Source organism: Geotrypetes seraphini, chromosome 12 (assembly GCF_902459505.1).
Source record: "Geotrypetes seraphini chromosome 12, aGeoSer1.1, whole genome shotgun sequence".
In the NCBI taxonomy this organism is placed as follows: Eukaryota; Metazoa; Chordata; class Amphibia; order Gymnophiona; family Dermophiidae; genus Geotrypetes; species Geotrypetes seraphini.
In genome coordinates this window covers 116,240,094-116,361,107 of record NC_047095.1, presented here as the reverse complement: position 1 = coordinate 116,361,107, position 121,014 = coordinate 116,240,094, and the positions used below count along the sequence as shown (strand labels likewise).

At 45.5% G+C, this 121,014-nt stretch overlaps 2 protein-coding genes across 11 annotated transcripts; one reads left to right on the top strand and one right to left on the bottom strand.

Annotated features, from left to right (window-relative positions):
- The first annotated feature begins 14,472 nt into the window (after nucleotides 1-14,472).
- On the top strand, nucleotides 14,473-79,341 carry VWA7 (von Willebrand factor A domain containing 7). Of its 7 annotated transcripts, none has more exons than XR_004536538.1 (17): nucleotides 14,473-14,760; nucleotides 45,223-45,465; nucleotides 46,007-46,288; nucleotides 46,619-46,715; nucleotides 49,565-49,687; nucleotides 54,032-54,227; nucleotides 54,330-54,499; nucleotides 55,086-55,198; nucleotides 55,284-55,400; nucleotides 55,708-55,896; nucleotides 59,337-59,478; nucleotides 68,285-68,437; nucleotides 71,447-71,539; nucleotides 74,276-74,550; nucleotides 77,330-77,466; nucleotides 78,490-78,597; nucleotides 78,794-78,935. XR_004536538.1 is itself a non-coding variant. In XM_033915219.1 (17 exons), exons 2-17 carry the CDS (start codon nucleotides 45,238-45,240, stop codon nucleotides 79,178-79,180), a joined length of 2,868 nt encoding a protein of 955 aa, XP_033771110.1. In that variant the 5' UTR covers nucleotides 14,473-14,686; nucleotides 45,223-45,237; the 3' UTR covers nucleotides 79,181-79,341. The 7 variants fall into 7 exon arrangements, 6 of the variants coding, with proteins under 6 accessions (XP_033771110.1, XP_033771107.1, XP_033771108.1 ...); XM_033915219.1 differs by having other exon boundaries at nucleotides 14,473-14,686; nucleotides 78,432-78,597; nucleotides 78,794-79,341; XM_033915216.1 differs by having other exon boundaries at nucleotides 78,432-78,597; nucleotides 78,794-79,341.
- A 5,264-nt stretch (nucleotides 79,342-84,605) lies between these two features.
- Nucleotides 84,606-119,980, bottom strand: SAPCD1 (suppressor APC domain containing 1). Of its 4 annotated transcripts, none has more exons than XM_033917233.1 (6): nucleotides 119,389-119,582; nucleotides 96,897-97,033; nucleotides 93,608-93,751; nucleotides 90,373-90,474; nucleotides 89,146-89,256; nucleotides 84,606-85,604 (listed from the first exon to the last, which is right to left on the bottom strand). In XM_033917233.1, exons 1-6 carry the CDS (start codon nucleotides 119,435-119,437, stop codon nucleotides 85,482-85,484), a joined length of 666 nt encoding a protein of 221 aa, XP_033773124.1. In that variant the 5' UTR covers nucleotides 119,438-119,582; the 3' UTR covers nucleotides 84,606-85,481. The 4 variants fall into 4 exon arrangements, with proteins under 4 accessions (XP_033773124.1, XP_033773122.1, XP_033773121.1 ...); XM_033917230.1 differs by having other exon boundaries at nucleotides 84,608-85,604; nucleotides 119,384-119,980; XM_033917231.1 differs by lacking the exon at nucleotides 89,146-89,256 and having other exon boundaries at nucleotides 84,607-85,604; nucleotides 119,384-119,980.
- Nucleotides 119,981-121,014: the final 1,034 nt, after the last annotated feature.

The window sequence follows — 121,014 nt, the reverse complement described above, 5'->3', positions numbered from 1 at the left end:
AAGGGCAAGGGGAGAATAGAAGGGGCAATAACTGGCCACAGGAACTACTGAAGGAGAGAGAAGGGCAAGGGGGGAACAGAAGGGGCAATAACCGGCCAAAGGAACTACTGAGGTAGAGAGATGGGCAAGGGGGGAACAGAAGGGGCAATAACCGGCCACAGGAACTACTGAGGGAGAGAGAAAGGCAAGGGGAGAACAGAAGGGGCAATAACCAGCCACAGGAAGTACTGAGGTAGAGAGAAGGTCAAGGGGGGAACAGAAGGGGCAATAACCGGCCACAGGAACTACTGAGGTAGAGAGAAGGGCAAGGGAGGAACAGAAGGGGCAATAATCGGCCACAGGAAATACTGAGGTAGAGAGAAGGGCAAGGGGGGAACAGAAGGGGCAATAACCGGCCACAGGAACTACTGAGGTAGAGAGAAGGGCAAGGGGGGAATAGAAGGGGCAATAACCGGCCACAGGAACTACTGAGGTAGAGAGAAAGGCAAGGGGAGAACAGAAGGGGCAATAACCAGCCACAGGAAGTACTGAGGTAGAGAGAAGGTCAAGGGGGGAACAGAAGGGGCAATAACCGGCCACAGGAATGACTGAGGTAGAGAGAAAGGCAAGGGGAGAACAGAAGGGGCAATAACCGGCCACAGGAACTACTGAGGTAGAGAAAAAGGCAAGGGGAGAACAGAAGGGGCAATAACCGGCCACAGGAACTACTGAGGTAGAGAGAAGGGCAAGGGGAGAACAGAAGGGGCAATAACCGGCCACAGGAACTACTGAGGTAGAGAGAAGGGCAAGGGGGAAACAGAAGTGGCAATAACCAGCCACAGGAACTACTGAGGTAGAGAGAAAGGCAAGGGGAGAACAGAAGGGGCAATAACCAGCCACAGGAAGTACTGAGGTAGAGAGAAGGGCAAGGGGGGAACAGAAGGGGCAATAACCAGCCATAGGAACTACTGAGGTAGAGAGAAAGCAAGGGGAGAATAGAAGGGGCAATAACAAGCCACAGGAAGTACTGAGGTAGAGAGAAGGGCAAGGGGTAACAGAAGGGGCAATAACCAGCCATAGGAACTACTGAGAGAGAGAGAAGGGCAAGGGGTAACAGAAGGGGCAATAACCAGCCATAGGAACTACTAAGGTAGAAAGAAAGGCAAGGGGAGAACAGAAGGGGCAATAACCAGCCATAGGAACTACTGAGGTAGAGAGAAAGGCAAGGGGAGAACAGAAGGGGCAATAACCAGCCACAGGAAGTACTGAGGTAGAGAGAAGGGCAAGGGGTAACAGAAGGGGCAATAACCAGCCATAGGAACTACTAAGGTAGAGAGAAAGGCAAGGGGAGAACAGAAGGGGCAATAACCAGCCACAGGAAGTATTGAGGTAGAGAGAAGGACAAGGGGGGAACAGAAGGGGCAATAACCAGCCATAGGAACTACTGAGGTAGAGAGAAGGGCAAGGGGAGAACAGAAGGCAATAACCAGCCACAAGAAGTACTGAGGTAGAGAGAAGGGCAAGGGGGGAACAGAAGGGGCAATAACCGGCCACAGGAACTACTGAGGTAGAGAGAAGGGCAAGGGAGGAACAGAAGGGGCAATAACCGGCCACAGGAACTACTGAGGTAAAGAGAAGGGCAAGGGGGGAACAGAAGGGGCAATAACCGGCCACAGGAACTACTGAGGTAGAGAGAAGGGCAAGGGGGAAACAGAAGGGGCAATAACCGGCCACAGGAACTACTGAGGTAAAGAGAAGGGCAAGGGGGGAACAGAAGGGGCAATAACCGGCCACAGGAACTACTGAGGTAGAGAGAAGGGCAAGGGGGGAACAGAAGGGGCAATAACCAGCCATAGGAACTACTGAGGTAGAGAGAGGGACAAGAGGGGGAACAGCAAGGGCGATAATCAAAGGAGGGGAACAGCAGGGTTAATAATCTGCCACAAGACCTGCAGAGGCAGAGAGAGGAGTAGGATCTGTCCTTGGATACCAACACAACACTGAAATCAGGTCAGAAGCTGGAATAGCCCGAGGAGGAGAAACCTGGACGACATTGCAAAGCTGTAACCATTTTTCCTCTGCCTGCCAGTACCTGCCTCTCCCTGTGTCTCGTCTTTGTCCGCTGTTCCTCTGGTTTGTGGTTCTTACAGCTGTGTTCCTGGAGCCTGGGGCCACTCTCTGGCTCTCTTTGTAGACGGAGGAATGGCATAAATAATCTCTGCCACGCTCTCTGCCTATACGATGGCGGGGTCTGAGCTAAGCAGCTGAACAGGGGTTTTCAAGGCCCTTTTTGGCTTGAATTACCCGTGGACGATGCTGCGCCGTGATTTGGAACTCAGATGGGGTGGAGGGGGGATTCGCTATTAACAGCCGCTGTCTGCAGAGGGTCATAAGAACATAAGAATTGCCGCTGCTGTGTCAGACAAGTGGTCCATCGTACCCAGCAGTCTGCTCACGTGGCGGCCCTTAGGTCAAAGACCAGTGCCCTATTTGAGTCTGCGTATGTTCTGTTCCAGTAGGAACTTATCCAACCTTGTCTTGAATCCCTGGAGGGTGCTTTCCCCTATAACTGCCTCCGGAAGAGTGTTCCAGATTTCTATCACTGGGTGAAGAAGAACTTCCTTATGTTTGTACGGAATCTTTTCCCTACTAACTTTAGTGAGTGCCCTCTCGTTCTCTTCACCTTGGAGAGGGTGAACAGTCTCTCTTTCAATACTAAATCAATTCCCTTCAATATCTTGAATGTTTCGATCATGTTCCCTCTCAGTCTTCTCTTTTCAAGGGAGAGGAGGTCCAGTTTCTCTAGCCTCTCGTTGTACGGCAACTCCCCCAGTCCCTTAACCATTTTTGTCGCTCTTCTCTGGACCCTTTCGAATAGTACTGTGTCCTTTTTCATGTATGGCGACCGGTGTTGGACACAGTATTCCAGGTGGGGGGGCGTACCATGGCCTGGTATAACGGCATGATAACCTTTTCAGATCTGTTTGTGATCCCCTTCTTAATCATTCCTAGCATTCTATTTGCCCTTTTCGCCGCCGCCGCCCATTGCGCGGACGGTTTCATTGACTTATCTACAAGTACTCCCAAGTCTTTGCTGTGGGCTCTCTCTGAGTACAGCACCGTAAATCCTGTATTTGCCATTTCGTGGCCCATTCCTCGAGCGTGTTTATGTCTTCTTGTAGGTCTTCGCAATCCTTCTGTGTCCTCACTACTCTGACTAACTTTGTATCGTCCGCAAATTTAATCACCTCACTCGTCAAGCCAATTTCTAGGTCGTTTATAAATATGTTGAAGAGCACGGGTCTGAGCACTGAACCCTGTGACGCTCCACTCGTGATGTTTTTCCAGTCCAAGTATTGTCCATTCACCCCCACTTTCTGTTTCCTATCCGCCAACCAGTTTTTAATCCAAGTGAGTATATCACCCTCGATTCCATGGCTCGCAATTTTTCGAAGTTGGCGTTCATGCGGAACCTTGTCGCACCGAAAAAGGCAGTGGTGCCCTTAGCATACATTCATAACAGCTCTTAGGTGCTTATCTGAGCCATTGTAGAATCCTGATGTAGATCATTGTGACTCCTTCCTCTGGTAGAACATTTGGCCATTTCCATCCTTATATTCTACTCTGGGTATTTTTATTGTTTATTTTATACATATTTGTCACATTTCTCGTTTGTTTTTAACGGTTGGTATCTTTTTCTCTCTCTTTTTTTTTATATCTCTGTAGTACACAGTACTTTGTATTGTTTATCATCTTATTCATCCATAGTCGATCATAGTGCACTGACCGGTACGTTTACTTTTTTTTACTCATATATTACCTCTTTTAAAATCATTCCCGGTCACGCTATTCGTAGCCGCCTCGCATACGTTCTTGGGTCCTTCGCACTTCCTTCCCCAGCCCCCCGTCTTTTCATAGCATAGCAGCACGGGTATCCCTGGATTTTCATTCCTCATCTCGTAGCCCCGTCAATACTTTGCATTCACACCTTGGCCCCCTTCTCACATCTTAGAAACATAGAAACATAGAAAGATGACGGCAGAAAAGGGCTATAGCCCATCAAGTCTGCCCACTCTACTGACCCACCCCATTAAGTCTGAGTACTAATGACCTAGTTCCTTAACTCGACCCTCGTAAGGATCCTACTAGGGCATCCCATTTATTCTTAAAGTCAATAATGCTGGTGGCCTTGATCACCTGCTCTGGAAGCTTGTTCCAGTGATCTACAACCCTTTCTGTGAAGAAATACTTCCTTATGGCTACTTTCACATTTTTCGGTTCTGCTCACCCATTTTATCTACCTTTTAATCGGTTCTCTGGCGTCGCATCCCAGCCTGCACTATAATCACAGTTGGTCGTTCTTCCTTCCTCCATCCTTGCATCTTTATCTTTTTCTTATACATATTTTACTGACATAGGACCCCGGAAGAAGGTCATTTTTTTTTTTTTTCTATTTTTTTAATTTATTTATTATTTTCAATTAACATCCAAAGCAGATTCTTTGACAAGAAATACTGAAACAATTACAACCAATAAATATTGGAGAAAGAAAAATATTACACAGGAAAATCTTATCCTTAATACAGTCCTCAATTATGGGGGGGACAAGAAAAAGAAAACTCCTAGGGAAGGAGATTACATAGAGAATAATAACAAGAAAAGAGAGCAGGAATTCCAGCAAATTAAATATGCACTTAAATTACACCTTGCCTTCCTGGGTACTCTTTGAGACTCCTTTACCTTCCAGAAAAACCCGTAATTGAGTTGGTGCAAAAAAGATATTTTGATAAGAAATAAAACATTTACATGGGAATCATAATTGGTAAACAGCACCCAGTGAACTAACTTTGTTACGATATGCTAGAAACTCCTTCCTTCTAAGTTGTGTCCACTTAAATGTCCGGAATATATAAATTCTTTCTCCAATAAAGGAGCTTTAGGACCATCTCTTTATCCTGATGAAAAGAAGGTCATTCTTGATCGAAACACGAACCGTGTTGGATCTCCACTAGAGAATGGCACGGTGACAAAATTCATCACCGTTCCCGTCCCCGCGGATAACCGCGGGAAATAATCCCATGTCATTTTCTAGTGTCTATTTCAACCTCGGTCCTTCTACACCAGAATTCTTCAAAGCAAAGCTTGCGGGTCAGTGGTTGTGGCCATTCATACTCTGATTCTTATGGGAGCCAAGGATAATGAAGCCATTGTGACATCACTGATGTGATTGGCTCTTAGGCACTGGTGGAATGAGGCATTATGACATCACAATATCTGCTCTGGATACCAGAGACTGTCATTCTGTAGTGTCTGTTTCAACCTCAGTCCTTCTACACCAGCATTCTTCAAAGCAAAGCTTGCGGGTCAGTGGTTGTGGCCATTCATACTCTGATTCTTCCCTCTCTCCTTAAAGAATGACATGAAGATGGTTTCCCGCGGGGACGGGAACGGTGATGAATTTTGTCACCGTGTCATTCTCTAATCTCCACCACTATCGATCTACTGTGCATGATGTCTGCACCTTTGCAATAAAGTTTGGATCGAGATTGTCGTCTCCCCAACTGTCTCCTTTGGACCTGCAGATCCTTGGCGCACCAAAAATTTTGGTGTGCCGGCTTATGACCAGTCAAAGGCTGGTGTAAGCTGGACTGCTGAAGTGCTCCATGCCTTGTTGGCAACCCGCTTGTATAAGCTGCACTCGTCGTTTTGTCAGCATACCCACAGCCCACCCGTGAGCCCACCCCGTCGCAGTTGCATGCTAACTGCCAGATTCTATATAGGTTATCCAGAGGTGAACTGTCGGGCAGATTCCTGATCAGTGCTTCTTAATTAATTGGGTGATGATAATCAGTTAGGCACCCTATTCTATAACGTGCATGCCTAAATGTCAGCGTGCAGCTCTAAAGGGGTGTGGCTGTGGGAGGGGCTTGGGCAGGTCAAAGGGCATGTCCAGAAGTTAGGTGCAATGTTATAGAATACTGTCAATCGGGCGCCAGTATGTACACTAGCTTTTGGCACACATGGATGCGCCCAAAATCGGGTACAATTTTTTTTTTTTTTTTAAATCCATAACACTACTCCCCTCCTTCTACTGCTCACCTCCCTAACCAGCAGACTAACCATCGTCCCCTTAACCATATCCCCACCTTAGCATCATATTTGTACATAAGAATTGCCAATGCTGGGTCAGACCAGTGGTCCATTATGACCAGCGCCCTAACTGAGACTAGCCCTACCTGGAGGAAAGGAGAGACAGGGGAGATATGATTCAGACGTTCAAATACTTGAAGAGTATTAACGTAGAACAAAATTTTTTTCAGAGAAAGGAAAATGGTAAAACCAGAGGACATAATTTGAAGTTGAGGGGTGGTAGATTCAAAGGCAATGTTAGGAAATTCTACTTTACGAAGAAGGTGGTGGATGCCTGGAATGCGCTCCGAGAGAGGTGGTGGAGAGTAAAACTGTGACTGAGTTCAAAGAAGCGTGGGATGAACACAAAGGGTCTAGAATCAGAAAATAAGATTCAATATTGAACTAAGGCCAGTACTGGGCAGACTTGCACGGTTTGTGTCTTTATATGGCCGTTTGGTGGAGGATGGGCTGGGGAGGGCTTCAACGGCTGGGAGGGTGTAGATGGGCTGGAGTAAGTCTTAACAGAAATTTCGGCAGTTGGAACCCAAGAAATAGCTAAGAAGAAAAAATTTAAAAATTTAAATTGAATCAGGTTGGGCAGACTGGATGGACCATTCGGGCCTTTATCTGCCGTCATCTACTATGTTACTTGCGTACGTTCTGGTTCAGCAGGAACTTGTCTAACTTTGTCTTGAATCCCTGGAGGGTGTTTTCCCCTATGACAGACTCTTGTCTGTTTAGGTTGAAAGCTCTTTCTAGCAGGGACTCTATATAGTACATCAGGTTGTTGGGTACCGTCGACTCGTGTTGGAGTTCTAGCGACTTGATGAATGTCATCACGTTTTCGTGGCAGAATACAGAAGTAGATTGCCGGGCCTTTCATCTGCGCAGTATAAATTCGATGTGGTCGCATCAAACGCGATCCTCTGCCTCCACCATTGCCCGTCTGCTGCTGCCCAGATGGATGGTACATCATTAGTCTGGCATCTCTGCCGAAACCTCTCCGCCCTGGGAGGCCCTGCTGGGAGTGAAGCTACCGATGGCATAGCTTTTCAGCTTCTCAGATGCCCTTGTACCATGACTGGCGGTACGTCTGATAGCGCTCTTCAAAATAGTAGCAGTAGTATTCCATGAAGGGTGCTCTGCACTCGTGCTGCCTGATTCATGGAAAAAATTTTCGATTCGATTCAGCTTACTGAATTGATTTTTCAATTCGATTCACTTTTCCTACCCAATCAGGCTTTTTTTTTCCCCCCCCCCAAACGACCTGGTGGGTTTATTTTGTAGCCTTTTCACCCACCTCACCCCCACCCCACCCCACCTTTTTCCCTTTCCAACTCCACGCCAATGCTGTGGTTATCGGAAGCTGAAACTTCTCACACTAATTATTTATCCAATTTTCTATATCATTCTCTCAGGGGAGCTCAGAATGGTTAAAATGAATTTATTCAGCTACTTGAACATTTTTCCCTATCTGTCCTAGTGGGCTTACAATCTATCGGTCTAATGTACCTGGGGCAATGGAGGATGAAGTGACTTGGCCAGGGTCACAAGGAGCAGCATGGGATTTGCACCCACAACCTCGGGGTGCTGAGGCTGTAGCTTTAACCACTGTGCCACTCACCTTGCAGAGAACGAGAAGCCGAGGGCAGGGAGAAAGACATAATTTTCAGCTTAACTACACGATTTCCCCAGGGCTGTCGAAATGCTGTTTTTGCTACTGGCTGCAAGGCGCCGCCGCAGTGCAGGTGGCGTGGAGATTGAATGGGTAGCGGAGAGAGACAGAGGGCGTGAGCGAGGGCCTCATGAGATATTCATGAGCAGCTGCTACAGAAAAACCACAGAGCTAAGTCGAGCCAAGCTGGAAAAGGAAAGGAGGGGGGAGAGAGGGAGCGAGATAAGGATGCGTTTTTCAAAAGGAAACCAGGTGCAAGGGCACAGGAAGTAAGAACTGGGCAAGACCAAAGCAAATATCCTAACCCTCGCCATAAAAAAAGACATTTCTGTGAACTAGGTGCTCATGTTTACATGTGGGTATACTATCCTTATATATTTACAATGCATTTACCACAGATAAAAAAAAACCAAATCCAAAGCAAACGACTGGAGACTGATGTTGCTGATGTAGACTTTGTAGTAATGAAGTAGTCTACAAAATCCTGGAGGGCCTTCGCGCATGCACGGATGTCTACATGATGACGTCATGCATGGGTGTGATGTCATCACAGTGATGTCTGGCTCGACAAAGTTTGCGGGCACTTCAATAGAGGGTTAAGTGGCTTCCCAAAATCACGGGGGAGCTATAGTGGGATTTGAACCAGGCATCGGCCTATATCCACATATAAACCATTAAGTATCACTACTTGTCCATTGAAAAATAATACTATATTATGTACCCGTGAGCTAGATTTATCTGTCTTCCTTAAACCCTGTGTTAGGTGGAGAAATAGCCTCAGACTTGGAGTGTCTACTCCAATAGGTTGATGTTAAAACACCTATTGGTGTAGACGCTCCAAGTCAGGCTATTTCTCCACCTAACACAGGGTTTAAGAGTAATCTAGCTCACGGGTGGGTAATATAGTATTATTTTTCAATGGACAAATAGTGATACTTAATGGTTTATATGTGGATATAGGCAGATGCCTGGTTCAAATCCCACTGCAGCTCCCCTGTGATTTTGGGAAGCCACTTAACCCTCTATTGCAGTGCCCGCAAACTTTGTCGAGCCAGACATCACTGTGATGACATCACACCCAAGCATGACGTCATTCCTACAAAGTCTACCTCAGCAACATCAGTCTCCACAGTCGTTTGCTTTGGAATTTGTTTTTTTATCTGTGGGTCTGCAGGGTTAACTTCTTGGTTGGTTCCAGAAGAATGGAGAAGGACATCATTTCCCTTTTTGCAAAAATAAAACAATCGGGGCCCCCCTGCTACATGCCGTGAAGACTGGGGACGGACCAAATTGGCTCAGTCTGTTGTATCGGTCTAATGAAATATAGCATTGGGACAGAAGCGATGGGTGGAGTTTGGAAGGGGGTGTAAGGGCTGCGTTGCTCCCTAATTGCAGGTTTCTTGGGTTTGTTTTCCCTCTTGGATTAGCTGCTGAATCCTGGCTTCATTTACTCACTTCTAATACTGCTGATCAACTCCTGACTCGGCTCAGGGAATGTAGAAACATAATAATAACAACTTTATTTTGTATACCGCCATACCCAGGGAGTTCTAGACGGTTCACATTTGTTTATCAAAAATTACAAGTGGTTCACAACCATTGAACAAAGTTGGAAGCAACGAAGTAGTTGAGGTTAGAGAGAGAAGGGACGAGAAAGGTCAGGGGGGAGAGGGTTAGAGAGAAGGGATGAGAAAGGTCAGGGGGGAGAGAGTTAGGGTGGGTAGGCTAGGTAGTGTGGTGGAGAGGGATAAAGGCCAAATGGCCCATCCAGTCTGCCCATCCACAGTAACCATTATCTCTTCCTCTTTCTAAGAGATCCTACGTGCCTATCACAAGCCTTGAATTCAGACACCATCTCTGTCTCCACAACCTCTTCCGGGATACTGTTCCATGCATCTACCACCCTTTCTGTAAAAAAGTATTTCCTCAGATTACTCCGGAGTCTATCACCTCTTAACTTCATCCTATTCCCTCTCATTGCAGAGTTTCCTTTCAAATGAAAGAGACTCGACTCATGCACATTTACATTACATAGGTATTTAAACTTCTCTTATCATATCTCCCCTCTCCCGCCTTTCCTTCAAAGTCTACAGATTGAGATCTTTAAGTCTGTCCCCATATGCCTTATAATGAAGAACACATGGCATTTTAGTAGCCTTCCTCTGGACCTAAGGGGCTGCTCTAGGGGTCATAATTGAGGGGGGGGGTGTTCCTACAGTGGTGCCCCTCCCCCATGTACTTATACATCAGTAGTCTCAAACTCGCGGCCGCCAGGTACTATTTTGAGGCCCTCGGTATGTTACCATTGTTCTGGAACATTGCCTGCCTCACTGCTGTAACCTCACACAAGTGCTTTCCTGCATCTATACGGTTCATAGTCAAGCGCGCGCCGACAATTCAGCGCAAGACTTCAGCGCGCCGCAGGAAAATCTTATTATAAAGGGCTCTGACGGGGGGTGTAGGTAGGGAACCCCCCACTTTACTTAATAGGGATCGCGCTGGCGTTGGGGGGGGGGGGTTAGGGGGTTGTAATCCCACATTATACTGAAAACTTAACTTTTTCCCTATTTTTTAGGGAAAAAGTTAAGTTTTCATTAAAATGTGGGGGGTTACACCCCCTACACTCCCCCAACACGGCAGCGCGATCCCTATTAAGTAGAGTGGGGGGATTCCCCCCACACACACCCCGTCGGAGCCCTTTAAAATAAGTTTTTCCTGTGGCACGCTGAAGTCTTGCGCTGAATTGTCGGCGCACGTTTGTCTCATCCCCGTAAAACTCTATAGTTTATAAATCTTTCCTTAATTGCTTCTGATAATTTCAGCTATACACAGCTGAAAGCAGTGCAACATGCGGAAAGTGAAAAACTATAACGAATTTTACCTTGTGTAAAGTTGTCATTTCTTTAATAACTTTTTTCTGCGGCCTTCCAAGTACCTACAAATCCATAATGTGGCCCTGCAAAGGGTTTGAGTTTGAGACCACTGTTATACATCATGAGAGTAATTCGTTAACAAGGTGCCTATTCCATTAATGAAAGAATGCGCCTACGTTTCTTTACAGAATGCTAGCGCAAATGGCCGAAAATGTACCGCATAGCCTAATGGTTAGTGCAATGGGCTTGAAAACCAGGGGAACGGGGTTCAGTTCCCGGCTTGGCTCCTTGTGACTCTGGGCAAAGTCACTTGACCCTACCATTGCCTCGGGTACAAAGCATAAGATTATGAGCCATCTAAGGACAGAGAAAGTACCTCTATATAATATATGATACATATAAGATCATGTGTCTTTTAAGAAAATCTTAAAAAACACAATTATTTGTGGACGCCTTTTTTTTAATTTAACTCTGTGGTTATTGTTTTGGCTTTCAAGAATTCTGTATTGAAATTTGTGGGGAAAATTTATTTGTTTACTGCCTTTAACAATGTTTGTGCTTGAAATTGTGGCTGTAAATGTTTTGTACGTCGCTTAGATCTAAGCGATTCGTACATTTTTAAAAAATAAATAAATACGTAAGTCAACATAAAAAAAAAGGAGAAAAAACCTCTGCAGCAAAAACCGGTGTCAGGTCAAAAGCGCGCCAGGACAAAGGTGCGCACAGACAATTGAGCGCAGCGCGGAGGTGCGCGCTGCCGAAAATTACTGTTTTTACAGCTCCGACAGGGGGGGCGTGGGGGGGACCCCCCCCCTTTACTTAATAGAGATCGTGCCAACCCCCCACATTTTACTGAAAACTTCACTTTTTCCCTGTTTTTAGGGAAAAAGTTACGTTTACAGTAAAATGAAGAACCCCCCACAACGCCGGCGCGATCTCTATTAAGTAAACTGGGGGGGCTCCCGAACAAAACCCCCTGTCGGAGCCCCTAAAAACTGTCATTTTCTTCGGTGCGCGCCTCCGTCTTGCGCTCAGTTGTCGGCGCGCGCCTTTGTCTTTCGCGGGGTTGTCTATGAACTGCAAAAACCAATGGAGAAGAACAGAGACTGCGGTTGGTTCCACAACTTTTTGAGCTGGTGTCGAAACTCTCATCGCACGTCACTTAAGTCAGTGATTCCCAACCCTGTCCTGGAGGAACACCAGGCCAATCGGGTTTTCAGGCTAGCCCTAATGAATATGCATGAGAGAGATTTGCATACGATGGAAGTGATAGGCATGCAAATTTGCTTCATGCATAGTCATTAGGGCTAGCCTGAAAACCCAATTGGTCTGGTGTTCCTCCAGGACAGGGTTGGGAACCACTGACTTAAGTCATGTTGGACCCCCCTGGTGCAGGTAGAATTGCCGAAACCCGGCCCGTGTCGGGTTCTTGTTCCAATTTGATGCATACGTTGGACTCTGATTTAAGGTTTTATTTCCAGCTTGAACCTAGGCTATCTCCGCTCTTGTCTCCATTTATAATATAGATAAACTACTTTGGCTGTACCTCAGAAAGTAGTACCGTATTTGCCGGCGTATAAGACGACTTTTCAGTACCTTAAAATCCTCCCCAAAGTCGGGGGTCGTCTTATACGCCGGGTACTGTTTACATGCCCTTACTTTACATGCCCTAACATCTCCTTCCTTACCTCCTTACGGTGCTTACGGTACTAGTAAACCTGCCGGGACATCAGCGGGGCCATGGCGGGACATCAGTGTGACAAGGGTGCCAGCTCCTTCATCCTGCGCAGCGGGAAGCAGCGGCGCTCTGGCCCCACCCCTTTTCTCTTGACTACGTCTCTCGCACATGCGGCCGTGTGTGGAGTCTAGCCCTTAAGGAAGTTGCGGGGGCAAATAGGAGGCTTTTGAAGGCTTTTAAAGGGGAACTGTCATGCCAGCAAACTTGCTAGGGACTCGCCCGGCACTTGCTCTCTCCCTCTATGTGTTATCTTCCTTCTATCATTGACCGTTTCAGTTTGGTTAACAGTTTAGAAAACAAATAGCAAGGCAGCTGCCATGGGTTTATTGTTCTATTCAGCTTTAGTGAATTAATTAAAATTGTTGAAATAAATTCTGATGTTCTTTTAAGTTTTATTTGTTGTGCAGAAGGTGTGCGGAAGAAGGGGTAGTCTTATACGGCGAGTATATAACAAACTCTATATTTTAACTGTAAAAGTTGGGGGGTCGTCTTATACGCCGGCAAATACGGTATATCAAATCCATGGCCTTTTACATCAGTTCTTTGACTGGTATAACTGCTTATACCTAGATGTTGGCCAAAACACATGTGAGTGATAAATTGTAATATTCTGTATGTGTATTTGCATGCTGAACCTGTGCATTTGCTTGCAGGAAAAGTACACAACAGCCTGTATGGTTTTTTTTGCTCATTGATGTTCTATGTATAAAAAGTATACCGTTCTCCCGAAGGAGCTCAGACCAGTTTACATTAACTTATTCAGGTCCTCGAGCATTTTCCCTATCTGTCCTGGCAGGTTCACAGTCTATCTAATGGACCTGGGGCAATGAGGGGATTAAGTGACTTGCCCAGGGTCACAAGGAGCAGCGTGGGTTTGAACCCACAACCTCAGGGTGCTGAGGCTGTAGCTTTAACCACTGCGCCACTCTGGAAATCAAAATGGAGTAAAAGTGAGCCATGTCTACGCCAATCAAGCCATTGTGACATCACTGATGAGGTTGGCTCTTATTGGTGGAATGAGGCATTATGATGTCACAATCTCTGCTCTGGTTATCAGAGGCTGGAACTTTTCACACTACTTATTTATTCAGTTTTCTATGCCTTTCTCCCAGGGGAGCTTAGAATGGTTTTATGAATTCATTCAGGTACTCAAGCATTTCCCCCTGTCTGTCCCAGTGGACTCACAATCTAATGTACCTGGGGCAATGGGGGGATTAAGTGACTCACTAAGGGTCACAAGGAGCAGCGTGGGTTTGAACCCACAACCTGAGGGTGCTGAGGCTGTAGCTTGAACCACTGTGCCACGCCCTCCCCACTTGGCTCCTTATTGAATGTGTGCTGAGTTCAGCACCCTCAAATCATTTTGAAAAGTTGGCTCCTAAGGTCCTAGGGCAGGGGTCCTCCAATCCCGTCCTCGTGGTCCACCATCCAGGCTGGTTGTCAGGATTTCCGCAATGACTATGGAAGCGGCGAATGGAAATAGATCTCGTCCGTATTCATTGTAGAAAGGCCGAAAACCAGGCTGGGTTGTGGACTTCGAGGTCTGGATTTGAGGACCCCTGCCCTAGGTGAACCTTCAGCCTTGCACCCCCTTGTCTATGAACCTTCAGGCCCTTAGTTTGTAGAACCCCCCCAGGATTTTGAGAATTCAACCTGTGATCACAAAAAAAAATCCTATTAAAATAAGGGCTGACGGCTCTTTTGAGTTTGTGTTGCTGTCAATCTGTTGTTTTGCTTTGACTGTAGAAGCTGTTTGTTGCCCCTCAACCCTTCCAGAACTACCGCCCTAGGTGACTGCCTAGTCATACCTAATGTGGGCCCTGCCCTTGGGTTTCTGCACCCCCAAATGCATGGCTCGTTACGTAGAAGTTAGCTGCTCATCACCCACTCACTGCTCTAGCCTGACGGGATCTCCCTGGAGCAGGACCCAGAGGAGGAATTTGACCACATTGCTCTCCTAAACCCCCTCCCTCCCCCCACTCTGAAGGCAGCGATCCAGGAGTGTCACATGATATTGGCAGGTAGACTTTGGCCGTCTCCTCTCTCACACGCTCACAATTTTCCAGCCAGTTCCCGATGTAATTATAACAGCAGAGGCAGGGAGGGAGCAAGTGCCTGCGGCCTTTTTATTTATAGAGCAAGTGAGGGAGAGCGGAGAGGGCTGTGTATACAGCAGAGAGAAGAGGGAGATCCTAGGATCTAGGGGTGGGAGGAAGAGAATAAGGAGAAGGTATATGTTACCTGAAGGTGCCCAGGAGACTGCTAAGATTACCCGGCTCTTCCCTGCAGGTGAGAATTCCTGAGTCACTGCCTGTATCTGCTGTCCGTGCTGTCTGGAAGTCTGTCACTGCCAGAGAAAGCAGGTAAGCCAGCCATATAAATATGTATGTGTGTGTGTGTTTGTGCCTACATGTAATCCCGGGCTCCCTAAAGGCTGTGATATGTTATTGGAATATCAGGTCTGCTCTAGGAGCTATCCAAGCCATGGACCTCCTTCAGCTGGAAACTTCTGAATGTAGCTACGTCTCTGGACATTGAGGCTATGAATGCAATTTATGTATGTTCAGTGCAGTTCTTAAAGGAAAAAAAAAAATGTTTTGTCAATCCGTGATCTCCGACGGGGTGTGGCAGTTGCTGCAGGGTGGAACTTGGGTGTAGCTTTTGCCCCTAAAGTGTGTCTTGCCACTGCTATGACAGATGGGAGTGTGTCAGGTGAGGTAGGGTGCTATTAGGGTGATGGGTGCATCCTCCTTCATCAGTATACATCCATACACCGCACTGCGCCCTCCCCCCTCCACACACACTCGGGGCAAGATTCTGAAAACAGCGCCGTCGCTAAACTGTTTTCCGGCGGTGCAGCCTGCATGCACGCGTTTTAGCGTCGGATTATCCGAACGGATTTACCTCTGCCTGTAGCGAGGGTTTCTAGCAGTCTCCGACAATGGCATCCAAAGGTGCTCTCTCCTCCGGTGGATTCTCAAAAATCGCCGAGGCATTTTCGAAGAGCGGCGTCGGCTTTTGGCGACACAAGGCCGCGACTGGTCTGGGGGTGCCGTTAAAAGTGCCAGCACTTGTGTTTTGACTGTGGCTAATGGGGGAAAAAAAAAAAAAAAGGTGTATCCTCTATATTTTTAGTGGAGGGTAGTAAAATCACGCTTCTTTTGAGTTTTAAGGAGAGACGGGCGTGTTTCCTGCGCGTTTGTTAAAAGCCAACGTTTCTTGAGCGCACGTATGATACCCTTGTCTTGTGTGTTTCTGGCTGTGGGTCTTGATAAATTTTACATTATAAACAAATGACAAGATTTACCTGAATTATAGCCGCTTTTTTGGAGAGCGAGGCATGTTTTATGTGCGATTGAAAAACATAAGAATTGCCGCTCACGCGGTGGCCCTTAGGTCAAAGCCCAGTGCCCTATTTGAGTCTGGCCTTACCTGTGTACGTTCTGGTTCAGCAGGAACTTGTCTAACTTTGTCTCTGGGTGAAGAAGAACTTCCTTACGTTTGTACAGAATCTATTCCCTTTTAACTTTAGCGAGTGCCCTCTCGTTCTCCCTTCCTCTCCCATTCATCCAATAGTGCAGCAGGAGAGTGTGTGTGTGTGTGTGTGGGGGGGGGGTTTACGGCGTTTTTCTGCACATGTGCCCATCTTCGCTGCTGTCTGCCGATCTCATTTGCATGCGCAATTTTTTTTAAGAATGTCTCGGGGTTTTTTTAGATTCAGTATCGAAATGACTACGTTAGCAGACCGTCGTTTTGTAATGCGGGTTTTTGAAAATCCTGGCCTCAAATAAAATACACCCTTCTTACCTGGTGAGTCCTGGCAGCTCTTCCTCTGGAATGGACTTGGGATCCTTGCCAAACCCGTTTGCCCTGCCACGTTCATTTGACTTCGCCTCGTGACCTTGGGCAAATCAGTTATCCTTCCGTTACCTCGGGTACAAACTCGGGGGCCCTTTCACTGCACATGCTAAATGTTACATGGCCTGTTTTGAACCTATGGCCCTTGTGACCCTTAGCATACGCGATGGTCCGTTATTGTGTATTGTGTTAGTCTTAGCCTCTGAGGATAAGAACATAGTTATTGAACCTGAATATAACTTGTCTTGAGCTTCAACTGAAAAAGGCCTAAGTTATATCCCAAAAAATAAGAAAAACACTAAAATGAAAAAAAATGCCTCTGCTACGACTATTAATTATTTCTATAGCATTACCAGACACACGCAATCTAGGTGGGTGGGCAGTGGGGAATGGGGTTATCGATTGAAAGCTCTGTCAAAAAGGTGGGTTTTCAGTCTGCTTTTTAAACAAGGGGCTTGGCGGACAAACTCAGGTAATTTATTCCAGTCATAGGGGGCAGCTAGATGAAAGGAACGAAGTCTGGAATTGGCGGTGGAGGAGAAGGGTAAAGCGAAGGGTGGCTTATCTGAGGAACGGAGTTCTCCTGGGAGGTGGATAAGGAGAGAGGAGAGATATTGAGGGGCAGCAGAACGAACACACTTGTAGGTCAGCAATAGGAGCTTGAACTGTATGTGAAGGCGGATAGAGAGCCAGTGATTTAAGGAGAGGGGTGACACGAGCGTAGCGAGGTTGGTAGACGAGAAACTTAAGGAGCCCTTTTACAAAACTGTGGTAAGCAATAACACATGCTTACCACAGGTCAAAATCCACTATCATGGGGTGTGCTCAGGCATCCCGTGGTCGTTTTGGCAACTGCGCACACTTCCCATGTACTAAAAAAAAAAAAAAAAAGTACAGCGGGGATATTTTAAAAAGTTTCAGGATGTGTGGAAACCATTAACGAAGTATTGTAAAGAGTAATTTAAAATTGGTTCCCTTATATTTATTTGTTAACTTAAGGAGCAGGGAGGGGGGGGGATTTTATTATTACATGTTTTATATGATAATGGAATATATGGGAGGGAGGGTTGGGATGGGGATAAGAATTTGTGAGATGTGTCAATGATTATTTCTAAGTGATGTATTTATTGTTTATGTGATTGAATATATTTTAACACTTAATGTAATCTTGAAAATGAATAAAGAATATTTTAAAAAATATAAAATAAAATCATTTTTCCTAAAAAAAAAAAATACACACCCCCTTGTACAAAAACCGCGTGAGGTTTTTAGCTCTGGCCAGCGCCCTGAATGTTCTGCGCTGCTCTGACAATCTTAGAGTTCCTATGAGCGTCGGAGTAGTGTGCCGGCTGGCACTAAAAACCTCTTGCGTGGTTTTGTAAAGGGAAAGGGAGTTATTTTTTTCTTAAATCATTTCTATTGAAAAGTTTTCATATAACAATAATAAGCGGACTGGATGGGCTATTCTTTATCTGCCATCATCTATTATGTTACTATATTTATTTATAAGAGCATAAGAAGTTGCCTCCGCTGAGTCAGACCAGAGGTCCATCGCGCCCAGCGGTACTCTCCCGCGGCGGCCCATCAGGCCCATTGCCTGAGCAGTAGTCCTTGACTATTTCTATAACCTATCTCTACTCCTATCCCTTATCTGTACCCCCTCAATTCCTTTGTCCTCTAGGAACCTATCCAAACCTTCTTTGAAGCCCTGTAACTTGTTCCGGCCTATCACAGCCTCTGGAAGCGCGTTCCATATATCCACCACCCTCTGGGTGAAAAAGTACTTCCTAGCATTTGTTTTAAACCTGTCCCCTTTCAATTTCTCCGAGTGCCCCCTTGTACTTGTGGTTCCCCATAATCTGAAAAATCTGTCCCTGTCCACTTTTTCTATGCCCTTCAGGATCTTGAAGGTTTCTATCATGTCTCCTGTAAGTCTCCGCTTCTCTAGGGAGAATAGCCCCAGCTTTTTTAGCCTGTCAGTATGAGAGGTTTTCCATACCCTTTATCAGTTTAGTTGCTCTTCTCTGGGCTCCCTCAAGTACTGCCATGTCTTTCTTGAGGTACGGCGACCAATACTGGACGCAGTACTCCAGATGCGGGCGCACCATTGCGCGATAAAGTGGCAGGATGACTTCCTTTGTCCTGGCCGTGATGCCCTTCTTAATGATGCCAAGCATTTGGTTTGCTTTCCTTGAGGCTGTGGCGCACTAAATGCTTGGCATCATTAAGAAGGGCATCCAGAAGAGCTCAGAATGGATTACAAGTTTATATACGTAATAAAAATAACAGGGTTTACATAATGAAACAGAAGAGGTTATAGTAAATGTAGAGCATGACTATATTTTAGGTCGTGACATGTTTGGACAATACATAGTGGAGCATGATAATAGAAAGCATGGCAATACTTAATAGGATATGACAGGACAAGATATACAGCTCAGAACGTTTTACATGATTTATTCAGGTACTCAAGCACTTTTCCCTGTCTGTCCTGGTGGGCTCACCATCTATCTAATATACCTGAGGCAACGGGGGCACCAAGAGACTTGCCTAGGGTCACAAGGAGCAGCTTGGGTTTGAGCCAGGGGTCTCAAAGTCCCTCCTTGAGGGCCGCAATCCAGTCGGGTTTTCAGGATTTCTTTTTTTTTTTTTTTTTTTTTTATTGGTTTTTGATATCCCAATCATAAAACAAATATCTGACCGGTTAACAATAAAAAAAATTTTTAAATGGGAGAGTAAGAACTAGTTATTGGTGTGTTGGAAAAATTAGCGAAAACATATTAGACATATACTGACAAACATGACTGTGGGGAAAAATGGGAAGGAAGGGAAAAGTTACATAATATAAGAGGAAATGAGATAGAGGGAAGGGATAGGACATGAAGGACAAGGGTGCATGGTATAAGAGATATGCGCAGAAATAAAGGAGAACTTTTGGGACAAGGATGAGTATATAAGTGGTTAGAAAAGATTAAGATTTATTAAAGGCATCCTGGAATAGGAAAGTTTTAAGATTAGTTTTGAATTTAGTTAAATGAATTTCATCCCGAAGAAATTGAGGGAGAGAGTTCCATAGAGTAGGGGCTGTTATGGCAAAATTAGTCTTTCTTGTATAGTAAGATTCTTTTAGGGAGGGGATGAAAAGGAGTTTTTGGTCCGTAGATCGTAAGATACGGGGAGAACTTTGAGGAATTAGCAGTTTGTCTAGAAATAGGGGCAGATGAGAAAGTTTGATTTTAAAAGAGAGTAGTAAGATTTTATAAATTATACGGTGTGTGACTGGGAGCCAATGAGCCTCCTTAAGAAGTGGAGTAACGTGTTCGAATTTACCTATTTTGTAAATGAGTTTGATAGCGGTATTTTGTATAATCTGCAAACGGCGTAGTTCTTTTTGGGGTAGTCCATTTAATAATGAATTGCAGTAATCTAAATGGGAGATAACTAAAGAATGAATAAGGATCTTGATCGAGTCGGTATTTAGGATGGAAATGAGTGAACGAATGATACGAAGTTTAAAGAAACAAGTTCTTACTACTGTACTTATGTGATCATGGAAGGTGAGATCTCTGTCTAGAGTGACGCCCAGTAATTTTATTTTAGTATCCATATGTAAGGGTGTGGATTTGATGTAGATAGTTCCAGGTAATGTTTCGGATTTTTTAATAGGAAGGAGTAAGCCACAAGATTTAGTAACATTAAGTGAAAGTTTATTGGAAAACAGCCAATCACTTATGATGTCTAATTTAGAGTTAAGATCATTAATATCCGAAGAGTTAGAAGTATTAATGGGGTAGAGTAGCTGGATATCGTCAGCATAGGCGAAAATTGAGAATCCTAGTGATTGTGCCAAAGAAAGAAGAGGGGATAGAAAAATGTTAAATAGAAGTGGGGATAAAATAGAGCCCTGAGGAACTCCAAAAGTTTGAGTTACTGAAGGAGAAGTTTGGTTTTTTATATGAACTTTGAAGTTGCGTTGATGAAAGTAAGAAATAATGACTATGCATGAGATCTATGTGCATGCACTGCTTTCAATGCATATTCGTTGGGGAAATCCTGAAAACCCGACTGGATTGAGGCCCTCAAGGAGGGGCTTTGAGATCCCTGGTTTGAGCCCACAACCCCAGGGTGCTGAGGCTGTGGTTTTAACCACTGTACAACTCTATAAATCAAAATGTAGTAAAATCGAGCCATTGTGACATCACTGATATGGTTGGCTCTTATTGGTGGAATGAGGCTTTATGATGTCACAATAGCAGCTCTGGTTATCAGAGGCTGAAACTTCTCACACTAATTATTTATTCAATTTTCTATACCATTCTCCCGGGGGAGCTCAGAATGATTTACATGAATTTATTCAGCTAATTAAGCATTTTTCCCTTTGTCCTGGTGGGCTCACAATCTAATGTACCTGGGGCAATGGGGGATTGTGACTTGCCCAGGGTCCCAAGTTGCACTGTGGGTTTAACCCACAACCTCAGGGTGCTGAGGCTGTAGCTTTAACCAATGTGCCACACACTCCTCCAATATGGTATCAAAAGTGAGGCAAGACTAGAACAACTAAGCCATTGTGACATCACTGATGATGTTGGCTCTTAGACATTGGTGGAATGAGACATTATGACATCACAATACCAGCTCTATTTATGTATTCAATTTTCTGTACTGTTCTCCCAATGGAGCTCAGAATGGTTTTTACATGATTTATTCAAGTACTCAGGCATTTTCCCCTGTCTGTCCTGGTGGGCTAACAATCTATCTAATGTACCTGGGGCAATGTGGGGATTAAGTGACTTGCCCAAGGTCACAAGGAGCAGTGTGGATTTGATCCCTCAACCTCATGGTGCTGAGGCTGTAGCTCTAACCCCTATACCACACTCTCAGACATAGTATGGTAGACGATAGCATGACAAACATTATCTGACAGAGATGGCGAAACAGAAAGTAGTGTGCTAACTGTTAACTGTAGTGCAATTCTGGAGGCCACATTACAGTAAAGATGTGCGCAGAATTGAATCGGTTCAGCGGACGGCCACCAGGATGATCTCGGGGCTCAAGGGTCTCTCGTACGAAGAGAGACTGAACAAATTGCAGCTCTACACTCTCGAGGAACGTAGGGAGAGGGGAGACATGATCGAAACATTTAAGTACCTCACGGGACGTGTCGAAGTGGAAGATGATATTTTCTTTCTCAAGGGACCCTCGGCCACAAGAGGGCACCCGCTCAAACTCGGGGGCGGAAAATTTCATGGCGACACCAGAAAGTATTTCTTCACAGAGAGAGTGGTTGATCATTGGAACAAGCTTCCAGTGCAGGTGATCGAGGCAGACAGCGTGCCAGACTTTAAGAATAAATGGGATACCCATGTGGGATAAGGAAATTGGGTCATTAGGGCATAGTCAGGGGGTGGGTAAGCAGAGTGGGCAGACTTGATGGGCTGTAGCCCTTTTCTGCCGTCATCTTCTATGTTTCTATGATGGGTCATTTGGCCTTTATCTGCCATCATGTTTCTATGTTTCTATAATCAGAAAGTTCTATGACATCACAATGCAGGTGTAAAGAGCCTTAGCCTATAGGAAGAGGAGATGCAAATGTTAAGAGCCTTAGCCAATAGGGAGAGGAGGAGAGAGTGGCTGCTGCAGACACCAGAAAGTATTTCTTCACAGAGAGAGTGGTTGATCATTGGAACAAGCTTCCAGTGCAGGTGATCGAGGCAGACAGCGTGCCAGACTTTAAGAATAAATGGGATACCCATGTGGGATCCCTACGAGGGTCAAGATAAGGAAATTGGGTCATTAGGGCATAGACAGGGGGTGGGTAAGCTGAGTGGGCAGACTTGATGGGCTGTAGCCCTTTTCTGCCGTCATCTTCTATGTTTCTATGATGGGTCATTTGGCCTTTATCTGCCATCATGTTTCTATAATCAGAAAGTTCTATGACATCACAATGCAGGTGTAAAGAGCCTTAGCCTATAGGAAGAGGAGATGCAAATGTTAAGAGCCTTAGCCAATAGGGAGAGGAGGAGAGAGTGGCTGCTGCAGACACCAGAAAGTATTTCTTCACAGAGAGAGTGGTTGATCATTGGAACAAGCTTCCAGTGCAGGTGATCGAGGCAGACAGCGTGCCAGACTTTAAGAATAAATGGGATCCCCATGTGGGATCCCTACGAGGGTCAAGATCAGGAAATTGGGTCATTAGGGCATAGACAGGGGGTGGGTAAGCTGAGTGGGCAGACTTGATGGGCTGTAGCCCTTTTCTGCCGTCATCTTCTATGTTTCTATGTTTCTATGATGGGTCATTTGGCCTTTATCTGCCATCATGTTTCTATGTTTCTATAATCAGAAAGTTCTATGACATCACAATGCAGGTGTAAAGAGCCTTAGCCTATAGGAAGAGGAGATGCAAATGTTAAGAGCCTTAGCCAATAGGGAGAGGAGGAGAGAGTGGCTCCTGCAGACACCAGAAAGTATTTCTTCACAGAGAGAGTGGTTGATCATTGGAACAAGCTTCCAGTGCAGGTGATCGAGGCAGACAGCGTGCCAGACTTTAAGAATAAATGGGATACTCATGTGGGATCCCTACGAGGGTCAAGATAAGGAAATTGGGTCATTAGGGCATAGTCAGGGGGTGGGTAAACAGAGTGGGCAGACTTGATGGGCTGTAGCCCTTTTCTGCCGTCATCTTCTATGTTTCTATGATGGGTCATTTGGCCTTTATCTGCCATCATGTTTCTATGTTTCTATAATCAGAAAGTTCTATGACATCACAATGCAGGTGTAAAGAGCCTTAGCCTATAGGAAGAGGAGATGCAAATGTTAAGAGCCTTAGCCAATAGGGAGAGGAGGAGAGAGTGGTTGATCATTGGAACAAGCTTCCAGTGCAGGTGATCGAGGCAGACAGCGTGCCAGACTTTAAGAATAAATGGGATACCCATGTGGGATCCCTACGAGGGTCAAGATAAGGAAATTGGGTCATTAGGGCATAGACAGGGGGTGGGTAAGCTGAGTGGGCAGACTTGATGGGCTGTAGCCCTTTTCTGCCGTCATCTTCTATGTTTCTATGTTAATAATCAAACAACTTATTATTCATGAGCAATAACACAATATAATAGGTGCCGTCGACTCGTGTTTGATTCCTAGCAACTTGATGGATTACAGATCTAAATAGAAATTGGTTTTGTGCTAATCTGGTAAGGTCCTCCAGCGTCATCCCCATGCTTGTTTTCAATGTGTCCAGCCAGCTGGTTGCAGGTCGCCCTTTATGCTTTGTTCTTTCAATCTTCCCAAACATGATTTCCTTCTCCAGTTAACTTTCTTTTCTGACAGTGTGACCAAAATAAGACAGTCGTAACTTCATCGTTTTGGCTTCGGGCGATATAGCTCGTTTGATCTCGTCCAGAATCAATTTGCTAGCTCTTCTAGCATAAAATCCTTCTCCAGCACCAAAGCTCAAATGAGTCAGTCGGTGTCAGGTCAAAAGCGTGCCGGGACAAAGGCGCACGCAGACAATTGAGCGCAGCGCGGAGGTGCGCACCGCAAAAAATTACAGTTTTTAGGGCTCTGACGGGGAGGGCGTGGGGGGAACCCCCCCCCACTTTACTTAATAGAGATCGTGCCGCGTTGTGGGGGGTTGTAACCCCCACATTTTACTGAAAACTTCACTTTTTCCCTGTTTTTAGGGAAATAGTTAAGTTTACAGTAAAATGTGGAGGGTTACAACCCCCCAAACCCCCCACAACGCCGGCGTGATCTCTATTAAGTAAACTGGGGGGGCTCACCAACAAAACCCCCCCGTCGGAGCCCCTAAAAACTGTAATTTTTTCGGCACGCGCCTCCATCTTGCACTCAGTTGTCGGCGCGCGCCTTTGTCTTTCGCGCGGTTGTCTATGAACTGCTTTCTGTCTTGTTTCTGTATTTCACCTCTAGAATTGACCACCGAGAAAATGAGTGCATGGACAAGACTGATCTTCGTTTGGAGTGTCATTTCCTTGCCTTTGAATACTTTGTCGAGAGCCTTCATTGAAGAGTGACCCAAGTGCTATTCTGTGGAGTATGTTTACAAAAGAGCCCAGGACATTAAAATCCTTTACAACTTCTATTCTATCACCTTTGAGCTCAAAATCTTCATCATTTTCCCTGTTCATGATCTTCGTCTTGCTTATGTTCAGTTCTAATCCCATGTTATGACTTTTGGCTTTGACTTTTCTCAGTAGATCCAGCATGTCTTCTTTGCTGCTGGTAATGAGCGTTGTAGGTTGTTTATATTTCGGCCACCAACTTTGAAACCAACACTATCTTCTTCCAAATTTGCTTTTTTGAAGATAGTTTCACCTTAAAGGTTGAACAGGTGAGGTGATAAGATGCATCCTTGCCTGACGCCATGCTTTATTGGAAACCAATTACTGTTGCCATATTCAGTTCTCACTGCAGCTTCTTGATTTTCATAGACGCTCTTTATCAACTGAGTTATGTGTTTGGATATTCCCGTTTGTGCTAGAGTTCCCCCATACTTTATCGTGATCCACACAGTCAAAAGCTTTTCTGTAGTCAATGAAGCAAAAATATAGTGGCTTTTGTTATTCTTTGCTCTAATCCAATCTCTATCTAACAATAATGTCTCTTGTTCCTCGACCTTTTCTGAAACCAGCCTGAACTTCAGGTAGTTCTTGTTCAACGTATGATTGTAATTTTCATTGTATTATTTTCAGCAATAATTTGCTGGCGTGTGGAATTCATACAATCGTTCTATAGTTGTTACAGACCTTGGTTTCGGTATAGTATGAACAGTGATGTCCAATCGGTTGGCCATGTTTTTTTTCTTGAGTGAGGGCCATAATAGCACCTTCTGAGTCTTTGAGTAATTCAATTGGAATACCATAGATCCCAGGTGACGTGTTTACAATATAATATCTTCTATAATTACCAATAGTATAATTTAATTATGAGACGTGGAGTTTGTCAAATATTCATCTATCTAAAGGCTTCCATTTACTTTTACATTTAGAAGAAGATGGTAAGCTTTACCTGTAACAACGTACCACAAATTATGGTTTCATAAGATAAAGGAATAGATGATTCAAGAATAATATTTATTTGTCCCCAAACTGACCTCCAGAAATTAAGTATCAATGTACAAAAATATAACAGATGATCCAGAGTCCCACTCAACCTGTAACCTCTTCAATCATTGTAAACCGCATAGAACTTCACTTTCCTGCGGTATATAAACTGTTATTATTATTATTATTATTAATGATTTAAGGACAATATCTTCATATTTTCTATAAAGTAAACAGTATTCCACCATAAATAAAGTGATAAAGGAGAATTATCCTTCCAGTGTTGAATAATCAATTATAAAGCAACTGAAACTAGGAAATCAAATAATAAAGCATATTGGTTCTGAAGTACTTTTTATTATTCAGCACTGGGGGGGGGGGGGCGGGGGAGTAGGTGTGCCTAGTGCTAATTGGTTAGCAAAGCTACATCGTCACGCACTAACCAATTAGCGAGTGGTTAGCGTGTCAGCCATTACCACCTACACAATAGGTGTAGAAAAAGGCTCATGAGCTAATTGCCCACACTCTTAACAGGAAAAGCTGCACACGACCATTTGACAGTCCCACTAAAAGTGGCCTCAGCATGCGGGAAACCCACATACTAATTATAGTGCAAGCCACATTGTAGTGCAGCTTAGTAAAAGGACTCCTATGGCTTTAAAAGTTAATTCTCGTGGAAGTATTTAGTATGCGAGCCAAAAAATGAGAGGCAAGGGGCTTTGTTTTAGGGGGGCAAAGGGTCCGGCTTCAGAATCCCCCATTCCTCGGGGCTGGTCAGACCCAGAAAGACTGCGGAAGGACAGCGACTGCTCTCAGGCCCTCAGGCCGCCGTGGTTAGACCCAGCCTGTGGTCATGCCACGGTGGATGCAGGATAGCAGAGCTCACTGGGGAGAAATGACCTGGAAAATCTATTTAAAAAAAAAAAAAATGTTGAAAAGAGTCCAAAATCGTGGGATGAACACAGAGGATCTAGAATCAGAAAATAATAGTAAATAGTGAAGAACTAAGGCCAGACTTGCATAGAGAGAGTAGAGAGGGACAGATTCTTCAAACTTTCGAAAAATAAAAGAACAAGAGGGCATTCAGAAAAGTTAAAAGGGGACAGATTCAAAACGAATGCTAGGAAGTTCTTCTTTCCCCAACGTGTGGTAGACACCTGGAATGCGCTTCCAGAGAGCGTAATAGGGCAGAGTACGGTACAGGGGTTCAAGCAAGGATTGGACAATTTCCTGCTGGAAAAGGGGATAGAGGGGTATAGATAGAGGATTACTGCACAGGTCTTGGACCTGTTGGGCCGCCGCGTGAGCGGACTGCCGGGCACGATGGACCTCAGGTCTGACCCAGCAGAGGCATTGCTTATGTTCTGTGTCTGTATATGGCCTTTTGGTTGAGGATGGGCTGGGGAGGGCTTCAATGGCTGGGAGGGTGTAGATGGGCTGGAGTGAGCTTTCAGCAGTTGAGACCCAAGCACAGTTCCGGGTAGAGCTTTGGATTCTTGCCCAGAAATAGCTAAGAAGAAAAAAAAAAAAATCAGGCTGGGCAGACTGGATGGACCATTTGGGTCTTTATCTGCCGCCATCTACTATGTTACTATCTAAACATGGACTGCAGCAGGTCCTACTGGTGGTCGCTGATGTCTTGCGGCACCCACCCCTGCCAGTCCTGTTAGCTTATATTCCAGGTAATTCTGGGTTTTGATCTGGGAGCTAGCTGCTATATTCTCACATGTAAGAGTCCCCCACAGCTTCCTCCTCCCCCCCCCCCCCCCCATTTGTGGTTTGGTACTTGCACTCCCATGACTAGATGAACCACGAACTAGGCTTCTCACGGTCTCCCACCACGGCTCAAACCACTTCTGCTCCGGCTCTGTACAAACAGTTAAACACTTTTGATGGGCTGTTGTAGGAGAGCCATAGTAACCCACTCCCTGCACACCATTGTTTTGACCTCCGGAGGGCGGAGCCCTTGTTTTAATATCCTCTGGAAGGATTAGGATAGCTTTGTGTCTGTGCAACTAGCCAGAGGAGATGAGGGGGCCGAATGGCACAAGCCAGCTGAATAAGAACTCTGACATTTGGATTAGTTTTCTTATGGTATGAAGCGATGCTCATTGTTACCTGGAGACCTGAAGATGATCTTAGTAATAAAAGACATGAAATATACCGTCATTCCAGCCATTGCAGAAAGAGGGGTGGAAAGGAGCTCAGGAGGTTATAAATTCAATGGCAAGTTTGTATGCCAGCATGGTATAAAGCAGCGGACTCAAATCCTTTGCAGGGCCACATTTTGGATTTGTAGGTACTTGGAGGGCCGCAGAAAAATAGTTAATGACAACTTTGCATGAGGTAAAACTCATTATAGTTTATAAATCTTTCCTTAATTGCTTCTGACAACAGTGCAACATGCAGAAAGTGAAACACTATCAAAGTATCAACTGCAAGAGACGAGATGCTGGACCAGCGATTTTGAGGCCCTCGGTATTACGAAGAATGATTCTTTATGGGAAACTTGTGCCTTAAGTGTCCGGCGGTCACGTCTGTAACCACCTTCAGCTCTCACCTCCTCCAACACCGGACACATGCGCAAGCTGCACTGCCCGCCTGACTGCTGTAACCTCTCGCAAGCGCTTTTCTGCGTCTGTATGCAGTTGTCGTCTCCACTCCACCTCACAACCGCATACAGGCGCAGGAAAGCGCTTGTGTGAGGTTACAGCAACCGCCGGACACTTAAGGCACACGTTTTCCATAAAGAATCATTCTTTATAATACCGAGAGCCTCAAAATAGTAGCTAGCGGGCCTGCGAGTTTGAGACCACTGGTATAAAGGGACACTTTTCCTTTGAGCCAGTACTGGCCCAGTGTCCCAGCACGTTGCAAGTGATACTCTTCCCTCTGAACCAGTACTGACCCAGTGTCCGAGAATGTCCTTACACCAGGCTGGGACACTGGGTCAGTACTGGTTCACAGGCCAAACCGGTACCGATCCAGTATCCCAGCACTGGGATAGTAGGATCTGTTATACATTTTAGATCCGGGCTCTTCTTTGGGGAAAGTGGTACAGAAACTCTTCTAAATATATAAATAAATCTCTTAGGGGATGTTCTTCCGTCCGAAGCATGATACTTACTGGTTCAGCGTGGTGGCAGGACCCATTTGCCACTTTGAACAACCACCCCCCTCCCTTCCTTCCCTCCTCCAAAAGCGTGAAAGTTGTCGCTTGGGGTAGAGAGCTACTGTCGCTTTAAGACTTTAGGGGAGGGGACCCGTGCATGTGTATCCCAGTGATTCTCCACATTTTGAACATGCTCCAGTGATAAAGAACAAGGCTGGGACTGGCTGTGGAGATAAGCGTAAAGTGACCCTCTCTGCCCTGCTTTGCTGACTGGTTTGAGGGATCCGTGCTGCCGTTGAATGCAAGGTATGGGGTGCCCCCACTTATTCTTTCATCGAAATGTCTGGGTAAGAATACGGGGCAGGTGCAGAGCAAGGCACTAAGCATTTTGCTGCAGTATTTTCAGCCCTTGCATTCTGCTGAAATCTCATTCTGTACACTTCTCCGTCCATATTTGCAGCTTTGGCACTCACGTCTTTGATTGTTTGCGGGTTTTATCTTGCTGACTCTGCCCCCCCCCATGACATCATCCTGGAGGGCCGAGAAAAAAAAGTTCACAGCTTTTCGTCAGCGTATTGTGGTTTGGTTTGGTTTTTTTTTTTTTTTTTTTTAAATTTTTTATTTATGCAATTTTATAAAAATTCCAAGCATAAACATCTTGTACAGTAAAGTATGATCAAGACATCTCTGTTAAAATTAGTTTTCAAATCTGAAAAATAATTCATTCAAATTATAATAGGAAAAGAAAATACAGCTTCCCTGATCACACACAAGTCCTCTAAATTAAACTAGATCCAAAATTTAAAGAGTATCTTAATTAAATGCAAACAAATATAAAGAAGCACTTTAACTACTACTAATAACGAGAACTAATTTCCAATAGGAGCTGTTGTTACTTCATTCTCAAGGCGTTTCATTGAGATAAATCTTATCAAATGAGAAGGATCTACAAATACATATTTCAATGAACCATATCTAATAACACATTTACATGGGTATCTTAAAAAGAAAAACCCCCCAATTTGAGTCACTCCAGGCTTCAAATTTAGGAATTCTCTTCTTCTTTTTTGAGTCTCTCTTGAGACATCTGGAAAAATTTGAATATGGAGACCCAGGAAATCCTTGGATCTATTCTTGAAGTAAAGCCACTTTTCTGCTGACTGTGGCTTTGGCTCCGGACAAGGACTGTTTTTTTGTTTTTTAAACAATCGTGAATACTAACTCATTTTATTTGCCATTTCACACTATTCATGAGGGCTGTACCACCAACCCCGCGATTATGAAAGCGAAAAGTTATTTGTGATTTTTTTTGGTATTCGCGGCCCGTCTTTGACTCTAATCCTCTTGAATATGGGGGGGGGGGGAGAGGGGAGAAGTATATTTTCAGCCCCTGTGCGCGTCCTCCATTTTGTTGAACTCTCTTCCACTGTGATTCAACCAGCGTGTCCAGGTTGCGTGTCCAGGTTGCGTGGTGCAGTGGTTAGAGCCAGCAAAAACAAAACAAAAACTGCAGATCATAGTACAAGATGTGGGCACTGTTTATTGCGATAGTAATACTATTGACACCCGATATCGGAGGTCGGGCGGCACTTGTTTATTGGACTCACTGTTATTTGTTACTCTTCCTCATTTACCACGGACCCCTGAGGAAGGCAAGTTGTCCGAAACACGGACCGTGTTGGGTCCCTTGGTTGGTAAATAGTATTAATATCGCAATAAACGGTGCCTGCATCTTGTACATGATCTGCAGTTTTTGTTTTGATTTTGCTGGTTCTTTGGATTACTGCAGTTTTAATTGGATTTTTTTTTTTTTTTTTTTGCAGTGGTTAGAGCTACAGCCTTGGCACTCTGAGGTTGTGGGTTCAAATCCCGCACGGCTCCTTGTGACCCTGGGCAAGATATGCAGAATATAAATTATTATTTTTTAAGTCAAATCTCGTCAGATAACAAGCTTTTGCTAATTTTAACTGGAATAGCAATACAACAAATAACATACAATTGGAAAACATATGACAGGTTAAATTATAATTTTTGGTGGAATTCTGTGTGACATATTTACAAAATGGACCTCACAATAGCAACGCAAAAAGGTTATATTAGTAAATTTCAGAAAGTCTGGGGACCGTTAACAGATTTTTGTAATGAATGATTCATTTTTCCCATGTTAAGGTATTTGATTAGGGGGGAAAAGGGTGGGTTTTACTTGTTGTTATTATATAATACATGAGTACCGTATTTTCACGCATATAACGCGCGCGTTATACACAATTTTACAAACCGTGCATAACCAAACGCGTTATACGTGTGAGCGCGTTGTACAAATTTTTTTTTTCATTCTGATCAGGCATTCCCCCTGCGAACTGGCATCCTACCCCCCCCGCTCGTGTCACCCCCCCTCCCCCTCCGATCCGAGATAATCTGATCCGGCATTCCCCCTGCGAACCGGCATCCTCCCCCCCCCCCCCGCTCGCATCACCCCCTCTCGGAGCGAGCGAGACCAGAAGGCTTTGAACATGCGCAAATGCTCAAAGCCTAGTCCAGCCCGGCACAGGAAGAAGGAGGATCTCTCTCGCACCGCCCAGCCCAGCCCAGCCCAACCCAACGAGGGAGGATCTTCGGGCACTGGCATTGGCACATGCTGTGCATTGGTGCTGGTGCCGGTGCCGGTGCCCAATCGGGTAAGAGTTGTCTTTGCGGTGCTGGGGGGGGGATGTAGAATTGCGGGGAGGGGGGATGACACGAGCGGGGGGGGAGGATGCCGGTTCAGATTATCTCGGATCAGAGGGGGAGGGGGTGACGCGAGCGAGGGGGGGAGGATGCCGGTTCGGTGTAGGCGGGAGGAGGTTTTAGCATGCGCGGTATACGCGTGTGCGCGCTATATTAAAATTTTATTACATAAATTTCTGTTCCCCACGCGCTATACCCGTGTGCACGTTTTACACGGGTGCGCGGTATATGAGTGAAAATACGGTATTTCAATAATTCCACAGTAAGGATGATTTTATAATTTATTGAATAGGGAGGGAGGGGGAGGGACTATTAGATTCAATAAGAATGATATAAATGTTAGATTTTTTTTCATAATATTTAAAATATTACAGAATTTTAATTTGTAATGAAATGTTAAATTTGATGCTTATATGAGAGTTAATCAAGTGTGTATCTTTAAGTTTTATATGAGTTTATTTGCTACACTTGTTGTAACATACGAAAATGAATAAAGAATTTAAAAAAAACCCCCAAAAACAGTGCTTACTTGCACAAAAACCCTGGACTAGGCTGGCGTCAGAGGGTGATAACCAGGTCAGCAGCCTTAAGTGAGTGCCATTTATTGTCTATTTCCCTGGGCACCTACAGGTCTTTATTTATTTACTCAATTTTTTTTATCCCGTCCTCCCAGAAGAGCCCAGAATGGTTTACACAATGTAAATCAATACGGATCAGCTTACATAGTCTACACCAATGATTCACAAACGGTGTGCCATGGTGAGATTCAGGGTGTGCCACCATGAGATATGAACCTGTCACTGCTGGCACAGACGCTGGTGCCTCTCCCCCTCTCTGCCACGACCCCTGTCGATGGCGGGATTTCCAAAACCCGGCACTTTATCCAGGGGTTTTGGAAGGCCCCCACCCCCTGAGCTCAGGGCCGCGTCTTGAGGGCCTCTGAGCTTGTGCGGACGTCAGGAGTTTAGTTTCAATTTTTTTGCCTCTGTTTTAAATCAATATTTGACCTGGCCCCCACATACTTGGGTGTCTATTAGGCCCACACGTAAAATTAATCTGCTCACCTATCTGACAATAAAGGACTGTCGCTACAAAAGATTTCTGGACAGAACTCTCGCCTTCCAGGCAGGCGGATGGAACGATTCCTCATCCTACTTTAATTTTAGAAAATCAGTAAAAACGAATTTGTTTAACCCGATTTGTATCCTAAGAAATGTGTTAGTTTTCACTTCTTTCATTCTGTAAGCTTGTTATCCGATGTCTTAGTAGGTTCATAGACATAATCGCGGAAGACAAAGGCGCGCGCCGACAACTGAGCGCAAGACGGAGGCGTGCGCCGAAGAAAATTACTGTTTTTAGGGGCTCCGACGAGGGGTTTTGTTGGGGAACCCCCCCATTTTACTTAATACAGATCGCGGCGGCGTTGTGGGGGGTTTGGGGGGTTGTAACCCCCCACAGTTTACTGGAAACTTAACTTTTTACCTAAAAACAGGGAAAAAGTAAAGTTTTCAGTAAAATGTGGGGGGTTACAACCCCCCAACGCCCCCACAATGCGGCGCGATCTGTATTAAGTAAAGTGGCGGGGTTCCCCCCACGCCCCCCCGTCGGAGCTCCTAAAAACAGTAATTTTCTTTGGCGCGCACCTCCGCGCTGCGCTCAATTGTCTGCGTGCGCCTTTGTCCCGTCGCGCTTTTGACCTGACACTGTCTTAGTATGGTGCTGTTTTCCAGCTCCTCTTGTTAACTGCCTTGTATTCCATGACTTTATACTGTGACCACTTCGCTGATTGTCCAGCACTTCTCGTTGGAAACCGACTCGAACTTTCATGGCTTTGGCGGTATATAAGAATAGAATTATTATTATTATTATCATGCACACGCTCGTGATGTCATCAGTTGACATCCGTGCATGCTCGGAGGCCATCTAGACGCGGCCCCGAGTTTAGCGTGCCGCGGTGAAAAAAGTTTGCGAAACACTCCGTGGATGACGTCACCCCCCACATGTGAGAATATGCTGCCTGCTTGTCCTAGGAGAATGGAAATGCCATTTGAAATAAGGCACCTGTTCACTCTGCCCTCGTTCCAGCCCTGCTCCTCTGGCATTTTCAGTCCCTGCAACTTTACGTTTTCCCAGAATCTCCTGTTGTGTGTGTCAAACCTTTGTCTCTAAAGCGTCTTGTTTTCCGGCTAGGAACATTTTGAAATCCCCAGCCCTTCTCTGCAAGATGCTTTATCTGTCTAGTAGAAAATACAGTATGTCATTTTTTTTTCACTGATTGCTTCCAAAACTTCGCCATTCCACTGACAGCCTATTTCCAGCTCCTCTGTTCGCACGGGTTTATCTCCCCCCAACTCCCACCCCGTGTACACAACACAATTGAGGGACATAACCCTGAATGTTTCAACAAATGTGTCCATTCTCATTTCTTGCAGTTTGGTCCGAAATCTTCTACATGCGAGAGAGGGTTGCTCTTGTGAAGTGTTTTAAAACAACTTGCATACCTTGAAACTCATTAGCGTATGAATATGCCTTAATTTGCATATGAATAAGGTGATTCGAAGTATGGCTGGTGCAACTTGGAGAAAGGAATGAATGGGCCTTTCATGAGTGTGGGAGACGGGGCAAAACAACAGTCCTCGCTTTTGTCCCAAGGGAGGATGTATCAGGGGTGCAGAGCCCTTTGGCACAGTCCTGCTTCCTCATATGAGATACCTTGTCACGTCAGAACATGAAGCCCAGCATTCTGTCTCTTATCAGGGACACTTGGAAGTACCAAGCTGATCTTAAGGGGAAGATTTAATTTATTTATATATTATGTATAGCTTAAGTGGTTTATATTCTCAAGCATTTTTCGCTATCTGTCCTGTTGGCCTCACACCCAATCTAATGTACTTGGGCAATGGGGAATTAAGTGACTTGCTCAGGGTCACAAGGAGCAGTATGGGATTTGAACCCACAATGCCAGGGGGCTGCGGTTGTAGCTCTAACCCCTGCACCGCTCACACTCCCCATAGCTTTTGTTGGCTTGCTCACTCCCCTGAAGCCAGAGATGGACCTGTCTCCCAGCGCCTTTTCAAAAACCTCTTTTCACACCCAGCTGTATTCTTAACCTCGTCCTCCGGCGACAAATTCCACAGCTTCATTGCGAGTTGTTGACCGAAGAAATACTTTGGGCTCCTTTCACGAAGCTGTGCTATGCACCGGCTTGTGCTTACTGCAGCTGAAAAGGGCTCACCATGGGACACGGCCGAGGCATCCCGTGTTAATTTTGCAATGTGTGCACGCACACTAAAAATTTTTATTCAAATTTTAATACTGAGGGGGGCAGGGTGTGGGCACAGGATTAGCGTCTAAGCCAGGGGTGTCCAACCTGCGGCCCCGTGAAGTATTTTGTACGACCCCGGTCGAGGGCGATGCAGTGTTTTCCTCTGCTGCCCCCGGGTGTTTACCGTCTTGCCGGCTCCCTCCTCTGTCTTGCTGCAGCGTTTGCGCGGCCCCCAGAAACATTTTTTTTCGGCCAATGTGGCGGGAAGCTCCACGGGGTCGCAAGGAGCACTTTGTTGACTTCTGCAAACTACAACTTCAGTTAGTGGTACAGGGGTGAGGGAGGGGGCGTGTTTGGCGAGGGGGGGGGGTGAGAAGAGATGGGGGCAGAGAGGAGGAGATGTGCTGGCGCCCCCACAAACATGGCGCCCGAAGAGGACCGCCCCCCCTTTACTACATCACTGACAACGAATATTAAAAAAAATTCTCCAACAGTATTATTAAAGTGAGCAGCTTTCAAGAAAAGACCTCCAGCAGCGATTAGACACTCTGCACAAATTTACTATCATAGGCATAAAAAAACTCCACATAATGCCATCCATATCTCTAGAAAAAAAAGAAGCAAAACTTAGCTGTCTGTTGAACTTTATTGTTGAAAGCCACATACTCTGAGGGGTACACCCACTATTGGCTTAGTAACGGTAGGACATGTAAGCTCTGTCATTTTAAGCGTTAGACTATTAATCCCTTATTCTTCGTTAAGGACGCTAAGATCAACACAACAAAATTTACTAACTATCCCTTCATTAAAAATAATTGGGACAAGAAGAACAACTATATTTTCAGTGCAAGCACTTCAACTGTGGAATAATCTACCTATTTATTTACGTAATGAAACATCACTAGACAAATTTAAATATGGTTTGAAAAGCATTCTTTATAGAGATGCATTCAATACATAAATAGATAATGATAATAAACACAATATTTATCCTTTAGGAATCAAATATGCAGAACCTCAAAGGAATCAAATATGTAGAACATCAACATAGAAATTAAAAGAATTCTTTTAATCTTACATTTCTTTCTTTTCTATCAAAACATCTTTTCTTTTTTTTTTTCTCTTTCCTTCTCTCTTTCTTTCCTTCATCACTTTTCTCACCTACCCTACCCTTATGTATAAACCTTAGTTGTTAAAAAAAATTTTATTTTTATTTATTTATTTTTTTTTTAAATTGTAATTCCATTTTTTTCTTTACCCACTTGTTTCAGTTTGTATTAATAATACATAATGATTAGTTTGTATAATTTTGTCTTATTTGTATTTGTCACCCCAGTTTTTTTATTGTACATTTCAATTATGTAATACGCATTGAAATATTTGATATTGCGTAAAATCAAAATTTAATAAACTTGAAACTTGTTATAATATTTTACGAACCGAGGGGCTCGATATTCAACCTCGGCGATCAGAGGTATCTAGGCCGCTGACAGTCATTGGCTGAATTAAACCTCGATATTCAAAGCTGGGCCCTGTCTAGACTCTGGCACTTAATATCTGGGTCAACGCACAGGCCAATCAGGGCCAACTCAATATTAAGGCACCCTAGCCCATACCCTGCCCCTTGGTCCATGCCTCCCCCTGTCCAGTTCCCTCCTCTGACACTACTGCTCAATCCTGGCAGGCTGCGGCTTCACAGGCCAGCGTCAGTGTCAAGCAGTAGTGTCCGAGGAGGGAGGGAAGTGCTGCACTTCCCCTCTCTGACGCTCTTGCTGTCCCTCCTCGCGGTAGCTAGCCTATGAAGCCACGCCCTTCTGGGAGAGAGCATCAGCATCAGAAGTAGGGTAGCTTAACTTGTGGGCTGCTGATGTCACAGCCTGGGCCCGAGCCTTACCTGATCCATAGGTTAAGCCGGCCTTGAGGCCAATATTCAAGACAGGTTTGGCAGATAAAGTTAGGACAGCCTTTTTGTTGGCCTAACTTCATGCGCTTAACTAGTTAGTGAACCGAATATCGTTGCACTAACTGTGCAATACCACAGCAGTTGAGTTGATATTCAGCAGTACTGAGACAGACATGGATCGGTGGCATGGAATGATGCTTCTGTTTGGGTTTTTGTCAGCTGACTTGGATTGGCCTTCGTGAAGATGGGATACTGGACTAGATGCACCACTGATCTGACCCAGTAAGGCTATTCTTATGTTCTTAAGTAAAGGACAATGAATCCATTGTGATATCACTGATGATGAAGGCTCTTAGGCATTGGTGGAATGAGGCATTATGACATCACAATCTCAGCTTTGGAATGTTGCTACTACCAGGTACTTGTGACTTGGTTTGGCCTCCGTGAAGACGGGATATTGGGCTAGATGGACCATTGGTCTGACCCAGTAAGGCTGTTCTTATGAACAGATCTTTCCTCTTACTTCTTCTCAAGGTCACGGTGATGGGTTAACGTGAGGTCCAGCCATAACCTTGAGAACAGGTAAGGCAGATCTGGTCATTGTGGACAGATGGAGGGTGGGAGAATAGAAATGGTAGTCCTGCCCGTGGCCAGACTGGCAACAGTTTCCCGACCTGCGCAGCTGCACAAGGAAAACTTGCTGTTCACATTTTAACATACAATAGACAGTCCCTGCACAGAAGAGCTTACAATCTAATTTAGACAGGACATTTCGGGGTTGGGGAGATTATGGTAGGGGAAATGATACAGTGGGTCTAGGTATCTGACATTTTAACATACAATAGACGGTCCCTGCTCAGAAGAGCTTACAATCTTATTTAGACAGGACACTTCAGGGTTGGGGAGATTATAGTGGGTCTAGGTATCTGACATTTTAACATACAATAGACGGTCCCTGCTCAGAAGAGCTTACAGTCTAATTTAGACAGGACATTTCGAGGTTGGGGAGATTATGGTAGATGAAATGATACAGCGGGTCTAGGGATCTGACATTTTAACATACAATAGACGGTCCCTGCTTACAGTCTAATTTAGACAGATGGGGGGGGGGGGGGTGGGGGGAGTAGGAATTGGGATCTGCACTGCACTCCTTCCTGCCAGTGGTCAGGTCTTCACTCTTCGCATCATGGTCAGAATCTTCTGGAGAAGTATGAAAAATTGAATTCTATCCAATAATACCCCACCCTAGACATCAGGAAAACTATTGTTTTTCGTAACCTGGACGATTATTATCAATCCCCCCCTAACATTTTTTTTTTTTTTAACCCTTTCAGTTTTCTATTTTCCTTGAAAATAAGACGTTTCCGCCCTCTGGGGAGGCCCCAGTTTCTGTTGGATCATCTGAGGTCGTGTGAGTGTAAGCGATGCCGTAGTAATCGATGAGTTTTGTACTTGATTTTGTGTTACGCAGTGGGTACAGGTAGTTTCCCGACAGATTTTATTTGGTATATCGACTTCTCCTGCCCTCGTGAATCCCCTTTAATTTGATTCTAAATGGGTTACGTTTATTAAGGGTGTGTGGGAGGGGGAGGTTGCGAAATGTTTGTAATTTGGGACATCCCTCTTTCATTCATTCTCGTTTTTTCATTTTATATAATTTGTATTTTTCCCCCCCCCCTTTGTAACCCTATTTCTATTCAAACATATTGTTTGATGTCAACTGAAATTCTTGAATAAATTTTTTTTTAAAAATTCCTTTACGGTGCTAATAAATACTTAATGCTAGTATTCTTTTTTTTTTTTTTTAATATTTTTTATTCTTTTTTTAAATTCTTACATCAAGTGAAATACATGTAATACATTCAATTATGAAAAAACACTTGAAATTATTATTAAATGTTCTTACAATGTGAATTAAATAAACCCTTTATCAGAATTTTATATCATATTAATATTACAATAGTTTTCCCTCCCTACCCCTTCTATATGTTCTATACATGTGTTATTATATCTGATCAATAGAATAATTTGTCAATGGTCCCCATATTTTATTAAATTTTTTAATATAACCTTGTTGTAATGCCAATACTTTTTCCATTTTATATATATGACAAATTGAATTCCACCAAAAAGTGTAATTCAATTTAGTGTAATCCTTCCAGTTCTGAGTAATTTGCTGTATAGCGACCCCTGTTAAAATTAATAAAAGTTTATTATTGTTAGCTGAAATCGGACTTTGTGTTCTCATTGCTGTTCCAAATAATATTGTATCATATGATAGTCCAACATGATTTTCTAATAAATTATTAATTTGGGGCCAAATTAATTTCCAAAAGGAATTAATGCAGGGACAAAAGAATAGTAAATGGTCCAATGTCCCCACTTCTATCCTACAATGCCAGCATCTATTAGATCTACTACTATCTAATTTTTGTAATCTCGTAGGGGTCCATAAAACTCTATGTAATATAAACAACCATGTTTGACTCATAGATGCTGATCTTGTAGTATGTATTCTCCAGGACCAAAATTTTTGCCATTGAGATGGAGAAATTATCTGTCCTATCTCAATACTCCAAATATCCCTAATGCTAGTATTCTATAATGACAGTTAAACTAATACCAAACTAAAACTGCGTCTTAGAGCCCGCTAAATGTAATTTATTTCTTATATACCGCTAAACTCCGTTAGGATTCTAAGCGGTTTATAGAAAAAATAGACAATAGGGTGCATGAAAATTATAAGTAGAATAGGTACTTAGATATTCCCTTACTGTCCCGAAGGCTCACAATCTAATTAGTAGAGTAATGAAGAAATAAAAATAGAGATAGATGAGAAAAATAAGAAAATAAACATTCTAATAAGACTACAATGGTCTAAAGGACTTTGAAAGGTTGAAAAAGAGGGGGAGATAGGAAATAGAAGCAGAAGGGAGAACCGTTGAAACTATAGAATTCTGGGGAAATTTACATGAAATTTAAATAATAAAGTAGGAAACAAAAACCAAGTGGCAAAACAATGAATGAGATTTAAAAATAAAATATCATAAACTAAAAAAGAAAGTGAAAAAATAAAAAACAAACAGTCAAGACTGAAGTCCAGCTTGAAATGACTTCACTGCTTTGGCTGCCAAACTTCTCCAGATGTCATCCGATCCTTGTCGGCAAACCGGAAGCCCCAAATCCAGTGTCTCCGGTCATCAATTCGTCTAAGATATTCCATTATATCCTATGGACGCGTTGCCACACGTTAGCTTTTGGCATGCGCTAAGACGCACTAGCGTGCCTTCGTAAAAGGACCCCAAAGTTTTATAAACCAGGTCATCAAGGGTATGGAAAATCTCTCATATACTGACAGACTAAAAAAGTTGGGGGCTGTTCTCCCTGGAGAAGCGGAGACTTAGAGGAGACATGATAGAAACCTTCAAGATCCTGAAGGGTATAGAAAAGGTAGACGGGGACAGATTTTTCAAATTATGGGGAACCACAAGTACAAGGGGGCACTCGGAGAAATTGAAAGGGGGACAGGTTTAGAACAAACGCTAGGAAGTTCTTTTTCACCCAGAGGGTGGTGGATACATGGAATGCGCTTACGGAGGCTGTGGTAGGCCGGAGCACGTTACAGGGCTTCAAAGAAGGTTTGGATAGGTTCCTAGAGGATAAAGGGAATGAGGTAGGTTATAGAAATAGTCAGGGACCACTGCTCAGGCAATAGGCCTGATGGGCCACCGTGGGAGCGGACCGCTGGGCGAGATGGACCTCTGGTTTGCCTCAGCGGTGGCAACTTCTTTTGTTCTTATCAACCAATTTGGAGCTTGACTCGGTTAAAAATAAGGGAAGAACAAAAGAACAAAATGGATGAAGACGTGACTATTTTTGCAAAATGTTTGGCGAACAGAATTATCTTCAAAGCCTCGAGTGGTGCACATGCTTGGCGCATTTTCTTGCCGTGCCTAACTTTTGGGCGACCTGTTGAGAAATTTTACCTCACAGTAGTCTGCCTTTGTGATTTCGAAACAAAGGAGAAGCTCTTGGCAGCGGCCTTGAAAGTGGGGAACCTTGAAATATTCCAGCACATTTTTTCCCCATTACTCTGCTAAGGAGAAAGGAATTTCTCAGGGTAACAATAGGCTTTTTTTCCCCCTCAAGACCTACTCAATTCAAAAATAAATGGGGATTCCCATGTGGTCTAAGGAAGTAAGAAAAGACGAAAGTCTCCAGAGGATGCCTGGAAAGCCTTACGTCAGCTAAAGATAGACAGTAAACTGGGGGAAAAAAACGAAGAAAGCTTGTGGTAACTTCTGCCACGACAGCCAACACCTCGGTGGCAGAGGGTGATGAGAGATAAAAAGGCTTAAGCGTCTTTCGGACCGCACCTCTAAGATATAGACAGCGGCATACCAGTGGCTGAAAACATGATTGCGCTTACAACTTGCTGGCAATAAGTTCTTTACAGAGGTGCACAGTTAAGGAAGAAGAAGGGTTTGTAATTTCATTTGTTTCTCTTTTGCTCACACCTTTTTCAGTAGTAGTTCGAGGTGAATTACACTGAGCTACGTCATAGGCGTTGTCCCCTTGCTAAGAATTATAAATGCAAGACACAATACTACCTTTTCAGTTACAGCTCCTAAAATAGGGAATAGGTTACCAGTACTGCCACTACTATTTATTATTTCTATAGCGCCGAAAAGGCGTACGCAGTGCTGTACATGTTAACATACAATAGACAGTCCCTGCTCAGAAGAGCTTACAATCTAATTTAGACAGGACATTTCGGGGTTGGGGAGATTATGGTAGAGGAAATGATACAGTGGGTCTAGGTATCTGACATTTTAACATACAATAGACAGTCCCTGCTCAGAAGAGCTTACAGTCTAATTTAGACAGGACATTTCGGGGTTGGGGAGAGTATGGTAGAGGAAATGATACAGTGGGTCTAGGTATCTGACATTTTAACATACAATAGATGGTCCCTGCTCAGAAGAGCTTACGGTCTAATTTAGACAGGACATTTCGGGGTTGGGGAGATTATGGCAGAGGAAATGATACAGTGGGTCTAGGTATCTGACATTTTAACGTACAATAGACGGTCCCTGCACAGAAGAGCTTACAATCTAATTTAGACAGGACATTTTGGGGTTGGGGAGATTATGGCAGAGGAAATGATACAGTGGGTCTAGGTATCTGACATTTTAACATACAATAGATGGTCCCTGCTCTGAAGAGCTTACGGTCTAATTTAGACAGGACATTTTGGGGTTGGGGAGATTATGGCAGAGGAAATGATACAGTGGGTCTAGGTATCTGACATTTTAACATACAATAAACAGTCCCTGCACAGAAGAGCTTACAATCTAATTTAGACAGGACATTTCGGGGTTGGGGAGATTATGGCAGAGGAAATGATACAGTGGGTCTAGGTATCTGACATTTTAATATACAATAGACGGTCCCTGCTCAGAAGAGTTTACAGTCTAATTTAGACAGGACATTTCGGGGTTGGGGAGATTATGGTAGAGGAAATGATACAGTGGGTCTAGGTATCTGACATTTTAACATACAATAGACGGTCCCTGCTCAGAAGAGCTTACAGTCTAATTTAGACAGGACATTTCGGGGTTGGGGAGAGTATGGTAGAGGAAATGATACAGTGGGTCTAGGTATCTGACATTTTAACATACAATAGATGGTCCCTGCTCAGAAGAGCTTACAGTCTAATTTAGACAGGACATTTCGGGGTTGGGGAGATTATGGCAGAGGAAATGATACAGTGGGTCTAGGTATCTGACATTTTAACGTACAATAGACGGTCCCTGCACAGAAGAGCTTACAATCTAATTTAGACAGGACATTTTGGGGTTGGGGAGATTATGGCAGAGGAAATGATACAGCGGGTCTAGGTATCTGACATTTTAACATACAATAGATGGTCCCTGCTTAGAAGAGCTTACAGTCTAATTTAGACAGGACATTTTGGGGTTGGGGAGATTATGGTAGAGGAAATGATACAGTGGGTCTAGGTATCTGACATTTTAACATACAATAGACGGCCCCTGCTCAGAAGAGCTTACAGTCTAATTTAGACAGGACATTTCGGGGTTGGGGAGATTATGGTAGAGGAAATGATACAGTGGGTCTAGGTATCTGACATTTTAACATACAATAGACGGCCCCTGCTCAGAAGAGCTTACAGTCTAATTTAGACAGGACATTTCGGGGTTGGGGAGATTATGGTAGAGGAAATGATACAGTGGGTCTAGGTATCTGACATTTTAACATACAATAGACGGTCCCTGCTCAGAAGAGCTTACAGTCTAATTTAGACAGGACATTTCGGGGTTGGGGAGATTATGGTAGAGGAAATGATACAGTGGGTCTAGGTATCTGACATTTTAACATACAATAGACGGTCCCTGCTCAGAAGAGCTTACAGTCTAATTTAGACAGGACATTTCGGGGTTGGGGAGAGTATGGTAGAGGAAATGATACAGTGGGTCTAGGTATCTGACATTTTAACATACAATAGACAGTCCCTGCTCAGAAGAGCTTACAGTCTAATTTAGACAGGACATTTCGGGGTTGGGGAGATTATGGCAGAGGAAATGATACAGTGGGTCTAGGTATCTGACATTTTAATATACAATAGACGGTCCCTGCTCAGAAGAGCTTACAGTCTAATTTAGACAGGACATTTCGGGGTTGGGGAGATTATGGCAGAGGAAATGATACAGTGGGTCTAGGTATCTGACATTTTAATATACAATAGACGGTCCCTGCTCAGAAGAGCTTACAGTCTAATTTAGACAGGACATTTCGGGGTTGGGGAGATTATGGTAGAGGAAATGATACAGCGGGTCTAGGTATCTGACAGCAGTGAGTGGGAGTTAAGTGTTGAAAGCAGTTTCAAAAAAGTGGGCCTTTAGATTGGATTTGAACACTGCCAGGGATGGAGCATGACGTATTGATTCAGACAGCCTGTTCCAGCTTATATTGAAGAAAAATCATTCAATAAGTTTAAAGGAATGTTAAAATACTGGTTATATAAGAATGCTTTTGAGACCTGATTTATGTATGACATTTTGAAGCTTCTTTTTTTTTTTTAAAGAAAACAAAGAAACTTTTATCCATTGTACGAGATTTCCTAGTGCGTCTTTCTAAAACAAAGTCTTACCCTCCCCATGTTTTGACCTTGTATGTTCTCTTTCAAATACTTATTGTAGTTCTTCCCGCTTCCCCTAGGTGTAAGTTTGGAATGTCTTTCTCTCCATTATATCTAAAATAATATACACCCCTGCTTTTATTTGTAAATTGCTTCGAATCTATGATACAGTACTCCACCGAAATTCACGGGGGTTCCATTCCAGGAACACCTACGAATGATCAAAAAACCGTGAGCACGGTTTTGCGCCTGTCAAAAGGCAGGAGAGGGCAGCTGGGGCGCCGGCGGGTGCAGAAAATCATTTGCGGTATGCTCCGACCGCCTCTTCCTGTTACTAAAGTCAGGCTGCACCAATCAGGAGATGCTTTGACACGCAGCTCCTGATTGGTGTAGCCTGACTTTAGTACAGGAAGAGGCGGTCGGAGCATACCACAAATTCGCGGGGGAACACTGTATTGCAAATGAATCCAAATTTTAATGAAACTTGAGACCTCAGGGGCCATGGCCTCCCCAAAAATTGACGCTCAGGAGAGTCGGTTATGGCTCTATTCCCCCACCCACCTCCTCCCGGCCGCTGTAATTTTAAGTCTTCGGGCAGCCGCCGGGCAGCGTCGCCACAGAATGAAGACTTCCGGGGCAGGCTTGTTCGTTGACACTGCGCGGAAGCTGCTGGAAGATTTAAAATTACAGCGACCGGAGAAGGTAGATGGGGGATTCGGGAGCTTCTGGGGCTAGGGCAGAGCCTTTGGGACCCCCAAACGAAAAAGCATTCTGCTGCCTATGAGCTACGTTAGTTATTTCCCTGTCTATGGAGGGCTCGCAATTTAAGGGATAGTCAGTTGGCGGCAATTACTAGGGAATTCTATAAACGGGGCTTAAGTGCCCTAATTGAAGCTGGCTTTCAGCCAATCAAACAACAAAAAACACTAATTAAATAATTTAAGAGTTTGGTGCTGAACTCTTAAGACGCCTAGCGACACTTAAGTGGAGGCGCTCTTCCACGCCTCCCATGCCTACCTTAAACAACAGGCGTGGTTATGGGCGTGGTCAAGTTAGGTGTCATCAGGCATCTGACATAGGTGCCACCTAATTAGACGAATTGAAAGTTGGCCTATATCTAGGATGCTTCATGATGTCTAAGTCTGCTTTGCACTGTTTATCATCTTTACCAAGGAGGGCTCATGAAATCATTTGAGACACTTACCCAGGAGTGTAACCGTGAAAGACTCTCAGTTAACCAGCACCCATGGGGATTGATAGATGCCGGATAAATGTAGTTCCTGGTTGCTTGAGAGTTACTATTAAAATAGGCCTAACTGATACTATACTATACCATAAATTGTTCCAGACAAACTACCGGACAGGTGGTAGGCAAAGCATGGGCATACTCAGGTGTGGCGTGGTCATATATGAACTTGTAATTGGCCCTTGTGATTTTTGATTTGAAATCATTTGTCACCTATATTTCAGTCTGAAAACACAACTTGATTTTAAATTCATTTCGTACTCGGTGATTTTGCTTTTGACTTGAATTCTTTGTTAAAATGATTTTACGCCTCACTTAGCTTGTGCGGGTAACTCACAATTACTGGCACAAATCATGTATGTAAGTGTTAAAATTCAGTAATATCCAAGTAGTAATAATAATAACAGTTTATATACCACAGGCGCTAAAATGTAGAATAGCTTTTTTGGACTTTTTACCAAAGTTTTTAACCTTTGATCTTTTCTGTTTCCCCTCTCAGATAAATGTGTGCAATATGGCACATCCCCTGGCCTGGATCCCCCCTCTCCTCTGGGTCCTAGCGCTGCTCCCACAGGGGACCCACAGCTTCTTCCCCAACTTCTGGTCCAAAGTCATGTCCTTTTCCTGGAGTTCAAAGACACACCAGGACATCACAGAGGAGGCGATACTGAATGTGACCCTAGAACTTCTTCTGGACATGCCGCATCCCCTGGGGAAGACCCTCAAGAAAGAGGAGTTTGTGGTAAGTATTGGGCAGAAGAGCCGAGGCCTGGAAAATCCAGACCTGCCAAGTCTCCCACATTCAGCAGTAAATGCCCACTTTCACGGGCCATCTCCTGTACTCCCACTGGGGAGCCAACAACTCCCGTGCAGGAGCCTCTCCCTTACATCAGCAGCAGGAGACACCTTTTTAATAAAAAGTCATTTCCTGCTGTTGTAGGACCAGTCTTGCAATAAGAAGCACAAAATCTCACAGTTCTTATCGCGAGACTGGACCCACGGCAGCAGGAGGTGTTATATTAAGGTGTCTCCGCCTGCTTATTGATGCCATAGCTGAGGTCTGTCAGGGGGTGGAGCCAGGAGGCGGACTGGGAAGGTCTTGGGTGTGACTAGGCAGAGTGAGGTGGACTGGGACACGGCTTAAAATCTCTATTTCAAAGCTTGGCCTCCCCTTGGCAGCTCTGAAAACTTGTGCCACTGGGGCTGTGAGATTTAGAAAAGCTGATGGCTCTGGGGCTTTGGCGCGTAGAGATGCAGCCTGACCACCGCACGTCTGTCCGCAGGGCCGGACGCTGGTGCCTGATGACCTTCTGTGGGCTTACCGCGGTGCAAAGGCCTCGGCAAAGCCTTTCCGCGCGGCACTGATGGAGATTGTAAGCGCCAACGCCGCCATGGACTTCTTGAGCTCCACCCGCAACGATCCCGCCCTGCACTTTGACTCTGAGAACATCTGGACGGCCAACCAGCTGCTACTGCTGACCCGCAAAGAGATCCTGCAGGCTGCAAGGACTGAGAGCTATGAGGTGGCCCGTGAGAGGCTGGGACGCCTCCTGCATTCATTGCAGGTAAGACAGGACCAGCAGCTATCAACCCCTCAATTCTCCAGCATGGCTGTCATCCAGTCCTGCTGTGTACCTCAGTATGAGGGGAGGGATTGAGTGCAAGGTGGGAGGAGGCCCTGTTGTGTCAGCCTCCTAGTCGGCATGACAGTGAACCAGAATTATGAGGCTGACAAACCCTAGATGCCCCCTTGTGGATGATCTAGACATTGCAGTTTCCCCCATCTATGTATCACTTTGATCTGAAGCTACATTGAATGAGAACCTTTCACGCCCTATTTCTCTCTTCTCTGTCTCACATGTTGTCTTGTTATTTCTTGCTATCTCCTGTCTCAGGATTTTTACAGCCACAGTAACTGGATAGAGATGGGATACAGGAAGGCCCATCCTGATCTGGTGACAGTAGGAAGAGACATCTCCTCCATCGCAGATGGTATGATCTGAGATCTTCAGTCCCTCTGGTAACCCCTTCGCTTTCGGGGTGACCACAGCTTGTTGGGGCTAGATGAGGTGGGGTGGGAGGGGATATTTCCTCTTCATTCTCCTCTTGTCCGAGGTTGCTTTCATCACATGCATAGCTAACGCCTCCAGTGCTAGCCTCTTGTCTACATGGTGAGCTTGTGGGAGCAAGGAGAGAGGCCATTACATGACATTACACGAATATTTCTGGCATATTCTGTGCATTGACAGCAGAGCGCGATGGCTGAGCCTTCTGTAATTTTGACCATGGAGGACTGCAATATTTTTGCACTCACGTGAATAGTTTTGGCAGGGGAGTTTGCATTTGCCTTAAAGCCAAATACCTGACTATATAATCAAGTTTTCTCCAGGTCAGGTTCAGTTAATTTTCAATAAGAGCGTGTCTTCAAATAAGAGTTATAGGGGAGTATGATTTACCCTTCCCCCATCCCCAATCTGAACATTTGATCTAAGTTTTTCCACATGGGCTTCCTTAGTTCCAATGGGGCAGTCACGTCTACTGCCCCTTTCCAGGTTAGACGGTTGGGACTATGTCCTAAGAACCCATGTGCAAACACGTGTGTCCTATGGCCACTTTAAAACTTCTCAGTGCCTTTTTTGTATTAAGGACTACGACTATGTCATCTCTGTCCGACCTCCGCCCCCTTCCTCATCTCAAATTTTGGCTTGATGACTGTAGAGCTGCTTTCAAGGGGAATCGAAGGTGCTTCAAGATTCTGTACTTTTTCAGAGACAAAGACTTGATTTTTCACTCAGCGTTATGGGGATGGGTAATTTATGTAAGAAGGGGAGCTGGATGGATGGGAGATGTGAGGAAGGGGGTTGGGTTGTTATTGATTGGAGTGGATTGTGTTGATTTTTGTTAAGAATATTTTATTGTACACTACATTGAATGACATTTGTTGAAAGTTCAAGTTTATTTAATATTTGATTAATTACCTAATCATGTATTCAAGGCGATGCACAATTCTAAAAACTATATGATGGCCTCCTGGCCACTCAAGCAGCCAAACTAGACGGTGTCAGGTCAAAAGCGCGCCGGGACAAAGGCGCGCCCAGACAATTGAGCGCAGCGTGGAGGCGCGCACCGCTCAAAATTACTGTTTTTAGGGCTCCGACGGGGGGGGGGCATGGGGGGGAACCCCCCCACTTTACTTAATAGACATCGCGCCGGCATTATGGGGGTTTGGGGGGTTGTAACCCCCCACATTTTAATGAAAACTTCACTTTTTCCCTGTTTTTAGGGAAAAAGTTCAGTTTACAGTAAAATGTGGAGGGTTACAACCCCCCAAACCCCCCATAACGCCGGCGCGATGTCTATTAAGTAAAGTGGGGGGGGGTTCCCCAACAAAACCCCCTGTCGGAGCCCCTAAAAACTGCAATTTTCTTCGGCGCGCGCCTTTGTCTTTCGCGCCGTTGTCTATGAACCAAACTAGACAACCAAATCGCCAATCTACTGACGGCATCCCTCGACTACAAGATTTTTAGAAAAGAAATAAAGACCATACTCTTCAAGAAAACTCTGAAAAAAGAAAGTCTCAAACTCCACCTCTCACTAAAGCCAACTACCCCAAACAAATAACCTTACCCATTTCTCACTCTTTTTGAAAATGACCCATTTTTTTTTTTTTTTTTGTTAGTTCTTGTTGTAATACATCTCGGATAATTCTTTTGTAATCCGCCTTGAACTGCAAGGTAATGGCGGAATAGAAATCCCTAATGTAATGTACAGTGGTGCCTCGCATAACGGCCGCCTCGCACAGCGAACGCTGCGCACAACGAACTTCTTGTCTTGATCCGTACAACGGACTTCGTTTCACACAACGAAGTCGCCCGAGCTGCATCGCTTAACTGGCGCTACATATTTTAAACCTCCCCCCGCCGCCACCGCATATTTTTAAACCTCCCCCCGCCGCCACCGCATATGTTTAAACCTCCCCCCGCCGCCACCGCATATGTTTAAACCTCCCCCCGCCGCCACCGCATATGTTTAAACCTCCCCTCGCCGCCACCGCATATTTTTAAACCTCCCCCCCGCCGCCTGGGCCTGCGCTGATCTCTGAATGGCTGCAGTCAGCTCTCGCGGGACTCACAAGAACTAACTGCAGCCATTCGGAGATCGGCATGGGCCCACACAGGCGTGCAGAGGAATTGCTCCTGATCTCTGCGCTTCTGGCCTGTACGCCACTGGCTGGGAAAGATGGGAGGAATTAAAAAAGGTACTGGGGAGTATGTGGGGGGTGATTATAATACACAGCAAGGATCAACAAAACCCCTGTCTCCCCTCCCCTTCACATATATCCCCTCTATATCATGCTAACAGCTCTAACAAGGTAAATTTATCTTTTTTTATGTCATCTTAGCATATTTTATGCTACAGAACGAATTATTTTTTTTTACATGTATTGTTATGGGAAAATGCGTTTCACATAACGAACTTTTCGCATAACAAACTTGCTCCTGGAACGAATTAAGTTCGTTGTGTGAGGCACCACTGTAATGTAATGTAAAAACAATTTATGACAGTATACAGAGAAACAAAAAAAAAAGTCATACAGCAAATACATGGCTTACAGGACAGACAGGACCAGTACGGGATAAGGGATGGAAGTACAATAATCGAAAGCCTGTAAGAGTCATATTTACCTCTTCGGGTATAATTTGATATAAAGTGGGCCATGCCTTGAGGGTGTTTGCGGGGGAGGGGAATGATTATGGTGTCTGCATGCAACGTTACACGGTTTTCTAAGTTTTGTGCCATCACTCCTTTCCCCCCTCCCCCCCCCCCCCATTTCTCTCCAGCACAGGAACACACCTGCAGCGACTGCTCTGAGTGGGCCTGCTGGGACAACATCCTTCCCAGTTTGAACAAGAGGCGACTCCTTACCACTGGCTACTATGGGACACACCCCAAGAAGCCACTAGGTGAGTGCCAGCCAAGCTGTCTCTCATCAGCGAGACCTCTCACATGGCCTCTCTTTGAAATCCATTCTTCATCTGTTGCATCCTCAGGAAGCCATCACAGTATATCCTCTCTTGCCACTCTTTCCCATTTTCCTGAGGAAGATGTCATGCCTTGAATTTAATGTAACTGAAATTTAAATCTTCTACAGAAAAAGCCAGAGATGGCAATTTTCTCAGTGTGGATAATGATAAATCCCTCTGCAGAATCCACTATCTCCTCCTCTCCCTGTTGGCTAAGGCTCTTTACATCTGCATTGTGATGTCATAGAACTTTATGGTTATAAAAACATTGCATCATGATGGCAGATAAAGGCCAAATGCTGCCCATCTGCAGTAACCATTATCTCTTCCTCTCTCTAAGAGATCCTATATGCCTATCCCAGGCTTTCTTGAATTCAGACACAGTCTTTGACTCCACCACGTCTTCCGGGAGACTGTTCCACGCATCTACCACCCTTTCTGTAAAAAAAAGTATTTCCTTAGATTACTCCTGAGCCTATCACCCCTTAACTTCATCCTATGCCATCTCATTCCAGAGCTTCCTTTCAAATGAAAGACTCGACTCATGCACATTTATGCCACATAGGTATTTAAACGTCTCTATCATATCTACCCTCTCCCTCCTTTCCTCCAAAGTATACATATTGAGATCTTTAACTCTGTCCCCATATGCCTTACGATGAAGACCACGCACTATTTTAGTAGCCTTCCTCTAGACCAGTGGTCTCAAACTCGCAGCCCAGGGGGCCACATGCGGCCCGCCAGGTACTATTTTGAGGCCCTCACTATATTTATCATAATCACAAAAGTAAAATAAAACAGTTTCTTGATCATATGTCTCTTTAGCTATAAATTACAATATTATTATTAAGACTTAGCCAAAAGGAAAGATTTATAAACTATAAATAGTTTTACCTCATGCAAAATTGTCATTTCTTTAATAAGACATTAACTATTTTTTCTGAGGCCCTCCAAGTACCTACAAATCCAAAAGGTGGCCCTGCAAAGGGTTTGAGTTTGAGACCACTGCTCTAGACCGACTCCATCCTTTTTATATCTTTTTGAAGGTGCGGCTAGGTTCTGTAAAAACCTAAAACCTGAGCTGCAGTGCTTAAGACTAAAGAGATCCAGCTTACACATTGACCTGAAGGTAAAGAGTCAGGATAACGGGTCTTGGATTTGATAAACTGCTTTTCTGTGGTACAGCCAAAATGGTTGACATTTATTATATGCAGGTATTTTCTCTGAATGAACTGTCCAAAAGTGAAGCAACGTTTCAGGACCAGTTAGACTAGAGCAGGGGTAGGCAATTCCGGTCCTCGCGAGCCGGAGCCAGGTCAGGTTTTCAGGATCTCCACAATGAATATGTATGAGATGGATTTGCACGCGCTGCCTCCTTGAGCTGCAAATCTATCTCATGCATATTCATTGTGGATATCCTGAAAACCTGACCTGGCGCCGGCTCTCGAGGACCAGAATTGCCTACCCCTGGACTAGAGTAAACTAGAAACTGCTTTGCCATTTTTAGATATATAGTCAAAAATGCTGGAGATACTGGCTCTGACTCTACAGATCGGTGGTGCCTAGCATAGAACTCAACTTTTTTTAAATGGGCTTAATTCAGGGGACTCAAAGTCCCTCCTTGAGGGCCACAATCCAGTCGGGTTTTCAGGATTTCCCCAATGAATATGCATGAGATCTATGTGCATGCACTGCTTTCAATGCATATTCATTGGGAAAATCCTGAAAACCCGACTGGATTGCGGCCCTCGAGGAGGGACTTTGACACCCCTGTTCTAAGCCAATCCCCCTTGTAACCTCAATTTCATGTCCTCTAGTTCTGCTGCTTTCCATTCTCTAGAAAAGGTTTGTTTCCATATGAATAATGCCAGGGGTCTCAAAGTCCCTCCTCGAGGGCCGTAATCCATAGAAACATAGAAGATGACGGCAGAAAAGGGCTACAGCCCATCAAGTCTGCCCACTCTGCTTACCCACCCCCTGTCTATGCCCTAATGACCCAATTTCCTTATCTTGACCCTCGTAGGGATCCCACATGGGTATCCCATTTATTCTTAAAGTCTGGCACGCTGTCTGCCTCGATCACCTGCACTGGAAGCTTGTTCCAATGATCAACCACTCTCTCTGTGAAGAAATACTTTCTGGTGTCGCCATGAAATTTTCCGCCCCTGAGTTTGAGCCGGTGCCCTCTTGTGGCCGAGGGTCCCTTGAGAAAGAAAATATCATCTTCCACTTCGACACGTCCCGTGAGGTACTTAAATGTTTCGATCATGTCTCCCCTCTCCCTACGTTCCTCGAGAGTGTAGAGCTGCAATTTGTTCAATCTCTCTTCGTACGAGAGACCCTTGAGCCCCGAGATCATCCTGGTGGCCATCCGCTGAACCGATTCAATTCTGCGCACATCTTTACTGTAATGTGGCCTCCAGAATTGCACACAGTACTCCAGATGAGGTCTCACCATGGCCCTGTACAACGGCATTATGACTTCAGGCTTTCGGCTGACGAAACTTCTATTGATACAACCCAATATCTGCCTTGCCTTAGATGAAGCCTTCTCCACTTGATTGGCAGTTTTCATGTCTGCACTGATGATTACTCCTAAATCTCGTTCTGCTGAAGTCCTAGTTAAAGTTTCTCCGTTCAAGAAGTACGTCCTGCATGGATTTCCGCTTCCGAGGTGCATGACCTTACATTTCTTAGCATTGAAGCCTAGCTGCCAGGTTGAGGACCAACTTTCCAATGTAAGCAGGTCCTGCGCCATATAATTCTGTAAACTGCATTCACTTACTATATTACATAGTTTGGCGTCATCGGCGAATAGTGTTATTTTACCTTGAAGCCCTTGAGTCAGATCCCCTATGAATATGTTGAAAAGGAGTGGACCCAGGACCGAGCCCTGCGGCACTCCACTGGTCACCTCCGATGTTTTAGAGAGGGTACCATTAACCACCACCCTCTGAAGTCTGCCATTCAGCCAATCATTGACCCATGCAGTTAGTGTCTCTTCTAACCCCATCGATTCCATTTTGCTTAGCAGCCTGCGGTGTGGGACACTGTCAAAAGCTTTACTGAAGTCCAGGTTCACGATGTCCAAAGACTCTCCCAAGTCCAACTTTCTTGTTACCCAGTCAAAGAAGCTGATGAGATTGGATTGGCAGGACCTACCCTTGGTGAATCCATGCTGACTGGGATTCCGAAGATTCCCTTCATTCAAGATCGTGTCCAATTTGCTTTTAATTAGTGTTTCCATGAGTTTGCACACTATTGATGTGAGACTCACCAGTCTATAATTCGCAGCCTCTGCCCTGCAACCCTTTTTATGCAGAGGAATGACATTAGCTAATTTCCAGTCCCGGGGAACTTTCCCCTTACTTAGGGAGAGATTGAATAGCTCAGCCAACGGTTTCGCCAGGACATCGCTCAATTCTCTGAGCACTCTTGGGTGCAAATTGTCTGGTCCCATGGCTTTGTTCACCTTGAGTCTTGCCAGTTCACTGTAAACTTCACCTGGTGTGAACTCAAAATTCTGAAACGGGTCTTCTGTGCTTTGTGTTGCCTTCAACTGCGGACCGTGTCCCGGTGCCTCACAGGTGAAGACTGAGCACTGCTTTCAATGCATATTCATTGGGGAATCCTGAAAACCCGACTGGATTGCGGCCCTCAAGGAGGGACTTTGAGATCCCTGGCTTAATTAGAATGATAATTGGGGGGGAAAAAAAAAATGTAAAAATGATTAATTTACGTTCCATGTGGAACTTGGCGAGGTTAGTGCGGAGATTGGCGTTGAAATGACTTAGGCATTGTTAGGTGTTTGTATTTGGTGCTGGTAAATTAGGCCAGGAAAACTAGGAAAACCTTGGCTTACTATACTGGTACTTAACTTTATGATGCCTACTGGCAGCTAAGTTGAGTTAGGCGTTGCTAGGTGCGATTCTATAAATGATGCCTAGTGGTTGATTGACAACCGAGCTGAAGAGCGCTTAGCCATCAAGTGCTGTTTATAGAACTGGGCCCACTGTCTCTTGAAAGCAATGGTTCCCAAGATGTATACACCTGAATAAACAGGGATGTACTTTACGAGGGGGCCGCTGAAAAGTTCTCAGCCCAGCCAACAAAGTTGGGGCATCCTCCATCAAAGGGAGGGGGGGAAGGGGCTACCACCCTGGCACCTCCTACCCTCGCTACGCCACTGATTAGAATCCAGAGCTTTCAGACAGACCAGAGAAGAGAAAAGCCGAGGTCAGTCGGTGTCATTCCTGTCGTGTCTCTCTCCCTTTCCGTCTCCAGGGAAGTGCAGCCACGGCGGACATTTTGATGACAGCACGAAGGAGAGCGCCAGAGGCGGTATCAACAAAGACAGCGAATCTAAGATTTTCTCCCCGCACAACTACCTGCACGCCGAGGCTGCCAGGATCGCCAGGGAGGCCTCGGTGAAGTTCCTGCGCGAGCTGCGAGCCCACCTGGGTGACAAGCATTTCATCAGGTATTCCTAGGGCAGGTTCTTCCTTAACCTCTGCTTATGTCGATTTCAGCACGAGGAGAAAAGACAAGTTTCCTGTATGACGCTGAGTTGCTTTGTCTGCAGACTCCTGGGGCTGGGCTCCGGCTCAGGGCTGAGTTTTGTCATCGACACAACGGGGAGTATGGGAGAAGAAATCACAGCAGCCAAGCTGCAGACGCGGTCTATTATTGACCAGCGACGTAACACGCCAGAGGAGCCTGATTTCTACATACTGGTACCGTTCCATGACCCAGGTACATATAGCAATAATAATAATAATAATAACAGTTTATATACCGCAATACCGTTAAGTTCTATGTGGTTTACAGAAGATTAGTGGAGTACAAGTTGAGTTGATGTACAAGTTGAGTTGATGTACAAGTTGAGTTAACTTAAGGGATGTGGGAACAATGGGAAGAAAGGGCAAGAGAGGGGAAAGTGCAGAAAGCCTAGCCCCATGGTTAGCGTGGGTTGAACGTAGTTCTATGCACAGTAGTGTAGTGAGGGTGAGAGGCACCCGGGGTGGTGGTGCCTCTCCCTCACCCTCTTCTCTGCCCCTCTACTGCCATCCACTCCTTTCCCCGCCCCCTCCTGCCGTGTGCATGTGCCCCTTCCCCCCCCATTCCTCTTTAACATTCCCGGTGCGGGCAGCAACCCCATTCTGCTGCTCGCGCCAGTGTCGACTCTTCCTTTGACATCACTTCCTGGACCCGCGTCTAGGAAGTGACGTCAGAGGAACAGCCGACGCTGGCCAATGCCCAGCAGATACAGACGTCTCTATGACATGAGGTTCTGATGAAACATCTAATGCTCCCTTTATTCCCCATTTTATCATTCCAGCCTTTGGCCCTGTCTATAAAACGCGAGACCCTGATGTATTCTGGGATATCTTGAGCAATCTGACCGCTCTGGGGGGAGGGGACGAGCCAGAGATGAGTCTCTCTGCCATCCAGGTACAAATCCGAATGCTCCTCACCCCGATCCCCAGATGACTTGTTCCTCTTTTAACTTCTTTCCTTGCGCTCCTTCTCCGTTCAGTTAGCCCTCCTGAACACACCTCCCCACTCTGAGATTTTCGTCTTCACTGATGCGTCCTCCAAAGACGTTGAGCTGGCAAACTCTGTGGAATCTTTGATTCAGGAGAGAAAGTCCAAGGTAAAGTGTTTGCAATGTCACTGGTCTTACAGGGTACTGTAGAGTGGCAAAGGATTAGTATAAGCTGGGCATGTGTTCTCCATGTCACTGTGTAATGGTATCCCATCAGTTGTAAAATCCATACTTAATCTGTGATTTAATCAAAATGTTTGTCCTGTGTAGACAAGATTGTTTGGGGTATGACTGTCTGACTGCAAATAAAGATCAACCCACCCCCTAACTACTCTCCTCTTTTTACCTTTCCAGTTTTATCCTTCTCTGTCTCTTTTTAGTTTGCACCAATCTTTTCCCTTTTCTCTCCCCTCAGGTCTCTTTTCTGATCACAGAGGACCCCTCTCGGACCCCTGGCCGAGGGCGAAGGGAGGCTCTTCCCCCAGACAGGTTTGACCTCTATATCTCCCTGGCCCAGAAATCAGGCGGAGAGATAATATTCACAACCAACCACGACATCCGGGAGGTCTCTTCCATTATCCAAGACTCCACCAACTCTGGCATGGTAAATAATAATAATAATAACTTTATTTTTTCTATACCGCCACAATCTTGCGACTTCTAGGCGGTTCACGATAAAGAAAAGCTGTACAGTCAGCGAATTACAGTGTATAAATAGATAAGATGTCACTGAGCGGTCAGTGATTACAAGGTGCAAGTTGGTTAGAAGAAAAATATACATTGGATTACAATATAAGACTTAACTTTTTACATATTACATTGAAAATGCTCGGACCCCAGGGAGTAGCTGGGTACAATTGTGAAGAGGACATTGTAGCATGCAGAGAATATAGGGTACCTATAATGAGGAAGTAAGAGTTTGGGGTGAGGTGTGGTAGCTTTGGTCGTGGGGAGAGAGTCTAGCTAGGACACCCCCCCTAGCTAAACACCCCCTAGCCACTGTTTCCAGAACCCACCACATCCAGCACAGTCCTTCTCTTTCAATGCCCCCCCAGACTGAAGTGGCTCCAGCTTGGTAAAACTCCTATCTGCCTCCTCCAGATTGCACACTTTCTGGCATGTTATGATTCCCCAGTCCCCCCTTCCCCCTCCCCAGACTTTCTCCACTGTCCCAGAGCTAGCGCAAGGGGAGTGAGCGCCTGAGGCAAACCTTCAGCCTTCTATCCCTCCCCCTCAATTAATTTTCAGACCTCTATTCTGCAGCATTTCCAAGACTTTGATGATGAAACACAAAAGTAATGATCACTGCATGAATATTGTGTAAGCCCCAGGATGCTAGGCAGCTGCCTAGGCCTTACCCGATGGCATGTCAAAAGCACGCCGACACCTGCGCACAGGACGAATGCGTGCCACCGGTTCCACCACTTGTACGTCTAATCGTTACCGTTCTGAGGATGGGGTGGGAGTACACTTATAACTGCTCATGCTCATGCTGGCGCTGTGTGTGGGGGGGGAATCCCCCCCTTCGCTGAAAACTCCCGAACAGCGAGAGAACGGAAGTTTTCAGTATACTGGCGGGGGTTCCCCCTCCCCAACCCCCCCTCCCCAACAGAAGCGCGACCAGTTTTAAGTGTACTTGGGGGTTTCCAACCCCCATCCCCTCAGAACGCTAATGGTAAGCTGTAAAAGCGGTGGAACCGGCGGCGTGCATTTATCTTGGGTGCAGGTGTCGGAAAGACTTAAGAGACTGGGGTTGTTCTCCCTTGAGAAAAGGAGACTACGAGGGAATCTGATCGAGACATTCAAAATACTGAAAGGAATCGACAAAATAGAGCAGGAAAAAACGTTATTTACAATGTCCAATGTGGCACGGACAAGAGGACATGGGCTGAAGCTAAGGGGGGACAAGTTCAAGACAAATATCAGGAAGTTCTGCCTCACGCAACGAGTGGTGGACACCTGGAATGCTCTCCCAGAAGAGGTAATTGCGGAATCCACCGTTCTAGGATTTAAGGGTAAGTTAGATGTACATCTCCTTATGAGTGGCATGAAGTGACATGGGTAGGGGTAGGTTAGATGCACTTCTCTTTACGAAAAGCTTGGAGCGATATGGGGACCAAAACTATGCCAGGGTACGCCTGGCGGGGGCCTCCGCGTGTGCGGATCGCCGGACTTGATGGACCTAGGGTCTGTTCCGGAGATGGCGCTTCTTATGTTCTTATGTCCTGCATGCTTTCGTCGGCGTACCCCTTACCCGGATGCTGGAACGCAGGGCACACGGAATATTTTTGTCAGGACCAGGGCTGGGATCAACTCAAGAGCCGGGAGACTTTGCAAGCCAGCACCAAGACAGTCCACTCACTCGTTCCAAGAAAGTAGACTAAACCAGAATTCTAAGCTTCAAACATGAACTTTACTTTTCTGTTAGTAAAAGAGGCAGTTTCCTTGGAAAAAAAAAAAAAACAAACCCCCAGTTCCAGTCTATTTACATAGGATATCCTTTACTTTTCTCCTCTCCTCCATAAAGATGTTACAAAAATAGAAGATTTAACAATCTCTACACAAGGTACTATTACTACTGATATCCATTCAGTCATGTCCGACCCTCGGATACTCTATGGAAGAGAATGACATGGGGACAAATTTTTTCCCGTCCTGCAAAAACTCAATTTCCCGGTCCTGTCCCCGTGAGGTTTGTTGCAGTTCCTTTCTCATTCCTGTAAGCTCTGCCTTAACCGCACAAGCCTCGAACACTTATGATTTTAAAGTGTTTGAAGCTTGAGCAGATGAGGACAGAGCTTGCAGGAATTATGTCACCTTTGCCATACTGGAACAGACCGAAGGTCCATCAAGCCCAGTATCCTGTTTCAAATAGTGGCCAACCCAGGTCCCAAGAACCTGGCAAGATCCCAAGTAGTAAAACAGATTTCCTAGGAATAAGCAGTGGATTTCCCCAAGCCATCTCGGTAATGGCCTATGGACTTCTCTTTTAGGAAATTATCCAAACCTTTTTTAAACCCTGCTATGCAAACTGATTTCACGCATTCTTTGGCAACAAATTCCAGAGTTGTGTGAAGAAATATTTTCTCTGGTTTGTTTTAAATCTACTACATAGTAGCTTCATTGCATGCCCCTTAGTCCTAGTATTTTTGGAAAGAGTAAACAAGCGATTCACATCTACCCTTTCCACTCCACCCAGTGTTTTATAAACCTTTATCATAACATGCTTGAGCCGTCTCTTCTCCAAGCTGAAGAACCCTAGCCGCTTTAGCCTTTCCTCATAGGGAAATCGTCTCAACCCTTTTATCATTTTCATTGCCTTTCTCTGCACCTTTTCTAATTCCACTATATATTTTATGAGATATGGCAACCAGAATTACACACAGTATTTGAGATGTGGCCGTTACATAGAGCGATACAAGGGCATTATAACATTTTCAACTTTGTTTTCTATTTCTTTCGTAATAATTTCTAAAATTCTATTTGCTTTCTTAGCGGACTCCGCACATTGAGCTGAGGGTTTCAAAGTATCCTGAACAATGACACCTAGATCCACTTAGGGTTCCTCTTTCCTAAATGCATCACTTTGCACTTGCTCTCACTAAACGTCATCTGCCATTTTGATGCCCAGTCTCACAAGGTCCTCTTGCAGTTTTTCACAATCCTCTTGCGACCGTGTAACATTTCCCGTTGGAATTTCCTTAGCTTAGCAGATGCAGAAAGGTTCAACCAGAAAAACTGATATTGGAGTGGGAGGATCCTTCCAGGCCAGTATTAAGAGGGAGCAACCAGGGCAATTGCTTTGGTCCCCCGTGTTAGAAAGGATTTTGGGGCCCTCTTCCAAATTTCTTTCACGGGTTTCAGCTTGTCTAACACCAGCCCTTTTAATAAGAGCTGCACAAATGACATCACATCCTCACTGCTGCCTGACTGGCCCATTCTGTATAAGTGTCTGACATCATAACCAGTGTGGCCCAATCAGTGCATAAGTATGATTTATCTGCCAAAATGCAATATGAATATTAACGGAAGTGTTTCCTTCAGATCACTCTGTTCCATGTCCAGAAGAAGGAGCCTGGCCACAGGAAGTGGAGGGCTTACCACTTCTATCTGGACAGCCTACTGGAGAAGGTCAAGATTCACATCCACGGAGATGTAGATGATTTCCAGATTATCGGTCCAACAGGTATGGGTGAAAATGTGAGATGGAGCCCACTTCTTTGGCTGATTTGACTCCTTGCTGACCTGGTATACTGCAAAGCCAACTTAGTTTAGGAAGACAAGGCTGTGTGTGGGTTTGTTTTTTGTTTTTGTTTTTTTCCATATGACATTATTTCCCATTTATTTGTAGCAGATATTCTCAGACTTAAATATTGTTCTTTTCTTCCATCCATTGAAGGAAGATATGTTAAATTTTCTGCACTGCTAGGCTAAGCGAACAATAATTGTGTTTACCGGTATACTGTTCTTTTTACACACGAACCATCAGGCAAGGGACAGCTGCACAAACAACCCCCAGATACAAAACTACACCCCCCCCCCATCTCCCGCATCACATCATCACAACTGAGCCGATGGTTCTTCTCTCTCTGACGCTGCGGGAGTGCAGTGACTGTTCTAAACGAGCGAGGTCTTGCGATACGAGTACGTATAGTATTTTGTATTAAAGTTTTGGGGTTGTGAAACAAATCGTCCGAGTTTCCATTATATCTTATGGGGAAATTCGCTTTGATAGACGGAGTGTTTTGGATTACAAGCATGTTTTCGGAACGAATTATGCTCGCAAACCAAGGTTTTACTGTATTTATATTTATTTATTTCTACCCTGCCTTTCCCAAGGCGGGCCACAATAAAGTACATACACAAACAAAATCACATACATTACAACAAATCGAACATCAATAAAACATAATAATGATAACGTGAAGCCTCCTAAAATTACAATGAGGCTACCGGCGCCTCGCATCAAAAAACTATAGATCAAGTCCCGTATTTCATCTTACAGAAGAGGCGTTTCTTCAACATTTTCTTAAAACTACTTAAACTTCTTTGCTGTGGTAAGTATCCCGGAAGCGTATTCCACTCCCGAGGACCCACACATGAAATCTCTCTTTAATCCTTAATTTAATCTTTAATTAGAGAACGACACGGTGACAAAATTCATCACTGTTCCAGTCTCCGCGGGAAACCATCTTCATGTCATTCTTTAAGGAGAGAGGGAAGAATCAGAGTATGAATGGCCACAACCACTGACCCTCAAGCTTTGCTTTGAAGAATGCTGGTGTAGAAGGACTGAGGTTGAAACAGACACTAGAGAATGACAGTCTCTGGTATCCAGAGCAGATATTGTGATGTCATAATGCCTCATTCCACCAGTGCCTAAGAGCCAATCACATCAGTGATGTCACAATGGCGTCATTATCCTTGGCTCCCATAAGAATCAGAGTATGAATGGCCACAACCACTGACCCGCAAGCTTTGCTTTGAAGAATGCTGTTGTAGAAGGACTGAGGTTGAAACAGACACTAGAGAATGACAATCTCTGGTATCCAGAGCAGATATTGTGATGTCATAATGCCTCATTCCACCAGTGCCTAAGAGCCAATCACATCAGTGATGTCACAATGGCTTCATTATCCTTGGCTCACATAAGAATCAGAGTATGAATGGCCACAACCACTGACCCTCAAGCTTTGCTTTGAAGAATGCTGGTGTAGAAGGACTGAGGTTGAAACAGACACTACAGAATGACAGTCTCTGGTATCCAGAGCAGATATTGTGATGTCATAATGCCTCATTCCACCAGTGCCTAAGAGCCAATCACATCAGTGATGTCACAATGGCTTCATTATCCTTGGCTCCCATAAGAATCAGAGTATGAATGGCCACAACCACTGACCCTCAAGCTTTGCTTTGAAGAATGCTGGTGTAGAAGGACTGAGGTTGAAACAGACACTTCAGAATGACAGTCTCTGGTATCCAGAACAGATATTGTGATGTCATAATGCCTCATTCCACCAGTGCCTAAGAGCCAATCACATCAGTGATGTCACAATGGCTTCATTATCCTTGGCTCACATAAGAATCAGAGTATGAATGGCCACAACCACTGACCCGCAAGCTTTGCTTTGAAGAATGCTGTTGTAGAAGGACTGAGGTTGAAACAGACACTAGAGAATGACAGTCTCTGGTATCCAGAGCAGATATTGTGATGTCATAATGCCTCATTCCACCAGTGCCTAAGAGCCAATCACATCAGTGATGTCACAATGGCTTCATTATCCTTGACTCACATAAGAATCAGAGTATGAATGGCCACAACCACTGACCCGCAAGCTTTGCTTTGAAAAATGCTGGAGTAGAAGGACCGAGGTTGAAATAGACACTAGAAAATGACATGGGATTATTTCCCGCGGTTATCCATGGGGACAGGAAAGGTGATGAATTTTGTCACCGTGTCATTCTCTATTGACTTTAATCTCTTTGCCTTGTTCTATAGTCTTTGGAAGCTTATCATGGTAACTGCATTCAGCTTCCACCAGTTCACCAAACCGCATTTACGTATAGCTGGTCCGTTGTTATGGAATGCATTACCACCTCGGTTGAGAGCAATGAGGAAAGCTGATGATTTTAAATAGAGTTTGGAAACCATGGGGTCGTTTTACTAAGGCACACTAACTGATTTAGTAAAAGGACTGTAAGAGAATTTAGTTAAGTATTTATATACCACTTATAGCCTAAGTGGTTTACTTTCAGGTGCCAAAAAAGCAATGTGGAGGGACGATGATCTTGAAATGGACTTTAATTGAAGTTCCAAATGTACATAAAAAAGTCAAGTTCCAAATAAACAATCCACATAAAAGGTATAAGTCCACATAAAAATCAAAAGGACCTAATAGGCTGACGGCGCAGGACCCACCACGGCCCGCGTTTCGACAAGGTGTCTTCCTCAGGGGTCCCTAAGGGTCCTATGATGATAGAAACATAGAAACATAGAACATGATGACAGAAAAGAGCCGCGGCCCATCCAGTCTGCCCACCCTAATGGCCCACCCCCTAACTACCTCCATGAAGAGATCCCACATGCCAAATAGAAACATAGAACATGACGGCAGAATAGGGCCACGGCCCATCCAGTCTGCCCACCCTAATGGCCCACCCCCTAACTACCTCCATGAAGAGATCCCACATGCCAAATAGAAACATAGAACATGACGGCAGAATAGGGCCACGGCCCATCCAGTCTGCCCACCCTAATGGCCCACCCCCTAACTACCTCCTTGAACAGATCCCACATGCCAATCCCATCTTTCCTTAAAATCTGGCACGCTGCTGGCCTCAATTACCTGTTGTGGAAGATTATTCCAGCGGTCAACCACCCTTTCGGTGAAGAAATATTTTCTGGTGTCGCCATGAAATTTCCCACCCCTGATTTTCAACAGATGCCCTCTTGTCGCCGTGGGTTCTTCCACCTCGATACGGCCCGTGACATATTTGAACGTCTCGATCATGTCTCCCCTCTCTCTGCGTTCCTCGAGTGAGTACAGCTGCAACTTACCCAGTCGTTCCTCATACGGGAGATCCTTGAGACCTGAGACCGTCCTGGTGGCCATTCGCTGAACCGACTCAACTCTCCGCACACCTTTTTGATAATGCGGCCTCCAGAATGGATGAGTACGTGGAGAAACTGGTGTGTGGAAAATCAAACGCTGCTGGAACATAAGGCACTCAAGTATTTTTGCCTATCTGTCCTGGTGGGCTCACACTTTCTCTAATGTACCCGGGGTTAACGGGGGGATAAGTGACTTGCCCAGGGTCACAAGGAGGATTTGAACCCTCAACCTCAGAGTGCTGAGGCTGTAGCTCTAACCACTTCACCACACAGTGGCTAGAGCTATTAGCTTGAACCAAAACCAAAAAGGCGCCTTTGTGTTTATAGGCCCACCCACTCTCTACGTTCTTCACATCATCGGTGCAGCTTTGAATCTACTCGTTCCTCAATGTTTAGTGCTTTAAGACCATACTTTTGGAACAGTCTGCCCCCTTGACTTGTGACTACAGCCGAGAGGTTCATATCTGGACTCAAAGGTTATTTCCCTCGAGAAAACTTTTATTATTTGATTTCACTCGCCGATTACATAACGGGAGGCCTCGCCTACTAATACTGACATATATGATTACCATTTTTAATTTTATTTACTCTTTTTTTATGTTTTTATTAATGTTTTATTGGGTGACCTGTCAAAAGCGCGCCGGACTTTGGCGCGCCGACAATCCCGCGGTGACGTTTGCGTGCAGGACTTATGCGCGCCGCCGCTTCCGCTGCTTTGAAGCCTTTCCGTTAGCACTGTGAGGGGGGTGTGTGGGAACCCCTCCACTACATTTACAAGTCCTCGCACTCCCGTTGGGGGAGGGGTGTGTCGGGTTTTGAAAAGCCGTCCGGACATGTCCTGGGGGAAAGCCGGACATCTCGTAACCCTAGTTTGGTGAAAATTAACCATACGCCAGTTTACTCCTTGGGTTTGTTTTGTTTTTTTAACCTAGAGAGGCGATCAGTTCTTGAGTTACTGCCGTCCTCATAAGAGCTGATGGAAAAAATTGTTTTTTTTGGAAACAGAATATTCCAGTATCGGTGTCTGAAAAGATTTCATCTGTCCTGATAGTAACATAGTATAAAGGTCAACAGATAAAGACCTGCACATTCCTTCCAGTCTGCCCATCAAGGTGGCCAGAGTTGAATCTGTCACTCTACCTGCAAGAGTGGTTTGAAAAGTTTGATAAAAAAGTAAGTCGTATCCGGGATTGCCAACCAAGTACGAATCTGGATATATTAGCGACAGCGTGGGCTGAGGTCTTGCATTGTCAGTTGACTGTTCAACAGTTACAACGGGTCCTGAAGAACATTCAGAAGGTGTCACCCAATATTATTCACTGGGAAATGCAATTGAAAATTGTTCTTAGACTTTACATTCCACCGGAACGTGCAGCCCGGATGGGGATTACTGCGTCGCATTCTTGCCCGAAATGCAACCAGGCTCACGCATCTTCGAGTCACATGTTTTGGGCCTGCCCCGCAATCCAACAGTTTTGGAGACATCTTGGCCTATATACCACATCGCTTTGGGGACGGCGATGGCTTCCGCAACCAAGGGCGTTATTTGGATTTTATAATAGAGCCTCGCCCAAACCCAGGGGAATGTCAGCATTTCTCTCCAGAGCCCTTCTGATGGGAAAAAAAGCCATCCTCACCAACTGGCTCTCCCGTGATCCCCCGTCATATGCACCATGGAGATCCCTAATGATAGTGCACGCAACACTGGAGAGACGCATGGTGGGAGACTTGACTCTTGGCCCGGGTCGCAAATTTTGTCAGGTGTGGGAGCACTTCTGGCAGGAAGTGCTCACACCGCGTGCTCGCAGTAGACTTTTGAATCTTTAAGATTTTATTCCCACTCTCAGCTGTTGGACTGGCCATGGATTCTTGGGGAGGGGAGGGGAACTGATTATATTGTTGAAAATGTTATTTCCTGAATGGTACTACTGTTTGTATTTGCTTCTTACTGCTGGAATAATAAAAATCATTTAAACATAAAAAAGTAAGTCGTAGGAAAACTAGCTTATGAGAAAACTGGAAAAATGAAACAGAAAGTTTTAAAATCCTATTCTCACCTGAATCATTCTTCCCGATTAAACACTGGTCTACCTAAACGTTATCTCTCCCTGATAATTTTGGGGCACAGACTGTAGAAGTCTGCCCAGCCCCCAACCCTATTTCCCAGCTACTGGAGTCGCCTTCGAAGCTCATTCCAGCATTGATCCTGATCTGTTTGTGCCATTTATGGGACTCGGACTGTAGAAGTCTGCCCGGAATTGGTCTTATTTCCCCAAACTCTGAAGATGCCATGAAAGCTCACTCCACTTATAAGGCCACTTACGTTGTGTTATATGAAATAAAACGACTACAAATTATACAAAATACAGCTATAAAATTAATAACTAAGTAAAAAATTTGATCATGTAACACCTCTCCTCAAAAAGGCTCATTGGCTTCCTGTTATTCATAGAATCACTTATAAGTTATGTACAATTATTTTTAAAACTCTAAACAATAAGACCCCTGCATTTTTATTTAGGTTACTTATTCCATATTCTGCAAAGAGAACTCTACGATCTAGTGAACAAAATCTGCTATCTATTCCTTCATTAAAAATTATTAATACGAGGAGACAATTTATTTTTTCATGTACAGCACCGCAGACTTGGAACGCCCTCCCTATTTTTTTACGGGAGGAGAAAGAGTTTGGAAAATTTAAAACCGAGTTAAAAACCTTCCTTTTTAAAGATGCCTTTACAATATAATTTTATTATTGGAGTATCATATTTTATTTTGTTATACCTGTGTTACCTATTTCCCTTTTGTATTTTCCCTCAATGTTTCATCTTTACTTTCTGAATTGTATTTCATCCCTCCTTACCCTATGTTTAGTAATGTTAAAATTAAGAGCAATTTACCATTATTTAAGTATTTGTACGTATTGTATTGTTTTCTAATAATTGTAAATTTTATAGTGTACATTGCTTAGAATGTTTGATTAAGCGATTAATCAAGTCACCTAATAAACTTGAAACTTGAAACTTGCTTTAATTGGATTCCATCCTGTTTCTGTAAACTGTTGCGTTGTGTTTATCCCACGCATTTTTGAATTCCATTGCTGTTTTTCATCTTCACAACCTGCTGCGGTAGGGCATTCCAGACATCCACCACTCTGTCTGTGAAGAAAAAAAAAGAAAACAAAAATATTTCCTGACTTTACTCCTAAGTCTTCCATCCTGCCACCTTGACTCATGGCATACGAACATAAGAATATCCTTACTGGGTCAGACCAATGGTCCATCTAGCTCAGTATTCCATCTTCACGGAGGCCAATCCAAGTCACAAGTACCTGGCAAAACCCAAAGAGTAGCAACATTCTAGAGCTGAGATGTGATGTCTCATTATACCAATGCCTAAGAGACAACCTCATCAGTGATGTCACAATGGCTTGGTTGTCCTATACTTGGCTCACATAAGAACATAAGACTTGCCATATTGGGACAGATCGCAGGTCCATCAAGCCCAGTATCCTGTTTCCAACAGTGGCAAAACCAGGTCGCAAGTACCTGGCAGAAACCCAAAGAGTAGCAGCATTCTAGAGCTGAGGTTGTGATGTCATAATGCCTCATTCCACCAATGCCTAAGAGCCAAACTCATCAGTGATGTCACGATGGCTTGATTGTCCTATACTTGGCTCACATAAGAACATAGGAATTGCTTTAGTGGGACAGACCAAAGGTTCATCAAGCCCAGTGTCCTGTTTCCAACAGTGGCCAACCCAGGTCCCAAGTACCTGGCAGAAACCCAAAGAGTAGCAGCATTCTAGAGCTGAGGTTGTGATGTCATAATGCCTCATTCCACCAATGCCTAAGAGGCAAAATCCAAAAAGAGTAAAATAGATTTTATGCTGTTTATCCTAGGAATGGATTTTCCCCAAATCCATCTTAATAACGGCTTATGGACTTCTGTTTTAGGACATTATCCAAACCTTTTTAAAACCCTGCTAAGCTAACTTCTTTCACCACATTCTCTGGCAATGAATTCTAGCGTTTAATTACACGTTGAGTAGAGAAATATTTTCTCCAGACTCTTTAAAATCTACTGTTTAGTAGCTTCATCGCATGCCCCCCTAGTCCTAGTATTTTTGGAAAGAATAAATAAGTGATTCACATCTATCTGTTTCACTCCACTCAGTATTTTATAGACCTCTATCATACACTTACTGCAACAAGAGAGAGGTTCTAGGATATCCTTTAAGTGGTTTACATAGTCTTCATCACACTATCCTCACATGCTTAACCAGGAATGATGTTTAATTGAAATAGGCTTTTGTTTTGGATGCTCATATAGGGGTCGATATTCAATGCAATTTAGCTGGCCAGAAACAACTCCAGGCCAGTTAAATTGCTTGTTCACTCATTTTCCACAGCACTTAAATGGTTAGTGCTGCTTAAAATGCCCATTTAGCGTTGAACTCAAAACCAGCTATTTTGGGAGCGATGATATTCAGCATTTAACCAGGCCAAGGTCACCGCATAAAAGTCAGTCCTATCTTTATGCTTGTTAAGTTATGTTTTGTTTGTCCGGAAAGCCCTGACGAGCTCCAGCTGCGTCTGGAGGGCCTCTGAGCATGGGTAGATGATGTCACACGCATCCGTGCTTGCTCCAGGTCCTCCAGACACGGCTGGAGCTTGTCGGGAAAGAGAAGGCTTTGCGGGGGCGGGGCTGGAGGCGGAACTGGGCGGAGTCATGTGGCTGGATATATGGCAACCTTATCTTTTGTGATCACCCTTGCTTCATCTGTGGTCACGCCCCCTTTTGCGTTGCATGCAATCCAATTTAGGAATAATGGGTAAAAGCAGTTAGCTTTTTTTTTTTTTTTTTACTTTCACTTTCCTGCTGAAGCAACACAGGAGTGATTCTGATCCCCGAAGTTTGGCAATCATATTTTGCTTATTGGCCGACCCCTGACGCAGGAGTTGTATGCCGAAACATGGCTCATGTTGGGTCAGTGAAGACATGTCCCTGTTCTTTGAGGCCTTTTGTGCTTTTTTTTTTTTTTTTTTTTTTTTTGTTGTGTTGTGTTTGGTGTGCTTTGTCCCTCTCTTTGCTGGTCATCCAAATTAGTTGCAGACTTGTAGCCAGAAAAGTGCCCCAAATCATAATTAATACAAGTAATTGCTTGTTATCTCCAATAATTAAATCATTGGAGCCCAATACCTAATTATTTTGGACACCAGTCTGGGATCCATACCCTTTATAGAATTCAGGGGAGTATGTCTGTGAATGCCAGCTGAGTCAGTACATTTGTCCCCAGAGCAAAGAGATTATTAAAGAATTTCAGAAGTAAGAAGTTGTTGAAATTTCACTGTTTTATCTCCTGTTTTTTTTTTTTCAGGCAGGAGACAGGGCAGAAGCATGACTGAAGGGCCCCTGGGGGTGATCCAAAATGTTGGACGCTTCTCCAAAATGTCCCTCAAGTCCCCCATCCATGTGGGTCACTGGAAGGTGGAGATACTCACTCAGGGTGTACACACGGTTCATGTGCAAGGTGAGAAAGGAGAGGGAGAGGCACGAAAAGAAGAATCTCTCAGGTTCGCCTTTCAGGAAAGATAATTACATCGAGATGATAAATGTCAAAAAGTAAGGGAAATGGGAAATCACAATAGGCTGGGAATCGCTTCTTGGAAAAAGTTTGTCAACCTCGGCTGGAACGTTCAATGTCGAGTGCTAAAAGCGTCTTTGAATAAGAAAGTTTTGAGTTTAGATTTGAATTTCTCCAAAGAAGATTCTAATCCAGTGGTCTCCAACTCAAACCCTTTGCAGGGCCACATTTTGGATTTGTAGGTATTTGGAGGGCCTCAGAAAAAAATAGTTAATGTCTTATTAAAGAAATGACAATTTTGCACGAGGTAAAACTCTTTATAGTTTATAAATCTTTCCTTTTGGCTAAGTCTTAATAATAATGTTGTCATTTATAGCTAAAGACACACATGATCAACAAACTGTTTTATTTTACTTTTGTGATTATGATAAACATACCAAGGGCCTCAAAATAGTATCTAGTGGGCCGCAAGTTTGAGACCACTGTTCTAATCTAAGGTCGAGGGGCAGAACGTTCCAAAGTGAAGGGGCCATGACTGAAAAGATTGTCTTAAGAGTAGTGTCATAGACCAGTGTTCTTCAACCACCGGTCCATGGACCAGTGCCGGTCCACAGAAATTTCCTGCAAGTCCACAGGGCCAGCATGTGCATCAGGCCCAAAACAGTGTTCTTCAACCGCCGGTCCACGGTGCGATCGATGGGGTGTTATCTTCGAGCCAGCTCCCTCTTCTTAACTGATTCAGTGCACAAAGCCACGGGCAGTGGCTCCTATGAGCATTCTGCGCCTGAACCGGAACCTTTCTCTCTGACGTTGCAACATCAGAGGGAAGGCTTCCGGATGAGGCACGGGACGTGCAAGGTGCAATTAGTACTATTATGGGGTGGAGACTGGGTAGAGATGGCCCACAACTTAGCCCAGTGTTCTTCAACTGCTGGTCCACAGACCGATGCCGGTCCACAGAATAATTCTTTTATTTCTGCCGGTCCATAGGTGTAAAAAGGTTGAAAAACACTGTCATAGACGATTTCCCAGATGGAGGGGATTACCAATAGATTCTGAATGCTGGATCATCAGCGGCAACAGTAACAAATAAAATGGCCACGTTTGTGACAGGTTGAGTGGAGAAGCAAACTGAACTCAGGTTTTAATAGTGGGGGATAACATGAATTTGACTGTACAGAATCCAACCACAGGAAAACAACAAGTTCTTTATACAACACAAAGGATCACCTGAGCTGGTTAAGTCTTCGTTAGGGATGTAGATTTGGCTCATGCCTTTCTCAGTAGTTCAAGGTGAGTTACATTCCGGGGTACAGTAGGCATTTCCCTGTCCCTGGAAGGTTTGCAATCCTGAAAGTCAATTCTATAATTGGGGGTGTGCAGTTATGTGCACTTTGCAGGCTTAAGTGCATTATGCACTATCAAGAGAGCACGTGCATACTATGGCATGTTATTGCAAGGGAAGAAAGCATGTGAGCATGAGAGGGGCATGGATGGGTCTCCAACTTAACACACGCACCTTATAGAATGCTATACTATAACAAAATATACACTGTATGTATTGTGATGGGTAAAAGAAGTTAGCTTAGCAGGGTTTAAAAAAAAGTCCATAAGCCATTATTAAGATGGACTTGGGAAAATTCACTCCTTATTTCTAGGATAAGCAGCACGAAATCTGTTTTGCTCTTTTGGGATCTTGATAGGTACTCGTGACCTGGATTGGCCGCTGTTAGAAACAGGATACTGGGCCAGATGGATCTTCAGTCTGTCCCGGTAATTGTTCTTTTGGGTCATGTTAGCTACTCTCTTAAGAAACTAACACAGTAACTCAAATGGTGGCAGATCCATCCCACCACTGTGTAGGTTATACCATACCATAGATTTTTCTTATGGCGTTTTCAGTTTGATGAAGTGATCAAATGAGAAGGTGGTGACACTATAGGGCAGGGGTAGGGAACTCCGGTCCTCGAGAGCCGTATTCTAGTCGGGTTTTCAGGATTTCCCCAATGAATATGCATGAGATCTATTTGCATGCACTGCTTTCAATGCATATTCATTGGAGAGGAGGGTCTAGATAGGTTCCTGAAAGAAAAGGGGATTGAGGGGTACAGATAGAAGTGGAGGTAGGTTACAGAGATGGTCAGAGGCCACTTCACAGGTCGTGGACTTGATGGGCTGCTGCGGGAGCGGACCGCTGGGCGCGATGGACCTCTGGTCTGACCCAGTGGAGGCAACTTCTTATGTTTTTATGTTCTTAAATACTAAAAACCCGACTGGAATACGGCTCTCGAGGACCGGAGTTCCCTACCCCTGCTATAGGAAAATGGCCTTGAAAAAGCGACAGCGAAACATGTTGACTAAGATTCCCTGAATAAGAGACCACTAAGTTAAGTAAATTTGTTTAAATAAATTTTGGTTATTTGAAAGAAAAGCCAATTTATTGGGTGGAGAACCTACGACGAGTTGACACGTCAAGCTTGAGGCACTGCAGGGTTAGAGCCTCGAGTGGTGTTGCTGAGGTTCAGGGAAAGTTTTGAAGCTGGAGGCAGAGATAATCTAGATGGTGGCACACAGGATCACAGCCTGAACAGATGGCAGGTGTCCCTTAAGCATCTCTGCATCTCCTCCTCAACGCTTGCCATCTCTTCCTTAACTTTTTCCACCTCTTCCCTCCCCACCCTTCTAAGATTGTTGCTCCCTCCACTCAACTAATATGCTTTGCTCCCTTCTCCGAAATTCAATGTATTCTCTTGCCTTATACACTGTATATGCTCTGTATATAGTCCTTCCCTCACCTAAATTGTAAATGTAAACTAGTTTGGCTCTATGATTGTTTTGTTATGTTCTTCAATTTCAACCGCACTGTATGTAATTCATCTATCTGTTGTGAACTGCCTAGAACTCCCTGGGTATGGCGGTATACAAAAATAAATGATTGTTATTATTATTTTGCAGGTGAGAGTACATTGGACTTCCTCCATTACTTCGCAGTCTCCGTGAACGGGTCTCACCCAGGACTCTTCCAGCTCAGCAGCCAGCCAGTCACAGGTATCCAGAGATGTGGCATCAGAAACTACCCTCTTTTCTGTGGCATAGTAAGGGGGAGGGCAGTCTTCCCTGTGCGCTGTCTTGGTGAGGGCACAGGCACCAGTCCTCCTCTCTGCCCCTCCCGCTCCTTAACCGCCCCCTACTGCTGCTCATTCACACCGCTTCCCTTTCCCCTTATTTCTGTAACGGTCCTGGTGTGAGCAGCAACCCCCAACTTGCTGTCACGCTAGTGTCGGCTCTTCCTCTGATGTCACTTCCTGGACCTGCACCTAGGAAGTGATGTCAGAAAAAGAACTGATGCTGGCGTGACAGCAGCTTGGGGGTTGCTGCTTGATCCAGGAACGTTACATAGGTTCGGGGGGAGGGAAGCGGTGCGCGCATGGCAGGAAGGGGCGGGAAAGGAGTGTATGGAGATGAGGGGGGCATAGAAGAGGGTGGGGGAGTGGTGCTTCTGCCCCGGGCGCCTCTCTCCCTCGCTACGCCAGTGCCTATTTTCTCTTGCCCTTTATAAGACGTGGAATCCTGTGGTGCACTATTTTGTACACACTTTTCTGGCCTGCTGTCCTGTATGCGATTTTCCCCAGTCTGAAACCCCCTTCTTCAGGGACCTGCTGCTGGATATCGCACAACCAGGCCGAGAGGCGGGTGTTCAAAATAAATTTTTAAAAAAACCAGCAAAGAAACCTGAAGGGATTATAAAGAGAAGTTTATTCCTGTTGATTTAGAAATGCTTGCTATTGGTTATTAAATATTACATTTCATTACATTACATTAGAGATTTCTATTCCGCCATTACCTTGCGGTTCAAGGCAGATTACAAAAGAGATAAAAAAACGGCTCTGGGATGTTGCTACTCTTTGGGTTTCTGCCAGGTACTTGGGACCTGGGTTGGCCACTGTTGGAAACAGGATCCTGGACTTGATGGACCTTCAGGGATTGGACAGATTCCTGAGGGAAAAGGGGATCGTGGGGTACTGAGGGAGGTGCTGGGGTGTTGCATAAATATAGACAGCTCACCAGGTCGTGCAGGTGCAAGGCCGGAGGGTTAGGACATTGATGGGAAGATAGGACTTCGATGAGAAACCAAGGGGGCAAGGGGGCCCGTTCTGGCGATTAAGGCAGGTCATGACCTGTTGGGCCGCCGCGGGGGCGGACTGCTGGGCGGGATGGACCTCTGGTCTGACCCGGCAGAGGCACTGCTTATGTTCTTATGTTCTTATGTTACAATGGAAGAACATTTGTCCTTTCTAGAGAGGTACAGAGTAGGTTATGTAGTTTCTGTGTGGCGGGAAGAGGGAGGGAGGAAGGACGGTAAGTTTGACGTTAGGGCTGTTTCAGGAATTTCTTGAAGAGTATAGTTTTTATTTCTTTTCTGAACGTCTTGTAGTCTGGTGTTGTTATCAGTAGATTGGAGATTTGGTTATCTAGTTTAGCTGCTTCAGTGGCTATTTGATTAATTTGAATTTCAGTGGCCCGATATTCAAAAACACTTGTTTCTGAATTTTCAGTGGCATTCTCCACATTGTGCTACTTAAAATTCTTAGGGCTCAAAATTCAAAACTATATAACCGGGCAGAAGAGGTTCCTGCCTGGTTAACCCTTTCAGGACCATAAGGATCGTAGGCCAATTTTTGTGGTTTTGACGACATTTTTATGGTAAAAAGGGCTTGCAGATGCCAAAAAATTGATTTTTTTTTGGTGAAATATCATTATTTTTATTGAAAAAAATCACACTTCTGGCTTATGGACAGTGTGGCGAGTGAATCTTCTCGTCGATCTGGCAACGACGCTAATGAACGAATGTCGGAACCAGTTTGTTTACATAAAGGCAGTATCCTATGGAATCCGTACGTATCAAATTTAGAACTGTAGACTATCCCAATCAAAATTTATAGGATTTTTTTTTTTTTTTTTTTTTTATTTATCAAAATTTTTAAACATTATCATTTATACAAATAATAAGAAAAGGAATTTAACAAAAACATAAATAAAAAGTAATTATAACCCAAAAGGTTATAACAATAGTTTCCTCAAGCCCACATAAATTGAGAGAGCACAAACAGGTTTTTAAAAATAATCAGAAACAATCAAATATAATCATGATCAAATGATCAAACAAAATGGTGCCTAAATATTTTCAAAATTCCAAATATTAATTACGTGGTCACAGAAGAAGAAGAACTAACTTCATGATGTTGTAAAAATTGTTCTAACTGCATTGAATCCCAATAAACATAATCATTTTCTTCAAACCTAACCAAGCATTTACAAGGAAATTTTAAGTAAAAAGTGGAACACCCTAGATTTCAAAGCCAAGAAAGATTTTCTTCTCAATTGTGTTGCTTGGGCCACATCCGGAAATATCAATACATTATCTCCACAAAATTTAGCTTGCTTATTTTGAAAATAAGCTTTCATTATTAAGGATTTATCTATCTCTCTTGTACATGTTATTAAGAGTGTAGCTCTAGTTGGAATCACATCTTGTGAATCCGAATTTATAGGATTTTAAAGTTATGGGACAAATAGGTCCCTTGGTCCTGAAAGGGTTAAAGACTGGCTAAATGGCAGTATTCAGAGCATTGTCTGTGAGTACTGGGGTGGACCATAGCATTTGAATATTGGAAATTAATTTCTGAAAGTATTTTTTTGTTTTGCAGAAGTTTTTGGGTTTTTTTTTTTTTGCTAAATGCCGTGTTGTCTCACAGCCCCTCTGTGTTCTCTTCCCCGCCACAGGCACTGGATTGGACACGAGGCTAGTTGTTATGGCAACAGGAGTGACTCTAGAAAACCCTGCCCGGCTGGACCGTGTAACTCTGGCCGGGCCAAATGGGAAGGTACTGGACAGTCTGGTATTGCAGGACACCAATCATACAGGACTGTATGTGGCTGAGCTTGGCAAGGTGCCCTCCGGGGCGTTCTCCATCCTGGTCAGTGGCAGGGATGGGGAGAATCGGTCGCTGCTGAGGTCATCGCCCCAAGTCAGCACTGTTGTTGAGTCTACGCTAGAGGTGAGAGGGGTGATTGGTGCACTCCCACTGGCAAGTCTGTGATCTTGGGGCATGCCATTCTATTTCAGTTCTAATCCCCGGCTCTGTCACAACTGTGTCATCTCCTGAGATAATTACCATATTTTTTTACACCTATAACACACTCATGCATATAATAATAATATTATTTTTATTATTAATTTATACCGCAACAACCACATGGTTCAGAGTGGTTTACAACAACAACAAAAAAAAAGTGGTCTATAGAATAATAATAATTTATTTCTTTTATATCGCTATACCGTGAGGTTCGAAGCGGTTTACAATAAAGATACAAAAAAGATGCAATAAAATAAAAATAAATGAAGAAAACTACTTAGAAATTCCCTGACTGTCCCGAAGGCTCACAATCTAGCTAAAGTATCTGAGAAAAATAATTATTAGACTATGAAGCTAGAATAGATAAAGACAAAGATAAATACATAGGATGTTTTTTTCAGGAAACATTATAAAGAAATTATTACTAGTTACATTACAATGTACTGCATGTATAATAAATTTTTCAAACAGATAAGCTTTCCCCTGCCACCTGAAAGCCAAATAAGAACTGGACTGTAAAACCAACCAAAAAACTCCTTCCATAACTGCACTGCCTGAAAAGAGAACAATTTATCTACATAACAACACCTCGATCGTCCTTGAACTGTAGGGAAGGTTAAATTATTGGTTCTTAGGGTAGGGCATAAAAATTAGTGAACTGAAATCATTCTACCAAATAAAATGGAGTGAGACCGTTCAGCACTTTATAAAGGACGCATGCAAACTTAACAGGTAACCAATGCAGTTTAACATTATTTTAAAACTATGTGGTTAAACTCTGGAATGCGTTGCCAGAGGTTGAGGTAAAAGCGGATAGCGTAGCTGGTTTTATAAAAGGTTTGGACAAATTCTTGGAAGAAAAGTCTGTTATTAAGACCTGGGGGAAGCCTCTGCTTGCCCTGGATCGGTAGCATGGAATGTTGCTACTCTCTGGGATTCTGGAATCTTGCTATTCTTTGAGATTCTGTATGAAAGGCTGCTACTCTTTGGGTTGCTCTGATCAGGGATCTCAAAGTCCCTCCTCGAGGGCCGCAATCCAGTCGGGTTTTCAGGATTTCCCCAATGAATATGCATTGGAAGCAGTGCACGCACGTAGATCTCATGCATATTCATTGGGGAAATCCTGAAAACCCGACTGGATTGCAGCCCCTCAAGGAGGGGCATTGAGACCTCCTGCTCTGATGTAACTTCCTGTTTTGGAGTCAGAAATAAAAGGCACCAGTGCTGAGTGAAGGCTGCCTGTCTGGATCACTTAAACATAGACATAGAAGATGATGGCAGAAAAGGGCTACAGCCCATCAAGTCTGCCCACTCTGCTTACCCACCCCCTGTCTATGCCCTAATGACCCAATTTCCTTATCTTGACCCTTGTAGGGATCCCACATGGGTATCCCATTTATTCTTAAAGTCTGGCACGCTGTCTGCCTCGATCACTTGCGCTGGAAGCTTGTTCCAATGACCAACCACTCTCTCTGTGAAGAAATACTTTCTGGTGTCGCCATGAAATTTTTCGCCCCTGAGTTTAAGCGGGTGTCCTCTTGTGGCCGAGGGTCCCTTGAGAACGAAAATATCATCTTCCACTTCGACACGTCCCGTGAGGTACTTAAATGTTTCGATCACATCTCCCCTCTCCCTACGTTCCTCGAGAGTGTAGAACTGCAATTTGTTCAGTCTCTCTTCGTACGAGAGACCCTTGAGCCCCGAGATCATCCTGGTGGCCGTCCACTGAGCCGGTGGAAAAAAGGTATGGAGGACTGCAGGGAGGGGGGAGGGAGATGCAGGATTTGCATGGAGAGAAGGAGGAATATAAAATGTAGAACATCCCCCCCCTGGTATCACACACTCATGCACATAGCATGCAGGGGGGTCACTCAGATTGTCAAAAAGCCTATAATTCACCCAGAAGGATCAAAGACGATTACAAATAATACAAAATATCGCCATTAAAATAATTCACCATGGGAAAAAATACGATCACGTAACTCCCTATCTCATAGAATCTCATTGGCTGCCCATCAACCAACGTACAACATATAAAATAGCATTACTGGTATTTAAAACACTAGATACTAATGAACCACAGTTTATAGATCGGCTCCTAATTCCTCATACTTCAAAACGTTCACTTCGGTCCAATACTCAAGGTCTATTAATGGTCCCCTCATTGAAAATAATAGGAACTAGACGCCATGACATCTTCTCAGTTATGGCACCTCTTATCTGGAATACCCTCCCCCTATATATCAGAAACATCAAAGATCTTAACTTATTTAAAATTAATCTAAAAACATATCTCCTCAAATCCTCATTTAACCTTTAGAATAACTTTTCTGCGTACATTTAAATAAATAATACGTCCTCACACATTTTCCCCAACCTAATCGTTTGGTCCTACCCATACCATACCCCTTTCTTCCCTTGAGGAAACAACAATTTGTAACTTTTATTCCCTAATGTTCTCTCCTAATGTTTCTTAGTTCGTCTGTATTGTCAATCTGTCATAGCCCTTTGAAAATTGTTAATGTAAAATAACTTGTTTTACTGTTTTATACTACTATCCTTTTTACTATGTAATTCGCTTAGATTTAATAGGCGAACCATCAAATTTTATTAAACTTGAAACTTGAAAACTTGAAACTTGAAACTTGATGTTATATGCATGAAAGTATGGTAACGTAGTTTGCCTGTTTATTGCTTTCAGATAATCAGCAGTACCCCTTTAATACCTGGATTTCAACATAGCGCTCTCTTCAGGCTGACCAACTATGGCCTGCCAACAGACTTCACCCTGACGCTGAATTGTGAGCAAGCCTGCACTGTGAATTCCTCACATTCCAGGTATGGGTTTTCATCCCTCCATTCACATCTGGAGGATTCACAGCCTACGTGCTAGCAGCCAGTCGCTGGGTTTGCGGCTTGGGTTTATGTAAAGAATGTCAGTGTGGGGGGGGTGAGTCAAAGACTCGTATCTCATTTTAGTGTGTCTGAAGCGGTTCATAGACAACAACGCGGAAGACAAAGGCGCGTGCCGACAACTGAGCGCAAGACGGAGGCGCGCGCCGAAGAAAATTACTGTTTTTAGGGGCTCCGACGGGGGGTTTTGTTGGGGAGCACCCCCAGTTTACTTACTACAAATCGCGCCGGCATTGTGGGGGGTTTGGGGGGTTGTAACCCCCCACATTTTACTGTAAACTTAACTTTTTCCCTAAAAACAGGGAAAAAGTGAAGTTTTCAGTAAAATTGGGGGGGTTACAACCCCCCAAACCCCCCACAACGCCCCCACAACGAGGCGTGATTTGTATTAAGTAAAGTGGGGGGGTTCCCCCCCACGCTCCCCCCCGTCGGAACCCTAAAAACAGTAATTTTCTTCGGCGCGCGCCTCCATGCTGCGCTCAATTGTCTGCTCGCGCCTTTGTCCCAGCACGCTTTTGACCTGACACCGTCTGAAGCAGTGGCATAGCGAGGGCGAGAGGTGGTGGCACTCCTTCCCTGCCCTCGTCTCTGCTCCCGCCTGCCGCGCACCCCCTTGCTCCTTCCCCAATTCCGCTTGCTGATCGCGCCCCCCCCCCTCTTCCCTGCCCTTGTATCTCTAGTTGAAGTTGTTGCTTGCAGTAGTCAACGATGTGCTCCTCGCGACCCTGTCGGCTCTCCCTTTGACATCACTTCCTTTGCGCAGTACAGGAGTAGGGGGATGAACACAGGGGATGAGTACAGTTGAAGGGGTTGACTAACCGGGGTACTTTTTCTCAATTTAACAACCTGTGTAAATGCCTTGTGTCTCCATCATTCTCTCCCCCCGCTAGAGCCTTTGTGGGTAGGAATGAGACAGTAATGGGGGAGATCTCTTTGCTGGTTTCCCAGGACACCAAGCCAGGCTCCACGGCGCTGCTGACAGTACGGGCAGATTCTGCAGACACAGCTCAGACAGCTTTCGCTTTTCTTCAGCTCTTGGTCACCGAAAACCCCAAGGTTAGAGGTCTCAGTTTCATTCCTGAATCTCCCAGTCCTCTGTGGTGCGCTAGAGGTGACAGATCCTAGGCCTCTTTCAATAATCACTTAAGGACATGAAGTTTTAAAAGATATCTTAAAGATGAATTAGCCTTTGTCTTTTTAATTGATTAATATGCTGACTCTTTTTTTTTTTTTTTTTTTTTTAATTCCTCAGCATGTAAGAATGTCTCCTACTACTTGCTCTGTGATCTCCCTGGAACACAACTGCAGTGGTCTCCCCTCCTTCTGTGGGCACGAATTATGGACTGTGGCAGCAAGGGTATGGGATACGGTGGGCGTTCGGGACATGCAGGTGGCATCTGGCACAGGGACTGTGTCCTACAGCTCAGACGGTATCAAGGAGAGAGCCGTGTACACTGCTGACTGTTGCTCCCCAGAAACGGACCTTGTTTTCACCAACCGCCTAGGAGTCGCCAGCCTTTGCCGGCTGGGGGTCGCTGTGCCCGCACCAGCTTCCTCTTCCATAGGTGATTTGCCCCTCACCCGATGGACACTACCTACACTGTTGTTAATTATGTTTTGGGGGGTTCTGAAGACATAAGGGAAGTCAATTGGTTTTTTTTCCTCATATGCCAGGGTCATAGTATGCCAGAGAGGGGGAAAAAATGACTTGAGTGGATTTCAGCTCACCGAATGCACAGCAGAGTCTATGCCACCCCCCTACCCCCCCCCAGTCCACACTGTTCAGATTAAAATCTACACTGAAGAGGCAAGATCTAATCTAATCTAATCCTTAGGTTTGTATACCGCATCATCTCCACGTTTGTAGAGCTTGACGCGGTTTACAGTAGGAGAAATAGGAAGGAACTACAACAGAGGGTTAGAGGTCGAAGTGTGAAGAATATTTAGAGGACTTGGGATGCCAGATATGAAGAGTTTTTGAGGACTTGGGATATCAAAGTTGGAGGGAGACTTACATTTTTTGAGAAAAGCCAGGTTTTCAGATGGAGGGAGCTCAAGTTCCAAAGAGGGGAGGTAAAGTTGTTCCAGAGCTCAGTGATTTTGAAGTGGAGGGAGGTCCCCAGCTTTCCTGTGTGGGAAATGCCTTTTAGCGAGGGGAAGGATAGTTTTAATTTGTGGGAGGATCTGGTGGTATTAGGGTTTGAGGAATTCCAAGAAAGAGGGATAAAGGGAGGGAGGATACCATATAGGATTTTGAAAGTTAAACAGGCGCATTTATAGTGGACCCTGGCGATTATCGGAAGCCAGTGGAGCTTGGCCAGGAGCGGGGAGACATGGTCAAATTTACTTTTAGCGAAGATGAGCTTGGCCGCGGCATTCTGAATCTGTTGGAGTCTGTGGAGGTTTTTCTTAGTTAGGCTTAAGTAGATAGAGTTGCAATAGTCCAATCTGGAAAGTATGATGGATTGGACAAGGAGGGTAAAATGTTTTTGATGGAAGCAGGATCTAACTTTCCTCAGCATGTGAAGGCTGAAAAAGCATTTTTTTAACCAAGGATTGGAGGTGGTCATTGAAGGACAATGTGGAAGATGAAAGAACACCAGGGCTAATAGCAACTGGTTTATAACATAGGGTTGGTGAAAGTTTGCTTACATCGTGATGGAGCAGAGTTGGAAAAATTAACACGGGTACAGATGCCAATTTTCTTGCCCTCATCTATCGAGCAATCCTGCCAGCTTGTGTCCATTCTGTGTAGAGCAGCTGTTTCCCAGTGGCTTTTGATTGCTCTTAAAAGTTTCATTTTTCCAGAGGATTTAATGTAGCTAGGTAATGGAGGAATGCTGCTAGGGGTGAGCTATAAAGAGGTACCCTTTCACCCTTGAGCTGTGGAGAGTTCCTGCAGCTGCCCAGCGGACGCAGTAGGCAGGAAGAACCTACGCTTGAGAGAGAAATTTTTAAAAAATGAATCTTCTCGAAGTACAGAGGTTCTGCCACCAGGACAGGAGGATGGAGAAACTGGAAGAGAGGTAGCTCTTTAGGGGGAGTCGTTTCTTCCAAATACGATCCCTCTCTGATACGTTCTAAAAGGTCTTAACTTTTGGGCTGTTACACTGCATGCACAGTAGGGTGTCTCTGAGGTCCTGAAAATTCTTTGCAATGCTCCCTAACAGGGGTTAACTATGGAGGGACGTGAAGCAGAATGAAATGGTCCCAAATCTTGCTGTGAGCCAGAGGAAAAGGGGGATAGGGAGAAGAAAGACGCACCCCACCCTGTCCAATAAAGAGTTATTTTCGGATGATGTGTCCCTTCTCATTAAGGACCTGGGGCGGGAGGGTGGAATGCATTTTTGGAGGTACTGTAAAAGTGACTTTGAAGCTTGCCATAGAATACAGCTGTTCATATATCCTCTTGGATCCTGTACCTCCTACAGCTGCTCCTTCTTTCTGAATTTGTCCCTGCTTTTTCTCCCTTCCTCATTAACCCTGGCCTGCAGTGTAAACTGCATGTCCTTTCCAGCCACATCTGGAAGAATGCACATGACTGGAAAAGCTTTAAGAAAGGTTTGGACAACTTCCTGGAAGAACAGTCCATAGTCTGTTATTGAGACAGACACGGGGGATGCCACTGCTTGCCCTGGATCGGTAGCATGGAATGTTGCTACTCCTTGGGTTTTGGCCAGGTACTAGGGACCTGGATTGGCCACCGTGAGGACGGGCTACTGGGCTTGATGGACCATTGCTCTGACCCAGTAAGGCTGTTCTTACCCATGGAGCCTTGGTCTTCACTCGACAGCCACCAACAGCTCAGGTTTTCAGTATATCCCTAATAAATATGCATGCAGGAGATTTGTTAGGCCCAGCACTTCACAGTCTCTCTCATTCATACAGATTCTACACCCAACCAGTCAGGTTCCTCTTACAAGAAAAAAACAAAAGGAATTTACCCCAAAATATCCACAAAGAAGAAAATCCAGAGAAAACAAAAAAAAAACCCAAAAACAACTCTGTGGAGTGACGATGTTCCTAAATGGACTTTATTTGAAAGTGTCAAAGTTCCAAAGGTACACTGGAATCATCCACATAAAATAATTCCATCCACATAAAAATAAATCATCCACATAAGAGCCTTAAAGGACCTAGTCCGCTAGGGATACAGGACCCAACACGGTCCGCGTTTCGTCAAAAAGTCTTCTTCAGGGGTCCCTGGGGGTCCTATAAAGGTGAATACGTGGGAAACAATTGTGTGGTGAGCCGGAAGTGGTTTGTTTTTTTTTGGTTTCCTCTTACAAGAAACCAAGGCTCATAGCTCTGTGCTTCTCAACCCTCTCCTGGATAGTGATAGGAGTATAACCACCGGAGAAATGGAATGAAACAGCGAAGGTGGCTTCTTGTGTTCTGTAGTGTTTATTGGTTTCACCTAAAGACTCGACATGACATTCATAAGAGATATGACGAAAGGACTTAGAGGAAGGGTATCACTGTTCGCCGACGATGCCAAACTTTGTAACATAGTAGGCAGATGCTTATTACCTGATAATATGACACACGACCTACTACTGCTGGAACAATGGTCAAAAACTTGGCAGCTAGGCTTCAATGCTAAAAAATGCAAGATAATGCACTTGGGCAGGAGAAACCCCCGTAGAACTTATGTACTAAATAGTGAGACCTTGGTTAGAACTACGGCGGAACGCGATCTAGGAGTGATCATTAGCGAGGATATGAAGGTTGCCAATCAAGTGGAGAAGGCTTCCTCCAGGGCAAGACAAATGATAGGGTGTATCCGTAGAGGTTTCGTCAGCAGGAGACCTGAGGTTATGATGCCGTTGTACAGAGCCATGGTGAGGCCTCACTTAGAGTACTGTGTTCAGTTTTGGAGCCCACACTACCGAAAGGACGTGCTGAGGATCGAGTCGGTTCAGCGAACGGCCACCAGGATGGTCATGGGGCTCAAGGATCTCACATATGAAGAAAGACTAAAGAAGTTGCGGCTGTACTCACTTGAGGAAAGAAGAGAACGGGGAGATATGATTGAACCGTATAAATACATCACGGGACGCATCGAGTCAGAAGATGATATCTTCTGGCTCATGGGACCCTCAACCACCAGAGGGCATCCGCTGAAAATCAGGGGAGGGAAGTTTCATGGCGATCCCAGGAAGTACTTCTTCACCGAAAGAGTGGTGGACCATTGGAACAGACTCCCACCCCAGGTGATAAAGGCCAGTAGCGTAACGGATTTTAAGAAAAAATGGGATACTCATGTGGGATCTTTAAGGGAGTAAATTCAGGGGGGGGATACTTGGAATGGGCAGACTTGGTGGGCTATAGCCCTTTTCTGCCGCTTTTTCTATGTTTCTATGTTTCTATGACATCTTAATAAAGGTCTAGATCAGTGTTTTTCAACCTTTTTACACCTATGGACCGGCAGAAATAAAAGAATTATTCTGTGGACCGGCATCGGTCTGTGGCCCGGCGGTTGAAGAACACTTGGCTAAGTCGTGGGCCAGACCCCGCCCATCTCTACCCAATCTCCACCCCAGACCCCGTCCCCATAATAGTACTAATTGTACCTTGCACGTCCCGTGTCTCATCTGGAAGCCTTCCCTCTGACGCTGCAACGTCAGAGAGAAGGCTTCCGGTTCAGATGCAGGATGCTCGTAGGAGCCACTGCCTGTGGCTTTGTGCACTGAATCAGTTAGGAAGAGGGAGCTGGCTCGAAGATAACGCCGCATCGATCGCACCGTGGACCGGCGTTTGAAGAACACTGTTTTGGGCCTGATGCCCTGTGGACCGGCAGGAAATTTCTGTGGACCGGCAGTGGTCTAGATCGTATAAATGCAGACCTCTATTGTCTTGCAACTGTTCACATTAGGGAGCAACCAAACCTTCAACAGAGCGGGTGCAATTCCACGTCTAAGTTTCCTCAGCCGAATCAGACGTTTATAACGATGTGTTCATTGTTTGTCTTTTTTTTTTTTTAAATGTTTTTGTGTAAATCTGTGTACATAGACTCCTGATGCAGGCGGCGTAGATCAAAATACATACATGTCGAGGCTTTATGTCAGTGGTTCCCAAACCTGTCCTGGGGGACCCCCCAGCCAGTCAGGTTTTCAAGATATCCCTAATGAATATGCATGAGAGAGATTTGCATATAATGGAAGTGACAGGTATGCAAATCTCTCTCATGCATATTCATTAGGGATATCTTGAAAACCTGACTGGCTGGGGGTCCCCCAGGACAGGTTTGGGAACCACTGGCTGTTTCATTCCGTTCTCCGGAACACCTAGTGCAGGGGTGTCAAAGTCCCTCCTCGAGGGCCACAATCCAGTTGGGTTTTCAGGATTTCCCCAATGAATATGCATGAGATCTATTAGCATACAATGAAAACAGTGCATGCAAATAGATCTCCTGCATATTCATTGGGGAAATCCTGAAAACCTGACTGGATTGCGGCCCTCGAGGAGGGACTTTGACACCCCTGACCTAGTGAATCAGGTTTTCAGAATTATCACAACGAATATGCATGAGAAATATTATCACACAATGGGCCTCCAACAACTGCAAATTTATTTCATGTATAATTCATTGTGGTACTCCTGAAAACCTGACTAGCTGGGTATGCCTCCAGGAAAGGGTTGGGAAGCACAGAGATGCCAAGTTACCTAGATCAAGACTGGTGGTTGCTTATCCAGTTCTAAGTTTGAACTTATATTCCAAAGCAGTACAGAATTTGTAGTGTCTGATCCTGCCCACTGAAATCAGTGCTGCAAGTCCCATAATGCACCAAGGTGGGGTGATCAGAAATCAAGGACTGTCCTAAAATCTCTAGCCTGGAGCTGGATAACCAGGCTTCTCTGGAAGCATTGACATAGAGCAGTGGTTCCCAAACCTGTCCTGGAGGACCCCCAGGCCAGTCGGGTTTTCAAGATAGGCCTAATGCATTCCTGGCATCTCCATTATATGCAAATCTCTGTCATGCATATTCATTAGGGCTATCTTGAAAACCCGACTGGCCTGGGGGTCCTCCAGGACAGGTTTGGGAACCACTGACATAGAGCAAGCTATACTGTACACGTGTATCCATGTATGTTAATAAATGCACAGAATATTTATTTTAAAATTTTTATTCCACATAAAACCTATGCAGATTACAATAAAATATTCATAAAATTATTACAATATCAGTACAAAAGCATAGCAAACACATTCTAAAATCATCTCTTGTCATCTATATACATATTCTAGGCCATTTCTTTCCCATCATTATACTGGTGAGAATGCCCACCCTTCCTGCTGGTTTTTTTGGGGGGGTTGTTAGGAACAGGTTTTGCCTTTGGCACCCCCTAGTGGTTACTCCCCTAAGTGACTGCCTGGTTCTGCTGAAAAGCTGAGCTGGCTCTGTGTACACACATATTTATATATACATTCTCCCTCTCATTCTATAAACGTGCCTAACTACAGACACCAATAGTGCACCAGATCCACAGAAAGCTAGCACTTTCTGTGCACTATCTATGCCAATAATTTGCAGTTATGTGCGCAAGTTTTTGGTGCTGTTAGCGCCTAATTTGCATAGCAAGGATCTGCAAGGGGGTGTTAAAGGGTGCAGTATGGGCGTGCTACCAAGTGACATGTGCAGCTTAGAACTTGCACCAGCCATTGATCTGGTGCTCCTGATCTTTGGCATGCCAAAGCCGCTTTGCACCAGTATTCGGTAATGACTCGGCTGCACCTTTAAGCTGTTATAGAATTGGTGCTAAGTGCGCCCCCTTGTGGTACCTAAAATGAAGCACCAATTTATGGAATTGCTCTTGTATGCTTTACTGGGTGTTTCTTCACAGTACCTCCCACCCCCTAGTTTAAGAGATGGTATAAAAAGAGTGAGGAAGCCCCCCCCCCTGGCTTGGGGTGGTGATGGTGGTGGTCTGAGACAGTCCTAGATGAGCACAGAGTCCTGGCACCACCGTCGTGGAATTGTCCCGGAATCACACAGTTGCCGGGAGAGCGTAGCCTTCTCCTGTTCCAGCTGGAAGATGAGCTCATTCTTCTCTGACAGTTCCTGGAGGTGGGGGGGGAGGGGGGTGAGATAATGAAAGGGGGAGCAGGAATAATGAGGTGGGGGCAGAGAGAGGACTGCGCTTGTGTGGTGCTGAATACCCCACCCTAGTTCCTTGGTCTTCATTCCCAGTCCTCAAGGGCCACCTACAGGTTTTAAATTTTAAATGCGCCTGCCTAGCTTTCAAGATCCTACACGGCATCCTCCCTCCCCTAATTCCACTATCTTGGAACTCCTCAAGTCCCGATAAACTATCCTTCCCCTCGCTAAAAGGTATCCTCTCTGCGGGAAGATTAGGGAAATCTCTCTTCTTCAGAATCACAGGGCTTGGGAATAACCTTTCGGCCCCGCTACGGAATCTGGGCTCCTTCCAACTATTCCGAAAGCATCTAAAAACTAGGCTATTCACAAAAATGTAAGGCTCTCTTCCCCCCTATACTCAACCTCCAACCCCATTATGCTGTTCCTTCCTTATATTAAGTTTTTGTACACCGTGCCGAGCTCTATAATTATGGAGAGGATGCGGTATAGAAACTTAAGGTTTAGTTGAGTTTTCAGGTTAGGTCGTCAGGATTCTAAGGAATATGCATGAAATAGGTTTGCCTTAAATGGAGGTTGTAGGCATGCAAATCTGCCTCATGTATATTCATTAGGGATATCCTAAAAACCTAACCTGAGCCCTCGAGGACTGGGAGTAAAGATCAAAGCAAGCGCCCACTGTGTACGCTGATTTCCCTCCTTGGCCTTCCTTCACGTGCTGCACTGCCTCCCTAGCTCACTATTTCCGAAGCTGGTCCTGGTGTGCCCCTTACGAGTCATGCTTTCAGGATATCCACAATGAATACGCATGAACTTGATTTGCATACACGGACTCCCATTATGTGCAAAGCTCTTTCGTGCGTGTTCACTGTGGATATGTTGAAAACCTGACTGGCAAGGAGGTACTCCAGGAATGATTTGGGAAAACTGTCCCCTCCCTCTGTATGACATCCTGCACTGCCTCACACAGCCTTCTCTTCCACATCACAAGCTGCACTGCCATTATCTGTGTCACACAGTCTCTCCTTCCAGAGGTTGTGGTAAGAGCGGAGAGCTTAGCTGGTTTTAAGAAAGGTTTGGACAAGTTCCTGGAGGAAAAGGCCATAGTCTGTTATTGAGAAAGACATGGGGGATGCCACTGCTTGCCCTGGATTGGTAGCATGGAATCTTGCTGCTCTAAGGGCACAATGGCACCCCACCTCCTCCTCTCCGCCCCCCCCCACCCCTCGCTCCTCTCCTTGCCCCATGCGTGCCTGCCCCTTGCCTTCCTCCGTACCTTTTTTACTTCCCCAGCGCAAGGCTGCTGCCCACGGCGCTCTCTCTGACGTCACTTCCGGGAACCGCGCATAGGAAGTGATGTCAAAGGGCAAGCTAACACCGACGTGGATAGCATGCTGCTCACGCCGGAGAAGTTAAAAAGGTACAGGGAAAGGGAAGGGGGGTGCCTTGCTACACCACTGGTCTCCTCTCACTGGTAGAGCTACTGCCTCTGCACCCAGAGGTCGTGAGATCAAATCCTGTTGCTGCTCCTTGTGACCCTGGGCAAGTCACTTAATCCTCCAGTGCCCACTGCTTTGAAGGTCAGCTTTGAAATACCAAAGCCACAAAAAGGCAGTATACAAGGACCCACTCCCTTTCCCTCTCACCAAGCCCAGTATCCTGTGGCCAACCCAGGTCCCAAGTACCTGGCAGAAACCCAAAGAGTAGCAACATTCTAGAGCTGAGATTGTGATGTCATAATGCCTCATTCCACCAATGCCTAAGAGCCAACCTCGTCAGTGATGTCACAATGGCTTGTGCTCAGCTCACATAAGAATTACCATACTAGGACAGACTGGTAGAGCTGCCGCCTCTGTACCCAGAGGTTGCGAGATCAAATCCCGGTGCTGCTCCTTGTGACCCTGAGCAAGTCACTTAATCCTCCAGTGCCCACCGCTTTGAATGTCAAAGCCGCAAGAAAGCAGTATACAAGTCCCCCATTCTCTTCCCTTTCCCTAATTCACACAGCTTTTTTTTCTAATTACAGTGGAACCTTGGTTTACGAGCATAATTTGTTCCAGAAGCATGCTCGTAAACCAAATTGCTCGTATATCAAAGCAAGTTTCCCCTTAGGAAGTAAGGGAAACTCGCTTTGATTGGTTCCACCTCCTCCCCCCCCCCCTCCGAGGCTACTGGCGCTGCTCCATTCCCCCCCCCCTTGAGGCCACCGACGCTGCTCTATACCACTCCCCGCGATCCGGCATCCCCCCCTGCGAACCGGCATCCTCCCCCCGCTCACGTTGCCACCCCTCCACCGCGATCCTACATCCCCCCCCCCCGAGCACGGCAATGACATCTCTTAGCCCGACTGGGCACTGGTGCCGGTGCCCGAAGATCCTCCCTCTTCTGGCGCGGCCTGGGCTGGGCGGTGCGTCGGAGATCCTCCCTCTTCTGGTCTGGGCTGGGCTGGACTGGCTTTGAGCATTTGCGCATGCTCAAAGCCTTCTGGTCTCGCTCTCTCCAAGATTCTGGGGGGGGGGGCAGATGCGAGCGGGGGGGGGAGAGCCGGATCGCTGGGGGGGATGCCGGATCGCGGGGGGGGCTCCAAGTTTGCAAATGTTTTGCTTGTCAGCTTTATTACTGTGCCCACCGCCCCCCCCCACCATATCACACAGCCTCTCACATCACATGCTGCCTTGCTTCTCCCAATTCACCCACCCTTTCCCCATCATATGTTGCACCCAGTGGCATAGTTAAGGGGGGGTGTGGTCCGCCCCGGGCGCAGTCTTCCTAAGAGTGTGACGGCACCCCTCTTCCTCTCCGCCCCACCCTGCTCGCTCGCTCGCCCGCCCGTATGCTCGCTCCCCGCTCCTCTCCTTGTCACTCGCCCCTTGCCTTCTCCCGCACCTTTTCGGCACTCTCTCTGACGTCACTTCCGGGTCCCTTGCCTAGGTGATGTCAATGGGAGCCCACATCGACATGGGCAGCATGCTGCTCGCTAGAGAAGTTTAAAAGGTACAGGGAAAGGGAAGGGGGCGCTCGTGCGGTGGGAGAGGGGAAGGGGCACCACCGGGTGCCACTCACCCTTACAACACCACTGGTTGCACTGCCTCCCCCACTCCACACAGCCCCTTATTAAATGCTGCAATGTCCTAATCTCACACAGTCTCTCATCACATGCAGTGTCCCCCATCTCCTACAGCAGGGGTAGGGAACTCCGGTCCTCGAGAGCCGTATTCCAGTCGGGTTTTCAGGATTTCCCCAATGAATATGCATGAGATCTATTTGCATGCACTGCTTTCAATGTATATTCATTGGGGAAATCCTGGAAACCAGACTGGAATACGGCTCTCAAGGACCGGAGTTCCCTACCCCCGTCCTACAGTCTCTCCTCATCGCACGATGTACTGACTCCTCCATCGTAAGCAGCCTTCTCTTTCTTATCATATGCTAATCACTTCTCCCATCATACGCACTCTTTTCTCCCCCCCTTCTGTTCCCCCCTCCCCTCAGTCTGGTCTGGTACCTTCTGCATCTGCTGATTCTGCTTGTGCAACGTGGCCAGAGACTGCTGATGGAAACTCTTCTTTCTCACGGGAGAAGAGCGGGTGGAGGAATGCTCTGTGATTCTGTCTATCTGCAGCAGGGGGAGACAGAGAAAATCCCCTCATTTCATGAGCGCTAGCAGAGGACAGGGTCAGCCGTGGCTGTTCTTCCCTTCACCGGTTTCATTGCTGAGCTATGTCAAAGATCTACTTCACCTACTCAATTTGCAATCGGAATTTCTGCCCCAGCTACATTCGATAGATGGTGAGCCCACGAGGACAGATGGGGAAAATTGCTTGAAGTACCTGTGCAGGGGTCTCAAAGTCCCTCCTTGAGGGCCGCCATCCAGTCGGGTTTTCAGGATTTCCCCAATGAATATGCATGAGATCTATGTGCCTGCACTGCTTTCAATGCATATTCATTGGGGAAATCCAGAAAACCCGACTGGATGGCGGCCCTCAAGGAGGGACTTTGAGATCCCTGCGGTATGTAAACCGCTTTGAGTCCCAACCCCTTTCCCTGATGTCATAATGCCTCATTCCACCAATGCCTAAGAGCCAAGCTCATCAGTGATGTCACAATGGCTTCATTTTCTATACTTGGCTCACGTCTAATATTGTATTGGAGGAAGGGGTGGCTCAGTAGTTAGAGCTACAGCCTCAGCCCCCTGTGAGTCAAACTCCACACTGCTCCTTGTGACCTGAGGTAAGTCACTTAATCCTCCACTGCTCCAGGTACATCAGATAGATTGTGAGCCCACTAGGACAGATAGGGAAAATTGCTTTTAGTGTGGCTATATAACTACAAAAAGGCAGTATACAAGTCCCAATCCCCATAATGCAGAGTCCCAAAGGTATCAAGCTCAGGAGGTGTTAGGTCTGAAAAGATATGCGATCAGCAAGTCACTGAATGAACACAGCTTGAGCATTGTATGCTACCCTCACTCTGCAGTAGCCATGAAGCTACAGAAGGGGTAATAACTGAGCAGAGCTCAAAGAAGGACAGCCCAAGAATGAGCGCAGACTCCAGCATCGTGACACCAAGCCTTAAATTCTGTTGCCTAAGACAGATGTTAAGCATGGTGGAGCCCAGGGCAGAAACTTCAGCTTCAGGCGGGATTGGAGCCTTCTGTGACACAGGACAATTGCCCAGCCCTGCCCACCTTGCTCTTTTTCTTGTCTTCTGGTATCCTGTGAGCAGCACTAACCTGTCCTGAACATGAAATGAGGCGGCTGAGACACTGGTTCGCTTCTTGGATCTTGGTCAAAAGGAGGCAGCTGTGGCTTGTGTAGCATTCAGAGAGAATATTCTGCAGGGAGGAGAGAAAGTAGGGAGAGCAATAAAGAAGCTGGAGGAAATAAGAAGAGCTCTGACCCCATGAAAAAGCACAGTAATCTACAGTAACTTAGTAGATGATGGCACATAAAGCCCTACATGGTCCAACCAGTCTGCCCAACAAGACAAACCCATAGCACACAAAATGATGTGATGCAACATATGCGTACTTCATCTGTCCTTGCCATTTTCAAGGCACAGACTGTAAAAGTTTGCCTGCCACTGGTCTTATTAACATAAGAACATAAGTAGTGCCTCTGCTGGGTCAGACCTGAGGTCCATCGTGCCCAGCAGTCCGCTCGCGCGGCGGCCCAACAGGTCCAGGACCTGTGTAGTAATCCTCTATCTATACCCTTCTATCCCCTTTTCCTTCAGAAAATTGTTCAATCCCTTCTTGAACCTTAAGTTCAAGTTCAAGTTCAAGTTCACTTTATTTTTGATGAATCGCCTATTTAAAACATTCTAAGCGATGTACATTTAAAAACAAGTTATAAGAGAACATTGAGACATATTAGTAAAACATTAAAAAAAAACACAATAAAGCACGTATTTGTTAAATAATTAAATAATACATTAAAAACAAACATGAGAAAGGGAGGAAAGGGGGGAAAAGTTACATATTTTCTAAAGTTGAAGGAAAAAAAACATATATTAGGAAAAAAACATAAAGAAGGGTTGTAAAATAAGAGAAAAATTATTCATTAAAAGCATCATTAAATAAAAAAGTTTTTAAAAGTTTTTTAAAAGAGATAATATCTCTCTCCTTTCTAATAATACCGTACTCTGTCCTATCACGCCCTCTGGAAGCGCATTCCAGGTGTCCACCACCCGTTGGGTGAAGAAAAACTTCCTAGCATTGGTTTTGAATCTGTCCCCTTTCATCTTTTCCGAATGCCCTCTCGTTCTTGTAGTTTTCGAAAGTTTGAAGAATCTGTCCCTTTCCACTTTCTCTATGCCCTTCATGATCTCGTAGGTCTCTAACACCGCAATAAAAATGATCATGAATGGGAAAAAATTTGATCATGTAACCCCATTGTTAAAGGAAAATCACTGGTTACCGGTAAACCACAGAATCACTTATAAAATTGCCATAAGATATTAGTAAACAAAGCCCCAGCATTTTTAGAAAGATTTTTAATATAATACACCCCTCTAAGATCTCTTAGATCAGAAAAAAATCCCTGCTGGTAAGTCCCTCACTAAAAATTATTTATTCAAGGAGAGATTTGATCTATTCAAGGAGGGATTCAGCTCCCCAAATTTGGAACTCTCTTCCTCTCAATATAAGAGAAGAAAAATTACCTACTAAATTTAAAGGCCTACTAAAAAGCTGACTGTTTAAGGACGCCTTTAACTGACCCTTTTCATAATCACATTATCTCATTCCCTGGAATTTATCTGGACAAGGAACACTGTTAAGTAGAAATTAAGTGGGTACCGTTCCCCAATCTTTTGTTTCCTTACCCTTCCTTTTTATTTATTTTCAAATTGTATTTAATCCATTTCCCCCCCTCCCTCCTCTTCATCAGTGTTTTTATGTCATAATTGTCTTTAATGTCCTGTTTGTTGGAAATTTTTTATTTTTTCTCTTTTTAATTTTTTTTAAATCGCATTGCATTTGGATACTGCGATTATATCAAATATTTTAAATAAAACTTGAAACTCCTCCAGGGGAAAAAGCCCCAGTTTCTCCAATCTCTCTGTGTATGAAAGGTTTTCCATACCTTTTATCAAACGTGTCGCTCTCCTCTGAACCCTCTCGAGTTATTCCCTAACTACCACAGTGTGAAACCTAAATCAATCCCAGATGTGTGTCCTGTCCCTATAAGAGGCTACACAGTACATGGACACACTGAACATGAGGGTGGCTATGTGTGTGTGTACATCGGTAGTTCCGAAACCAGGTTCCTCGAACTCCTCAGGAGTTCAAGAAATTAGATTGTAGAATCCGTGGCGGCACCCCCACCAAGACGGCACCCAGGGCAGTCCACGAACCCCCCGTACTGCAAGATCCCATGGAGTAAAACAGATTTTTTTGCTGCTTATCCTAGGAATAAGCAGTGGATTTCCCCAAGTCCATAATCTGATAAGCAGCATAAAATCTGTTTTACTCCATGGGATCTTGCCAGGCAATTGCATAGTAAGGAGGGGGGTAGGGTTACCAGATGTCTGGATTTGCCCTGGGCGGGACTGGGGTGTGATGGGGTGGATGGGTGGAATTGGGCGGGACTAGGGGTCCGGATTTTCAAATGGAAAATCTGGTAACCCTAGGTGCAGGGCAGACTGCCCCGGATGCAGTCTTGGTGGGGGTGCCGGCATCTCTCTGCCCCCCCCCCCCCCCTCACCACCACGCCACACTTGCGTCCTCCCTTCCCCTCTTTAGATCTTCACCAGCACGAGCAACTTCTCCAGCCTGCTGCTCGCACCAACCTGACTCCCCTCTGATATCACTTCTGGGTCATGGGGCCAGGAAGTGATGTCAGAGGGAAAGCCAATGCTGGCGCGAGCAGCAGGCCAGATAATCTACTCAGGCTGGTGAAGATTTAAAGCGGTATGGGGGGAAAGGTACTTGTGACCTGCGCTGACCATTGTTGGAAACAGGATACCGAGTCTGATGGACTTTTAGTCTGTCCCAGTATGGCAACTCTTTTGAGCTTATGTTATGTAGAACAGCACTTTGCGCTGATTTTTCCAGCACCTATCTTTGAGCATCATTGATAGAATCCAGCCCTCTCTCTCTACACAAGGGCTTTTATATTTATGCAGACCCATTTTATGAGCCAGATGCACTACACTGTCCATCAGAACAACATTGGCCCTATGTGACAGCGTCCATACATACCTCTATGCTCTAGATCAGGGCTGCCCAAGTCCGGTCCTTGAGATCTACTGGCAGGCCAGGTTTTCAGGATATCCACAATGAATATGCATGAAAAAAATTTGCCTGCACTGTCTTCCTGATATGCAAATCTCTCTCATGCATATTCATTGTGGATATCCTGAAAACCTGGCCTGCCAGTAGATCTTGAGGACCAGACTTGGGCAGCCCTGCTCTAGATAAATACCCACTACATACACACACGTATGATATGTGATAGTTCAGTTACATTGCTGGCCTTGCAGGTTTCTGTATGCCGTCTGTCCTGTGCCTGGGAAAGCTGCTGATGGTACCAGTCTCGGGCCTTCTCCACCATCTCCAGCCCCTGCAATAATGCATCTCTCTCCTGCTCCAGCAACTTCATCCGCTTCAACTGGAGATTGGGAAATCCAAAAACAGCCAGTAAGTACTCTCTACATGACCAGTGACTGCTCATCCTTCTTCCCCTCGTAATCCCCTCCCCCCCAATATATGAGTTACCCATCGTATTAAGGATAAAATCTTCCTTCCCTCAACGGTCCTGTGCTTGAGTTACATCTTATTACTTTAATCGTAGAAAGGATAAAATACCCACTGTCCACCTTTTGCCCCGTACACAAGTTATGTCATATGACTTTATTGAAACGAATGCTTCTCTCTCTCTCTGCTATGATTGCTTGCAGAATCTCCAGACCTGTACAGGCAGGCCTGGGGTTAGACTGACGCTGGAAAAGGTTGTGACGGGTTATTTCGTGTGCAGATCTCACCCAGGTGAAGAAGCAAAGTGCGTCTCGGCCATGGATCCTGCCCTGGAAGGGGATGATGAGTATGGTGTATGCTGTGTGGATCGCCATTTGGAAGAGCGAAGGGTGGTGGTGGGAACGGCGATCCTGGGTGTGGATTCAAGTACCGTGGCTCAGGATTCCACAGGGGTGTGTGGGGTGGGTGCGGTCAGCGCTAGTGAAGGGAGACTGGCCTATTGCTGCAGGGGAAGCATAGGAAGAGGAAGAAAGCTGTTCCTTGAATTCTTTGATCCCTCCTTTCTCTTTCTGCCTCACTCTGTCACTATTACTGTTTATCATATACAGCGCCGTACACTAAACACATATGAGACGGTCCTTGCTTGACAGAGCTTACAATCTATTTGAGGCAGATAAACAAGACAAATAAGGGATTAGGGAATTACTGAACAGGTGACTAGAAATTAAAAACAGCATCAAAAAGGTGGGCTTTTGGCCTAGATTTGAATACAGCCAGATATGGAACTTGATCTACTGACTCAGGAAGCCTATTTTAGGCGTATGACTGTGGCCTAGCCATGGAGGGGTCTTCAGAGGCTGGCATCCCCCAACGTTTGGCTCAAGCCCCCTCCACAACTGGAGTATCCTTTGACTGGCTGGCGGGGATGCCCAATCCCCACCAGCCAATGAGATCCGTGGCCGGAAATGCTCCAGTGCTGTCTCTGCAAATCGACAGCCTCCCTTCCTGCCACCAACAGTAGCATGCCTCACACATGCTCAGTTTCCACTTAATACCCTAAGAGAGTCTATTTGAAACTTAGCTAAACTGAGGGCTTGGGGGCAAAGGGGTCATGGGTTTGATATACCTCCTTTCGGTTTACATTTATCATATGTAGGTATTTTCTAAGATCCTAGTGTCCCTGGAGCTGCTCTTTACTGCCCTCCACCCCAAGCTGCTGCTCTAGACAATCACCCAACCTTGCCTAATGGTTGAGTCAGACTTGTGCAGATTCATTGTGGAGATCATAGAAACATAGAAGATGATGGCAGAAATGGGCCACGGCCCAAGTCTGCCCACTCTACTAACCCATCCCCTAATTTCTTCCTTGAAGCAATCCCTGAACATCTAACAGACTTGCATGGTCTGTGTCCCATATCTGATGATTTGGTGTAGGAGTGGCTGGGGAGGGCATCGATGGGAACTCCACTAACTTGGAACATGAGGATGTTACTGGCCAGACTTTATGGTAGATATCCTGCAAACAGGATGGTTGGATAGGCTGGAGTGAGCTTGGAACGGCAACTTCAGCATTTGGAACCTCGGACAATACCAGGCGGACTTTACAGTCTATGACCCAGACATATGTTTATGGAAAACTTTATATACCGCATAACGGAACCAAAAGGATCTAAGCGGTATAACTAATGGGCAGACTGGATGGACCGTTCAGGTCTTTATCTGCCGTCATTTACTAACTGGGAGTCATATATGATACGACAAAGAAATCAGTCTTCTCTGTGACTATGGAACACAAAGTCCACGTACTTTTGTAAAGAACCCTCTTTAAATAAATTAAAATCCAATCTAAAAGCTTTCTTGTTCAAAGATGCATTTAATCCTTAACCACATCTACATACTCTCATCATTTTATTAAATTATTTCTTTTCAGATTTTATTACCCCTCCATTTGTGTTTCCCATGTAATGTATTACTTTTCTATCGATTAATCTATTTCATCCCTCCTCCTCCTTATCTCGTTAACTCTGTACACCACTTAGATATTTGAAGAGCAGTACATCAAATTTTAAATAAACTTGAAACTTGTAATGTGTGTCTTTGTGCCCAAAGCTTTAGATTTTAACTATGTTTGTGTTTATTAACATTTGATATTCCGCCAAAGCTTTCACAAGTTCTCAGCAAAATATATTTTACATCTTACAATAAATTGCATGAAATAAAATAAAATAAAAGGAACTCCATTCTATAAAGAAAGATCTAATTCATCCACACTCAAGATACATTCATAATCTAAACTCACACTCATGATCAATCTCTCAAACTCATACTCATAATCAAACACACACCAAAAAAAACCCAAACCCATATATGTCAGTCATGTGTCCTTTCACCATTCGAATTAATGAATATGCTCATTTGGAGTTGCATCGACTCCAAAAGCCTCTTGAAACAGAAATGTTTTCAAAAGTCTTTTGAACGCCTTATAATTAAATTCAGTGCGAATATTATGTGGGAGTTGATTCCACCGACTAGGCGCATGTGGGATCCCTACGAGGGTCAAGATAAGGAAATTGGGTCATTAGGGCATAGACAGGGGGTGGGTAAGCAGAGTGAGCAGACTTGATGGGCTGTAGCCCTTTTCTGCCGTCATCTTCTATGTTTCTAAGATAGAAAAATGCTTTATGACGTGTCGATTCCCATTTTGTTCTAGAAATTGATGGAATAACTAATCTATCATCTTGTAGAGATCTTAACGTCTGACCAGGTGTATAAGGGATGGTCAATGATTGTAAATAACAGGGCTCAGAAGTATTTAATGCCTTGTGTGTTAAAAGTAATACCGTGAACCTAATTCTATTATTTACTGGTAGCCAATGGTATTGTAGATAAAGGGGAGTAACTCTATCGAATTTACTCTTGTGTCCCAACAGCTTGAGTGCCACATTCTAGAAACACCTCTGTGTGTTTAGAAATGGTAAACGTACCTGGTTGCATTTATCTTGGCCGATATGGCCCATCCCCCCCCCCTGTTTTGATGAGATGTTGCTGTTCTGACTTACTGTGGTGTAGTTAATCCCATGGGTGAGAGTATGGCGCCGGGACTCCTCTCTCCAGCAAGCCTGGTAGCGACAGCAGACCGGCGTGAGGGGGCCACTGATGCTGCGGGAGCGGGTGAGGCTCTTCCTCGCTAGGTCACCTGTATAGGGGAGGAGAGGAAGAGATCAATCATATAGGATTATCACTAATTAATTGATAAAATTTATATTCCGCACTATCTCTAGCAAGCTAGGTGGATCACAACATGCATAGTTCAATATAATACAACTCACAATCCACATCATTACCCCTAACTAAAATCATGACCTGAGCCGTTAATATTAAACTCTTCCTGCCCTCCTTATTCAACTCAGTCAATAATGCTTGCTGAAATAGCAGCGTTTTTAAAGAAACTTTACACGCTTTCACGTCACGCAGTGCGCAAATCTTTAAAGGCAATGCATTCCAATATATTGGGGCTACTACATGTAATATTGAAGTTCTACATTCCTCATGATGGATTGCCTGTTGAGAAATGTAGCAGTCGGGGAGGCTGATGTAAACGGAGGGTGGCCGCAATTACAGGTGACGCATTTGTTATAACCTTAAAAGCCAGCGTTATGATTTGGTACCATATTCTGCATTCATTGGAGAGTCAATGTAACATTTGTAATGTAGGAGTAATGTGATCACGTCTAGTCAATCCTTCTATCACCCAGGCTACTGCATCCAGCGCAATTTGTAAAGATTTATAACGCTTTTTGCATCCCTATTAATAGTCCGTTACAATAATCAAAGATGGGTATAATGGTATTTTGCATGACCCTCTGAAAATTATCACGTCAACATGTCCTTCCATCTCCTAACAGTTTGTAAAAGACCATTTTGACTACTGTATTCACTTGGTCACGCATGGAAAGCGCTAGATCTGGTATCACTCCTAACATCTTGATTTTAGATATAAATTGAATTTGTTCCCTATTGATTTCTCAAAACTCATACAGTATATTTAGATATTTAGAATAAGGGATAAACTGGGGCTCTTCTCTCTGGAAAAGAGGAGGCTCAGGGGGGATATGATAGAGACCTTCAAAATACTTAGGGGCATAGAGAGGGTGGACAGGGACAGGTTCTTCAGACTAAAAGGGACGACAGGTACGAGGGGGCACTCAGAGAAACTGAAGGGAGATAGGTTCAAATCAAATGCAAGGAAATTTTTCTTCACCCAAAGGGTCGTGGACAAATGGAATGCGCTCCCGGAGGAAGTGATCCGGCAGAGTACAGTACAGGGATTCAAACAGGGATTGGACAGATTCCTGAGGGAAAAGGGGATCGTGGGGTACTGAGGGAGGTGCTGGGGTGTTGCATAAGTATAGACAGCTCACCAGGTCGTGCAGGTGCAAGGCCGGAGGGTTAGGACATTGATGGGAAGATAGGACTTCGATGAGAAACCTAGGGGGCAAGGGGGCCCCTTCTGGTGATTAAGGCAGGTCATGACCTGTTGGGCCGCCGCGGGGGCGGACTGCTGGGCGGGATGGACCTCTGGTCTGACCCGGCAGAGGCACTGCTTATGTTCTTATGTTCTTATTCTTATAATGCATGTATTATAAAAGGCCCCTTACCTTCACGAGAAAGGCAGAGATGCCAAGTTATTCAGTTCCAGGCTGGAGACCTTTTTGACCAGGCCTGGTTTTGAACTTACATCCCAAAGCATTGTGGGATTTAGTGCCCGATCTGCCTTCTGCAATCATGTGTGTGGTTTCAATATTTGTGATACATGTGTGGATGCAGGAGTGTTTATCAGTGGACCCAACTGGGTCTGCGGAGGAACTGACTTTTGAGATACAACCAATCCAGTTATTTATGTTAGGAAGTTGATAGTATCTATTCATAATTTTGTAGGCTCAATATTCAAATGTATTTATGCAGAGGGCAGTATCTGCTGACCTGATACAGACCTGCCCTGCATTTGTGGGTCATCTCCCGCACTTCTGCTGAGGAGCCGGGATCTCCCACTGAGCAGGCTCTCCTAGTAGCAGCAGATGTCTTCCTAAAATGTCATTTCCTGTTGCTGGTCCCACGGCAGCAGGAAATTACATTTTAGGAAGTCCTCAGCTGCTGCCGCTGGAAGGAGAGGCTACTGCTTGTGCTGCTGTGGTGGGGTTGGATGGCGTTTCAGGCAGGGCTGGGAAGAGTTGTGGGTGGAGTTATGGGCAGGACTGGGCGGAGTTATGGGTGAAGTTGGGCAGTTATGGGCAGGGCTGGGAGGAGTTTTGGGCAGGACTGGGCGGAGTTATGGGTGGAGTGGGGCAGAATGGGGTCAAGCCCTAAGACTCCCGTTTAGGAGTGACAGCTCTGCTGATAAGTGCTACAGCCTGGGGCCATCCATCGTTTTTCAGCAGCTGAAAATGGTTACAGACTGCTTTGGTGCAATAATCAATCCCTGAACCAGTTGACGATCTGGATAATGTTAGGACAGGAAAAGAAAGATGTCCTAACTTTATTCAATTAACTATCCAATGACAGGTTGAATATCATCACTTCTCCTAGGACAAGCAGGATGAGTCAGCCACACAACCATATGTGGCTGACAGTCCTGCTGTCCACGGAGAACCTACGTTACAGGTAAGTAACTACACTTTCTCCTAGGACAAGCAGGATGAGTCAGCCACATATGGTTGTGTGGCTGACTATCCTGCTGTCCACGGAGAATCTACGTTACAGGTAAGTAACTACACTTTTCTGGAGGGCGGAAGCAGTCACCCCTCTAGCCAGGCTCTGGCATTTTTTTTGGCTGTCACAGCCGGTGGTAAAAAAAAAAAAAACATGACAAATTACAGCTATACTCGCTCGAGGAGCGCAGAGAGAGGGGGGACATGATCGAGACGTTCAAGTATCTTACGGGCCGCATCGAGGCGGAGGAAGATATCTTCTTTTTCAAGGGTCCCACGACAACAAGAGGGCATCCGTGGAAAATCAGGGGCGGGAAACTACGAGGTGACACCAGGAAATTCTTTTTCACTGAAAGAGTGGTTGATCGCTGGAATAGTCTTCCACTGCAGGTGATTGAGGCCAGCAGCGTGCCTGATTTTAAGGCCAAATGGGATCGGCACATGGGATCTCTTCACAGGGCAAAGGTAGGGGAGGGACATTAAGGTGGGCAGACTAGATGGGCCGTGGGCCCTTATCTGCCGTCTATTTCTATGTTTCTATGTTTCTATGATGTTAGCAGCTGAATATTGGCCTGTGTGTTTCTAGCTGTTATCATTTCAGAGAGCTTTTGGAACAAATGAACGTTCATAAATATCCATAAAAAGGCGCTAGTATCAAGTTTCTTTTACCATGTAATCTCCTCCGGTAGAATGGCCACCGTCTTCCCTGGGTTATTATTAAGTGGGCCACCAATTTCTGAAAGCAGTTAGAGAGGGAGGGAGAGAAAAGGGTTTCCCTGGGGAAGAGCAGATTGCCTTTCACCTGAGCCCACAATCAGGCCCCGCCGAGTCCTCAACCGCTAGGAAAGAAGAGTCGATAACAAAGCCTGTTTTTCACAGCTGACTTGGTATAAAAGAGAAGTCTACATATTTCTTTATTTAAAGATGTATACACCGCCTAAACCTAGGCGGTTTCCCCCCAAAAAAACATACAAAGTATAACGACAAGACAACTACAACATGATGCTGTCTTAATGTCTGCATTTCTGTCCAACTAACAACCTTTTTATATAAACGCATAGCTTTTTAAAGCCAACACGTTCTGCACATAGATGTAATTCAGGGGTCTCAAAGTCCCTCCTTGAGGGCCGCAATCCAGTCAGGTTTTCAGGATTTCCCCGATGAATATGCATGAGATCCATGTGCATGCACTGCTTTCATAAGAACATAAGAAATGGCTTCGCCAGATCAGACTCTAGGTCCATCCAGTCCGGCGACCCGCACCCGCGGAGGCCAAGCTAGGTGTTCTCTGCTGAGAAACCTTGTTTACTCGTATCCCCCAGTGTGATTTGCAAGAAGGTGCGCATCCAACTTGCTCAGGGAGAGCGTTCCAAGCGTCCACCACTCGTTGTGCGAAACAGAACTTCCATATTCATTGGGGAAATCCTGAAAACCCGACTGGATTGCGGCCCTCAAGGAGGGACTTTGAGACCCCTGATGTAATTGATCTGGCAAGTCATTCCATAGTTTCACCCCAGCTATTGATAACAGAGGTCCGGAATCCGGTCTGGTTTTCAGGATTTCCCCGATGAATATGCACGAGATCTGTTAGCATACAATGAAAGCAGCGCATGCAAATAGAGCTCATGCATATTCATCGGGGAAGTCCTGAAAACCCGACCGGATTGCGGCCCTCGAGGAGGGGACTTTGACACCCTTGTTCTAGTATCTGCATAATGTACTTTTAACTCTCTCTCCACTGCCAGCCTCATCCCATTTTCTGATCTCAAAACTCTCCCTGGTCGACATATCTTTATTATAATTCCAAAAACATGCTGGCACAGCATAATACAAAACCTGGTGACCTATTGATAGCACTTTACACTGCACCTTATGTGATATAGGGAGCCAGTGCAGTTGTTTCAGACCAATGGTCCATCTAACCCTGCATCCTGTTTCCAAAAGTGGCTAATTCAGGTCACAAGTGCCTGGCAGAAACCCAAATAGTAGCTACTGATCCTACCGCAAAAAGTGGCTTCTCCCATTTCTGTCTCAATAGCAGATTATGGACCTTTTCTCCAGGAACTCGTCCAAACCTTTTTGAAATCCAGCTACGTTAAACAGTTCACAATATTGATGGATTTATTTTATTAATTTTCTATCCTGTTTTCCCCAAAGGGCTACAGGTTAAACATACATAACAGTTAACAGGTTACGATTTGCCATAGATTAAACATTGCTTAATTACCGTCTGATTTCTTTTCCAGTTCTGGTGTGGTGTCAAGATGTAACAACACAAAAACAAAATCCAACGAAAACTGCAGTACCGCCAGCCAAAGCAAAAACAAAAAACAAACTGCAGGCAACTATGTACGAGATGCAGGCAATGTTTATTATCTAATATAATAAAGCCTTACGTGCGCATGCGCACTCCCACCTGCATGCTCCCGTTTTCCGTGTGCTGTAGGGCACCGCAGGTAGGAGTGCGCATGCGCGCAAATCCCCCGAGGTGGATGTCAGCCGCCACGGCTGTCGGCGGCTGCAGGCCGTGGTGGCTGTCGGCGGCTGCGGCTTGGCGGCGGGTTGGAGACAGCGCCGATCCTCATGTCCCCCTCCCCCCCAGCAGACATTCGTACCCGGAGCCGGAAACGAAACGCCAAGGTCATATCGCTGTGGGAGGGGCAGATGGGAGGGTCAATGGGGTCGGCTGCACGGTGGCGGGGGGGGGAAGATGGAAACAGGCTGATCACCGGTTCTACTGCACAGGGGGAGATGGGAGGGAGGGAAATAAAAATGGCAGGTTCTACTGTACAGGGGGAATGGAAGGGGGGTAGAAATTTAAAGATGTTGCTCATTGGGTCTACTACACAGGGGGATGGGAGGGAGGCAGGCAGGCAGGCTGGCTGGCTTCGGGGGTGGAGTTGGATCAAAGTCTGGAAGGCAGTGAGGGGACATAGGAAGGAGGCACTGGGGAGCACTAAGGACATAGGAAGGGGCACTACGGACACAGGACGGATGCACTGGGGGCACTAAGGACATGGGAAGGAGGCACTGGGGGTACTATGGCCACAGGATGGAGGCACTGGGGGCACTTAGGACATGGGAAGGAGGCACTGGGGGCACTAACGACATAGGAAGGGGTACTAAGGACATGGAAAGGAAGAACTGGGGTACTAAGGACATAGGAGGCACTGAGGGCACTAAGGGCATAGGATGGGACAGTATGGACATAGGAAGGGGGCCACTGAGAGACAGGCAGGCATGGCACAACAGAGAATTACAGGGGGCTAGGGAAACAGAGACAGAAAGAAAGACAGACAGGGGACCAGGGAGAGACACAGACAGAAAGAATGACAGACCGACAGCGTCCAAGGAGAAAGAGACAAAGAAAAAAACAAAAACCCAAAATAGACATCTACTCTAGCACCCATTAATGTAACGGGCTAAAATACTAGTACCAAATATTTATGCAGTTAAAAATACCACTTTATAACAAACCAAAGGACCTGACACGATCCGTGTTTCGGAAAACACTCCTTCCTCAGAGGTCCTAATAAAAATAAATATGAAAGCTAAGGGGATATGTATAATACATAAATCATGTGAAATGGTGTGCAAAATTAAGATAAAAACCCCTGTGAACAAATATATTAGATTGTGAACAGTGAAGAGAAAATTTTAATATTTCATGCATAAAATTTTTTTAAAATAAGTAAGAAGGAACATGCTACCATATGGAGAGCGGCCTGCGAGGTTCGCTACAGCCGGCCGCGAACCTCATCAGGAGCGGCAGCGGCGACAGGAACCACTTCACTGCTGAGCTACAGCTGATGCCAAAAACCCCATCACAGAAGAGGAGGCAAAAAAAGTGATCTCCATCCCAAATGACGCCCTACCTCCCCCCTACCCTTCCCACGCGCTCTCTACCTCCCACTCCCTATCCCCCGGCTCCGCATTGACGGCTCGCACCAGGCTCCCATGCAAACCGACACCGGCTCTCCCGTTCGGAGCCTTCTCTTCCCCCCCCCCCCACTCCGCCCTTATGACTTCCGCGTTCCCCGCTGCACCTCCCACAAGGAGGACCGAGCGCGGGTGTGGCGGGTGGGGAGCGGTACCACCGGCTTCTGGGAAGGATATTTCAGAGGAAAAGTCCCAAACTGACGACTGTGGGCTAGGGAGAGGAAGAAGGAGGTAGAGAGAGATGCCGGATCTGCAAGGTAGAAGGAAGGGAATAGGTGAAGGGAAGAAAATAGAGACTAGACTGGACAGACAGGGGAGGGATACAGGGAATGAGAAATCAAGTTTCAAGTATTTACAATGCATCCATCACATAAAGATGTACCATTCGATGTCCCAGTGCTCCAAAGCAGGGGGGAAAAGGAAGGGAGGCCTACTGCAGGACAGGGTAGGTAAAAGGAAGGGAGAATGGACAGGGGGAGCAGGCAAGGGGTGGTGGTGGACAGCCATGGAAAAATAAAGACAGAAAGCGCAAAGGAGAGACAGAGAGAGAGAAAGAATTAAAGACAGACACACACACATATATTCTAGCACCCGTTAATGTAACGGGCTATAAGACTAGTATGGTATATAATAAATATTTAGCGTGTGCTAAATCGGCTAACATGCTTTAGTAAAAGGACCCCTCAGTTTCTAAGACTTGGTCCCCTTTCTTGGATTACGACACATTTTGCTAGAGTTATATCCACTTCTCTTTAGATTAGATATAGATTTCTCATTGTTCTTTTCTATTCTTTTCTTTTTCTAATTTTTCTATGACTTTTCCTTCTCTGCTCTTTCACAGTTTATTTTTTCTCCACTTCTTCCATTCTCGTTTTGCTTCTTCTCCGCTCTTCTTATTTCATTTTTATTGGTATTTCTTGTTTCCTTATCCTCCTTTCCTTTGCTCTCCTTGTTTTTCTTTCTTTATCCTTCGCTGCTTTCTAGATTTTTGTTTTCATTTTCTGCTTATTTTTCTTTCCTTCTCTAGTCTCCTTTCTTTATTACCTTTTGTTCTCTTCTCTTCTCTCCCCCTTTCTGCTTTGTTCTTGCCTTGGAGGGAACTGGGGCTCATCTCCCTGGAGGAACGAGGCTCATTCTCCATCTGGTGTAGAAGTGATGAATGTGAATGAGGATTGTGTCATTAACACAGTTCTTTCTTCAGTGCTTCTCAGATGTGTGTGTGTGGGGGGGGGGGGGGAGGTGATTCAGGCACTACAAAGCTGTATAATCGATATAGAGATGAATTGCTTTTAAGCACCTTTCACCCAGAAAGAATATTTAACCCCCCCATTTTCAATGAAAACAGTGCGATAGACTTCAAGTGTTCAATGCATTTATACAAACATTCTGCCCTCATATTTTCCTGGACCATTTTTCTTCTCAATAAATTCTGTCAGTTGCAATTTTGAAGCCAGTTATAAGGAAAAGTGCATAGGTTTTTTTTAAAGAGGTTTGTAATAGCAGAAAGGCTTGTTTACGAAAATGATATTTTATACTGAGTTTAATGAATGTATTTTATTGCAGGGGACTTTTTTCTTGATACAGCCTTCGGGCGAAACACGTCGGAATGACAGGTCCCTTCCCGATAATTACTGACAAGACTAATTATTTATTTACTGAAATATTGAAGCACTAATGCACTTTATATAAAACACAATGGTCTGATGAGGAGGCTAGTGCCATATAGTATTTGGCCACTTAAATCAATTAGCCAATACTGGCACTTCTGAAGACCTAAGTAAAAAGCTATAAGTAAACATGCTGTGAAGTACTGTTTTTGGAGAACACGAGTGATAGTATAGTACAAAGGATTGCTGCACACATTACTCATTAGGTTTTATTATGGCCATCTAGTGCCCTCATTAGAGATGATTGGGCCTTGTACTGACATAGCAGGGTGTTCCTTCCCTCTCCTCCTTTTGCCAAATGGGATGGAGGAGTAATCACAATTTCATGATTAAATGTCTTCCCTCTTTGTTATTTCTGGGCCATAGGCTACAGAAGTCTACCCGCTACTTTACAATTACAGTGGTACCTTGGATTACGAGCATAATCCGTTCCAGGAGCAGGCTCGTAATCCAAAATGCTCATTTATCAAAGCGAGGTTCCCCATAGGAAATAATGGAAACTCGCTTTGAGAGGTTCCCACCCCCCCCCCCCGAGGCCAGCAGCGCTGCTCCCCCCCGCCACGAGAACCGGCATTGCTCCCCCCGAAGGCCCCCTTGCAAACCGGCACCCTCCCCCCGTGATCCGGCACCCCCCCCGCCGCCATCGGGCATCCCCCCGCCGCCATCGGGCACCCCCTGCCGCGACCTGCTCAAGGCCCAGCACAGGAGACAGATCTTCGGGCACCAGCAGGACATGCTGGTGCCGGTGCGGAGGCTACACTGAAGTAAGAAGAGGGTTCGGGTGGGTTGGGGGACCTCAGGTCGCGGCGGGGGGGGGGTGTCCGATGGCGGCAGGGGGGTGCCGGATCGCGGGGGGGGAGGGTGCCGGTTAGCAGGGGGGAGGCGCTCGCAAATTGAGGCGCGCTCGGTTTCCGAGGCGCCGATTTTGCGAATGTTTTGCTCGTCTTGCAAAACACTCGCAAACCGGTGCATTCGTAAACCGAGGTACCCCTGTACTGGAGTTGCCACTGAAGCTCACTCCAGCCTAACCGCTAAGTTTCAGCAGGGATAACTGGTTAAGTGCTGCTGAAAATTAGCGTGCAGCCCCCAGACAAGCGATTGAACTGGTCAGCAGTCATTTCTGAGCAGCTAAATCATTTTGAATATCGACCGGCTGGTTTCTAAAATGAGTGTCCTCTCTTTATTCGCACCTGCCGTAAGGAAACTGAATTTGAGGATCGGCTGTGTTTGCCGTCATGCGGGCGTTACACTAATACACATACCCCCTCTTTCTACAACTTGGCATCTAAATTTAAGGGCCCTTTGCCTGCTTATACAATACTAGCACAGGGGTAAGTGCTAGGTGTATGCTCTGCGCTTTTTTTTGTAAATGACGTGTGAAACTAGGAGACACTCAGTGAAGTTGCAAAGAAATACTTACACGGATGTCCTCCTGCCCGACGAAACCAGGCAGCAGGGGCGGGATTGGGGGGCAGGACTGGGGTGTGATGGGGTGAGGATGGTGGAACTGTGCAGGTCTAGGGGGGTCCAGATTTTCCAAATGGAAAATCTGGTAACCCTATGTATTCACCCTATACATACACTCATCCTACGCATATACACACATATTACTAGTATTGTGTACTATGTTCATTCTAAATCCTACTTATTTACAAGCATAATACCAGTATCATGTAGATTTACATACATCCTGATAATTCTAGTTATCTGAACTTTATCATATCCTCAGCATTCTGGGTATATTTTCACCCAATCGTGTTCCTAGTGGGGAGTAGCCAGCTATTTCCTGTATGTTTGCTACTCCTCCAGTCTGTTGCATTATTAGTTGAAGTAATCCGTGAAAAGCGCCTTTGCGAAGGAGCCTTAAGAAGGAGCCCAGGCAGCCCAGCAGCAATATCTAATAATTATACCACAGGTACTTCCCCCCCTCTTCTCACTTCTCATTTCTCTTTCTCTTTCTACTCTTTCAGCTAGCTGCACGCCGGGCACAATCCTTTCACACCTCGGGACATAGGAAAGAGAAAGGAGCAATGGAGGATGTGGGAACCCAGCAGAGCTACCCAGTATACTGCATCGGGTGCCATATGTATGACTACCTCCCCTCCGGGAGGCAGGCATACATATGCGGTCGATGCCAGGAACTGGACAGCCTGAAACAGGAGGTCGGGAGACTGCAGGTTAGAGTCCAGGAGCTGGAGGGACTCTGCACCATGGAGGAGCAATGCTGGGAAACTGAAGACACCACCAGAGGGAGCCACATCGCGGAACAAGTTAGGGAGCTCGAGAAGTTCATTGAGGAGGCCTGCAGGATGGTGGAGGCACGAGACCACCAACACACCAGGAGAGAACCGACAGTTGGACGACAGGAACTACCAGACACCATGGGAATAGGACCTTGCGGAGGACCTGGGCAGACAGAGGAGGAGGAGACCCATCAGAGCCAGGAGAATGGACTAGCGGACTGCGCAGAGGACACAGACCTGAGACCAGGGGCGGATACACAGCTGAACCCAGACGACGGACGAATGGACTGCACATATGACACAGATCTGAGACCAGAGAGACAGTTAAAGAAGGGGAAATCAGCAATCGTGGTTGGAGACTCAATCCTGAGAGGAGTAGATAGTCACATATCCGGAGGGAGAGAGGACCGACTGGTAACATGTCTCCCGGGGGCAAGAACAAAGGACGTCATCAACAATATCGAGAGGATCCTGGAGGGAGCCGAGACGGAGGAGACAGCAATAGTGATCCACATAGGAACAAACGACATCAGCAGGAGAAACTTCAACAGGACTACACTAACTGACCAGTTCAGGATCCTGGGGAGGAAACTGAGACTAAGGACAAGGAGGATAGCCTTCTCAGAGATCCTGCCAGTACCGAGAGCGGACACAAGGAGACAGAGCGAACTACAAGCAATTAACGCTTGGCTGAGGAGATGGTGCGATGAGGAGGGTTTCCACTTTGTTAGGAACTGGACTACTTTCCTGGGGAAGAACAAGCTCTACAGAAGAGATGGACTACACCTTAGCACAGCTGGGACGAGGATGCTGGCACGCAACGTCCAGAACGCCATAGACTTGGCTTTAAACTGAAGAGAAGGGGAAAGCCGATAGTCGAACTGACCTCGACACATCGGACATCAGTACCTGACAAGGATACTGACCTGGGACATTGGGAAGGAAAGCTTGGGACTGAGTGTGTATGTTTTGAAAAAGGACATCGGACATCAATACCTGATAAGGATACTGACCCGGGATATTGTAAGGGAGGACTTGGGACTGAGTGTGTATGTTTTGAAAAAGGACCTAAGGACGCATTGCAGGGACCGAGGGCACAAATGGAACTCGTAAGAGGCACCAACATGGAACAACAGGAGCCAGAGGAGCAAGGACCTTGTGAAATAGAGACCAGAACTGAGAGAAAATTACGAGAACAAGTGGTGCAAGGGAAACAGGCTGAGGACGTCACAGACACACAGCAGCAGGAGGAGGATGAAGCTCGGGGGCTGGCAAACCATGAGGAGGACTGCAGGAGTACCAAAACACGAGGAGAACAAAAAGAGAGGGCAAAAAACTGGGTCTTAAACTGCCTGTACACAAATGCTAGGAGCCTGAGGGCCAAAATGGGAGAACTAGAAATCACTGCTAGCAAAAAGGACCTAGACATAATTGGAGTCACAGAAACATGGTGGACTGAGGAAAATCAATGGGATGTGGCCATACCAGGGTACAAACTATACAGGAGAGACAGGGCACATAAAAAGGGTGGAGGAATAGCGCTGTACGTAAAAGACTCCATACCCTCAACCAGGATGGAAACAACAGTACAGGCGGATGGCTTGGAATCAATATGGGTTAAGCTACAGGGAGGAACTGGGGCAGACATTAAAATGGGTCTGTACTACCGCCCACCAGGACAACCTGAAGAAATCGACCAGGACCTGGAGGCAGAACTGAGGCAGGTATGCAGAAGCGGAAATGTGGTGGTGATGGGGGACTTCAACTATCCAGGGATAGACTGGAGTATTGGGCACTCAAACTGCGCAAGGGAGACCAAATTCCTAGAGGTCATGAGGGACTGCTTCATGGAGCAACTGGTCAAGGAACCAACACGGGGTGACGCCACTCTTGACCTAATCTTCAACGGACTAGAGGGGCCAGCAAAGGAGGTGACAGTATTAGCCCCGCTAGGTAACAGTGATCACAACACGATCCAGTGCAGGCTAGAAATTGGATCATCAAAGGGGAAAAGAACCACAACGACGGCACTCAATTTCAAAAAAGGAAATTATGATGCCATGAGGGAAATGGTGGGAAAAAAACTCAAAGGTAACATAGGGAAGATGGATTCCGTAGAAAAAGCCTGGACCTTACTCAAGGGAACTGTGCACGAAGCGCAAAACCTGTGCATCCCCAAGTTCAGGAAAGGGTGCAAAAAAAAACAGAACAAAAAACCCAGTGTGGATAACAAATGCAGTGAAGAAGGCGATAAGCGACAAGAAAGCATCGTTCAGAAAATGGAAAAAAGACAAAACAGAGGAGAACCAAAAAGTGCACAAAGAACACCAGAAGGAGTGTCACCGAGCGGTTAGAAAAGCAAAAAGAGAATATGAAGAGAGACTGGCAGAGGAAGCAACAAACTTCAAGTCGTTCTTCAGATACGTCAAGGGGAAGCAACCGGCAAGAGAAGAAGTGGGACCATTGGATGATGGAGACAGGAAGGGAGTGGTAAAGGAAGAGAAAGAAATAGCTGACAGGTTAAATGAGTTCTTCACGTCAGTTTTCACGAGGGAAGATATAACCAACATCCCAGAACCTGAAGAGAGCGGAAAAGGAGACCAAGATGTAAAACTGGTCAATTTAGAGGTAAGCCAAGAAGATGTACTCAAGCAGATAGACAGACTAAAGAGCGACAAATCTCCAGGTCCGGACGGCATTCACCCAAGGGTACTCAAGGAACTAAAAAACGAAATAGCGGAGCCACTTCGACAAATATACAGCCTATCCTTAAAAACCGGAGAGATCCCGAAGGACTGGAAAATAGCAAATGTCACGCCCATCTTCAAGAAGGGCTCAAGGGGAGACCCAGGAAACTACAGGCCAGTGAGCCTGACCTCAGTCCCAGGAAAGATGATGGAGGCACTGATTAAGGACATCATCTGTGAACACATCGAAAAAAATGAGCAGCTAAAACCGAGTCAGCATGGCTTCTGCAAGGGTAGGTCATGCCTCACAAACTTATTGCACTTCTTCGAGGGGGTAAACAGCCAGGTGGATAAAGGGGAATCTATAGATATCATTTACCTTGACTTCCAAAAAGCCTTCGACAAGGTACCACACGAAAGGCTGCTTAAGAAGATATGGAACCACGGGGTACAAGGGGTGATCCACCGATGGATCAAAAACTGGCTGGCGAACAGGGAACAGAGGGTTGGCGTAAAGGGCCATTACTCAGACTGGAAAGGGGTCACGAGCGGAGTTCCGCAGGGGTCGGTGCTGGGACCACTCCTGTTCAATATCTACATAAACGACCTAGAGGCGGGAACCAAGTGTGAGGTTATTAAATTTGCAGATGACACCAAACTATACAGCAGGGCTCAAACCAGGGGAGACTGCGAAAATCTCCAAAAGGATCTAACGCAGCTGGAAAAGTGGGCCGAAAAATGGCAAATGAGCTTCAACATAGGGAAATGCAAGGTCATGCACGTGGGGAAAAAGAACCCGATGTTCACATACAGAATGGGGGGAACACCGCTAGGGGTCAGTAACCTGGAGAGAGACCTGGGAGTGATGGTAGATGCAACACTGAAGGCATCGGCGCAGTGCGCTACAGCCTCAAAGAAAGCTAACAGAATGTTGGGTATCATTAAGAAGGGTATTACGACCAGGACGAAGGAAGTCATCATGCCGCTGTATCGTGCAATGGTGCGGCCGCATCTGGAGTACTGTGTCCAGTACTGGTCGCCGTACCTCAAGAAGGACATGGCAGTACTTGAGGGAGTACAGAGAAGAGCAACTAAACTGATAAAGGGAATGGAAAATCTCCCATATACCGACAGGTTGAAGCAGTTGGGACTTTTCTCACTGGAAAAGCGGAGACTTAGAGGAGACATGATAGAAACCTTCAAGATCCTGAAGGGCATAGAGAAAGTAGACAGGGATAGATTTTTCAAATTAAGGACCACCACAAGTACAAGGGGGCACTCGGAGAAATTGAAAGGGGACAGGTTTAGAACAAACGCTAGGAAGTTCTTTTTCACTCAGAGGGTGGTGGATACATGGAACGTGCTTCCAGAGGCTGTTGTAGACAAGAAAACATTAAATGGTTTCAAAGAAAGTTTGGATAGATTCCTAGAAGAAAAAGGGATTGAAGGGTATAGATAGATATAGACCACTACTCAGGCGATGGGCCTGATGGGCCGCCGCGGGAGCGGACCGCTGGGCAGGATGGACCTATGGTCTGCCTCAGCGGAGGCAACTTCTTATGTTCTTATGTTCTTATCCCCCCTCTTGAACTTTCCAGCGTCCTTTTCTAATTTTAATTCCTTCAGAAGGGCGTTCCACCACATAGGAGCCAACACTGAGAACATTATTGTCCTGATGCTTTTATATATGGTGTCTTTGAAGGAGGTACGAGCGCAGGGTGCGTACTGGTTTACAGTTACAGCGGTTAGTGTAGCTGGGTTTTAAAAAAAGGTTTTGACAAGTTCCTGGAGGAAAAATTCATAGTCTGCTATTGAGACAGACATGGGGGAAGCCGCTATTTGCCCTGGAATCGATAGCATGGAATGCTGGTACTAATTGGGTTTCTGCCAAGTACTCGTGATCTAGATTGGCTACTGTTAGAAACAGGGTACTAGGTTTGATGTTCCTTTGGTCTGGCAATGCTTATGTGAGCCAAGTATAGATCAGTCCAGCCATTGTGACATCACTGAGGAGTTTGGCTCTTAGGCATTGATGGAATGAGGCATCATGACATCACAATCTCAGCTCTGGAATGTTGCTACTTAGGATTTGAAAGGGTTTGAGGCATGTGCAGATGAGGACGGAGCTTAAGCATTTGTGGAATGAGGCATTATGACATCACAATCTGAGCTCTAGAATGTTGCTACTTAGGATTTGAAAGGGTTTGAGGCATGTGCAGATGAGGACGGAGCTTAGGCATTGGTGGAATGAGGCATCATGACATCACAATCTCAGCTCTGGAATGTTGCTACTCTTTGGGTTTCTGCCAGGTACTTGGGACCTGGGTCGGCCACTGTTGGAAACAGGACACTGGTCTTGATGGACCTTCGGTCTGTCCCAGTATACAGACGTGGTAAAGTGCCACATTTAGGCATGTGCATTTATGTGTCAGTGGGTGTTCCTAAATATAAGTGCCCAGACATAAGTTAATGCTGGTATTCTATAACAGAAACTTAGCATCCAGATAATGTTAAAGAATTAGTTATCAGCATGCCACATCTACATGCCTAATTTAGGGGTCTTCAAAGTCCCTCCTTGAGGGCCGCAATCCAGTCAGGTTGTCAGGATTTCCCCAATGAATATGCATGAGATCTATTAGCATACAATGAAAGGAATGCATGCATATTCATTGGGGAAATCCTGAAAACCCGACTGGATTGCGGCCCACGAGGAGGGACTTTGAAGACCCCTGGCCTAATTTGTGATGCCAATTATAGACTTATCCCATAACCCAGTGGTGTCCAACCTGCGGCCCCAGAAACATTTTTTTTTTAGCCAATGCAGCCCAGGGAAGCCAAAAGGTTGGACACCCCTGCCATAACCCAAGAAAATAGCATGCACAGCTCAAGAGCAGATACTTTTCCGAGTCCCATGCAGACATCACACTGATAAACCTAAAAGCATGAATACAGCATGGACAGCTGAAGCGCACCTCCTTACCACAACCTCATGAAGATGTCACACTGATACACAGAACCCATGAATACAGCATGGAGAGCTCAAGCCCTATTAAAGCCCCATGCAGACATCACAGTGATATTTGTAAAGCATGAATACAGCCCTGGCCAAGCATCCCCCTGTTACATATAAGAGGCAATAAACCAGTTTTAAAGTATACTTTTATCCACAAGATTTACATCGTAATAAAAAAAAAATCCCGAGTGGAATAGAACAGGTACAAGTGGATCGATTTTTCACTCTGTCAAAAAATTACAAAGACTAAGGGACACTCGATGAAGTTACTTTTAACTCGATGAAGTTACTTTTAAAACCAATAGGAGGAATTGTTTTTTCACTCAGAGAATAGTTAAGCTCCGGAACGCATTGCCAGAGGTTGTGGTAAGAGCTGATGGCGTAGCTGGTTTTAAGAAAGGTTTGGACAAGTTCATGGAGGAAAAGTCCATAGTCTGTTATTGAGAAAGACATGGGGGAAGCCACTGCTTGTCCTGGATCGGTAGCATGGAATGTTGCTACTCTTTTGGGTTCCGGAATCCTTCGTTACTCTTTGGGATTCCGGAATCTTGCTATTCTTTAGGATTCTGAATGGAATGTTGCTACTCCTTGGGTTTTGGCCAGGTACTAGGGATCTGGATTGGCCACCTTGGAGAACGGGCTACTGGGCTTGTTGGACCATTGGTCTGACCCACCACAGCTATTCTTATGTTCTTAAAAAAAATCCAAATAGACTTTTTTGTTTGGATCATAGATCTTCAAAAATTGAATCTTGGATTCTCAGCTATTCTAAATATTAGGTTACAGGGCAGACTGGATGGACCATTCAGGACTTTATCTGCTGTCTTTTACTATGTTACTAAGTAAGTGAAGATCAGCTATTTGGGGGAGAGTCATGGGCAGAGCTGGCACTTAGCTAGTTATGTGTTAACATAAGAACATAAGCAATGCCTCCGCTGGGTCAGACCCGAGGTCCATCGTGCCCAGCAGTCCGCTCACGTGGTGGCCCAGCAGGTCCAGGACCTGTGCAGTAATCCTCTATCTATACCCCTCTATCCCCTTTTCCAGCAGGAAATTGTCCAATCCTTTCTTGAACCCCAGTACCGTACTCTGCCCTATTACGCTCTCTGGAAGCGCATTCCAGGTGTCTACCACACGTTGGGTAAAGAAGATCTTCCTAGCATTCGTTTTGAATCTGTCCCCTTTCAACTTTTCCGAATGCCCTCTTGTTCTATCTAATATAATAAAGAGCTAGCACGCTATTTGCGTGTTCCGTGCGCTGTAGGTCTGTGGCCGCAGGACTGCGCATGCGCGAGTCCCCAGCCTTACTTCTCTCTGACTACGGACCCACAAAGCCACCACCGCGACTCCTCTCTCATCTTCCGACGCAACTGCAGCTCATGAGAGGAGCCGCGGGGGCGCCTTTGAAAACGGCTCCCTTCTCCGAGTGCCCACCCCCTCCTCCTTTTTTTTGCGATCCATCGAGCGGCTCCCCCAGCCTTCTTCCACCACCTACCGAGCCCCCAGCCCTGTTTTCAGCTCCTCCTGCACGGGCCCAAAACAAAAAAGGAGCCGCGACTCTTCCCCACCCGAAACACTATGCCGGCTCCTCACAAAACCAAAACTCCCACGCAGCCGAACTTGCAATATCGCACGCGAACCCCAGCTCGATCCACTCCTCCAGACCGACGATGCACACAACTTGAACCACATGCAGACTTACATTGCACGCCCGAACTCACAGCCAAACGGCGTATGTGCCAGTTAGCTGCATCGGGCGACAGGAGCGACTCTGGCAGCGGATGGCGGGAGGAGGGCTCATGGTCCTGCCGCCGCTGCCGCTCCTGTTTACAGCGGCCTGCACGTCGCCGACTCCACCCCCCTCCCGCAACAACCGCTACTGCTCCTGTTCTTCCCCTCCCTCCAGTCACCGCTGCCATTCCTATTTAAAACGGCCTGCTGAGGTTCGCGGCCAGCTGTAGCGAACCTCGCAGGCCGCTGTTCACCTCAGTAGCATGTTCCCTCTGACGCGATCGCGTCAGAGGGAACGTGCTACCACGTGGAGAGCGGCCTGCGAGGTTCGCTACAGCCGGCCGCGAACCTCAGCAGGCCGTTTTAAATAGGAATGGCAGCGGTGACTGGAGGGAGGGGAAGAGGAAAAAGAAGGGCCATGGAACAGGCAAGAAAGGGGGCTGTTTTGATGGGAGGGTTGTGCAGATAGCAATCATGGGGGGGGGGGGAACAGAAAGGGGCCATGGAGCAGGTAGGCATTACAGAACAGGGGGAGAGGGAAAGGAGGCTGCTTTGGGGGGGAGGGGTGTGCTGGGGGCCACGGAGCAGTTAGGCATTGCAGAACAGGGGGAGAGGGAAAGGGGGCTGCTTTGGCAAGCAGGGGGGCCAGGGAGACAGACAGAAAGAAAGACGGACAGACAGGGGACCAGGGAGAGACACAGACACAAATAATGACAGACAGACAGCATCCAAGGAGAGAGAGACAAATAAAAAAAACCCAGACATACAGACATCTATTCTGGGCAGCGGGAGGAAGGCAGTATGGAGTGCTGCTGGGAGGAGGGCTTCGAGCCGCACAAGACTGTCCCCAAAGCCCCTGCGGAGAGTTGGGCCAACCTCTCCTTCCTCACTGATGCCGAAGAAGCTGCAGGCCCCGCTCCCTGTCGCGCTCTGAGCACTCACGATTGGCTGAAGGGTGTCATGCCAATGCTGCAGGTACAGGGGGATGCTTTTGTTGCAGAGGTGTGCTGGGGGGTAGACAGCTTTGCTCTCGGGGGGAGGGGGAAGACACAAGGGGGTTAGGGAGAGGGAAAGGGGTATGCTGGGGGCAGACAGCTTTGCTCTGGGGGGGGGGGGCGGGGGAATGACACAAGGACACAGACACAAAGAATGACACACACGGGGCCAGAGAGACAGCCAGTGTCCAAGGAGAGAAAAACAAATAAACATAGACAGACAGACAGTGGCCAAGGGGAATAAGAGAAAGAAAGAAAGACAGACACACACATCTATTCTAGCACCCGTTAATGTAACGGGCTTAAAGACTAGTTTATTATAAAGTTTGAAGAATCTGTCCCTCTCTACTCTCTCTATGCCCTTCATGATCTTGTAAGTCTCTATCATATTCCCTCTAAGTCTCCTCTTCTCCAGGGAAAAGAGTCCCAGTTTCTCCAATCTTTCTCTCTCTATTTCTGTCTCCCTTTCTTTCTCTCTCTCTCTCACTCTATTTCTCTCTGTTTCCCTTTCTCTCTCTCTTTCTGTCCCTCTCTACTCTCTCTATGCCCTTCATGATCTTGTCTCTATCATATTCCCTCTTGTCTCCTCTTCTCCAGGGAAAAGAGTCCCAGTTTCTCCAATCTTTCTCTCTCTATTTCTGTCTCCCTTTCTTTCTCTCTCTCTCTCACTCTATTTCTCTCTGTTTCCCTTTCTCTCTCTCTTTCTGTCCCTCTCTACTCTCTCTATGCCCTTCATGATCTTGTCTCTATCATATTCCCTCTTGTCTCCTCTTCTCCAGGGAAAAGAGTCCCAGTTTCTCCAATCTTTCTCTATCTCTCTCTCTCTATTTCTGTCTCCCCTTTTCTCTCTCTTTCTTTCTATCTCTCTCTATTTCTCTCTGTCTCCCTTTCTCTCTCTCTTTCTGTCCCTCTCTATTCTCTCTATGCCCTTCATGATCTTGTAAGTCTCTATCATATCCCCTCTAAGTCTCCTCTTCTCCAGGGAAAAGAGTCCCAGTTTCTCCAATCTTTCTCTATCTCTCTCTCTCTCTATTTCTGTCTCCCCTTTTCTCTCTCTTTCTTTCTATCTCTCTCTCTCTCTCTATTTCTCTCTGTCTCCCTTTCTCTCTCTCTTTCTGTCCCTCTCTATTCTCTCTATGCCCTTCATGATCTTGTAAGTCTCTATCATATTCCCTCTAAGCCTCCTCTTCTCCAGGGAAAAGAGTCCCAGTTTCTCCACTCTTTCTCTATCTCTCTCTATTTCTGTCTCCCTTTCTGTCTCTTTCTTTCTCTCGCTCTCTCTCTCTATTTCTCTCTGTCTCCCTTTCTCTCTCTCTTTCTGTCCCTCTCTACTCTCTCTATGCCCTTCATGATCTTATAAGTCTCTATCATATCCCCTCTAAGTCTCCTCTTCTCCAGGGAAAAGAGTCCCAGTTTCTCCAATCTTTCTCTATCTCTCTCTATTTCTGTCTCCCTTTCTGTCTCTTTCTTTCTCTCGCTCTCTCTCTCTATTTCTCTCTGTCTCCCTTTCTCTCTCTCTTTCTGTCCCTCTCTACTCTCTCTATGCCCTTCATGATCTTGTAAGTCTCTATCATATCCCCTCTAAGTCTCCTCTTCTCCAGGGAAAAGAGACCCAGTTTCTCCAATCTCTCAGCGTATGAAAGGTTTTCCATCCCCTTTATCACACGCGTCACTCTCCTCTGAACCCTTTCGAGTAACGCCATGTCCTTCGTAAGGTACGGCGACCAATATTGGACGCAGTACTCCAGATGCACTTAACCACTCAGGGCACCTGCATGAACGGGACCATGTAAAACACAGTCCTATCTTTATGCAGTATCCCGTGGCTGAATATCAACCTAAGCGGGTATGTTTTACTGGCGCTACACAAACTGGATATTCAATGGCAATGGCCCAGGATTGAATATCCAGGAATAATACCGCCAGTGGTTGCTGTAACCAGATGAATATTTACCCCTAAAATATTTGTTGTTTATTGAAAGCTTCTATACCGCTACTACTGACTGGGAAGTCAATTCAGAGTGGTTTACATCGGTGTTTCTCAACTCGGTCCTGGAGTACCCCCTTGCCAGGTTTTCGGGATATCCACAGTAAATATGCACAAACTTGATTTGTATACACTGCCTCCATTCTTTGCAAATTTCTTTCATGCATATTCATGGTGGATATCCTGAAAACCTGACTGGCAAGGGGGTACTCCAGGACAAGGCAGGATTAATTTGTCGAGGGCCCCTAGGCACCCAAGTACACTGGGCCCCCCGCCCCGCCCCACCCCACCATGCGCCCGAGCGGAAACAGGAAGCTGCGTCAGAGGGAAGCTTTGGGCAAGCAGCACCGCTTGCACAATTACAGTTCCCGTTGCCTTCGGATCTTTTCCAGATAAGCCCCGCCAAAAAGTTAACCCCCGCCACCCAAAAAAAATTATAAAAAAGAGGCGCAATCTGTAGAAAGTAAAAGCCACACACCCCGTCGGAGCCATTAAAAAAATGGTCGACAGTTTATCCTATTTTTTTATAATGTTAAGTTTCATATCCTGTTTTTTATAATCTTTTTTGGGTGCTCTGACGGGGGGGGGGGCGTGGGGGGGGAGCCCCCCACTTTACTTTATACACATTGCGCCGCGTTGTGGGACCGTTGTGCTGAGAACTTCACTGGTTAAGGTTGCGTGCGCTGGCAAAAGGTTAACTTTCGGCGCGTCCACTTTTTCCATTAGTGGCGGGGCTTATCTGGAAAAGATCCTGCCTTTCTTACCCGCGTTGCTTGCTTGTCTTACTTTCTGTCGATTGGGGGGGGGGAGCGCGTTGCCTATCGGGAGGGCCCGCGTTGCCGATCGATGCTGGAGGGGCCCATCGCCGTTTGGAAAAAACAATGTTGATGACCTCCTTCATCGGGCCCCCCCCTGACCATTTCGGGCCCCAGGCACGTGCCTACTTGGCCTATTGGTTATTCCCCCTCTGCTCCAGGACCGAGTTGAGAAACACTGGTTTACATGAGCTTCTGTAATGATGTTACAATACATGAACTTCTGTGCTGGTGGTACAAAATTGGGTTTGAGTGTTTCTGTGATGGTTTTCCATACAAGAGCATCTGTAGTGGTGTTACAATACAGATTTAGAGAGTTTCTGTGATGGTATTCAATACTGCTCCAGAAGGGACTAGCTGATGGTTTTGGAGCATTTAGGCACCATGGTATGGTACATTTACTTTCTTTGAGTTTTTTTGACTGAGTATACAATATTTACATACTATCTTCACCCTATATATATATATACCAGTGAATACTATGTTTACTCTCTCTCTACTCCCATCCTATGTATTAAGAGTTCCCCATGTCTATCATTTGCCTTCCCAAATACTGTTCTTCTCTCTGCCACCAATGGGGCAAACAATGGGACAGGAAGCCCTTATCATATATTATATGGAACACATCAACCTCATTGTCTATTGCCACTGTACAGTAACAGAGCTAGAATTTAGAAATGGTCATATGTGTTCAAACCAGGCTACCCAGTTCCTTCCCTTCACAGCCATCCCCTTTCTGGTCAAAAATTGGAGATATTTACCATACTTTTGGCTCTTAGGGCTGCTCTGGGTGAGATGAGCTGACATGTCTTCATCCTCAGCCGCACTCCCTTGGTTTTGGTCGCTCTTCCTCGCCCCCTCCTTGTCCAACAGTAGGGCCAGCTTCAGCCCTGCCACTAAGCTGGGGAAGGTCAGGTAGCCTCCGCTGGGTGCAGACACGTGCCTGAGAGCATCCAGCACCCCCCCAGGAGGTGGGGTGACCCCTGAGTACTGAGAGAGCCCCCAGCGACTCTCAATTTCTTGCACATGCACCGCTCCTTGCTGCTCTTCATCCAGGATGTTGAAGAGAGTGTGCAAGCTCCGTAGGAAAAGTCCAGGGAGACGGGGCTGCCGGTTGCAGGGATCCGGGGCTGTCAGCAGCGCAGAACTCATCCTCTGGGAGAGTCTTCCGCTTCCTGGGATCTCTGGACCGCGCCAGCTGCTTCTCTTTCTCTTGGAGCTTTGCGGAGCTTCCAAGAAGAGACTGCAAGCTTTGCACTGGGAATTTGCCTGTTCTCTCCGGCAGTATGTTTAAAGAATAGGCAGAAGTGCACACATACACAGTCTGCTGCTTGCTCCACTCCCTGTCAGCAGGATCAGCTTTAGGCAGAGCCAGGAGCTTCGGGAGAAGGGGGATCATTTATAATCTCAAACACACACACACACAGTTGAAGATTAGCTGTAGCCTCTAAAAGTGACAGGCGGGCTCACTGCCCAGACCTTCGGTGACACACATGCATGCACCCCCCCCCCCCCCCTTTGAAGCACAGGGGAGTCCCCAAACTGCAGGGATCAGTTAAATGAGCTCTCATGCTAATTAATCCCCTCTCCTCCCCCCCCCCTCCCATTTTGTACCTCATTTTCTCTTTCCACAAGTCTGTGCACTGGATATGCCTTTATGATCTTTTTTTTTTTTTTATACTGTCATTTTCTTTGTTTCTCTTTCTCAACTCTCCCCTGTCTGGTACATCTCAGAATAGCCTGATCCTCCTTTTCGATCTGTTTGCATCTTGTCTTTCTTCTTTTGTTCTTTGGTGTCTCATTTCTTTTTATCTTTTTCTTTTTTTTACTATTTATTTCTCCCTGGTGTTTATGTTTTCTTTTCTCTCTTTGGGATGCTCTGTTTTGGCTATAGTTGTCAGCTGCAGCTTTGCCCTCTTTTTTTCCCTTCATGCTGTGTCCCTCTGTGCCAATCTTTTGTTTCTATCATTTGGTTTTCCTATTTCTCTTTTAATAGCCCCTTTACCTCTCTGTGACTCTTTGACCTATTTCTGTTTCGACCTATCAGACAACTGAACTGCAAACACAGCCTGTACAGATGACCGGATAAAAGGAGATTTAAAAGTACAATAAAGTCTCGATTAGCCAACATAAATGGGAATGACTCAATGTTGGATAAGTCCTTGTTGGGACCTTTTGAATAAAGACTTGTTTGGCTGAAAGGACACTTCCCCGGTGACGGGATAATTGCGCGCCAGACACCAGCACGCTGACAATCCAGCGCAAGAAAGAAGCGCACTGCCGAAAGCCACCGAAAAACATTATTTATAAAGAACTCCAACGGGGGGCGAGAGGGGGAAACCCCCCCACTTTAATGCATAGTGTTTGCGCTGCCGTTGGGGTGTGTTTGGGG

Excerpts from the sequence above, each read along its gene's own strand:
- SAPCD1 (XM_033917230.1), bottom strand. The coding sequence starts at position 119,774 with ATGAGTTCTGCGCTGCTGACAGCCCCGGATCCCTGCAACCGGCAGCCC. Across the intron at positions 97,034-119,383 it reads CCCTAAGAGCCAAAAGTATG|GTGACCTAGCGAGGAAGAGC; the intron begins GTAAATATCTCC and ends TCCCCTATACAG. Across the intron at positions 90,475-93,607 it reads AAACCTGCAAGGCCAGCAAT|AATATTCTCTCTGAATGCTA; the intron begins GTAACTGAACTA and ends TCCTCCCTGCAG.
- VWA7 (XM_033915219.1), top strand. The coding sequence starts at position 45,238 with ATGGCACATCCCCTGGCCTGGATCCCCCCTCTCCTCTGGGTCCTAGCG. Across the intron at positions 45,466-46,006 it reads TCAAGAAAGAGGAGTTTGTG|GGCCGGACGCTGGTGCCTGA; the intron begins GTAAGTATTGGG and ends GTCTGTCCGCAG. Across the intron at positions 55,897-59,336 it reads ACTCCACCAACTCTGGCATG|ATCACTCTGTTCCATGTCCA; the intron begins GTAAATAATAAT and ends TGTTTCCTTCAG.